The sequence below is a fragment of the Macrobrachium rosenbergii genome, chromosome 9 (assembly GCF_040412425.1).
Source record: "Macrobrachium rosenbergii isolate ZJJX-2024 chromosome 9, ASM4041242v1, whole genome shotgun sequence".
NCBI lineage: Eukaryota > Metazoa > Arthropoda > Malacostraca > Decapoda > Palaemonidae > Macrobrachium > Macrobrachium rosenbergii.
In genome coordinates, this window is record NC_089749.1 from 58,297,060 (window position 1) to 58,409,169 (window position 112,110).

Below are 112,110 nucleotides of genomic sequence, written 5' to 3' on the forward strand. Positions count from 1 at the left end.
TGGGAGCGTGGACAAATGGTAGCCTCCCTCTCCAAGGTATTTCTTCAAGTCATAGATTGGGGCGGAAAAGGGCGCCCTTGGGATGATGAAAAGGCCGCCGTTTAATGTCAGCTCGCGTGTGGGAGACTTGCAATCCCCCTTGCAGTCTTCTAAGGCCACGTGGAATGGAACACGGGGCACACAGGGCGGCGATGGGATCCACGTGGCGGCGAGCGGAAGAGGAGGGCAGGGGCAAAGGCCTGCAGAGACTTAACTTGTTCTCGGCAAACTAGCGACCGCGTGTGAGAGAGAGCTGTCCTGGCCCTGACCTTTTATTGCTTCTGGACAGGGGTAGGGGGCGATGTCCTGACCCAGGTCGACGACACGACTGTATCATAGAAAACGATTTTCTTTCCCTGTACCAAAGAAAACAGTGCAAAGCCAGATTACTGTCCCCAAACTATTATATTCTCTGAGCCCCTATACCCCAACCTTCAAAGGTTCAAACCAACCCAAAGCAGGAAAGGAGAACAGTTTCCTAGCGTATTTTGGCGCTACTCTTTACAATATATATATATATATATATATATATATATATATATATATATATATATATATATATATATATATATATATATATACACACAGTATACACACACATATATATGTATGTGTATACATATATATACATACATACATACTTCGTTTGGATCATGTCAAGATTAGCGAACCCAACATCTCCATGTCAAGAACAGTGAACCCAATGATCCCCGTGTAAAGAATGGCCAACCCTTTCCGGTCCGAACTCCAATTCCACATGAGGGCTAGTACTAAACACGGCGAAACAGTGATTCATGTATACTGTTTCGCCGTGTTTGGTACTAGCCCCTTGGGGGTCAAATGTATTTCGCCTTGTTTAGTACTAGCCCCTGGGGGACCAAGTGTCAGGTACCGAAGTGTTCATGTCTAGAACAGCGAACTTGATTATTCCCATGTAAAGAATAACGAACCCAATAATCTTCTTGTAGAGAATATTGAACCCTGCTGCGAGTGGGTTTGCTAATCTCGACATGATCCCTTCGTTTTATCCATTCTATCATTCTGCTCTGTAATAACGTATTCTCAAGTCAATGCTTTTTCGTTTTTTGCACAACAAGTAGACAATTTCTAAACGGAATAATAATGATGGTGATATCTGCAGCAGTATTTGCGTCATTTCTTTAACCCTTAGTATTAATAGTGGTAGAGGTAATGGTGCAATGTTTTGCTGAATGTGCACATTTGAAGTCTAGGTAATTAACTATAACACTGACTCTGCGTTACTTTGCTGATAAGATTTATGTTAGTCCCCTCGTCCATAATTCATCAATGTCTTCCAAAGTTAATTAAATTCTGCCGATTAAAACAAATAAAAAACGCACCGAAGTTTCTTCTGTACAGCCGCTACAGCGTGTAATCAAAGCCACCGAAACTAGATCTAGCTTTCGGTGGTCTCGGTATAATGCTGTATGAGCCGCGGCCCATGAAACTTTAACCACGCCCCAGTGGTGGCCTATCCTATATCGTTGCCAGAAGCACAATTATGGCTAACTTTAATCTTAAATAAAATAAAAACTACTGAGGCTAGAGGGCTACAATTTGGTATGTTTGATGATTGGAGGGTGGATGATCAACATATCAATTTGCAGCCCTCTGGCCTCAGTAGTTTTTAAGATCTGAGGGCGGACAGAATAAAGTGCCGACGGACAGAGAAAGCCGGCGCAATAGTTTTCTTTTACAGAAAACTAAAAAGAACTAAAAGACGTAACCGAAAAAAAAATGTTTAATTATATGTCACTGCATTGACATACAAGGTATGCGAGTCATTTCTTTTAGCTGTCCTCATGCCTCTTTGCGATCCTCATTCCTTTTTGCGATACTCATTCCTCTCTTGCGATCATCATTCTCTTTTTTGTGGTACTTATTCCTCTCTTGCGAAACTCATTCCTTATTGTGATTTCTATTCCATTTTGCGATCCTCACTCCATTTTGCGATACCCATTTATTTTTTGCGATTTTCATTTCTTTTTTGTGATCCTCATTCCTCTTTGCAGTCCTCATTCCTGTTTGTGATTCTCATTCCTTCAAGTGATAATCATTCCTTTTTTACAATCAACATTCATTTTTGCGATACTCATTCCCTTTTACGATCTTCATGCCTTTTTGGGGTCTTCATTTCTTTTAGCGATCCCCATTCCTTTTTTTTAATACTCATTCCCTTTTACGATCTTCATGCCTTTTTGGGGTCTTCATTTCTTTTAGCGATCCCCATTCCTTTTTTTTAATACTCATTCCTCTTTTGTGATCCTCATTCCTTTTTGCAGTCCCCATTCCTTTTTTGCGATCCTCTTTCCTTTTTTTGTGATCCTCATTCCTTTTTTGTGAGTCCCATGCTTTTTTTGTGATCCTCATTCCTGTGTTTGATCCTCATTCCTCTTTGCAACACTCATTCCTTACTGCGATACTCATTCCTTTTCGTTTTTATTATTCCTTTTGGTGGTCTTTATTCCTTTCTCTGTTCCTCATTTCTTTTAGTGATCTTCATTCCTTTCTGTTTTCCTCATTCTTTTTTTGTGATCCTCAGCCCTTTTAGCGATATTCATTTCTTTTTACAATCCTCATTTCCTTTTACAATCCTCATTCCTTCTAACACTCCTCATTCCTTTTTGCGATCCCCGTTCCGTTTTGCGATACTCTTTCCTTTTGGCGATACTTATTCCTCTTTGCGATACTCATTCTTTTTGGCGATACTCATTCCTCTCCGACACAGATCAGAAAGCTGGGTTTGTTTCAAAGCTAATGACTCATCCAGCATTTTAGGAAATGCAGCTTGTCCTGCATTCTATTTTGTAAGAGAGAGAGAGAGGGAGAGTGTCGCGTCAGATAACAAAGATAACAGCGAATGATAACTGCTAATGTTGGATCCGTGTAATTAGTGCTTGCACCTCTGATAAAACCCTTACGTATTGCGATGTTCGTTTACCAAGGAACTGGTCCGGCCTGTGCAGTTCTTGATTTTCTTTGGTGATTTCTGAGGCTGATTTTTTTTATTTCGACGTGCACTATGGTGAGCTATTTTCATCTATCTGTTAGCATGTTTATTTCTGAAGTGTCAAAGAATAGAATTTAGAGTGCGTGTTTTCTCAAGTACGTGTATATGTATGTATTTTTAATAGGGTGCTAGAATGTTATTGTTTTCACATGCACTAAGCATCCGTTTGAAAATTAATTTTAGTTTTTCAGTGTTTTTTATAATTGTAACTAGAATAATTAACAAGAAACTGAACTAGACCAGTGCGTTAGATTTCTAGAAACTCATAGGACTAGCCAGAAGGAATTGTCCCCAAAAGGGAGGTGAAAGTTGAAAAAGCTGGACAGGTTTTCCCCACTGGACCCCATCAACCTTTGCCAAGGAAAGGAGTACATCTTAGCCTAAACCTAAGGACACCATATTGCAGATGAAGATGTTGTACAAATGTGGACTGCATTTTATTCTCGAGAGCAAAACCAAGGGCGGTTTCAAGGGTATTTCCTGGTGAGAAGTGGCATCGAAGTGATCTTCCTAGATCCTGAAAATCCTGACAGATGAGATCCTGAGAACATTGACCAATTATGGACGATGTAACATAAAGCAACAGGACTCTGTGGGTTTTATCCGTGAAAACAGCTATGTTCTGTGTACTGATAACGATGATAAGAAATTGTGATTATTTGTCCTTTGCTCTGTTATAACATCACAGAGCAGCAGCTGTAATTTAAATATTCATTTTGTTGATTTTCTCAGCCTTTTCTGTTGAGAAAGTCTCAGAGAAGCATTTCCAACCAGAGCTCTACCATATTTTACCACATTATTAAACAGCAAGAGCAGTTTCAGTCATTTGCTGTCAGTCATAATCTGCGCTTGCCTAGAGTGAACAATAGATGTGATACCAGTTCCTTATCGACGCACTGACAACAAAACAACAATGATAAACCAGGTGCAGCAAGTTGACCGAAATTGACATAAATTATTTATAGGTGGATTTTCACGTCCGTGAGAAGAGCTGTTTGAGGGAATAAAGTATGCTTGATGGTGTTATCTACACTATTGACACCACAATAGAGATTACTGAAATGCAAAGGCAATTAAAATAATAGATTCTACTTCGAAAAAGTGTTATATGAGATAAAGGAAGCAATTTTAGCTTTTTTGTCAGAGCAAGAGTTTTGATACTTTCAAATTATTATTATTATTATTATTATTATTATTATTATTATTATTATTATTATTATTATTATTATTATTATTATTATTATAGCTGTTTCCACGGCATTCAGTTTATGCAGAGTCTTCTCTGTTCTTCTTATTATCTTTTTTTCCTCAGCCTGTAGCTGGTATATCAGGTTTCCCAAGAACACACAAAGATTTCTGTTTTCTTAGGTTTATTTCCTCTGACGTTTCAAACGCGCTCTGGCCTTTATTTTCAAAGAGTGAATGGAGTTGCATGCAGGTTACAAGGGTATAAATAGCAAGCGGGGGTGTACAGATGTCAGGTCGGTTATTCAGCTGCGTTTTGGTTGGTCCTGGGTTAGTGACGAAGACGGGCCCGGAGGCGTTTAGGGCCTTCCGGGCCCAATCGCTATTGGAATTTGGGCGTGGCTGTTATCCGGGATAAGTTGATCAGATAATCTGCCTTCTGTGTCCGGTGCTGGCTCTCTTTCTCTTTCTTCTTCTCTTTCTCTTTTTATCACACCTCTCTCTCTCTGTTTTTAAGTAATAACTGGCTTGTTTTCATATTTTTATAGAGCAAGCAGAGGTAGATTAATAGTGCCCAAAACTATACCAGGAAAACTAAGGAAAGCACACGGGACATTAATCCACCACGCACCAGCATCGATAATGCAGCGTGTATTCAATGCGCTACCAGCTCATCTGAGAAACATATCGGGAGTGAGCGTAGATGTGTTTAAGAATAAGCGCGACAAATTTTTAAGATGCATCCCAGACCATCCAAGATTGGAAGATGCAAAATATGCCGGAAGATGCATTAACAATTCTCTGGTAGACATCAGAGGTGCCTCACACTGAGGACTGGGGCAACCCGAAAAAAAAGTTAAGTATACCTTAGTTTAACCAGACCACTGAGCTGATTAACAGCTCTCCTAGGGCTGGCCCGAAGGATTAGACTTATTTTACGTGGCTAAGAACCAATTGGTTACTTAGCAACGGGACCTACAGCTTATTGTGGAATCCGAACCACATTATAGCGAGAAATGAATTTCTATCACCAGAAATAAATTCCTCTAACTCTTCATCAGCCGGCCGAACGAACTGTAAGGTCTGTAAGGTAAGGTCTCTCTCTCTCTCTCTCTCTCTCTCTCTCTCTCGCCGGTGTCCGGCGTCGGCTGGTTTCTTAAATTTCTCCGTATGATGGTAGGGAGAAATTTGGTCTCCTTCACCGTGTTGATGTCCGGCTTTTTTTTTCTGAAATATGTAGAGCTTCGAGAAGCCGTAGGCGTCGGCGGTCCGTCGCCTGGTCGATGATTTTGGTGTTCTTTGCGACTTCTTCTCTTTCGGGCGTTCTATGGTGTTTTTGAGCGTAAGGATAAAGATAGTCCCCTCTTGGAGGTGACAGGAGAGACGCTTGGAGAGTTTGGTAGTCGTCCTCCCGACATAATAGTGGTGGCATCTTTCCACCGGGCATGTAAATTGGTAGATGACACCACTTCTCTTCAAATACGTTTCTTGGGGGCGCTGGGTTGTTTTTAAGTAATAACTGGCTTGTTTTCATATTTTTATAGTATATTATCAGGACAATTTTGTCATCTTCTGTAATAGGGGTAACATTTTCATTTATTATTTTTCTGGGGGCCTTCTCATCTTCTGCATATTTTTGGTGCATGTATATAATTCCTGTAATATAGTTTTATGGACTTGCTATGGTTGTTTCCGGTGTCCGTCGTGCTTTCCCGGTGCTAGTTATTTATAGAGATTCGAGTTTGTTGTTCAACCATGTGATTAGAGAAGTTTGTTGTTAATGAGCTTTTGTGCTGATTTGTCGGCCTCTTCCGTGGTTCCTTTCCACGTGGAACGGTGTGAGAGGGCGCGACGGACGAAGGCTTCAACCACGGACTTTTTATACCTGTCCGGGCACTCAGTGGACCCATTAAGGCATAGACCCGGGTTCATGGGTTTCTTGAAGGGAAGGGCACCGTCAACACTACGGTCGCACGTGAAGCAGAGGACGGAACATTCTTCAAAAGTAGTCCTTAATTTTTCTAGTTCTTCTTCGGACATCAACACGGTGAAGAAAACCGAATTTCTCCCTACCAACATACGGAGAAATTTAAGAAACCAACCGACGCCGGACACCGGCGAGAGAGAGAGAGAGAGAGAGAGAGAGAGAGAGAGAGAGAGAGAGAGAGAGAGAGAGAGAGAGAAGAAGAAAGAGAGCCAGTAACGGACACAGAAGGCAGATTACCTGATCGACTTATAATCCCGGATAACAGCCACTCCCAAATTCCAATAGCGATTAGGCCCAGAAGGTCTCAACGTCTCCGGGCCCGTCTTCGTCACCAATCCAGGACCAACCAAAACGCAGCTGAATAACCGACCTGGCAACTGTACACCCCCGCTTGCTATATATACCCTTGTAACCTACATGCAACTCCATTCACTCTTTGAAAATAAACGCCAGAGCGCGTTTGAAACGTCAGAGGAAATAAACCTAAGAAAACAGAAATCTTTGTATGTCCTTGGGAAACCTGATCCCTGATCTACCAGCCACAGGCTGAGGAAAAATAGATAAGAAGAAGAATATAGAAGACTATATGAATTATATGCCGTGGAAACAGCTATAATTTTTAATGCAATTGCCCTCAGAGAAGGTCTCCTCCCTTATTATTATTATTATTACTGTTATTTAGAAGATGAACCGTATTCATATGGAACAAACCCAGAGGGGCCACAGACTTGAAATTCAAGCTTCAAAAGTATGTGGTGTTCATTTGAAAGTAGTAACAAAAGATAACTGGAAATACAGATAGAAGAGATCAGTTATTAAAGAAGAAAAATCGCATAACAAATTAACCAATGAATATATAAAAATGTAAGTAAAATATTAAAATACAAGGAGAACTGTATCAAGGTAGTAATGCATTGCAAACTTGGCTTAAACTTTTGAAGTTTCAATTTCACGACGTCCTCTGGGAGGCTGTTCCAAAGTCCAACAGTTTGAGGAACGAAGGACCTCTGGAACTGAGAAGTTCGACAACTAAGAACATTTCCTGCATATTGGTGCTGCTGTTCAGCGAGTCTGGTCGCTCTCAGCAGGAAAAGGGGAAACAACGATCAATTGGGAATGTGAAAGATCTCTGTTAAAATACAGCTTACGGTGATAATATAAGGAAATATATTATGATGTATTTGTGGGTCCTGGTATCGCACGGAGCCCAAATTGGTTCAAAATGGAGTTTCATTTTGATCCCTGATTCGTGACCTTTCCAATAATCGCATTTTTGTATTTCTGGTTCATAGGTTGGGGAAGATTTTGGTATACATTTTGAATTGCAAGTGCCTTAATTAATAGTAATTACTATTATTTCTAAAAATCTTATTTAGTTGAACTCTATTGTCGCTTGATTTAGTGATATTTATTTTGACAATTTAATTATTTTTCAGTGTTTAAACTGTTGATTCTGCCGAGACATACTTAGAGAATTTCCGCAGTTTCTGTGGGTTATTATTATTATTATTGGTGGTGGCGGTGTGACATCTAATATGTCCTCTTGTTTTCTCTCTTTATTACTGAGATTTAAGTCAGTTGGATGAGTACATTTTATCATTCTCGTAGAAACCAAATTTCTTTTCCTTCTTATTTTCTTAATTAATATCACAAAAGACAGAGAGAAAGAGAGCAAGAAATGGAAAGCTTTTTCTACTCTTGCAGGCCTCGAGAGCATCCAAGGAATGTAGCATCTGCAACGAAGTCTTCTCCGAAGCTTCACACTGCCCCAAGATCCTCCCGTGTTCCCACTGCTTCTGCGCGCCTTGCATAGACGCCATGATTGCGAACGACTGTAAATCCTGTCCGTTCTGTCGCAAAGACTTCGGCGCCAAAGCCGCCAAGGATCTGGGGACGAACTTCAACCTGCTGGACATTCTGCAGTACGTGAGCGAGCTCGAACAGTCGAAGGAATCGACGCCGAGTCGGAAGTTGAACGAGGAGAGCATCGCCAATTGCAAGAGAGCGGCGCGTCACTTGGACCACGCCATGAGCTGCAACTCGGCCCTGAGGAACGCCGCGACGCTCGCTGAAGGGAAGATAGACTCTCTCATCAGCGCGCTTAGGGTAATGAGGGGGAAGAATGAGAAACTGTTGCGGACTCTCTCAGAGGACAGTAACAAGTTGCAGACGCAGGCGAACAGAATCGCCGATCGAGAAAAGTTCTTCGTGAGCATGGGCGAGATGCTGGCCGGAGGAGGGAGTATTTCCCCTCGTAGTCCCTCCGAGGAAACGGTCAAGAAATTGAACACTGCCGTCAAAGGCCTCATGGAGGACATGAAGAGCCTTCTGAATGACTGGGAAAGGAGACGGTGTCGTGCCGAGAAGGTAAAAGTTACTTCAATGATATTAGTAAAGAAAAATTAGGCATTTGTAAATTACTTGTACTATGGTGTGTCAAGTGTTTGTTCTCTCTTTGAGAGAGAGAGAGAGAGAGAGAGAGAGAGAGAGAGAGAGAGAGAGAGAGAGAGAGAGAGAGAGAAAGTGTAATAAATAATTTATTACATGTTTAATATTCAAGCAACACCATCAAAATTAAACTTATCAGTAGAAGTCTGTTATTATTATTATTATTCATAATCAGCAAGCTTCCTCAATGAACAAAAAATAAAAAAAAACAAAGGCAAATGGTAAATTAATAATAATAATAAAATGAGTTACAAATAGGTGGTAATATAATACAGTAATTGTATTCTGCCTTGGATGAAAGAACATAGTGGCATTCCTTAGGTCAACAGTGCCTTTGAAAAACTGGAAAACTACGCACACTACTGCAGTTCTTGAATGCCTCTGTAGACAAATGATCAAATCTAATTCATGTTGTTCCCGAAAATTACCGGTCTCTTCTCCTTTCTACGAACAGGACATAGAAAGAAGAAAGAACGCAATTGGTGTCATCGAAGAAATTTTGATGTCCAATGAGAGAGACGAGGAGATATGATGAGGTAATGCTTTAAGTGCTCTTCCAACTCGAGATGTCCCTGACGAAGTCGCTGCTCCAACTCGAGATGTCCCTGACGAAGTCGTTTTTTAGGTCCTTGAGTGACTTCTCTCGCCACAGTGACGTGACTGCTGACGTCTCGGGAGATCACGGTTGAGGAGGTCACCCTTGAAAAGGACGTCACCAAAGAGGTTCTCCTGGAGGGAGAGCCCTTATTGCTCGGAAAGATGCCTCTGAAGAGACTTCCCTTTCGAACGCGACTTTTGCTTATGATTGCAATGTTAATGAACGCTAATCTCGAACCTACCGTGTTCTACCCCGTGTGTATTTCGACCACCTTTTCCGTGAACTGTGTATGTAGGCCTATATATGTATCTCATTTGTTTTCGTAACCTGTGAATGCAAAGTACCCATTTTTTCCTGTAATAAAGATGACCTTTTACATGACTTAAGACTGTATCTCACCTCTTGTGAATTAAGATCACCCTTTTCGAGACCCACGATTTGTGAGAATTAGGCTGTCCGGTCAAGTATTGGAGCACTTTGGGCCATTCGGCGCTGAAGACAGCGAAAAGAGGGAGTTTGTGTGGTTGGACAGCAAGACTGTGACGTCCAGAAAATGAAGGAGATGGAGTACAGGGATCTAAAAGGTGTATGTCACCTAAGAAGTGATTTGCTTTGCTAATTTGTCAGCATTGTTCTTACTGTTATTACTTTGGGGTGGTCGGAATTATTGTATGAATATTGTTATATAAATATTAATTGAACATTATTAGTTTGCGCCTAATAAGACAGCAGTTAGGGTTTTAACATCTAAAACTAGCCACTGAGGAACCTGATGCTCGTTTTTTTTATCATTATAACAGGACGTTGCGTAGTCACCGAAGCCGAAAAGAAAACACTGCTTTCGACAAGCGAGGAGAGAAGGACTGGCTTGGCAGTTGGCAGTTCTGGCTGCAGCCGGCATTTCAGTAGAAGACGGAAGAGAGACGTTAAGTTACTTACACGGGGAGTGTCTGTACGACTGGAAGTGTCGTGGCTGGAGAGGCCTAAGCGGACTTCCTTTAACTTTGTAAGGTGGAGGGGCGTATCTGCCCGTGTTTGTGAAGGGTCCGACACCTGAGTGTAGAACTTCTCCCCCCGCCCCCGCCATTGCTTCTGTATGTGGACATTGCACACCACTCTGTAGTAATGGTCATTGACTACGCATAGCCCTTTTTGGAGACATCACAGAAGGACTACATACACTTCGTCGTCAGGTGGACTTCGCATCCCTGCATGGAAAACTTTCGTCGCTTATATGAAGTCGTGGACCGATAAAATACTTGACATCCTTCAGTGGACTTCCAGGACATCAGTCAGTAACTACTATGTGAACCCAAGATCCTATGAAGAGTTTAGTATCGTCACGTATTTGTATACAAAGCTGTCCAGGAGACGAACTCGGCATTTATTAAGTAGAGTTGTTACTTTTCTCATTGGGATAAATTATTATTTTTTACGTTTTAGTATGTCCATCAATCCCTACCTGATGAACTACCAAAAACTATTTAGTAATAGTGTAAATACTACCTTCAATCAAGAGTCCTTTTAACTAGTAACCAGTTTCCAACTTCTGTTGACCTTAATGATCACAGATTTTTCATAGTTAACGAAAGCCATGTATTATGTCTTTGAGCTCTAGAATTGGGACTCTTTTAGAGGTCATAACAGTGGGACTGGGAGAAAACTCGGTAAAATTATACTTCACACCCGGACTGCTTCTCAGGCTAAACACGATATTTTTTTTGCTTGTTTTGATGGTTTTTGCATGTTTCATACCATTATTGTTTTTGGAAATGCTTAGTTTTCGACTTTTTTTAAAGTCGAAGGTCATTGTTCGGAAGCCTCCAGCCAGCATAAAAAAAACATTTTTTCCTGATAGTTTTCTTGTTTTCTGATGTTGTGATCTTCGGCAAAACTATCGTTTTCCGATTGTCACTACCTCAACATAACCCAACAATGTGGGTGAGACTACTTTTTTAACGGGCATTTTTTGAACATTTCTGCTTTCAGTTTGGGCGTGGTGGAATGGCGCTTCGCACCTTATCTGCATTTTGAAAGATTCTTGGCAAGCTCGTATGATCTGGCAGGCGGTAATGTTGCGCTGTGTGCGCTAGCCACAGGGGTTACAGAAAACGAACGATGTGGGGAAGGTAGTAACAGAAGACAAGCGATGCATGGAAGATAATAAAAACAGCAAAACAAAACAAGAAAACTAACAGAAAAATACTTTTTAATGCTGGATGGAGGCTTCCGAAAAAAAGACCGACTTTAATCAAAGTCGAAAACTAAGCATTCCCGAAAACAATAATGGTATGAAACATGCAAAAACTATCAAAACAAGCAAGATAAATATCGTGTGTAGCCTGAGAGTCACTCACTACAAAATTGCAATACTTTCTCTTCTTGCTTTTACTGTAGAACACGCAATGGTTGTCACACACCCACTGCTTGCTGTCTTCTCTGTATCTACAAGGTTTTTCACACTTTTACACGAAACCTGTATGGGCAGCACCCCGTGTCTTCTTAAAAAGTCCACTGCCTTCTCCTCCTCTTCAAAAAACTCTTTAAAAGCACGAAAGTAAGATATATTGCACGAAACACACAATTGGAGTCCTTCCATTCTTGAGGCGAACAACTAAGTGATTTGAAATTTGAAATGCATCCGGAGTCTACCTAAAGACATTTGAATAGTGAACTCCCATTGGCTAGAAAGACTGGGAGAGGCTTAAAAAAACGCGCCAACTGGAAAATATCGAATTTATTGGATGATTCAAATGCGTGGGCGGAACTTCACCCAGTCTTAAACGAACGCGCACAAACGAACGAACAGGAGCAGTTTCGGGCGGGCTGCGAGGGCTGGGATGAACTTGAGGCTTAGAAAATATTTCGTTCACTTAAGAGTGAAAAATCGGATTTTCTAAATAAATTCGTTATATAAGTAAATTTTGGTTTGTGACTAGTGGTATAGGGGTTCAAAATGTTAGTTTTGAGGAGCTCTACACAACTGTGTAGGTTGTATAGCTCTATTAGTGCAGCAGATAATTGCATATTTCATAAGAATCGTTCAGATAGTGAAACAAGCATGAAATTTTGCACAAGTGCTCTTTAAAGTTCCTCTATCAGAAAAGGGCGCTGGCCACGCAAAATTTAATATGGCGGCCAAATTCCAAGATGGCGGCCAGTATCGACAGATTTTGGCTAATTTTTCACTAGAATGGCATGTATTTGCTTCTAGCAATATGGTAAAAGCTCTTCCATACTATTTCTTGTGAATATTATGTTTCTGTAGCTTCCCAGTACAGTTTACCTTTAAATATGGGGCTATATGGCTGCCAAGAAAAGGTAGAAACAATAATTATAATGAGAAATAATGCCCGTTCAACAATTATCGTTTTAAGCATGGATCTTGGTTTCTGTGGTTTTAGATCCTAATGAGGCCATCTCTTTCGAATAACTCATCAATTTTGAAGGAAAATTAATAAATGTAAAAGAGTGTATGTCTGCACACAACCAGGGCACACTGGTGACATCACTGCTGTGTAACTCAGCATGGGGTTCAGTGCCAGCTAATCCAGCTTTACTAATCCTGTAGTCTTAGACTAGTAGTTGTAGTATAGTTTAGTTTAGTGTCCCAAATGCTTTCTAACAGCCCCAGACCAGCTATAGTTAGATAGCCGCACCTGAATAGACAGGATGTGCCAGCGCGGAGAGCCGAGCCAAGGGTATGGGGCTGTACATGATGGTTCATGTACTTACCCGGATGGTGTACAGATCACACGGGACTCAAATGGCACTGGATGAATGATCGGGCTAGGTGTAGGGAGACCGAACCTAGTTGAATCCCATACAGGAATGTGTGCTTTGTTTAAGGTGGTAAAAGGATAACCCCTCGGCCTTAATCAAAAGTGAAATCATGGCAGAATGTGATGCCAATCCAATATTGAGCAGTAGAAAAACAAACTGAAGTTTGTGTTGTCTTTGTCAGAAGGACAAAAGAGGTGAGCACTTGACATCACCTCCAAGTCATCATGTCCTAGACCATGATGGGTACACAATGCTGGCAAGGAACATTCCCATGTTCAGTGAAATTAATGAAATGCCACTGATAATGGATCCAGCAAGGCTGGATGAAGGTGATGGCATAGAGGCCACTCTCAGGAAAAATGCAGCAAAATACCATGTGAACTGTCGCTTGTTGTTTAACAACACTAAACTGGACCGTGCAAGAAAGCGACAATCCAATGACCAGACCAGCAACACTGAGACTAGTCGTGCAAAACTGCGCCGAACCAGTCATGACAATGAAGTTTGCATTTTCTGTGAGAAAGTGGCACCTGCATCTGATCTCAGACAGGCTAGTACTAAGGGCCTTGACTTGAAATTGCGTGAATGTGCAGAGATACTTAGTGATGGCAAGCTCCTTGCTAAGTTGACTGGTTGGGATGTCATTGCACAGGAGTTTAAGTATCACCATGCCTGTCTTTGTGCCCTCTACAACAGAAAAAGGTCCTACCTGAGGAGCCTTGAGAAAGACCAAGGTAGCACTGAGTCAGAATCAGATGTGTATCCACTAGTTCTGTCAGAACTGATGACATACATTGTTGAAAACAACCTTTGTTCAGATGATCCAGTCACATTTCGGCTGGCAGATATTTGCCACCTCTACCAACAACGTCTGGAACAATTAGGTGTAGAGTCACACCTTCTTTTCCAACAATAATACAAACTATGCTCGTTGGCTGCCTATTCACCTCAGGGACATGCTTACCCTAGAGAGTTCACACCCAGAGTTGCACAAGGAGTTCAAGGCTGGCAACTTTGTTGTGCACAAGACCAGTCGCCAGTTCTCAGCAATGGCTCTTGACCAAGCTCATGAGCAGACCAATGCCTTTATAAAGGCTGATGGCGGAGCCATTGGGCTGACTGAAGATCCGTCAGCACTCAGAAGATGGATGGTGGCTGGCCCAGAGATCATCCGCTTGGTGTCTGCATACGAAACAGAGGTTCAAAGTAAGGAGTCTAATGAGCAGACAACACACCATGAACAAACACCTCATGCGCAGAAGACATTCTTGGAGAGAGTCAGCAAGCTGTCATTGGCTTTGCAACAGTTGGGAAGTCCTTTTCAGGAAGAGAGCCAGGATCTGTATTCCATTGACAACAAAGACATTGCCCACCCCAGCTCAGCAGAACTTCTACAGACACACCTTGACAGAGGCCGCACTAAATTTCAGAAGTTTTCAGACTCTTTGGCAAACAATGCAGTCTCCTTCTATGAGCCGATAAAGAAGAACAGAACTGACTTCTTCAGGCAAGAAGCTGCTCCTGTAGAACAGTCAAAGCAGAAACTTCTGAAGGAGGATTGCCAGCTTTTCTCAAAGCTATTTATATCCTGTCAGAGCCGTGAATGTGATCTGCAGGAATTCTTCCAGCACGAGAATCAAACATTCCCAGCTTCCCTTAGTGAGGGTGGTAGGCTGTACACACGTCAGAAGTCTCAGCTGACCTCGGTCCTGGAGAGTCATGTTACACTAGAAGACAAAGAACCAAAGACTGATGTCCTCATTGTAGATGGATCAGCTTTGGTCCATGCCTTGCCACCAAAGAAAGGAAAGACCTTTGAGGGCTATGCACTTTGCGACTTCTTGCCTGTGATACAATCCTATAGCAGCAAGTACACATCATCACATCTTGTATTTGATGTATACAATACATCCAGCCTCAAAGCTGAGACCTGGCTCCAACGTGGTCAAGGAGGAAGGCGCAAGGTGACAGACAAGAACACAATTCCATCCAACTGGCGCAATTTCCTAAGACACGATGCCAACAAGACAGAGTTGTTCCAGTTCCTGGCAGACAAAGTTGCCCAGATGTCTGCCACAAATGTTGTCATTGCCACGAAAGGGTCTGCTGTCCTCAGCACTCATGAGGCTAGTCTTCAGGGACTGGAAAAGTGCTCTCATGAGGAAGCTGACACCCGCATCTTTCTCCATGCCAAATATGCCACAGAACATGGAGCCAAGACCATCACGGTTAAAGCAAATGACACAGATGTTCTTGTCGTTGCAGTCAGTGCTTTCTCCACTCTCCACAATCTAGGGCTAGAGAAGCTATGGGTGGCATTTGGCCAAGGCCAGAGCCTGCGCTGGATTGCTGTGCATGACCTGTGCAACTCTCTGGGCCAGGAGAAGGTGAATGGCATGCTCTTCTTCCATGCGTTCACAGGCTGTGATACAGTGTCAGCCTTCCGGAGCAAGGGCAAGAAAACCGCCTGGCAGACATGGAACATCTTTCCAGAGGCCTCCACTGTGTTCTCCAAACTGAGTCACTACCCTCTCAGAGTGGAAGAGAGTGACCTGAAGGTCCTGGAGAGGTTTGTCATACTTATGTATGAAAGATCCAGCACTGCTGGCACTGTGGATGAGGCTAGACTTGATATGTTTGCCAGAAAACAAAGGGCATATGAGGCCATTCCACCAACCAGGGAGCTCTCCTCCAACACACCAAGCGTGCTGCGTACCAGGCTGGTTGTGTGTGTGTGGGGCAGGCCACCCAGTGTCAGCCACAGCCAGAGAACCCTGCTGAGTGGGGATGGCAAAAGTCTGGTGAAGCATGGCAAGTCCTCTGGACAACCAACTCGCCCTTAGCCAAGAGTTGCCAACAGCTTACCAAATGTGGATGCAAAGCAGGCTGTCGGGAAAGGTGCAAGTGCTACAAGCTGGGTCTTCCCTGCACAGCTCTGTGCACTTGCAAATGTGAAGTCTAGATAAATATTGCCCTCTCTTCAGTAGATAATCTAGCTTGAGCATCCAACGTGTCATGCTATGCCTACCTTCTTATCCTCGAATTTTTCAAAGGTGTAGGTTGAGAGACCTATACATAGATTGGTTGCGTTTAGTCCGTATTTCTCTTCTTTTCTTTTTATGGTTACAGTCTTAGACACAATGTTGTATGTGACCATACCATTACTATTTCAGTTGAAAATAGCATATTAGTTAAACTGTCTGATCACATGAATATACCATTAAATAAAAACAGTTGGTCTCTATGTCTGCTAGCGCTGTGGATAGAAAAAAAAAACTTTTATGGCAACCATTTTGTACGCCATCTTGGTTACAATTCATTTAGTAAGGGTTTTCAATAAAATGTGTGGTATGGAACATTTTATAACCTAAAAGTCGAGGTTTAAAAAAAAAAAAACTGGCATATTCCATCAATAGATGCTCCCAAACCAGTGAATCTCAACATAGATGGCGGCCATTTTGAAAAATAGCCGCCATCTTGGATTTTCAGGTGGCCAGCGCCCTTTTCTAAGAGAGCGTAGTCTTAGGAATGTTTGTGCCAAATTTCATGCTTGTTTCACTATCTGAACGATTTTTACTGCAATCTGCTGCACTATATAGTGTATTGGTGACTTTTCAACATTTAGCAATATCTCCGGAACTATTAATTAGCGATTGGAAAGATGGGGGTGTTTTGAACTCCTCTCATTGCGTACTACCTTTCTATGTGGGTATCATAGTTGGGCTGCAGACCGGGTGTAAAGTATAATAATGCCGAAAACTCCACAGTTGCACCAAGAAATAATAGTCAGAGCGGTTGAACAGCAAGACTGAAGAAAGAAAGCGGGAATGGGGGTAAAAGGCTAAAAAGTGGCTACAGCTAGGTGCCGAAGGGACGCTGCAAACACCCTTTAGGAATGCCTACAGCGCAATACCTGAGGTGCACTGACGGCACAGTCCCACCTACCGGGTGTCTCGTGACTTATGCATAGTGATATCCAAAGAGAAATAAACAAAATTAGTTTTTAAGCTTTTCGTAGGTATTCCTGTGTCATCACATTGGAAATTATTATTTTCATATTTTTTCATGCATTATTACACTGAAAATTACCAACATGAATTTGGCCCCGTAGGGGGTTAGTGCTGTCAGTGCACCTCATGCGGTGCAATGTAAGCATTACTTAAGGTTCTTTGCAGTGTCCCTTCGACCCCTAGCTGCAACCTCTTTCATTCCTTTTACTGTACCTCCGTTCATATTCTCTTTCTTCCATCATACTGTCCACCCTCTCCTAACAATTGATTCATAGTGCAACTGCGAGGTTTTCCTCCTGTTACACCTTTCAAACTTTTTCACTGTCAATTTCCTTTTCAGCGCTGAATGGCCTTACTTGCCCCAGTGCTTGGCATGTATGCCTAAAATCTATAAATCAATCGATCAATCAACATGAATTTGGGAACAGAAGCAATAGTGACAGATTTCCTTCCTTTCTCTCTTGGAGAATTTCCCTTCCTTAGGATTTTTTTACACGTCTTTATTATCGCTAATTTTATCATTATCATCTTGCGTGTGAAGCCAAAAATACAGTACGAATTTCTACAAGGAATATGGATCTTTCTTAGATAGTGACCCCCAAGGTTTTAACCCGGTATGTATCCACCTTTGCGGCGTGTTTAGTACAAGCCCGTTGGCTATTACCGTAAAAACATAAACAAAAGGCTTTAAATATCATCAAGATAGTGACCTCCAAGAAGTATTAGTCCTAGATAACGACCCCCGAAAACCCTTAGGGGTCACTATCCAACAAAGATCCGAAAATATTGTTTGTTACAGAGAGAAAGAGAGAGAGAGAGAGAGAGTGGGTGGGTGAGAGCGAGAAACAAGTAATGTAATTGCTTTCATAACCTTGTTACTGCGTTCTTTCCAACAAAGAGTCTGCTTTGAGACCTAACGCTTATCTAAGGAAATTAAGACATTTGGAGGTCGCCATTATTGACTTGCAATTCCTCAAAAACAAACCAAGTTTCATCTTTCTCTCTGCTACGTGAACGAGTGAAAAAGTAGTGCTTGGCAGTTTATCTTGCAGTCAAGAAGAAGAAGAAGAAGAAGAAGCAACACTCATACTCTTCGTCTCGCCAAGTCCTCAAGATATTGTTAGTGACGAGCATATTCCCGTCCCCGACGCAAGTGTTCAACGTAGGTGCCCAATTTTTTTTTCTTGTTATCATATTTGTCATCTGATCTGACCTGTTTGATGAAGGTGAGCTCTTGCCGCATTTTTAAGCTTCGTCTAAATTGAGCGCTTCACCCAATTTGAAATCTTGCTCTGTCAAAAATAAGTGTCGAATCAGTGCTTTGTCCTTTCTGAACGATCTTCAGTCAAAATCAAGTCATCTGTTTTGGGTCCATCTGCTTTGAAACGTTGAAATCACAACGGAGTGTTTTACCCTTTAAGAATTTCCTTAATTGTAAGTTTTGTTCGTTTTGACACTTTTAATCAACATTGCTTTAGCGTTTGATTAAAATGGCCGTCGTCTTCAGTGACAGAAATTTGGCAGGGGGATCCTAATTTCAGTAAGTCGTCCACGACTAAACTTATTGCAGTGTCAGTCACCATCTTAAGCTTTCATTCTCTTTATTACCATCTTTTCATAGCCATAACATCAGTTCTTAATGTTGCTTGTTTTACAGATTTTATACAAGAAAAACAAAACAGAAAAAAAGACTAAGGTGAAAAACTATTAATACAAATATATTCACGTTTCTCTTTACAAGGAAGGATCAGTACAAGCATTCAGTAGTTTGACTGAGCCTGAGGTCTTTGTGTTCCGGACAAAACGGCTCCTAACCACATTGACACCGTCGCGCCTCGCGGTAAGCGGGCCCGAAAGTTTCGCTTCCGTGTTCTGGCGACCACCGTTAAAGATTCGGAGACCCTGGTGACCCAGAGATTGCCGGACGGCAACAATACAATCTTCAGACTCGCCGGTTGCAGTTGTGATGTAATGCGTTTTTTAAAAGGAGTTCTCGTATCTTCGCAAGCATTAGTTGCTTCTGGCTTCTTTATTTGTTGAAGCGAGTCCAAAGCTAACCTGATGCAGTTGACGGTGAATCGAAAATTATCTAATAAAGAGATGACGCATGCGCACAGCAAAGCAGTCATGGTAACAACACGTTCATATTTTTTATTAATAATAAACGGAAAATCTACCAGGTTTGGGGAGTCTTGGCTCAGATTTGTCCATTGTAAGCATTAGATACACTTTGTTCGACGAAAGGGCAGATAGAATAACAACAACAATATTATTAAGTATAATAATTTGTAAACCAGCGACGCTGGGTTTGGGTGCATACATCAGTTTCAACTTTGTCGTCAATTCTGATCCGTGTACTGATTTATATACTTGAAATGACAAACCCTCATGTGTCCTCATATACTCCTACTGCATGCCAAATATAAGGCAAGTACTTGGAGGTGTTTTCGAGAAAAAATGATTTGTGAAAATTCGGTTATAAAACCAAACACTGAGGCACTTTCAGCCATTCGGCGATTTAGACAGTAAAACGAGGGAGTTGGGATGGCTGGACAGCAAGATTGAAGAAAGGAAGAGTCATAGAGGTCAAGCAAAGCGCTAAAAAGTGGGTAATGCAAGGGGGCAGAGGCATGCTGCAAACAATCCCAAGAAGTAAACCCTTGAGACAACACTTTCAAGGCCAAAGGCATTAACTCATGAGCTCAAATGCGTTAGTGATTCCAGAGTTAACAAAAGTAGATGTGTTCAGCATTTAATACTGCAAATGGCCCTGAGGAATAACTGGATCCCGCCGGAACGGACACGTGTAGGTAGGAGGAAGCATTTATTCATCATTGTATAGGCCTACTCGACAAAGTCACAGAACACGCCGGCTCTGGCACGTCCTGCATCGCAACCAGAAAGACTTACGCCTGATCAAATGATTGCTTTTTCTCTTTTTTATGTGAAATGACCACTTTCCCATGGTTGTCATGTGATGAGATGGCATAGCAAATTTTCGAAAGCGAACGAGGTTACTCCCCTTACCACATCTGTAACCTCGTTCGCTTTCGAAAATTTGCCAATCACATGACCAACTCTTAGGAAACTGGTCATTTCACAAAAAGTAATGTTGCAGTCATAATAATATAATAATAGTCAAATGATGTGCTTGCATTGTGAGCTCCTCCAAAACGTCAGGCGTCTTGCATTTAAACTGCTCGCGAAGAGAGATGTATAGCTTGTGCTTGGCATGGTTATAGCCATTTTCAGTGTAGGATTTCTTTCTAGGTACAGTCACTCAAAAATGTTTTGCAACATGTTCCAGAAGTTTTCGTTCACCTAACAGTAATTTGTTCTTTTGATATTCACAAGGAAATGTAATTTTCTTATTCGATTTTGGTTATTAATCATACGGTTAACAATATAAAAAAGAATGGTGAGTGAAAAATTCATATTACGAAAAATGACGAAACATTTTGAAAAATTTCACTTCAGATGATTGGGCAAAAGAGTCAAAGAAGAAACTATATCTCAAATCCAGATAAAAGCTTATAGACTAATAAATAATATTGAATAACCATCAATGAAATTATTTATAAATAAAGAAAGAAAGAATTCAACCATTATCGTTGTCAAAAACAGAAAAGAAAAATCTCATAACGTCGTATGTTATCGTGTGACTCCACATTCAGGCAGGAAAAGTTTAAGCTGTCTCGTCACTTGCACCGATAAGATGGGCAATAGACTAAGCCGCACCACAATCAGTAGCTTGCATAAGACTAATGTTTCTATTGTAGATATTGCTCGGCAGCTTAGCGTAAATAAAACAACCATGTATAGAGGATACAACAACAGAGAAACGAGGAAACATGATAAATTCATTGTAAAAACTGGAGGACAACCCATTGTTGCACTACTGTTAAAGATCATCATCGGATGATCACTTAAGGAGCTCCGCCTAACTCCTCACTGACAACCGATTTTGCTATAAAGAGAGAACATTACGCTCTCCCTTCAAGTGGCTGCTCAAACCATCCGTAACAGGCTACATGAGACCAAGATATTATTTCATCATACTCCTGTCAAGAACACTTCATATCAGCGAAACACAAAGAATAGATGCTAGGGTTTGCATTATAATATATCCAGTGGCCGATGATTGCTGTACAAGTCATCTTTTGAGACGAGGAGGAGACATTTTCCACTGATGAGCATGGTAGTCTTCTTCACTGCTGGCATTTAGCATTAACTAAATTAATGTTGAACTTCTAGCTAATTTTAATTCTTTAGAAACTTAGATAATAAGAAATACAAACATAGGCGTTATATATTCAGTTAACTTCATAAGGGCATCAAAATGATAGGCCTAAGTAGCAATGAAAGAAATGAAAATTACACATGATAATGGCATTATATATATATATATATATATATATATATATATATATATATATATATATATACATATATATATATATATATATATATATGTATGTATGTATGTATGTATGTATGTATGTATGTGTGTGTGCGATTATATTCTATGTATTATTAAAAATAGACGTGAAATCTGTTAGTCTAGTTCAGTATATTTTATACTAAGTTTCACTAGTTCACAATATACATAGGATTAGTCATTCAAAAATTTAATTAATAATAATGTGAAGCAAATCTTTACAAAAGTCGTATTTGTTGATGTTAATAAGACTAATAGTTCAACTTAAACAGTCATAGGCCTATGTCTACAAAGTTCACACATACAAGGAGATAAAACAACGATAGTGATGGCAGTTGGAGATGAAAATATTAAAGCATAAGAACAGCGATGACCTCTGAAGTATTATAGTAACATCCTTTAATTAAGTAAAATATGACAACAGTAAGCAGTATCAGAAAAAGCCCTGTTTAAGGAAACTACAGGTAATTTCTCGGACCCACCACTGAGTGTTCAGTTGTTTCACGCGCTTACAACTGAGTTGCCAAATAGCGCCAGATGTCGCTATTATAAGCTGTTTGTCCGAAAACTTTTGAAGTATGTTGCAAAACTTTTTTGAGTGATTGTACAATAGAAAAAGAGCATACTTAGTAAATGTAATTGTACTTTTGGGCAAGGATACCATGAGCATTGTATATTCTTTCAGTTTACTCAAGAATTGGCATAGGGTCGTTGCAAATCAATCATTTGCAGTTATGACATACCACCATTCACAAGTGGTACTCTTACCCATAGCATAAAAACTTCCATTCGGCGATTTAGACAATAAAACGAGGGAGTTGGAATGGCTGGACAGCAAGATTGAAGAAAGGAAGAGTCATAGAGGTTAAGCAAAGTGCTAAAAAGTGGGTAATGCACGGGGACAAAGGCATGCTGCAAACAATCTCAAGAAGTAAACCCTTGAGATAACATTTTCAAGGCCAACAGTATTAACTCATGAGCTCAAATGTGTTTGTGGTCCCAGAGTCAACAAAAACAGATGTGTTCAGCATTTAATACTGTAAATGGCCTTGAGGGACAACTGGATCCCGCCGGAACGGACACGTGTACAGTAGGTGGGAGGAAGATTTACTCGACAAAGTCACATGAACACGCCTGCTCTGGCACGTCCTGAATCGCAGATCGCCTTATCAAATGATTGCTTTTTATCGCTTTTTTTGTGAAATGACCAGTTTCGGCTCTTGGGAAACTGGTCATTTCACAAAAAGCAATGTTGCAGTCATAATAATATAATAATAGTCAAATGTGCTTGCATTGCAAGCTCCTCCAAAATGTCAGGCGTCTTGCATTTAAACTGCTCGCTAAGAGAGATTTATAGCTTGTGCTTGGCATTGTTATAGCCATTTTCAGTGTAGGATTTCTTTCCAGGTACAATAGAAAAAGAGCATACTTAGTAAATATAATTGTACTTTTGGGTAAGGATACCATGATCATTGTATATTCTTTCAGTTTACTCAAGAATTGGCAAAGGGTCGTTGCAAATCAATCATCTTTTGTAGTCATGACATACCACCATTCACAAGAGTTACTCTTATCCGTAGCATAAAAACTTCCATTGAAGAAGAAAGTTTGTTGTCGCACATCTGATCTCTATCTTATCCCTTCAGAATTAATCTTATCTTTAGTAGAATCAGGCACATTTCCTCGATGCTCCTAGGCAGTGGCTCAACCCCTCTCAGCAGCATATCTTGATTGTTTGCAGGAATTACCGGCAAGACCGGCACCCACCGAATCTGAGAATGACTCGGCTTTCGTCATCACAAAGGTAAACGATTGTCAATAGTTGGATAATACTTTTCATTATTTTAAGGGTCGGTAAAAATCCAACAACAAGCAAAATGAAAGTTTACAATAAAGGATGAAATAGTCAACTAAAAGCATATTATTTCCATAGTTCAGAGGATAGTTTCTTCAACGGCGAATGGATCAGAAAGGCCACCGTTTGGGAAGAGTGCTTCGAGTTGTGTAACAACCTGGGGTGCTACCTCATCTGGTATCAGCTGGATCTCAGGAGCAAAGCTCCGCTTGAAGAAGCTCATGTGAGAAGGGCCCTGTCTCTTCTGTACAGGTTAGTAAGTTAAAAAGAAATAGTAAATTTCAATGATTGACGACGGATGGACATAAAAAAAAAATTAATAGGGCCTGTGCAAGAGTTCGTTTAGGTATTGACAAGACAACACTGAAAACCAAATGATATATCAAGAATAACAAGACAAGAATAAGCCTACTTCAGAATGCAAAACGTTAGTGGGTCTATTATTTTGATAGCAAAGAGAGAGTCAGAGTTCCCTCTAGCAGGCGGTCACTTCAGCCCGGCAAGAAGAAAAAAACTCTTGCAAACATTCTGAACAGTTTGCTTTTCACAGTCGGAGACCAATTTGTAAATGGATTCTGTGCACTTCCGCCACACTCGTGATTATTGGGGTTGAAGTTTATTTTACGAGTTGATGTCAACATTATTTTTGGACAAAGTGTTGCAGTGGATGTAACGAATACAGTGGAAGTGAGATAATTTCCATTTGCAGCAACAGACTTGTACAGTAAGCTCCTACTTGATGTCAGGAAGAATGAAAATATTAAGTCTTCAGTAAAAAATTGATGACCTATTTTCCGAATGAATCTCCGGCAGTCTGCTAACGACTCTTAGGGCAAATAGATTTAAAGGCCTCGCAAAGCACCTTTGGAGGAGTTACAAGTAAGTTTGGGGAGGTTAGGCTGCGGATGGGGGTTCAGGGTCAGGGAAGGACCTGGCACCCTAGGTTAGGTTAGGTTAGGGTGCCTCTTTGTAACTATCCTTGATAATAGTTTCATGCATTATAGTATTTTGGCAATTGTTACCGGTGACATGGATGAGCTGTGTATTCTGTCGACTGACTGTGTTGTGATATATGCATTCCCTACCTTTCTGAGATATTTTTTGCACTCTATTTTCCCACTCTGTTTTCCCACTGGGGTCCCCGAAATTGATGGATACAGGGGGAATTCTGTGAAATTTGAGGAACCCAGTTCGATGGTTTTCAGGGGTGTCCTCATTTATGATGCAAGTAATCAGACAAATAAGTATTTAATAATATTAGTTTTTTAAGCTCACAAAACTTCATGTGGACCTGGTTGAAGAATTGCCTGGTGGGTTGTATAGTTACCTAATTTACTTAATTTTTTATAATTTAATTACATTTTTATCTGTGTATTTATTAATTTGTTAATCTGTTCTTTATAGGTGATCTGAATTCCCCATTACCTTCTGTTGCTTTTTGCTAATGAACGCCATATCCTTTGGAAGCGCGAATTTCAAGTTAATGTCCCTGTGTGCTTGTTCCATATAAATAGGGTTCATCTTCTGAGTAAATGATATTAATAACAAGTATTTCAAATATGGAAGGTTTGGATCATGTCAAGATTAACGAACCCAACATCTCCATGTCAAGAACAGCCAACCCAATGATCCGCATGTAAGGAATGGCCAACCCTTTCCGGTCCAAACTCCAGTTCCACATGAGGGCTAGTACTAAACACGGCGAAACAGTGATTCATCTACACTGTTTTGCCGTGTTTAGTACTAGCCCCTGGGGGGGTCAAATGTGTTTCGCCTTGTTTAGTACTAGCCCCTAGGGGATCAAATGTCAGGTACCGAAGTGTTCATGTCTAGAACAGCGAACTCGATTATTCCCATTTAAAGAATAACGAACCCAATAATCTTCTTGTAAAGAATATTGAACCCTGCTGCGAGTGGGTTCGCTAATCTTGACACGATTCGAAAGTTTGAAAGAGACCTTTTCTGTCTGGGCGGAGATGGTGTTTACTTCCCCGTGAAACTGTCTGTTTATGACATTGCCTTATCAGTCATCTAGTTGAGAAAAAAAAAAAAAAGAGCGCAAGTTACCTCGTGATAAAACCTTGCAAACTGATTGGTCAGAAGAATTTCTGTACTAACCAATTATGACAAACCTCGGGCGATAAACTAATAGCTAATTTAATTCCTGTAAACTGAGTGAGGCAGTAATGCGTTTGATGGTAGTTGTGTGTTCTGGGACGGGCGAGAAATTCAATATGTCTATAAATAGTGATCTCAGAGTTACACGAAAGAGTAAATTGTTATAGCACAACGAAGTGAAACCATCCAACTTGCATTTGCTGGTTTCGGGAGGGTCTTTGAATTGGCCAGCTGTCTTGTCCAGATAAATATAATAGCGTGCACTGCTGGTTTGACTGAAAATGCTAAGTATGGCAGTGACAGGAAGAATACGGACAGTGCAAATTCCACGTAACAAATTCTCATCTTCCTATTGTACAAAAACACAAGGGTCGACGGACATGATGTCGACGGACATGATGTCGACTGACAAAATATCGACGGACATGATGTCGACGGACATGATGTCGACGGACATGATGTCGACGGACATGATGTCGACGGACATGATGTCGACGGACATGATGCCGACGGTCAAAATGTCGACGGGCAAAATGCAGACATCCGTTCGAACAGGACAAAACGTCGACGACGGTCAATAAATAAAATAAAACAATTTAATTAACTTTTTACTTACAAACTCCCTTTCACTTTCTCAGTTTTTTCTCTCTCTCTCTATCTCCTTTTCTATCTGCTCTGTTAATCTATCTATAATAAAGCACGTTAAATATATTAGAATCAACCAGAGATTGAAGAACCTTGACACAAATTATAATCCAGATCAAGGATACAGTTTCTTAACAGCAGTTGTTCATAATTTGTAACACTTGAATCGTTGATAAAGTTTTAATTAATTATGTCTCTTTTGATAAAGAAATTTTGTGCTTATCGATGCAATTTTTATCAATTATGGCTTTTGTTTACCAAACCTACCAACATGGCATTGTTCTTTCAAAAGTTTTCATTTATCCCGTCGGCATTTTGTCCCCTTTGGACATATTATGTTATTTTGCCTGTCGACATTTTGTCCGTCGACACTATGACGGTCGACATTATGTTCGTCGGCACTGTGGCCGTCGACATTATGACCGTCGACACTATGACCGTCGATACTATGACCGTCGACATTATGTTCGTCGACATTATGACCGTCGACATTACCGTCGACCGTCGACACTATGACCGTCGACACTATGACCGTCGACATTATGTCCGTCGACATTATGACCGTCGACATTATGACCGTCGATACTATGACCGTCGACACTATGACCGTCAACATTATGTCCGTCGACACTATGACCGTCGACACTATGACCGTCGATACTATGACCGTCGACATTATGTTCGTCGACATGACCGTCGACACTATGACCGTCAACATTATGTCGGTCGACACTATGACCGTCGACATCATGTCCGTCGACACTGTGACCGTTGACATTATGTCCGTCGACATTATGTCCATCCGCATTTTGTCTGCACACCAACACAAGTCACCACTTCTCGTCGCGGATAGAATATTAATTTTCTGCGAGAACTTAGCCCGAGAGAGAGAGAGAGAGAGAAGAGAGAGAGAAAATCGGCCTCAAAATGAGAAGCAAACTGAGAGTGTCCTCAAAGCTGTGAACACGAAAAATTATCAGCATAAATCCTATTCAAGTGATGTCCGTGAGTTTTGTTGACTACTTTTAGCGTCACTATAGCACCTAGTCATAGATGGCTATAGTTCACGTTCTAACAAAAAGTAAATTAATTAATAAATACCTACGTAAGAATGGGCTCTTCAAGCTTTCCCTCTGCTTCATAGTACAAAGAGTTTCGGTTTTTTGGGTCTTTTACAGATTTTAGCAGGTACCCCGTACTTGAAAGCTTTTCAGTACAAGCCCATGACCTGAGCCTTGTGGCTGCCCAGTTATTGAACGCTCAGTAATGAACGTGAGTATCAAGTATAAAATGGTCTGAAAGAAATTCAGACCTCCTTGGGTAAGGTAAGTAAAAGATTGATTTCATAAAATTGTCATTGATATCAGCTCTGAATTTTAAATCTGAGCAGGATCTTGCGGGAGAAGTCAATCCAAAATATTCTACGGTTGCTATTTGAATATTTGTAGCTGGGAGAATAATTTTGTAGCAGGCTCACACTTTTGCAGCACTGTATGCAGACGAGAATGTTGATGATTCAGCCTTTATTTTGTCAGCAATCAAAGTTTTTTTTTTATAGCTTCTTAGTGATTTTATCTCCTGCCACAGAAAATGCCCAGCCTTGAGCCTGTGTTTCGGCAGCCACTCCGGTGAACGGTGGGTCAGAAGAGCAACTAACCCTGAGATAGACTTTAAGGTTTGGGCATTATATTCTCTCCGGATATACTGCGTATGATTTTTTGGGAGTGTTTTATGTTAAAACTTTCGTTCCATTGAGCAATATCTAAATTTTTTGCAGCTTTAACATACTCGTTTCTTCTGGGTTTTTATTCCATATTTAAGATGTTGGTTAAGGCCTTGATTATGTTCCTTTTTTCAACATTTTGAGTTAAGAAATTTTCCTAAAAATAATTTTTCAAATCTTTCCAGAAATAATTTGCCTAATTTTCATCTGAATAAAAAAAAACCTCTGTCCTCAGATATTTATATTTTATCATTTTTCATATCTTAGGTCCTTCGGAATCAGAATATAGAAGATGTAAGGAAATTCCTCCATAGTTACAAATACAACACAGAGACTGGCCCATTGTTCTGTGCCAGACTACTTCTCAACCCAACTGACTTGAGGTTAGAGGAGGACGATCAGGATCCTAAAATGACCCACATCTCTTATATGTGTTTTGGGTTAGCCCACTGCTTTGCTGATGGGACCTCGAACACCCAAATAATGGGGTTTTTTATCTCTTTGCTTAATGACATCATTGCCAGCAGACCTATAAGCAACGATCCTCTCGGTGTCTTTGTGTCTGATGACCAGACAGCCAAGCTGGTGAGTGAGAAGAAGCAGCTGCTTGAGACGAATCCATCACTCAGGCAAAAGATTGCCAAAGAGATTGAGAAGTACAAGACTGTCCAGCCTCTTTTAATCACGGCTTTCCCAGCTCCGGCTGAGGAGAGAGAATCTGCAAGTTTGGTCAAGACATTAAATCGTGACATAACAAGGAGGTTCTCTCAGAAATGCAAAGAGGAAAGCATTTCTTTCAATACCGGATTATCCGCCATTGTTAATGTGGCCCTGATTGATCTTCTGCTCGAGAATGGCACTGTCAAAGACTCCTATGAAATACAGTGCTTTCATTTGGTCAACCTCCGCCGGTATTGGGAGGTTCAATTGCCAAAAGCCCTGGGGTTGCATATAGGATATGTATTACCCATATACAAAGAGACTCCTAAAGATGCCGGTGGTCATCTTTTCTGGGAATACGCGAGGTCGCTCCACCAGGAGATTCTTCATGAGCTTGATTCAGGAAAGGTGTTGCTATGGCAGGCTTATGAAAATCCATCCTCGAAGAACCTTCCTTACACAGCTGAGTACCTACTGGGGGACAAAAGCTATGTAGGTGACTTTCTAACTTCCAACATGGGTGACGTGACTTCCAAGGTCACGGAGGGAGGGGACCACGTTCAGATCTCTAACGTTCTCAGGTCATCTGCTGGCCACCTATCAGAGTTCCCACTGGAACTTGAATGCCATACATTCCGGGGCAGGTTGTCAATGATATTTAGTTACAACAAAGCTGCAGTTAGTGCACAACTCACTGAGAATCTTTGCAATCGAATAGTATGCAGAATTGAGGAATTTTGTTAATGTCTAAATCAAGAAAATTTTGCCAAGAATTATTTCTTGGAAAGTTCTTTGATTAGTAAACACTTTGTAAAGTGGCTATTTTGATGATTAATTGTATATAGAGTCCACATGATACGTGAAAGGCTGACTGAAAAGTAAGAAATCATCCAGTAAGAGGTTGTTAGCAGTCACTCAGTATAAGTAATAAAAATCATAATATATGATTGTTTTTGCTATTTTTCTTTCCTTTAACCGTGAAATATAAATGAGGACAAAAAACTCTCTGGACTTAGTGATCTTGTTTTCTGAGCAACTACTCACAAATATGACCAACATTACTATACAGTATATATATATATATATATATATATATATATATATATATATATATATATATATATATATATATATATATATATACATATATATTTATATATATATATATATATATATATATATATTATATATATATGTATAATCTTGAAGCTACAAATGTTTAATATTCAATTCACACTACTTCGGGAATATCCCCAATGGGGAATTTTCATCAAAGGGGAATTTTTGATTGATAAATGGATCAGTACAACCGGGTTTCGATCCCTCGACACAGTACCTTCCGACTCCAGTCGACAGGCAAACCACTGAGCCATCAAAAGTGGTATAAGTAAATGCCGAATCTGCGCACTTATTTACCAATCGAGAGCGGGGAAATTGTACTCAGATTCGGCATTAACCCATCTCCACCTTGATAGCTCATTGGTACATTTGGAACATGCTGGTCTTACTATGAAATTTCTATCGCCCCGCTCTCGATGGGTAAGTAAGTACGCAGATTCGGCACAAATGTTGCCTTTCTTGATGGCTCAGTGGTTTGACCGTCGACTGGAGCTGTTGAAAGGTACTGTTTCAAGGGATCGAGACCCGGCGGTACCGATCCATTTGTCATTTAAAAATTCCCCTTCATTGGTAATTCCCCGTCGGGGATATACGAGTTTTGTGGGTCAAAAGGAAGTCTTTTACACAAAGTAAATCATGAATATGATTTTTTCCCCATAATTGTACTATAGTAATTCTCATTCTGTATTGTGATTCTGCAACATACGAAAAAAGATTTCTCTGAACAGCAACTCATAAGCGAAAGGAACTCTTAAGGTACCGCTAGTTTAGGCAGGAAATATATACTGCGTTTCAATTGGCTGTTAACAACTATAGAAATCGAATTCTGATTGGTTGGCTCGTAGTTGTTACCATGGTAACTTAATGTTTATACACAGTTCTCAAATGAAAAACTAATTCATTTTAAAAACAAAAAGCCCAGAATAAAATCTTTCATGCACTATTTAGCCATAATATCATTATAATTTTTATATTGAAAGATTTGGAGAGATTTTGCAAATACCTTAACTACTAATACATTTCGTTAATATTTTATTCAAAGCACAAATGACGCCTGCTGACTGTGTCTGGATTTTGAAAGCAGGCGACTTTTAGCAGTATCGCCAAAGCCAGTAAATAAAAGTTTTTGAAGAATGTTTCAATGATGGCAATCACAAAGGACCTCATAGTCTCTTAATACTCGGAGGAAACTAAATTTTTTAAAGTTTTATTTATACTTTTAGGAGAAGTATATTTAGTGTTCTATTTTAATAATGGCATAGGCTTTTACGCGAAGTAATTACAGTGTTGTTTGTTGATAGCATTGACAACCAATCAGAATTAGCATAAGGGTAATTTTCATCGATCAGTCCAAACCCAGTACATATTTCCCGCCTAAATTAACAGCTATAGTGAGTTCCTTTGACTTGCGTTCTGTTGGGACGCAAGTGAAAACCCCGGAGTTTTTTGTGTGATGTCTGTCGATAGACATTTTTGAGGTTGTTTGCTTTATTTATTTATTTTTTTAGCAGCAATTTACAACGTAATTAAAGAAAGGAACTACAACACATCTAATTTATATATAAAAACGGTAGTTTCATTTACAAGAAATGAGATTCTTTCTATGCACTGCAATTTCATGGTGTGGGAATATTAATTTATTACGATATTCCCACAGTAAGCATAAATTTCCAAGGTCACCACAAAAGCTAAAAGCAACAATCACGGATAATTGCTGCTTCAGCAGATGACAATTTGTTAAAAAAATTATTCAGTTTTTCTTATTTTAATTCCCAAACGTTCATAATTCCATTGCCGTTGCAGCGAAGGGATCAATTTTTTGCTGTAAGCAACAACCTCCCTCATTATAGTTAGCTGCGATATTGCCAAAATGGATGTCGTCACACTCTTAATAAATATCATATTTACAGTTGAATTTGGATACAAATTACGTTACTTTTTCGAATTATGTGGTACTTTATATTTTATAGGTTAAATTTAATTAAAATTCATATTTTGTTAAAGGCATTAAGAATGTAGTACAATAGTCTTTTCTTTAAGTTTTGCTGTCATGTGAAGTTAACCATATTTCAAAATTGACCTAAGTACTGCCGCATATTCAAATACTGCTTTTTTTTTTATCCCAAGCTTATAAATACACATCTACATACACATGAGTTTTAAAATAACAGGACAAAATCGACTTGTACGTTTCAGCAGACGGAATAACATAATATTTGAATATGGTAAAGAAGTGGATTTGTATTTTAGTTGCTCTAAAACAACCATTTTATCACCATGTGCCAGGATAAATAGAAGGTAACAAAGAATTGTTGCTAAGCAGCAATTTTTCGTCATTTATAATCGCTGTTTTCACTTAATTTTGGAAAATAATAGTCCTAACACATAATTCCTTCTTAAAATTATTCTGTAACGTTTAAGAACGTATACTATTCAGGGGCGGCTCTAGGGTTTCCTGCGCCTAGGCTAATATTTTAATTTGCGCCCCCAGGTCCACCAGCTTCTGGGGCGAGCAGTAGTCAGTAGCTCCCATTGGGTGACATTTCAGGATAGTTTAATTGTAAATCCAGCTACCAAATATTAAGTTGAAATGCATTATAACACATATATATATATATATATATATATATATATATATATATATATATATATATATATATATATATATATTATAATATATATAAATCTAATGTTTTTTTAATATGTAACCATTGCAAGGGCAATTTTGATGCCTATAAAGATATATTAGACAATTAATGTATTCATAACATTATATTGAAAATGGCATTAAATAGAGCAAAACAATGATTTTTGCTTATAATCTATTTAAAAATTTTTTATTTAATAAGGAAATGTGCATCTGATAGTGAAATTATGATTGAGTATATAACAATCAATTATAAACATATGAAAATGAATGTTTTGAGTTATTTCTTTAAAACTTCAATCAGGGATAAGAAGAAAATGTAAGTGGTTTCATTTTCCTTCCATTTGAGTGTATCCTTAGCTGAAAAAGGGGGAAAAAATAAAACATGGCCTCTACAACATTTTTTCATTCATTAATAGAACAAATCTTAAGTAACTAAAATCCCCTAACTAAACTATTAAAGAAAACAGACTAGAATTCAATGTACTGAAAGGAACTTATGGAAAACGTATAATATTAATCTCAGTTATTGAAGAGAATGTGATATTCTCTTCATAACTACAACTGAATTATTAACAAAAAGACTAGAAATCAAAGTAGTGAGAATAATTAATAATTCTGAAGTAAACATGAAGATAACTCAGAAACAATTGTTTAAATTTTATATTATTAGGAACTGTTTACAATTACAACTTTCAATTATAATGTAATTGTAACTAATGTTTATCAATATCTGTCAATTGCAGAAATAGAAAATTCAATTTTAGTGAGCACTGAGTCTTTCTAGATTGTTGGCTACAACTACAGATAACTAAAAATGTGCTTTCCATGCCTTTTTCTTGGCAAAATCAGCCACTAGATTCTTTAGATCAACTTCTGTGCGATCTCGCCTCAATAGAGACCATAGCTAGACCTACAAGTCTTTCTTCTGTCATTGTAGACCGCAAATACGTCTTAATTAATTTTAATTTTGAGAAGCTCCTCTCACCGCTCGCCACAGCAACAGGCAAAGTTAGCAGAATGTTGGGTACACTTTGTTCATGAACTTTAAAACATCAGAATGCCAGTGTCAGGCTGAAGGCGGCGTGCAACTTTCAAGTTCATGACACAAGTCAGTGGCGTCTATGTCCTTGCTTTCTCCATCTCGTAGTGCTTTTTTATGTATAATTGTTATAATTGTTCTGTATATATATAATTGCTTTGCATATTTTTATTTATTTATTTATTTATTTAGTTCCCAGTTCTTGCGCCCCCTTCATTCTTGCGCCTAGTGTTCATTAAGGACGAGCCGGCCTGATACTATTGTTAAAAACACTTATTATAAATGAATATATTCACTGCTCTCTGGCATCAGTTCATGTTTTGGTCAGTAGTGTCACTTTCGGTGGAGTCGTTTTTCAGAGCTTGGGCAACATATGTCCCATTATAAACCTGATGCCGCTTTCATAGTGGAGGTAAGCATTTATATATATCTTTTTTATTGGATAATGTTAACGTTGTAACGTGTCTCTGTGACATATTGTCCCTTGTGTTGGCAAAACTTGTTGGTCCAAAGTGTTATGAATGACATTGGGTTACTTAGGCTAGGCAAGCTTTTTGTAAAGGGAAGGAAAGTACGACGGACATTTTAGAGCTGCCGATTTATGTCTGTTAATCGTTGAATAGATTTATAATCACTTTTCTGTGACAATATTTAGTTTCCGGATGACAAGGCAATGATGGAGGTCCGGTCTACCAACCGTAGGACAAACCAAGGCTTTGGCTCAGTCGCACCTCACTTGTATGTCTGGAGAATGTCCAGCCTAAAGCTGTAACATTACTAGCTTTAATCAGAATTTTGGGTGGTTCTTAGAAGAAATATTAATAACATGCAAGGCAACTAACCTGGTTGAGGGCCAGACAATTAGAGAAAGTGGGCAAAGGCTGCTTTTATAAGTGTCAGTTTTTAAAAAAGTTTTACATCACTTTTCTGAAAGTCATAAAATTTAAAGGGGTAATTCTAAGCCGGCTGTCCACGGTGAGCTAGACTATGGCAATTGGCGTTTTTCTATGTTATTTTACTTGCTTTACAAGAATTTAAAGTAATATTTTGTTGCCCGGTTGTAACTAAACTGTGATAGACCTTTGAAGACTACACGACTTGAATTACCTAACGCAGGGTAGGTCTAAGCCGGCATTCCGCGGCAAGCCCACCCCCCCACCTCCATAGCTAATACAACAAAATTGTAACCAGTAAACACCTCTAGGGTACGTTATGTTGGTATTTTTAGGGGTGTTTACTGGTTACAATTTTGCCGTATTAGCTATGGAGGGGTGGGGGGCTTGCCGCCGAATGCTGGCTTAGACCTACCCTGCATTAGGCAATTCAAGTCGCGTAGTCTTCAAAGGTCAATGACAGCTTAGTTACAGCCGGCCGACAAAATATTACTTTATATTCTTGTAAGGCAAGTAAAATAACATAGAAAAACGTCAATTGCCATAGTCTAGCTCACCGTGAACAGCCGGCTTAGAATTACTGTTAAAGGATATCAGTCCAGGTATGCAAGCCCAAGCCTCCATCATAGGCTATATCAGGCCCCTTAGTTAAGGTAGAAAATAAAAGTGTTGTGGCATTCAGCTCATAGGCTAATTGGGTAATTCTAAGCCTTAGTTCCGCAGTGAGCTAGACAATGGCAGTTGACATTTACCCATGTTATTTTACTCGCTTTACAAGTATTTAAAGTAATATTTTGCCGGCTGGCTGTAATTAAACTGTAATTGACCTTTGAAGACTACGAGATGGGTTAGATCTAAGCCAGCATTTTGCGGTGAGCCCCCCACCCCCCTCCATAGCTAATATGGGAAAATTGTAACCAGTAAACACCCCTAGGGGGTGGGGGACTCTCCGCGGAAAGCCAGCTTAGATCTACCCCGTCGGTAGTGTAGTCTTCAAAGGTCAATTACAGTTTAGTTACAGCCGGCCGACAAAATATTACTTTGAATTCTTGTAAAGCAAGTAAAATAACATAGGAAAACGTCAATTGCCATAGTCTAGCTCACCGTGGAACTACAGCTTAGAATTACCGCTAATTGGATTTTCATGGATTTCTTGTTACTTAATTGTAAAAGCTAATGGAAAGGACATAGCTTAAAGGCTCATAAGTAGAGTTGCATGGGTTCTGTGGTAAAGCTTGACCAGAGATCTATGCACTTCTTAAGGCATATTTCAATTTGAGCTGTACTCTAGGCTGTTAGCCCTAATCTGAACAGTTGTGGGTTGATGTGCCCCTAGCTTTCAGGCCCAACTTCATGACCACAAGTATTTGTGTCAGTCAAATTTGAAATAAACCTCTCAGCTGTTGTCTAGGCTTGCTTGCTGTTTTACATCCTAACTAACCTAGAAAAAATCCATTTGGAATCTCAAGATTTAGGCAGTGGGGAATATTGGGCGCTCACTGGTGTTCTGTAGTCTCAGTACCATTGGATGGAGTAAGTTAGGATCAGTGATATAAACTATTGCACTTTTCAAGGTAAACTGCATCTTATGAATAGGAGAAACACAATACGTACTAAAATGGATGAAGGTCTTATAGCTCTTGTTAAGTTTCACTCTTTTCATATAACTTTCAACTGTTGTCAATTATATCAATATATATATATATATATATATATATATATATATATATATATATATATATATATATATATATATATATATATATATATATATATATATATATATATATATATATATATATATATATATATATATATATATATATATATATATATATATATATATATATATATATCCCAGGCTAGACTTGCCAATTGTAAAGAAAGTATAAAGTTGAGCAAAATTGTGTGCAAACTTTAAAACAGTAATCAAAAGAATTGTTTTTAACTAGTTAAATCAACTTAAAGGCTCTTTAAAGACTGAATTAGCCCTTTGTTGGCCGACTCGGTTGAGCTTCAGACTGTCACTCGATGGGCCGGAGTTCAATTCCCGCAGCCGGCTGATGAAGAGTTAGAGGAATTTATTTCTGGTGATAGAAATTCATTTCTCGCTATAATGTGGTTCGGATTCCACAGTAAGCTGTAGGTCCCGTTGCTAAGTAACCAATTGGTTCTTAGCCACGTAAAATAAGTCTAATCCTTCGGGCCAGCCCTAGGAGAGCTGTTAATCAGCTCAGTGGTCTGGTAAAACTAAGGTATACTTAACTTAAAGACTGAATTGTAGATTGAAACCTGCAGAGGAAAAGAGGGAGCAGCCTAACCTAATATATTTGAGCCATTAACTGCTTTAACCAGTGATTTGCATCAAGTGTTACTGCATATGCTATTATTGAGCAAGTTTATGTAACTTTTGCTGTTCCTTTAATTTCATACATTGAAGTAGATTCCAGCAATTTCTGTATTAGCTAAATTGGATGCCTAATAGAGTACATTACTGAAATAGAGATTATTATTGGTTGTTCAACTAGAACGTCATGTGGGGACATTGGTAAAACCAAAGTGACCAAGGACTGTTTACCTTAATCCAAGATGAGTTTTAATGGCAGTTATTTAGATATAATTTTGTTGTGTTTATTGTTAACCTCGCAGTCCAAATCTTGGTCTAAACCCCTTTTGCAAGTAATATATATAATGAATAATCTGAAATACACAGATGCTTATTTATTTCAGCAGGTTTTCAAAAAGCCAAGTACAGTATTCAGAAACTCTTAGTCAAGAAAAGAAAATACTTAATAATAAATAGCAGCAAGGCATCACTTAAGCCTTATGTACCACCAAAATATTTCCAAGGTCCATATATCAGTTTCTGTTCTTTTAAGTAAGTTTCCTCACTTTATTTCTTTTTATATATATCTTAAATATTATGTTAATAATTATGAGGAAAGTTCCAAAGGGATTTTGGCTGCTTAATATTCAAAATTTGTTTTGAAAACTCTAGCTTCCTTCAGAGAGTTGCATACTATTAAATAATCAAGTTATTGTACCATTGTAGATTTTATTCAACATAACATTACTCAATGCCTCATGAACTCACAAAGATAACATCTTGGGCAATATACAATACTTACAAGGACTTGAATTCCATACATAGGTGTGGGGTCAAATCTCTAAAGCTATAAAGTAGTTATACAGTAACATCATAAGTAAAGCATTATTTCTCTGGGCATATTTGGAAAGTGTTCTGAAATTTATCAAAAGTAATGTACTTTTAATGTAAGTCATTATTTATAGTATTTTTCATATCACTATCTTCAGACCATCTGTATTTTTTTTTTTTCTCTCCGTGTAGCTAAAATTGATGTGTATTAATTTCTGTGTGGTACCCAAAGCATGCTCTCTTGTAAATCTTTTTGCTCACATATTATGCTGAATAGTTCAGTTGATTTCTGCTGAATGAAGTTAATATAGTAGAAGTGATGCAGCCTAAAGGTTTGATCAAAGTAATGTGTAAAGACTTCTGGAAAATTTTACTCGACATCTTTGTAAGGCTTCATTTAATTTGGGTTGTACCATAGCCTATCAGTTTTAACCAAACAACTCCTCTGATAGGTTGTTGACCCCAGCCAGGTTGGGGAGGGTTGCTCACTACCCCATGTATGCCATCTGTATACCTTTTAATGATCTTGGAGGTCTTGTCCAATTGCTCTTTTACTGAACTAAAGTAATAGAAAAGTTTTTGGTCATGTCTGGATTAAATTATTGCAAATATTGCCTATCTAATGTAAAATTGATGTATAACGTGAGACTTTTGTTGGGTTTTTTTTTTATAGAAATTCTTAGTCTATGCCAGTAGCTGTTCATAATTAGTTAAATGAACTTCAAGGTCTTTGTTATATTGTTAATGGATACTGTAACCTGGAGAATAGATGCAAGATTGGCCCACCCTAACCTAATCTGTGTGATCCATCAACTACATTAGCCAGTGAATTGTATCAAAGTTTGCATCTGCCCTTACAGAGTCATTCTGCTTTTACTGTTCCATAAGTTTCATTCAGTAATGAGGTAGATATTGTAAGTTTATGTTTTATGTTGCATTATTAGCCTTGGTTAAGTTAATAGCAGAGATTTCATAGAACTGTTTTGTAACCGAATATCGTTATGTTAGGTGACATAATTAAAACATAGTCATTATGTAGAATGTCACTGAAGTGCACATTATTATTAGCAAGTTCACCAGAAAGTTGTGGTGTTGCTGATAGAAAACTAGTCAAACAAGGTTGCTGCACTTTTTACCCTGAGGTAGGCTTCAGTTATGTTGCAGTTTGTTAAACACAGTAATTTGCATATCCTATTATTTTCACAGTTTATGTGACAAATTGGAAAAACCTTTGTTTTTTAAATGAACCTTACCTCTCCATTATATAGCTTTTACTTCTGTGCCAGCAGTAGTTCGACAGATTGCAACAAAAAATGAGAACGCTCAGTTTTTTATGATTATCTGTCTTCTATCCATCTACTTTCCCCACCCCCCTCCCCATCAGGGGACGGATAGGTACAATTAAGATACAAAATATTGCACCAGTTCCCCTAGTCTTTCAGACAAACGGCAATATGCAGCAGGCGGCATCTGGCAACTATTGGCCAGGCGATGCAGTCACATGCTGTTCCATGATGACTGACAGTTTCTCTGTCACTCGGGTACAGGTTGTCCTAGAGAAAGAGCCCGTGCTTGTACAAGCCTGGCTTAATCTAAAACAAACGAATGAGTCACCTGCTAATGGATATTATGCAGGCAATCTGTATCCTGGTAGCCAAGCTAAATGGAAATTAAAATTATTGTTCTTTCATATGTTTTTTCTCTGAGAACTGTGTTATTAGTCTTTTGCTTGTGACTCGACCTACACCTTTTTTGTAATTTTTTTTAATTTTTGTATGATGAGGGTTTTATTTTAGAATTCAAAATTTGTAGCCCCCATATGTTTTGCTTATACAGCATTAAAAATAAAACTATTTATTACATTTTTTATTATCATAAACAAAATATAGACAGGTGTTGAATATTAACCTACAGTATATATGTTTGGCTAGGCTTATTGATCTTTTGCCTTATCTGTGAAAAGCAGGGTATCCTATAATATGCAGTAGGATTTTTATTAATAAGTACAGTATTTGCCTTATTAGATTTTAATAATCAATACTGTATTCTTTTACAATCGTTATGCAAATATATAATTGATCATTACAGTGCTGACTGGCCTCCTAGAATTGTCCATTTGGTCTAATTCTGACCCCGTATGCTTGAGGACTGAATTATTCACTCCTTGAGAGAAAAATGTTTCTACTTGTAAAGTCACCACATCGGCGCCAGGATAGTGTTTCGGCGGCGCCATTAATTAAGTCTCCGCTGAGCTTGTTTTCTTTGGTGACTTCCCATTTTCTTCAAGCTCAATTAGTCACGCCTAAAACGTGCCAGGTCACGCATTTTAATCATTTTTACTTTATGCGTATTTATACAAATGTCACACATTGTGTATCACATGTTTCTTCATTCACAGGCATCAAGACTGTATCCATATTGTAGCTCTGTATGTTTTGTATTGTAATTTGTACTCGTTCACTGCATATTATTGTTTATTGTTTCGACCTCAGGTCACAGTCAATTCCATTGTCTCTCGCGGCCCGGCGTCAGTCGGCCGCAATATAAGCTGCCTGGATCTGTAATAAAGTAGCAGTAACTTTTACCTGCTCGTTTCTTTGACACCTTACAGTGGTGACCCGGAGTATCCGGGCCATTAGCGGACTCACACGGCGACTTAGTCTTGGCTCAGGATTTCTCCAAAACGCTCTTAGCGGCCTAAACACGGCGCTGTAACCAGCGTTTGAGCGTGCTGACTCTCGTCGGCGTACCCCACCAGCGTCACTAGCGGAACCACACGCGGCGCACGAAAGTGCGTACTGACGCGAAACCCCACTCCAGTAAGGGGTCAAAGGAGCGAGCATGGGCGCGGATATCCCCTCCTTCATGCAGTTAAACGCGGACCCGCGGACTCGGAGGTTTACCTACCTCCCATCACACCCGCGCCTGCCCCGCGCCGAGGCCCTCCCGCAACTCCACACCAGCGCCCGAACACACGACGGCCGGGCAACACAATCGCGGGCCGCCCTCACCGTAAAGCTGCCGCCGTTTACGCAGGGAACCCATCGATGTGGCTGCGCGGGGTGGAGAGCCACTTCAGAATCGCGGACCTGACGGACGAAATCCTACAGGCCGACACAGTGCTCAACGCCCTTCCGGAGGACGTGTACAGAAAACTCATCTCGCGAGTACCAAAACACACACCCTCACATACAGCACCACAAAAAGTTCCTCCTCGAAGCTTGCTCCCTGCCCATCGCCGGCGGGCCGCCCGTGCTATCGACCTTGCCATAAACCCACGCCACGACCTCAATTCAAGAGACGCAGGGCATGGTCGTAGATCTCCTGTCACTACCAGACTTGGGTGGCACAAAGAAGCGGCAGGAGATAAGCTTCACACGAAAAAATCTACCTTCGCCAACTCCTCCCGGAGGTACGCAACCAGATCGCTCACCCCTACACCATGCCTGTCGAGGACCTCATAGAGACGGCACAACACCTCACAGACTCCGTCAAGGCTTCACAGCGGCTAAAACCGGCCACACAGCCGGTCAGCTCCGTCCAGCCTGAAGAGGACGTGAGCAGCCCGTCAATGCCATCGCCAACAGACATCCACCGAACCACAGCAGATGGAGGTCCCGGGCTTCTGTCGCTACCACAAGTGGTTCGGAAAGGACGCCCAAACTGCCTGCCGCCCTGCTCATTCGCCCGTTCAAAAAACGGGGGTGGCGGCCAGCAGGACAGGCCGCCATGGCAGCCGAAGAACCCAGGGCCTCAAAAACAGTAGGTTTTTACGTCCAGCGACACCGTCTCCGGCAGGATGATGCTGGTCGACACAGGGCCTTTTAAATCGGTCTTCCCAGCATCCAGAGAGGACCGCAACCAGACACCAGACCCGGCCGCTTTCCTGACGGCCGCCAACGGAACCCCATCCTCTCCTACGGCACCAGGCTCCTGTCAATCTCCATCCTTGGCCAGAGTTACTCCTGGGACTTCATCGTCGCGGATGTAGGAACCCCACTCCTGGGGCCGATTTTCTGGCGCACTTTGGCCTGCTAGTCGGCGTGGGCGCAAAGCGCCTCCTCGATACCGACTCCTGCCGGTCTCTCCCATTAACGGCGGGACCCAGACCCACCATCAGCGCCGTCGCCCCCACCAGTATGCACACCTACTGTCGGAGTTCCTGAGATATTTAAGCCTGAGCTTCGCCAAGTCCCGGGGCCCCAGCCAAGCACGGCATATACCACCATATAGTGACTAAAGGGCCCCGACACATGCGGTTCCGCAGGCTTCCCCTCAGCGCCTTCAGGAGGCGAAAAAAGCATTCGCGGAGATGGAACAGATGGGCATCTGCAGGAAAGCCTCCAGTCCATGGGCCTCCCCCTCCACATGGTGCAGAAACCGGACGACTCCTGGAGACCCTGCGGCGACTACAGGCGGCTCAACATTGCAACAGAGCCCGACCACTACCCTCTACCCAACGTGCAAGACCTCACGGCCTCCTTTCACGGGGCCAAAATATTCACTAAATTGGACCTTCTTAAATCTTATTTCAGGTACCTGTTGCGCCAGAGGACATACCAAAGACAGCCATCATCACGCCCTTCAGGTCCTATGTGTTCGCCTTCTCCACCTTCGGGCTGAGGAACGCCGGGGCCACCTTCCAGCGGCTCATGGACAGCATCCTGGGGACCTAAAATTCTGCGTCTGCTACGTCGACGACATTCTCATATTTTCCAGGTCTCACAGCGAACACCAGAGACACATCAAAGCAGTCCTCCAGCGCCTCCAAGAGAACGGCCTCGTCGTCCGTTTCGACAAGTGTAACCGGCGTCCAGAAAGCAGCAGAATTCCTGGGTCACGAGGTGTCTCCGACAGGCATCTGCCCTCTTACATCGAAAGTAGCAGCCGTAGCCAAGTTCCCGACACCCACCTCCATCAAGGCCGTCCAGGAGTTCCTTGGGATGGTAAACTTCTACAGGCGGTTCATCCCGGGATCACGCACACCACGGCCCCCTGACGGCAGTCCCTAAAGGCCAACCGAAGTCCCTGTCTTGGGGACCCAGCCAGCAGCAGGCCTTTTCCTTGACGAAGGCCGCCCTCACCAAGGCAACCGCCTTGGCACACCAGGATCCCAAGGCCCCCTCCAGCTGACGACAGACGCCAGTAACGCCGCCTGCGGTGCTGTTCTGGAGCAAATCATCAACGGCGCCCCAGCCCATCGCCTTCTTCAGCAAGAAGTTCAGTCCGCAGAGACCGCTACAGCACCTTCGACAGGGAACTCTGCGCGATGTACCGCGCAGTTCGGCACTTCAAGTTCCTCCTGGAGGGGACGCCCTTCACAATCTTCACAGACCACCAGCCACTGGTTCACGCCTTCACGAAGCAGGGGGACGCATGGTCTTCAGACAGCAGCGCCACCTCTCAGCCATAGCCGAATTTACCTGTTCCGTCAGGTACCTCCCCGGCAAGAAAAATCCGTAGCAGACGCCCTCTCCAGAGTCGAGTTGAACGCAGTGCAGCTTGGTGTAGATTACCAGGACCTTGCCAGAGAACAGGCCGCTGACCCAGAAACCCCAGCATACCGCACCGCCATCACATCCCTCAAGTGGCAGGACGTGACCCTCGCCCCGAAGGCCCCAGCCTGCTCTGTGACATCAGCACAGGTCAGCCCCGCCTGGTTCCAGCCTCACGCCGCCGCCAGGTATTCAACATAATTCACGGCCTCTCACACCCCTCCGGCAGGACCACGGCCAAACTGCTTTCAAAAAGTTCGTCTGGCACGGGTGCAAAAGGACGCCACGGCCTGGGCAAAACAGTGCCTGCAGTGCCAGACCAGTAAGGTGGGGGTCGTCACACGCAGTCGGGGGTAGGCGAGTTCCCACAGCCAGGGCGCCGCCGCCACATCCACATCGACGTCGTCCGGGCCCCTTCCCCATCAGGCAGATCCAGATACCTCCTGACGGTGGTAGACCGTTCGACGAGGTGGCCCAAAGCCACACCCATGCAAGAAGCCACCGCCAGCGCGTGCGCCGAGGCCCCTGCTCTCCAGTTGGGTTAGCCGCCGGCGTCCCGGACCACATCACAACCGACAGGGCCCCGCTTTCCTCTCCGAGTTGTGGTCTGCCCTGGCTCAACTGCTGGGAACCACGCACCACACCACCACAGCGTACAACCCAGCGCCAACGGCCTGGTCGAACGGTTCCACAGGTCCCTAAAGTCACCCCTCATGGCCCGCTGCACCGCCGAGGACTGGAAACATCAGCTGCCGTGGGTCCTCCTCGGGTTGAGGACCGCCCCAGAGCCGCCGGCACCCCATCCGCAGCTGAACAAACCTGGGGGAACCCCTCGTGGTGCCGGGAGAGCTCGTGACGGATGAACGCCACTCCCATCACTGCAGAGGCTCCGCGGCGTGGCGGCAAGTTAAGCCCCTTGCAGGCGCTCATACATCGACAAAGCAACCACCTTCATGCCGCCACAGCTGTCATCCGCCACCCCACGTCTTCGTCAGAGTCGACGCCGTCCGTCCACCACTAACTAAGCCCTACAGGGGACCCTTCCGCGTGCTGGAACGAAACAGCAAGGCGTTCCAGCTGGCACTCCCAGGCAAGGACGACTGGGTTTCCATAGACCGGTTAAAGCCCGCCTTCCTGTCGGAGAGTCCCGCAGCGACGCAGCACCCCTTCCGCCCAACCGCACTCCAGCACGCCCTCACCCCGCGGGCGCGTCGCCCAGGAAGGGACCGCCAACCAGCAGCCTCACAGGCGGGAGGCCCCTCCGTTATCTTCAAGGAGCCGCGGCACCCTTCAGCATCCCAGCAGATACAGGGATTAGTCAGACGCGTCCCTCGTCTTGGGAGTATTTGTAAAGTCACCACATCGGCGCCAGGATAGTGTTTGGCGGCGCCATTAATTAAGTCTCCGCTGAGCTTGTTTTCTTTGGTGACTTCCCATTTTCTTCAAGCTCAATTAGTCACGCCTAAAACGTGCCAGGTCACGCATTTTAATCATTTTTACTTTATGCGTATTTATACAAATGTCACACATTGTGTATCACATGTTTCTTCATTCACAGGCATCAAGACTGTATCCATATTGTAGCTCTGTATGTTTTGTATTGTAATTTGTACTCGTTCACTGCATATTATTGTTTATTGTTTCGACCTCAGGTCACAGTCAATTCCATTGTCTCTGCTCGACCCGGCGTCAGTCGGCCGCAATATAAGCTGCCTGGATCTGTAATAAAGTAGCAGTAACTTTTACCTGCTCGTTTCTTTGACACCTTACATACTCTTCATTGTGAGGTAAAACAAAATTTATGTAATTCCATATAGAATTCATGTCAGCAATAGTTGATAGATAATATTGATAGAGAGTAAGAAGTTGCATGGAAATGTAACATTAAAACATCATATAGTATAATAAACCTAACTAATAAAATTTGAATAAAATGCTGTTGAATATAATTAAAGAGATCAAAAGATAAGTCACTGGATTCTTTTGAACATAATTAAAGAAAAACAGCAGTAAATTATGATTATCCCATATATTAAATAAAAGTGGTTTCTCCAGCCAGCTTCAGTTATCAATGCTATTCACATCCTGATATTCAGTGTAACCCCAAAAACAATAACTCCATTCACGTCGTTACCAGTCGCCATTCATTCTAGGCCTATGTCACTTCCATGAAACCATTCATTTGTAAGAACAATATTCCCCATTTCCTTATATGGTATATCCGAATTCTCCTTCATATTTGTGAAAATATTCAATTTCAATTTGACATTTTTGATATTAAAATGAAATTTGGCATATGTAAGATTTAGAAGTTATCTTGCATCCAAACTGGCCTACTCAACATTCAGGCGTGCCAACCGAATCCCATCCTTCAGTGAAGTGAACTGTAGTTATTTTAAGAAAGGAAGTTATAATTATATAATATTTTTGATACTTATGTCTTATATGCAAACTTCTTTCTTTTAACAGAAAGATCTTTAAAATAGGTGATCATCCAATAATATTAGATGTGCCAAACTCTACCCACTCATGTTTTATTTGTGTAAAATAAAATTCTTTTAACAGAAAGCTCTCTTTACAGATGATATGCTGATAGAACCATTGGTAGGACTGTTCATATCTAAACATAATGAAATATCTCGTAATGATTCAGACAAAATACTTAAAAAACTGCATAAAACAAGTAGTTTTCTTGGTTTTATTTTTTACCTGTTCTAATTGATTCTATTGTTCATGATATAAAATAATTCTCTAACTAATATTTGGACTATAACAAAAGAAATATGATCCAAACAGTATATATCCTAAAGTGATGCAGTATTAAGTATCGTGATTTTACAAACATTTGTAGCCGGTTAGTCTGCTTCTGTAGCTGGTTTCAGTAGGAGGTCGACAGATTGTTAAATGTACTCGGTTTACTGGTGGGCTGTTTGGGATGTTCTTTTATTTTATTTTGAATATTTTTTCAGGAAGAACCTGTAAGTGTAGAGTTGCAGTAACAGTCATTATTCCAGTTTTATTGACCCTAATAATGTTTTTTGCTGAGGGAAGGGTTATGATTGGATAACTATGTGAATCGTAGTTTAACAAATTTCAGAAATTGATTGTGAGTGGAGAGAGCTTGTTAGGTTATAGAAACAACTATAGAGGATGGGTTTTGGAAGACGAGTTAAAGGGATGCATGTATGTACAGTGTGCAGATCCATGTCATTTTCAGTTACCTTTGTTCTTTATGCATACAGCATATAGCATATCTTTTCCATAAAGAACATGAAGTTGGAATTCAAAACACTTGTCTAGTATACAATTAGAAACTGTTGTACTTGTTTGTCAGTTCAACACTCCTTTTACTTTGTATTTGCTAGTTTTGACTATAATTTTTTGTATGTATTTTCTATTTCTTCATCTTTTATTAGCTTTTATACTCATGTTCCATTTGTATCAGTTCTTGTATTTCTTTTTATTCACTAGTTACTCTTACACAAATACAAACATGAAGTTCTTTACATAGGATTTAGCTTGCAAATGTGAGCTGGAATGGCCATTTAATTTTCAGACAAGGTTGTTAATTACCGACTGTAAGGCAGTAAGCCCCTCATTCGTTGGTCTGCACTCCACTTTGCTTTTGGCTGCCGTTGTGTGAAGATGTCTCTGTGCTTCTCCACCCGACTGCCATTTGTTTTTTGTTTGAAATTTTTTTTGTGATTGTAAGAGTAGGGTTTAAGCATGTCCAGGGAAGGACAGGCTGTGCATTTGGTTTCTCTCCTCTATTGTGGTTAATTCTCACTCATTATGTGTGTTATACCGTGATATGAGCTTAATCCAAACAACCTAACCCGACTTCTGTTTCAGGTGTTGTGGAGGCTGAGGGACTTGAGGAATTGTGACCCTTGCTGAGCCTCCTGGGCTAGTCTTGGCGAGCTTGTCGCTGCAATTGCTAGGACAGATCAGCTTCTTGAGTTTTGTCACAACCTGGGTGTAGTGATTAACTTCAAGAAGTCAGATCACGCTCAGGCAGAGGGTAAAGCATCTGGGCATGCTGATTGCCATGGAAGCATCAAGGTCTTCCCTTTGGATTCTTGTATCGGCAGGTTCAGAGGTAGCATAGAAGTTCTTGCCTCGACAAGAACAGCCTGCTTGGCAGTGGCATGTCGTTCTGAGTCACCTGTCGTCATTGGAGAAGGTGGGCCTTCTGGTAAGGGATCCTCCTTCCTCTCGTGTTCTTCTGTCAGAGAAAGTGAGGAAAGATCCAGCTAAGTAGTTAGACGACAGGAGCCTCTTTTTAGGGAGTGCCCAACCTCCGGAGGTGCTTTTGTTTTCAGATGCATCTGCTGGGGACGGAGCACACACACCTGGAAGAATTGTTGGTTTCAGGTATGTGGGGGACCACAACAACAGACACCTCCACATAATGTCTGGGAACTCAAGGCAGCTTTTTTAGGCTAGCAAGAGTTTTGGAACCGAGTGACAGGGCACTCTGTGGTGTTGATGAGTGACAACAATACGTTAGTGGCGTATATCAACAAGCATGGGGACTGGTGTCCTTCCTCCTGCACAGGTTGGTGGTGCAGGTGCACAAGTGGGCAGTAGTCCACTTGGTAGAGCTATCAGCATGGTACATTCCAGGGTCTCAGAGTGTGGTGGCAGACAAGTTCAGTTGCCAGAGCCTGGTGATAGGAACAGAGTCCCTACACCAAGACATTGTGGAGAGACTCTTCAAGTTATGGGGAGTCCCAAACATGATCTCTTAGTAACCCAGTACAACAGGAGGTTACTGGTGTCCTGCTCAGTTGTGCTGAACTGTGGGTTGCAATGGAGAATGCTTTCCAGCACCCAGGGGACATTTTAGAGGCTTGCATCTTCCCTCAGTTTTGTTTGATTCCTCAGGTGATCAACAGGGATCACCCAAAATTTTAAATCGACCCTGGTAGCTCTCAGTGGCCACTTGCCGAGTGGTTCCCATGGCTCAACCTTCTGTGCCAGCTGCATGTCGAGAGGTATCAGTAGGCAGTGAAAGTGCTGGCATTTCTCACCTGGAGACTATCCAGTGTCTCCTATGAGCAAGAGTTTTGTTCCTCAATGCATAGTGTAGATGTCTGGATGCCTGCGGAATCCTCAGTAGATGTGTACCAGGGGAAATGGGCCGTCTTCTTTAGTTGGTTTAGTCAACAGGGCATCTCTCCAGTCAGAGCTTCATTTCAGCAGGTAGCAGACTTTCTCGCGTTTCGTCCCCTAGAGAAGCTTCTCTCCATTTTGGCCATTAAGGACTATAGAGCTGCCCTTGGCCAAGTCCTTCGGATGAAGGGAATGGCTCTCTCATCTTCAGGAGATATCTTTATGCTTCTGAGAAGTTTCAGACAGTCTTGCCCACCCAGGGGACCTAGGTCCCTGAATGGAACGTGACTCATCTTTAGGAGCCTAGCTCGTGCTGCACATGAGCCGTTGAGGGAGTCGTCAGAGATCTGATTCTAAGACTGTTTACCTTGCTTGGCCTGGCATCAGCAAAGAGAGTGGGTGAGCTTCCTTGCTTGGCCTAGCATCAGTGAAGAGAGTAGGCGAGCTTCATGGCCTTCAATGCTAAGCACTCAAGGGGATGGGGATCTATGCTCGAGTTATCTCAGAATTCGTAACTAAGACTCAGAATCTGTCTATCCCTAATTCCAGATTTGAATCCTTTTTGATCCCCTCCTGAAAGGACTATGTAGGTAATGATCGGGACGAGACGCTACTTTGTCCAGTTAGGGTTCTGAGGTACTAACTCAAGAGAACTCGACATATCAGGCCTGTGTGTCGATGCCTCTGTTTAGTGCTGGCTCAGCTAAGAAAGACATGTCCAAGAACACAATCTCCTGGATGAAATGCTACTTTGTCCAGTTAGGGTGCTGAGGTACTACCTCAAGAGAACTCGACATCTCAGGCCTGAGTGTTGATGCCTCTTTGTTAGTGCCAGCTCGGCTAAGAAAGAGGGATCCAAGAACACTATCTCTTTCAGGCTCCGTGAGACTTCAAATGAGCTTTCTTTATCTGATGAGGTAGACAGGAGTTCAGTCAGAGAAAGAGCTCACGAAGTTAGGGCCATCGCCATGGCCTTTGCACTCCGGAAGACCCTGTCAGTTCACCAGGTAATATAAACAAGTATGTGGTCATGCCAGACCACATTTACCTCGTTTTACCTTCAGGGCATTTCCTTGGGTCATGTGGTGGCTGCCCAATAAGTTTAATAACTCATCTGGCTCCCCTGAGGGGACAGATAGTATCTTGTCTAAGGTGTTCATTCAGTAAGCAGGAGAGAAAGTGTGTAAGTGACTAGTCTCCCCCCTTTTCTCTATTACCTGTCTAAATTTTCTCTATTACCTGTCTATCTCTTCGGCAGAGAGGCAGGTAACGAGCTATCACATGCTGGACAGATGAGTTTTGCAGTTGACTAAATGACAGAGGCATCTTTTTGTAGATGGATTGGATGCATGTCACCCCTCTCTAGACAAGGGGAGAGAGATATAGACAATGAAACAAGTTGTTTTGGTTTTATTGTCTTTTGGATTCCTTCAAGCCTTCTTCAAAAGTAGTGACACAAACTCATTACTTTAAGCCCAGAAGTCTAGCAGTTGCAACATCCCATAAGTCCAACAAGCTAGAATTGTGGGATTCCTTCCTCGGCTCTTCCAGACCAGAAAGGTATTCCCCGGTGTAGAATCAACCAGTCGGTTCAGAGATTTGCCCTGACTCCCCCAACCAGTTGGTAAGTCTCCTATGTAAAGAACGTAAAGAACTAAAGTTTATATTTTTGTAGGAACAAATAGCAAATTTTTAAGGTATTTTGCATTTTCCCTAACATACAAACCTGAAGTTCTTTACACGTACATCCCACCACAGCCACCTCTCATTCTTGTTCCTGGGCCGAAAGGCAAAGTAGAATGCAGACCAACAAGGGGATGGGGCTCCCCCCCTACCATTGGTAGTTAACAACCTTGTCTGAAAGTTAAACAGTCATTCCAACTTACATTCACAAGCTAAATTGTATGTCAAGAACTTCAGATTTGTATGTTAGGAAAAATATACAATTTGCTTTTTTAAAAATTTGCTATTTTTATCCATTTTGTACATATGTACACATATGTATGTGTGAGTGGTTATCATCATTATACCAAGTGCAGTTTATGTTGTCTTTAAAATTGCCCCGAAATTGGTAGTATATAATACAGTACAGTATCTTCAAATGTACCCACTGGGGTTTTACATTAAAGTGCTGCCTTGAACCTGCCGTTGCATGGGTTTACTTCACACATCCCACGCTGGGGTCCTAAAGCATAAACTCTAAATGCAGCCTTAGCATATAGCTAGTTCCCAAAATCCATCTTCATCAACTGCTTGCAAGTCAACTTATAATGTCCTCATAATTCAGTCTGAAAATCAACATAAAATTTAATGTACTTTAATATTTCCCAAATAAGTACAGTTGATGTCATATTTGTTTTACATGATCTTTTCTCTTCTGCATGAACATTAATAATAGCATAAAGGTTTCATGTTAAGCACTATATACTGTATACTTCTCAGTATAACTAAGAGCAGGATGCAACAAAATTCTTCATCATAGCAAAGTCAAAAACTGTTACTAGAGACAAAAGGGGAAAGTTAAAATACACTTTCAATACAAGTAACAAGTCCAAACTTGGCAGATAGCTACATAAAATTAAGAAACTAAAAATTCATATCAGCATAAAATTTACAATACTGGAAATATATATTTACATATGATGCAAATGCATACCGGCATGTGGTTTATGTGCATGCAGCAACATGGTGCAAAGAAAAAGAAAAAAATATGCAAGTCTGACTAAAACAAAATCTGCAATAAAATGCATGTATATATGTTATGACCAAAAAAAAGTAAAACTTATTTTCACTTTATTGAAATTATAACTAGATACTGGAAGGGTAAAACATGAAGTCCATACTTTCAGTACTGAGAATCAAGATAAGAGTCATTAGTTAAGTTAGTTGTGGAAAGGGTAAAAGGAGTAAAAAGACAATTTACTAAAAGGAAAAAGCAATTGTGCATCAAGGAAACTGATGAAAATTAATGTGTATTAAAAATACTGTAATGATTAAAACTGAAAATGAGTAATAATGGGTGAATGCATTTACATCCGTATGCTGTCTCTAGTCTTCAAAAGATAAATTCATTTTGTGCTTTTCCATCTCTGCTCTAAGATCAACATTCTGCAATCTGTGAGCTGGTGAGGCATGACTGGAGGAACCTCTTGATCCCGAAGCTGGCGTGATGTTGACTCCATAAGGCATCTGTCTCGGTGAACTGTGCTGGGAGGTGTTCAGGGGTGACGAATGAAGACTTTGTATCCCTTTATGCATAGCAGAGGCAGGAGGATAGGGGGCACTGGGTGTCAAGGGAGCCACTAAATCCTGCAAACAGCAAAACATGGGTAATTATATGTAACTGGTTGGCAAGATAACTGCAGTTACACACATGATAAATTAGTGCTTAATAGACAAAAATATTCCTTCAGAGGAACTGATGTTAATGCCTAGAAATTAAACCTTACTTTAAAGAAAATATACCATGTTCTACTATTAGGTTTTTACTCCATAGTAGGCTTACATTAAATATTACTCTTAAATTACTACATTACATATTTCACATAAGATTTAACTTTATAGCCCACTGTGCTTCCAATTTAGAAATCTGCAGCTTATCTCCAAATTTCTGTGAGCTAATTTTGTAGTTAGCAATGAAATATACATGTAATAAGAAGTAACTGAGGGAAAAAGGGATTATGGATATTTGAAATATTCACTAGTTTTGATTTCACAGTATCAAAAACTTCTAAAAGTTTTTCATTTATTTCAACTAACCTACCAACTCTTATTTTATGTCTGTATCTGTCACTGAATTGTACCATCCACAAATGATGTAATTGCAGGTGGTGGCCACCAGTGGTTACTATGTTAGGAATGAGTACCCTACACACACAGACCACCAGCAAGTCATTTAGTCCATTTCAAGGAGAATTCTGTCTGCAGTGCTGTTAGACAAGAATGAAGTTTTGTATAGAAGGATATAGATGAAACTTTAAATAAATACTTTGAATAATAATACCAGTGTTGCTATACAATGCATCTTCAGATTTGCAAGTATAGCTCACTGATACGGGAGCGTATGAAAATCTTGAAGAATCTGTGGTAGTCAGGCAACAATGATCCTAGTTGAATTCACCAAGTTACTGGAGAGGCTGAAGAGTAGGCTACCAGACAACTGACATCAAACCATAAAGAGGGGGATATTTTAATGCAATAACTGATAGGTTTCAGCAGCAGGGGTTCATCTATGGCCTAAAACACTTTTGAGCTTGACCAAAAAGTTGCTACAGAACTACTCATTCAAAAAACGAAGTTGCATCTGTGGTCCTCAGCTATTTGTGATTAATGACATAACACCCTGAAAAGTCGCACCTGTCCAAGAAACTTCCTAAAAGCCTCTGTATGTAAGGTGTTGCTGACATGACAACTCACAATGTAACTCTCATGGATCTCTGTTTCTGCTCAAAATATTTTCCAAAGGCAGCCTCCACTTTAACCTCTGCAGTTTTTCCCATGCCCATCAAAACCTAGTACAACAACCAGCACTCAGTCAAAACTTTTGCCATGGCTGTTCTCTTGCTCACCATGGACTGACATTTCCTATAACTAATGCTCATTTGCTTTTTAATAGCCAGTTCCCAGTTATGTGCAGTTTTAATGTGCAACCAGCAATCTGACGGTTGCTTATCATGCACTACTCCAACTGCTATTTTCTTCCATTATAGTTGCCTCAGCTGCTGATAATCTAGTGCTCAACATATAAACCCAATGCTCTTCCATATCATAAAAACCAGCATTCCTTGGCCTGATGCTCATAGGTAACTACTTTGGCTCCATGTCTGTTCTTTAACATCTAATTCTCTCTGACAGCAGTAGGGACAGCAGCAACTACAGTATATTGGTCTTCAAAAGCTGCCCCTCTTTGAGGTGTATTGCCTCAAAATTTGTTCAGTTTCTTACCATAAGTAGATTTTTTTTTTTATTGAGAGCTGAAGTTTTTTCTGCTTATACTCCTAAGAAAGTGTTCCTCAAAAGCTCCTGCTCCTCTGAACTAACTTTGCCTCAAAAACTGCTATTAGAGTTGTGCTCTAACAGCGGTACTCCCTTGGTATCAGTTTCCACTATTCTGCTGCTGAACAGTCACTGCCGAGGGTTGGCTCTTCAAGGTGAAAAAAACCAGTACTCCTTGGCAACAGCTGACATTTTCTAACTATGAAGCCATTGCTCTTACATCAGTAACTGCAGCTGTAGCTACTGAGCCACTGTGCACGCCTTTGAAAGTAGTTTCCCTCAGCGGCTGACAAACCATAACCCGCATTTTCAATCTTCTAGTAGCATAATGCTGCTCTGATTCTCCTTGACTGCTGATGCCCTGAAGTACCTGCCATTACTTTGTTTGCTCTTCCACATTTGGTGAAATTCAGTGCTTGTAGGCACAGGAGCTGCTTTCTTGATCCTCAAAAATCTGCTCATTTTAACTCAAAACTTACTTTCTTCAACACGTTACCATAATGCCGTTCTGATGCTCCTAAAGAAAATTATGTCTGAAGGCAGTGGCAGGGACTCGAGCGGTAAGTGTAAAAATGTTTATACCTTTATTTGTTCAAAGATGCCTATCTCTAAGAGTTTTCAAGGTAGACTGCTCAATTTTGTTTCATTTTGCAGCTGATTACATATTCTTTAAGTAACCTTTTTTTTTTGAAGTTTGGATACGTCATCAGTAAGCGAAGGACTTAAATTTGGATGACGTTCACACACATTTATTCATTCAGCTCTTTGCAGTTTTACACACACTCAAATTTATACCACTGCACATGCAAAACTGTCAATAATAGACTCAAGAATGAAGAACTCTGATAAAAATACGAGTAGTCAACCACTGGTAGCTTGAAATTTCATACTACGAACTTTGACTAAAAACATTTGGATATTCAAAATTTTAAACTACTGAGGATCCTAAGCTATTAACCTTACAAATGCTTTGTGCACAATTACTGGCATTCCTATAGGGACCTTTAGTAATTAACAGAAAGAAATCCTTCCTACCTACTGGTTGTATAAAATACTAATCCAATTCAGAAATAGGTACAGTATATCAAAACCTTGACTTCACAGACATTACAGGCAGTACATATTGTCTCTATATATCCTGGAGAACATGAAGCATGCAAGAAATATATTACGATATACACAAGAATAAAATCTTAAATCTTATATTTTGTGACACAAAACCAAATAAGGAAGAAAATGTGACTAGTGATGAAAGGACTTGAATATCTCAAAATAACTTCATATATACATTAACTAATTTAATCTTATAATAACCTGGAAATTCTCCATAATCTATAAAATAAAAAATATTCAGTTGAAAGACCAATTTTCCCTTGAGCATAAGCAAAGAAATAAGACAAAAATTTTCCAGCAAGACAAATCCAGTAACCATGTAAAGAAAGTTGCTTCCCTTCACCATCATTTTCATCCACATTTTGTGCAGGACAGAGGATTTAATCCTTTTGGGAAAAGAAGCCAATTTAGAAGTGAAAACCCATCAAGAGTATCTTGCTATGTGGTTCAACTGAAGTGAAGGGTGCTTCACACAAAAGTGCAGCAGCTGACGGACTTACTGTACTAAAACGAAAAGTAAAACCCCAAAAATGTGCATGGACAACAACTGAAGCATGAAAATTCCTTCAACTACAGCCCATTCAATGCAAATAATCTGGAAGAAAATTCATCCATACACAAATTGGACATCCAGTTTTTATGACTAAAGCTAGATGCCATGCTGCAAATGTCTTCATTACCTATACAGAACCTTTAATCTGCTGCTCCGGGATCAGTTGGAACAAACTGTGCCTGGGTACAAAATATAACATTTTAAAAATATGATGTTACATATGATTGTTTATGATGTTACATATGATTGTTAATGGACATAGTTAACAATGAAGTCATACACAATTGTGGTTATTAAACATTAGCATAGTTATGTGAAACAGAGAAAAGTATGATGAGAGAATGCAATGAAAACTGCCAATACATTTATGTTTTTTATTTAAAAAGAAAAATTAAAAGCCTTAATTACATGACCAATAATGCACAAAATCAATCCTTCAGTTAAATTTCTTCTGCTAGATGATGAATTGAAATCTCAACCAATCATTCTTTAGGCTAATATAAACACTTGAAACCTGCCTTCATAATTTCTAGATGTATAACAGTGCAGTATTAACAACCTATTTCATTCAGAACAAACAAGATCCTTAAAAAACTTTCGCTAAGTGATAGAGATCATGAGCGCATAGGACAGAGGCAAATGGAAAGAACTCGCTTCATGTTTAGCTCAATAAAGATAAAAAAAGAAGTTAAAAAACTTATGATGATGATAATGATCATCATCATCTTAAGAACTAAATATTCCCCCCCACAGTGATTATAAGAAATTCTGACATTACAATTTATGTTCAAATTATGAAAGTAAATTTTGTCCCAATTATTTGTTTCTTCTTTGCAATACCTCACTGGGTAAATATCACTGATTAAATACCATTGATGCCACCTGAGGAAAACCTAAGACCTAAAATTTAGGCAACTTTGCTCCATGATAAACTCTAAATGGAACTATATCCTAATGCTGTTGACCAGCAATGTCAAAACAAGTACTGCTGAAGGCATACTGAAATATCCACAAATATTGTAGATACAATACATAAAAGATTCCTGATATAAAAAAGCTTAACATCTAGTTACCACCAATACCCAGCACTACTTCGTAAAAACCTGGAATAACACATCCCTAATAATTATTAGATGAGGCACTAAAAAAAGGCTGAAAACACAAGTAAAATACATACATCAAAATAAAACAGAATATAAATGCCCATGGTAACTATGCCTTGTGTACCTTACCTATGGGATCATCATACACCAAAGTGTATACTGTACTCATAAGCTTCATTACTCCAGCACTACATCTTTTAAGGCTTTAACATGTGTGGTGTCACTTTGTAAATCTATAGTTATGAAAATGAAATGACCAGCAATTTCTTCACTAACCATTTCGCTGCGAGCCTGATGTCGACACTAGTGACGAGATCAGTGTCTTGCTAACTGTGTAACTGAACTAATTTTCTCCCTTTTATATTTGCACTTCGATTCTTTGTTATTTACACTACTGTTATAATATTACACTGTACTATTATGTTATTATGTTTTATTATAGTACAGTGGTAAAATATGCAAATGATATGTAGGTAATTATTGAATTATATATTTTTTACTGGTGATTCATACCATTGTGACACCTCTCAAAGCATAGAGTAAAGTTATGCCATTTTTGTTATTCAGTTTAAAAATCTTCATTACAAATCTTAAATGCTTAACCTTGGCCAAAATATTCATCTGGAAAAGCTTCAAAAAAAAAAAAAAAAAAAAGACTTGGAATTCTATAGAAAATATAAATTTACTATCTCCAATAAAAATTTCAGAGCACAGATTTTTTACGAAGTGAATCTTCAGTAGCCTTCCACTTGCAAATTTTATCATGTTTTCATTGTTTACTCACACTACCTCTGGTGCTTGATAAATCTGCTTCCTCCTCTGATATTTCCTAAGATTCATGATCATCTCAGATAAAATCTCAAGTAAAAAAATGATCGAAGGTAGGTTTGTCTATACAGTTGACCCCAGCTATTCGTGGGGGATGCGTACCACTACCCAAGCGAATATCTAAAATCCGTGAATACTTAAAACCCCTCTAAAAATGCTTATGACTGCCTATTTTGATAGTTCAGAACACCAAAAAAACCCTCTAAAAATACTTCTACTTGATGTTTTAAGTTTTGTCACAAAAAATGCATTTAATCAGGAAAGTGATATGAAAATACAGTCATTTGTGGTATTTCTCTATGAAAAATACTGCAAATAGGCGAATTTTCCAAGAATATTGTGTATATAAAGTGTGTTCCATAGAGAAATCTGTGAATAGGCGAGCCCGCTAATCTGGAACCGTGAATAGGAGGGGGTCGACTGTAACTATGATATGATAAACATCATGATATTCACTACTTTCACTATCAGAACTATCTGATAGTTCAGGTCTATTAGTATCATTGTCATTTCCAAATAAAAGCTTGTGTACTACTTCATCATCAAGAGAGACTCTTCCCTCCTTGGCATTTCGATGGCTACTGAATGTTTAGCCCTTTTCCTGAGGTTATCCTGTACACTGGAAATCAAATGAAGCCATTTGTCGCTAAAATACACAAAAAAGGTCCTTAAAATGATGGGCGAAACGCGATATCTATTATGAGCTGGCCAATTAGAACCAAAAGAATGATTACTGAGGAGATCAGTCCTGCGCAGCGAAAGGGTTAAAAGAGTCCTTGATGATTTATTCATTCACACATAAAACAAACACTTCAAATTATACAACAAAATATTCAGGTCCTTTAATTATTATTACTATCAAGTAGTTTACCCAGACAACTAGCTTAAAATACTTGACTCTCATATGGTTGGCTCAAAAAGTTTGCCCTTAATATTACAATCTGGATTTCATGCATTAAACTGCAGCTCTTTAGGAATCTAATGCAGTACTTGGTTAAATTGAAAAAGATGAAAATTCTGACAAAATTTCTTATTTGATTTCTTCCTCAATAGCATTAATCTGTCGGTAGGTTTTAGATGTTCACAGGTGGTCTTCATACAGCAAACCAATAACACAAACATCTTAAGAACACCTTGTGAGCTGCAATGCTTTATCATATATAGACATCCAAACACGTACCCAAACACAAAAAATGGACACAATCTGAATGAACTCCCTTTCATGCCTGTGGTAAAATATAATACAAGTAAAATTTATATCTTACCTGTGGTTTTGGCTTTGGTTTTGGGGGGACAAGGATAAAGGTAACTTCTCGGATGATAACCTCCGCGAACTTTAAGATTGCTCCATACAAAGCATACTGCATACACAAAGCTCCAAATCCCTGAGAGATAGTAAGTGTGAAAGGAACTTATGGTAATCTTATTTCTTATATTTATATAAAGGATTACATTAAAAAAACAGCCTTCATCAACAATCACAGAATGCTTAAATGTAATATTTAAAAAGTCATTGTAATGGGACATCTAAGTTGAGATAATAAAGAGAGAGATCAATGATGCAACAATCCCAAAATCAATACGGGCCTTTTGACAACATACTAATTCACTCTCTCATCTACCAAGGGAACAGAAAGAAATCTTGTACCTTGAAGAGACCAAAAATTCCTTCTTCTTGTAGAGTGGTGTGTAAGCAATCAAAGAACCCCTCATACCTCGTAAGAATTGGTTTCACTTCATATCCAACATCCAAGCTATCAATGATTGTGCGTGTCCCTTGCATATGAAGCCTGAAAATATAGCTTTTAATACTTATCTATGCATTTAAAATATCAATAGGAAAAAATTCACTACCAGAACACCATGGAGCAGGACTGAATTGGGAGTGAAAGTATAACATCAACTCGGTAAGTCAGTTCTCCTGTGACCACAATTAAATTTCATTTAAGTTTGATATGCAAGTACATAGACCTTAACAGCTATATGAGGACTTGGAACATCAACTCACTTCGTAAAAGAAAACAAATGTAAATGTTTTCTGACTCCAGAATCCAACAATCATCCACTTTTAAGAATAAGTTCTGCGTGTCACCTAAAGTCATTTATATTGGTGTCACTAGTCTTTAAACCAATATGATCTGTTTTTCTCTTCGATGACTAGAAAGAACTTGAGGAAAAACTGGATCTAACCTGTGTAAAATTGTTTCCAGTGGGTATAAAATAACATCTGATGCAAGGTGACCAATAAATGCAGAATGAAGACGAACTGATGCATCTGCAAATGCTCCAGAATCCTTGCTAACAGCACCCTACCAAAAAAAATAAAAACCAGTCATTACTCATTCATGGAGAAATTAATAATGCAGAAATTACCACCTCTACAACATAGTAATTGAAAAAGCTACATACCACAACAAATCTTAAATCTGATGCAAATATGTTTATAAGCAAAACACATTCTTTTTGATATCAAAGTCAAACAACAGCATATAAGCCAACAAAACAGATAGATCCCTGTACAATGATTCCCAACTCCTAATGGGTAGATATGCAGACTGATAAACAAACTTTCCAAGACACTTATCAAAGCAGGTTTACTCTTACACTCTTGACAAACCTTCATGACATAGAACCAAGTTGTTGTGGCAAACATATGTGCCATGCATATCAATATCATTATCAACGCTGGACGCAGTTAAAAGTTAAAAATTCCTACAGTACTAACCTTGACCTTGCAAAGGAGTGAAAACAGAAAAAACAAATGCATTACTTATCTTTTTGCCAAAAAAATGAAAACAATGTTATTACATAACTAGATGACTAAGTGTATTAGAACAAACTAAAAATGCATAGTTTATTCTATTCAGATATGATTACTGAATGAAAATTTCTTCATGTTTATGCTAATACACTGCATTACATTTCAAGTCATAAGTAAGTATAGCAAAGACCACTGAGCTGATTAACAGCTCTCCTAGGGCTGGCCCGAAGGATTTTATTTTACGTCTAAGAACCAATTGGTTACTTAGCAACGGGACCTACAGCTTACTGAAATCCGAACCACATTATAGCGAAAATGAATTTCTTAACTCTTTATCAGTTTCGAATGACGGTCTGAAGCTCAACCAACTCGGCCAACAAAGGGCTACATTTCAAGTCATAAAGCCTCACACAGACATTACTATTTTTCCACTGCATTCACATTTTGAATGTGACAATCTTTCACGTCTTATGTTTTTAAGGTTTTGCCAAGTCTATCACTTTAAAGTGTTTTGTTTCTCACCACAAAGGGAGAGAAATCCATTATTATATAGCTATCTGATGCACAGAAACTAAATTGCATTCATGGCTGCTTTGCCCATTCATTTTCTCTGTACAGTATTTTAAACCACCCAGTGAACTCATCCCTTTCAGAAGCTGACACAATACATTTTGACAATTAGGCAAGATACATAAACCATCTGGCGCATAACAAACGATTGTGTGCTCACTCTCATAATTCTGGCGCATAACAAACGATTGTATGCTCACTCTCATAGTTAATTCATACATTGATAAAATCTTTGCAACATTCTATTCAAAATATTCACAAACTCTCCAATAAGCATCTTACAAAATCCCTGTTGTTCCATGTAAATATCAACTTCACTTTTGTTCATTTAAATCTCAGCTTTATCCTTACATTTACTTCCAAGGATAAGAGCTCGATCAGTGTATAAGTTTTTCAAACCCCATTACAAAGCAACTTTGACAAGGCACTGTGCCTCTTAAAATGACACTCATTCTGAAAATGTATTTTCTGAAACAGAAATGACTCCTCCCTAATGCCTGTTACAGACATTCTTCCTCAAAGCACCAGGCATAACTGCACGACACCAGGATTACCACTACTGTATATAGTTCAATCACAATAAAACCAAGGGCCTCCAATTGCCTAAATACTTCAGAAGCATTTTATTCTAAAATAAAATACAGACCACAATTTTCCTGGGATGCTGGGGATTTTATTATATCAGTACAATTAATGTGTGCTCCAACTTTCATTTCTCCTGAGGTTGCAAAAATTCAGCACTTCATAATCTCAAGAAATACACAAATTCAGGATTCAACAGTGCACAAGCAACAAAATTAATTACTGCAATGAATGCACAAGATATCTAGCGATCACAAAGGCAAGTATAAGACATGGGAAAATGAATAACACAGAAGGTGCTTACTTGGCAGTGGGTACTATTACTGACAGCGTAAGTACCTCAATGATGTAACACAAACATTAGCATGTAAAGTTTTAAAAAGCAACAAGTAAACCTTCCCCTTCTCCTCACTTTACACGCCACTAGTAGTATCCAAACTCGGCTTGCATCCCTCATGCACCTATAAACTTCACCCATTCCCAGATGTTTCAACCAGGATAGTTTGGTTAAGTTTCTCATCACCCCAACTTGCTGATAACAAGTGTCTGTTATCTGGTGAAATCCAGTAACAGGTGGTAAATTAACACTAGCTTCTTCTATAAAAAAAAAATATAGTTTATCACTTGGTCAATACAAAAACCACAGTAAACAGTATCTGAAGCCTCCAACAAAGCATGGAAGTAAACTGTAACCTACACAGTCTCGTAGAAGGGAAATCATGTTAATAATAACTGTTGTTATAGTGCCATCCATTTTTTCACAGCACCCCTCTTAACAAAATCACAGAAGCAACAGCGAGAAGATATAAATAACAAAAACTTCACACAACAGAGAAATTAATAAGATCATAGCACTCTATTTTTAGGGTTAATATAAGTTTAGGTCATGAAGGGTTCGAAAAGGGGCACCATGGGAAATGCCAACAAGAAGCAACTGAAAATAAGAAAACACTGATTAACCAAAAGGCAATTGCTACATTTCTAGTGACGAATGCCATTGTTTTTTGATTTGTATTACTGCATGTTAAGTGAATTTTACTATAACATGGCAATAAGCATTATGATGTAGTGAATGATATAGTGGAATGATTATTGAACCTCAATCATCCAAGGGTTCAAGATTCCTGTACAGTAGTTATAAATCACTCATATGCCAGTGAGTCACTGCCGGCATGCCACATTTGGAAAATTGCGATAACTTGTAGGTACTGTATATATTTAAATAAATATAGTAATTTTCTTCTTTCCCTCTCGTTACACACGAATACAAAAATATAAAAAAAAACAATAAAACTTAAAAACCTACTGTATTACAAAACCATCAATAAATACAGTGACTGATTTCTCAAGTTTAAAAGGAAACATGGCATAATCCATCTCAGAAACTCTGTTCCCTTGGGAGATCTGTCAACTTTTGTATGAAATTTATCATTCAAGCAAAATATGAGTCGTAAAAGTGTATGGCCAAGTAATATTGAGTAGGATATTTAATAAACAAAAACAACTTTTTTCCAAATCCTGTACCAGCAACTAAGATTCTGTATTCCCCCCCACCTAAAGTTTTCAGTAGATATTACTGCATAACTGAAACCAATAGCAAAATCCTAGAATATGGACATGGGTAATTAATAGGTGCTAGACGTGAAGCTTGCAAGTGGTATGTCCTAAAATCACTACAAAGCAAAAATATGACAGAGCAAAGGGAAATGAAAATGCCAAAACTTTGCATTTTTTAAGATGTAGTCCTTTTCTCTTCAAATAATCATCCAAAGAGCGCCTATAATAATGTCATAAAATGTTCACAGGACCAACACCAAACAAAATGTAAAGTGCAAGCGTATAGTAGGCTGAAACAAAATGGGAACTACTAATGCACATAAAAGGAACCATATACTAGTAAGAAACACAAAATAAAATGAAGCATTATCTTTCAAACAGGTCCTAATATTTTGAATTAATATATCTGACAACATTAACTTGTGGAATTAATCTTTGCATGCAAAAGTGCAGCAAATTTTGGGGTGTTAATATGCGACTCTCATGAAACAGAAACTTCACCTTTACTTGTCTGTGGTCCAAAGACTTCTCGCGATTTTTCTTCTACAATAAAAAGTAGAAAAAAGTTTAACTTAAGGGCAAAAAATACAATGACAATATAGTGGAAAGTATTTGAAATAAAAAACTCATACAAGTATAGGATATTTATACACACAAATAGCTAACACCATACAGACCTCTAAAATCTATAATTTTTAACTTTGCAAAAAAAAAAAATACATAAAACATTGTCTTACTATACAAAATTTTTTATACAGTGTAGAACTTATTCCTCACTCATTTAATACACAAATAAGGTGATGCTGTGAAAACTGAAAAAGTATAATAAACCACTGCCTTACTGAAAGCCGTTCTCCTCTTTCACACTTTGGTCTGGCAAAAAGATAATGAGTCTTCAGAAAGATTTGTATTCATCTTACAATGTTTTATTAACTTTTCCTAAGAATGATATTCACCATTTTTACTTAGTAATTTTTTCAGATTACAAGTATATGCAGTATGTTATCTTCAGATAACTGTGTCCATACTTAATGACCTGCACAGTTGAAGGTCATCCATATTCTAAATAAGTGTGTAAGATTTTCACTCCACAATGTACACACCTCTACTCAGTGTTTTTCCTTTTGCCAAGAAAGGAATTTTGATGAACAATGGATATTATGTTGGTAATTTTATTTTTCTACTGGAATATCAGCATTGTTAGGCACATGCCTTCCAAAATGGGTAAGTTGTTCTGATGCTAGCTGGAAGTGAAAGCTATAAAAGATGGCATACACAAATGGGCAATTTTATTGCATTTTGCTAGCCAGCAGTATATAGATTAGTTGTGAACCTTATATACAAAAGCCCACACCTAATCATTATGGATGTATAAGATGATGTGGTGAATGATGCAAAAGTTTATCAAAAGGATTTGAAATTTCTAAAATAAAAAAAAAAACAACTTTGTAGATTTGATGAATGAGCTTCAAAAGTGTGTCCATACAATGTTACTACAGTGAGGGCAATGCAGCAGTTATCACGCTTTCTCTGTCTGACCTGAGATCAATCAATCTGGTAAAGTGGTCCTGTAACTTTCATGGGTCAGTGATACCTTTTGTAGACACCCATTTCTACCCGAGATGATTGCCACTTTCAATTTTGATATATATTGTATCTTATATTTATGGAAGAAGCTCTTCAGCTTACTTCACTGGGCTGATGACATAAATATATCACAATGATGTCAGAAACAACGGAGGGGGGTGGTGGTAGTCACATTTTGAAGTAGCTCCCCTAAAAACTGTAAGAGGGCTCAGTTGCTTAGGGACAGACAGACAAAAATGAACAATACCAGTAGAACTCACTGGAATATTATGAGTAAAGCCTAAGTGCTTTATTCTACGATTGCCTACAAATGCATAGACAATAACAAGGTTTTTACACTGCATAGACACAAAGATCAACTATTAAATTATGATTACTTAGTAACAGCAGTACATATAACTATATAATAGCAAGGTTTGTTCATTGTAGATATAACACATTCAACTACTAAACTACCATTGTACAGAAATAACACATTCAACTACCAAGCTGTACAAGTACTTAGACAGCAATAACATTATCCATGGACTTACACAAACTTAATTGCAGTACAAGAAATTGTTCTATTACTAAAAAATTTCATTCAGAGAACTGCACATATTGAATGGAGGAGAGATGAATTCTAAGGAAGGAGGTAAAGTGAGGAAAATCAATTCTTTAGGAGCCTTGTGATCACTTTATCTTGTGCCTAGCAATTAATCTAAGAAATGGCGATGATACACACTTGACATCTTTTGGGACTGTATTCTAACAAATTATGAAAGCATTTGGCATGTTTACAAATCAGGGCACAGCACCAATTTTGTACAAGGAAAGTAAGCTCAGTAATGCCTTGCATCAACTTGTAAAGTTAAGCAAGGCAAAAAATCAAATTTTACTTCCCTCTTGTTCTACTAATTTGGTGCAGGAGGGCATACATGCAACCCCAAAAATTTAGCTCCCCTGCCTTACTTTGACTCCTGTTGAAATACCAAATGAACACAAAAGGTACCAAAATTGGATTTAAAGCCTCACCAACAAATAAAATAACTAATTCAAAGAGCTTAGTTTTTAGCATGTCAACCTTCACAAGATGTGTGATCCATCAATTAAAGGTGTCTGCCTGCAGAATACGCTTGACACCTGTTGGTATAAAGTCAAGACATCAAAAATCAAGGTGAGTTACAGCAATAATACGGAGAAAGATTCTTAAGTACCTGCTTCTTTTGGTCCTGTTTGTGATATCTTCTCAATGCTTGTGATGTTAATGTTGATACTGCATTCCCAATTAAATACTGAAGAATTCCATGTGTGACAGTGGGGAGTATTAGTAACCAAACTGGAAGCATTCTCCCTGAAATTATGCTATTTGTTAGTAAAGTTTTTACTCTTGCTGACACTCTTAGTCACTTTATTTTGCTATTGTCATCATAATGCAATACGGTTTTAAAAAAATATTTATATATTTTGTAACATAAATAGCATCATTTTACTCATCTTGGCTACCACCCAACAAGGCCATAATAAACAGTGTTTACACCAGCCAAGTCTGAGTGTTATGCCTCTAAGAAGCTATACTGGAAGCATCTCAAAATTTTGGAAGGGATTTCTAAGCTCTCAATTTTAAAAGGACCATTAGCAGTTCCTGCTTGTAAATTCTCCAAACAATATGACATAGCACACACTAAATGTGCTAATAGGATTTTGTGAAACTTTAATATCAGAGCAACAGTATCCACATACTAATTAGTATCCCTTCCAAAACTTGCGAGGCACCATTTACAATTAATATCATGACAAGATTTTATAAATTTTGGCACAAACAGAGGAATCACTTACATTCTTACCCAAAATAATGCAAAAATAGGATTTTGACAAAGGAAAAATCTATTTCTGGGAGGGGCCCGTGTCACCCGGTGAAATAATCCATTCAGCACTTATTTCTAGGTAATTCCGTTGCTAGATACCAGAGAAAAGCTAAATGTAAAGCTGGGGTTACTACCCCCAGAGCGAGCTCAAAGAAATGGAGTCGATATGGTAAAGGGTGAGATTGTCACAATCACGGGACCCTGCCCTATAAAGATTCCCAATGTCAAAAGTCCCAACGAGAGGTGCTGATACAAGCCCATGCACTACTCGCGGACTGTACACAAGGCAACACTAGACGCATTCCATGTTAGCACCCACCCCACTAGAATGATGTTTACCATGGGAGGGAGAGAATGAAAAACAGGGTGGGTCACCGGGTGACAAGGGCCCCTCCCAGAAATAGATTTTTCCTTTGTCAAAATCCTTTTTCTGGATCAGGTCCCGTGTCAGCCGGTGAAATAATAACAGAGAAATAAACATCATTCTATGCTATTAAAGACTTAAATAGAGACGTTGAAAACTAGGAGAATTCTACCCTGAACATTAGTAAGGTCCTCTAATTTCATGTAATGAAATTAATGTAAGTGGTCACCGTCTAAGATCACTCCAAATATGATATAAACCTAGAGATGCCAAATCCATTAATTCAAAAGGAAAAGGCAGCTGGTACAGAAACTACTTATACTTCAACAACTAATCACTCAAATCTGTCGAGTGCAGTTTTTCGAGCATCACTACAACCATTTAACGTGGTAAATAACAAATGACTAACCACAGTAGATAGCAACACTTAACCGCTATAACTTATGTGCAGATTACATGATCCCCAAACTTTGTCCCTCTCTCCTCTCTTCAGGATAGGTCCTTGCTAAAACTTTTTGCATTTCCACACACTACCTGGTACATTCCCTTTGCTTCTCATGTGCTTCCTACCCCATGAGTTAAAAATGAGAATCTATACAAACACTTAAATCTAAGTTAATCTCTTCTTTCACTGACAAGCTTTCCTTTTTTCCTTTTCCTGCATTCAGAATTATGAGTATGATTGAATGACATGATAGCCCTGGTATGCAATAATCATCAAACCCAAACTAAAAATTATGCCTATGACATATTGAGCTTGGGAGCTACCCCTGCCACCAAAGAAATGGTTATATGGAGTTATCAAATAATTTTCATTACTGAAGCAACTTAACTCTCTCAGTTCTCAAGTACAAGTGAAATATGAGGTCTGTACATTACACAGATACTCAAGACTTCTACTATACCTTATAATAATGCTACAATTTACCTGTCTGGGGTTGAGTAAAGGAAAGAAGTCTGGTAAGTCCTTCTTTAAATACATCGAAAACACCTGGTTTTTCACTTGCAATCTCACTCTGCACAGTTTCTACCAAACTAGCACTATAGAATGGAGTGATAAGAGCTAATGCTGAGCACTTTAGGAGTAAATGTTGGCCTATGGTTTTTGCAGAGCTATGTGGAGATATTTCCCTGTAAAATAAAGAAGGGAGTTATGATGCAAGATCTCTCAACAAAATCTCATTATGGCTATTTCAACTAATGCAGTACATACTTTTTCACAGATATCTGCTACAATACAATTGCAATGAAGGTCATTTCTTACACATGTTATGGTGGTTTGGTTAAACTATTTATTAACCATAATCTTACTTGGGCCACGGAGTAAATTTGGATATACAGTCTTCTAGAGCCAATGTAACACCTCTTACTGTGAGGACTGACCCTAAGCCCTTCCAGAATGCTGAGAGGCCCTGACATCCTTGCATGTGTATCAAAGCTGGTATAAGAGTTATGGGCAAAACATGGTAACGATGACTATTTACATTAACCTGAAAATATACAGCAAAATAGAAATAATGTGTAGCTGAACAAAAATTCTGGTACTCTGTGGATTAATTTCCAACTTCAGCAATATGAAACACATGCTCACATACACACAAGCTAAAGAACAAAGTATACAATTTTTTTTATAAAGCATTCACCTTGGGTGAAAACATTTATACCTAACCACAACATTTCCCTTTCATTCTAAATTCAAACAGTGTATATCTAATGTAAGGATTTTTGCTGATGGTGTAAACACTCAATTTACATAGAGCAACATATGCACTTCTTCATCAGCATGATATTTCTCCACTTTAAGCAAAATTTAAAACCCAACTTGACCTTTTCTCAATAATCAATTAAAATTAGAGGTCTACATAGAAAAAAGTCCCGAAAAACATTTTTGACATAAATGCCACCATCTGTTGTATGACTGACAATTTGAATTCACCTATACTGTCTGCTCACCAATATGAGGCAAAATAAGGTATATGTAATAAAAACCAATGAAACCACACTATCATGAACTTACTGGGAGGTCACAAAAATCTGCTGAGCAATTTTGCCATGCATTCTCTTTATATACAGCATTCATTTTTATAAGCTTCATGGCTGAAAATCTTTATTACAAACAAAGAAGTACATACAAATATGACTGCAGATTATCCTACAGAGATCTCACTAAGAACAGTAACATGAAAAATAACCCTTAATGTTATGCAACTAATGGTAATGGTCTAGTACCTGACACTGTCTCCGTATCACAATAAAAGGATGGCTTAGGAGGTTCTCTGCACATAAACTAACCAAGCTGATTGAAAGTTCACCATACTTTTCCAACTGCACATCTGAAAAAGAAGAGGGGAAAAATAGTGTCTAACATGGTATACAAAATCCTTTCTATATGTCAATTCTCCTCCAAGCACTTAAAAATTCTTATGGTAAACACAACAAAAAACTTAGCAGTTCTAAGTAACATTGAAAAATATTCTAACTGTGAAATGAGAAAGTCAAACTTTGAAAAATATTCATGACTTTATACAAGTTGCACAAATCTCTATGTTACTAGTATTGTAAAGCAGCACACTACTAGTTTTCATTAAATTCCATGGTCAAATAAAAAATGCCCTTTTACACCCAAGCACAACAAACTGTGCCTAGGAAACCAATCTACTACCAAGTGGAAGACCCTCATACAATGTGGCAAATTAAATTGTATGAGGTGACCACAGCAACCTCATGTTTTTTATAAAAACTATTTTGATTAATGTCTGTGCGGTTAATTGTCTTTTCAATACTGTAATGTTTTCACGGTCAGGATGTTTCTTCAGTCTAACTTTCCAGGCTGAACTAGTCAAAGACTAATCATTCATTAACAGCTTCCCTTTTGTCTCCTTCCTAAATCTTTCTCTATGCAACAACGTGCAAGTCTTGTCCCTTTCTACATAATACATTTTGGACAATCCTCTATTGTTCTAGAAGAAATGTCCTTCATCCTCTCAAGCTGCCTTGTGATGCCTGACATTGTTCCAGGAGTGTTCCTCTTCCTTTTAGGCAGCCTCATAACACCTCCCAAGAAACAATATCCTAAGCATATTCTGTGAAAATCAGCAGTGTGTTCCTTAACAGCTTCTTTTCAAGCTATAACAAGCTCTAATTCCTGAAATATCCCATTTTTCATACTGAGAGTTAAACACCAACTACTACTTTCAAAATTTTGAAAGATCCAGGTTTGCCTGCCATTTCAAACTAAAGAAACCCTGCTTGAAGTGTGAGAGACTTGCATTGAAACTTATACCACATGGCTAGGAACTCCAGTTTTTGAACTGTGGGAGTAGAAGGTTATTTAGAATCTCTATATCATTTTAAACAATGCTCTCTAAAAATTTTTGGGGAATCTCCCTGACTCTTTTGGAGAACTGTATCAACTACAACAGGACTAGCCATTTACTTTTGATTAACCTGTCTCCTATCTCTTTAAAGGAATGCAGCCATGGTGAGAACAGATCACAAGGGATGGATGAAAAATAAAAGATAAGATAGTAGTACAGCCAGTAGCTGGGGGGGGTCTCTTCAAAGGATCTACATAATTCGTAACCAAGCAAAGAATACATATACATAAGTTAAAATGATAAAATACTGTATTTGGAGGATTTGAAAGCTCTAGACATTGATAATACAATGTAAGCATAAGATGTAGCTTTTAATTTGGCCCACATACTTAGACAACTCTCCCAGATTACTGCTCTTATAAGGGTCTGTTGGACATGGAAAAAAACAAGCTGCATAAAACTATCCTACACAAATGATCAAGGTAATGATGGATCAAAATGCAGTTTTATAATAAAAAATTTAATACAAGTTAAACATTTATGGATGCTTATCAAATCACTCCAACTTCTTGGTGTGCAAGATGACGAATCGCTCATAAAACAATTATAAACTGAGCTAGACGGTGACTATCCAGGTTAGTTAAGATAATGCTTTACCTGCACCCCTCTCAGGCTCTTGGGCTCACTGCCATCTGGTGGTAAGTATACTGAACACCAATAAATAACCGATTAGAACTAAACTGAAGACCTAAAGAATAACACTGAAGCTATTATTTACTCAACATTTAACTCAGGAAGCAAATCTGAAGGAAAAATAAGCTACAATGCAACTGATTCCAAAATAACTACAAGACTATACAAGCAGCCATGGCTAGGTCCACATGATGAAAACACTCAACATAAGTGACAGCTCTCCCTCACAACTGCCTGGGTTATAAGTAACAAAAATAAAAATGAAAAATACTGTACTGTAGTGTACTATTAAAAAAATTTACCATTTTCAATCTTTAAGATATCTACTGTTCTTACAGTCAATCGTTTACAGGTCTTTTCAATGAAAATGTTTGCATTAGCATAATGTAATAGCATTTCAAAATAAAAATCAGTTTAAAATCATAAGAAAGTAAGCTCATCATATTACCTGAGGACTTTATGCCATCTGGGTCAAAAGGTTTTGACATCGTTTGTTTCTGGGGTATAGGTGGACCCTGGGCTGGATTAATAAGGGTTTGGGGAAATTCCGTGGGTCTGCGATAGAAATCTGTTGAGTCTACAGGGCGCTCTTTTTCCTCAAAAGACTTCTGCCAAAAAGGCGTGTCTCTGTCCCGCAGGTTGGAGAAAAATTGGTAGTCATCCAGACCTGCCATAATGAACTAGCATTGGCTTACTCTGCTTCTGGCTACCTCTTGAATTTAACAATATAACCGATGCATGGCTTCCTGGCTATGCCTGAAATGAAAAATAGAGTATGTCATAAAGTTTGAACACTGCAATAACTGGTCAAATTAAAGGAGACTAACCCCAGTAAACCCCCCATATTCCCGTTCTCACAATTCGCGGATTTCTCTAGGGAACATATATAGAGTACACATTATTTGCGGAAAATTCGCCTATTCGCGGTATTTTCCACTGAGAAATATTCACTAATTACTGTATTTTCATATCATTTTAATGACAAAATGCACTTTTTGTGATAAAACTATTGAAATACTCAGGTATAATGATTTTTATAGAGTTTTTTTTTTTGTTTGAACTATCAAAATAGGCAGTTCTAAGTGTTTTTAGAGGGGTTTTAGCTATTCGCAGGGGGGTGTGGTATGCATCCCCTGCGAATGCTGGGGGGGGTGTTTACTGTATAATTTCCTTGGTTACTGTATTTTTAGATTAGGATAATGCACTGAAAAGAGAATAAAAAACACAACGGTTAAAACAAGGACTGCCAAGTTCAGAAAAAATATGTACAAGTATCATGATGCTGGTAAATAGGCTCAGATCGCAAAGACTGAGATTGTTTCGACAGGTGATAGCTGGTAAAGAAGAGCAATCACTTGGCGAAGTGGTAAATATAGAAGTGATAAAATGACAACACCTGGGAAGGTCCAGAAAATCATGTAATAAGGGTACAGATTTGGATATGGGAATTCAGAAGAAACGAAAGGGCTTGTCAGCCATGTCCTGTACATGATAAACATGATTTCACGACAGGTCCTTCCATTTACTTTTCAATGGCCTACATAGCCTAAACTCGGTGCTTGGATTAAATTAATGTCTTGTTCAGAATATAGCTGATTTAAATAATTTGAGAGTTATTTGGTATCACAGTGTTAAGGGACAACGATCCTAATATCATTTTTATCCGAACAATTGAAATTTTACAAAGTTTGGATACCCTGCTCAGGAAAATAATATGAATAAATTACACTGAATTTTTGTAGCCTACAGAAGACTGGCCCTCCCAAGAATCTTAGCAAAGATGTACTGTACCTGTAGGCCCAATTACCAACAAGATCCTCACAGGGAAGTTGACTTCTAACACTACCAAGATTACAGCAATCAACCTGTGTTTCATATCAAAGGGTTCCATACAATCATCTCAAAGTGAACTGAGCACAGCCCTATAGATAGACTAGGTTATCCTCACCCATGATGCAATATATGAGGTGCTTCAAGCTAACTCCATATGAATAATAACTGACAATGAGAAATGAAAATCTAAATAACAAACTTACCAAAATCAGTCAGGCAGCTTTTACTATATAAGCCCAATTCACTTTACTACGGTACAGGCTACTCACATACAGTTTCAAGACATCACGTCTCCTCTCCAGTAGTCTGCACACCGAGAAAGAGAAACTGTAGGCTAAAATGTACAGTATGATATATACATATATCATATATATATATAAGGTAGAGCTATATAGTAGCTCCGTGGCGGCAACTGCCTTCTAACTTGACTTTTTCTACAGTTTTTTTGGTTGCTAATTATGAATTTACCTTTAATTTTTGGCGCTCATGTGTAATTAACCTGTAATTAACCCCTGAAGTCCATCCAACAAGGGGTTCCCATATGCGGTCTTCACAAGACAGAGCACGGGTACGCATGTTTCAAACGGTTCATATCCCGTCCGGCAAGTGCAATACAAGTAACTTGTTAATGTATGGGTACCCGTCCCCCCAGGCCAGTACTAAACACGGCGAAGGGACATTCCATTTGGCCGACAAGAAACAGGTGCACCGCCAATATCAGAACCCCTAAAAGTGTAGAAAAAAACCAGTTGAAAGGGTAAAAACTGGCGCGGAGCTATTATATAGAATTACCTCCGAAGCCATTATCTGACCTACGAAAACGAGAGGCACTGGTAGGCCATCCACCTACGACAGGGCATGACATGGCCCAGCCTAAGGTGGCACTCGCATAACCTGACTGGGTTAACCTTTTGAAAAACTAAGTTACACTGTTTAGCAATATACTTACTTCGAATCTGCACAAGCTGTGACCTTATAATGTTGCCCACAGTTAATTACGCTTTTGGATGGTGGCGTGACATGCAAATGCAGACGACGGTGTAAACATTGCAAATCAGCTGATGAAGAGAATGCGTATTCTTAATTGCCGAGCGCTGGGAGTCAAGACTCGAGTGATCAATTAATTCTACATAAATTTCACAGAAATCTCACAAAATAATTCAGTTTTCCTGAGAAATACATTTCACGAAGGACGGATCAAACATTTTCCTCGGTCAGCCCTTCAATTCCTGGTTTAACTTTTGCGTGACAAATATTTCTGTCGAACCAGAGAATTTTCCTTTTGAAATGTCTGGCCTTGTTTCTCAACTGTCTGTGCATTGTCTAACAGTGAACTGAAGAAGCAACGTAAACTATTCGTACAAGCCAATCTAATTAACTGAAAAAAATACAGACAGCAGAACTGCGAGAGCTATGGTTTAGCAAAGCGCGTAAGAAATTAATGAAAATTATTATTCTTGTCCTAATCGCTGGTTATGACAACTGAGCTTAATAATATCCACATATAATGATACAAAGATGTGATTGATTAGTTGTGTCACGTGTTTAAAACTAAAAAAAAAGGTGGGGGCGGGGGAGAAGTACTTTCATTAAACTGAAGAAAGAATTTAAAACAAATTGGAGAACATGACATTATAGTAAAAACTTTAAAGAAAGGTTGGGGAGGGGAATAAGTACTTTCATTAAACTAAAGAAAGAATTTAAAACAAATTAGAGAACATGACATTATAGTAAAAACTTTAAAGACTCCCTAAGGAAAACTTGGAAAATTATTACGGGCAACCAATAAAAGAAACATTACCATATTCACCTCGAAACGCACGTTGAAAAAGCCACAGAGTTTTATCTTTTTCTCCCATGGAAAATTAGACTAAGAGATGGAAACAAATGTACCTAAAATTCTTGGCTCAATTAAATGAACACATATTGATAACTGTAGGCGGTCACCCACCCACCACAAAAAAACCTGTATGGGATGTACTTTCTAATGGTGTAGGGGTGCAACGGTGTCTACATAACAATGCATCCGAATTATTTTGTCCTTCACGGGTACTGTTGGATTTAATGGAATACTTTATTATTAAACACAGAAAATATGGTTCTTATGAGATTTCTGAAAGTCCTACTTTTGTAAGACACCCATATGTTGTTGGCACCTATAGCTGTGCCAGATGCACAATCATGGCTAACTTTAACCTGAAATAAAATAAAAAGTACCAAGGGTAGAAGACTGCAATTTGGTATGTGTGATGATTGGAGGGTGGATGGTCAACATGCCAATTTGCAGCCCTCTAGCCTCAGTAGTTTTTAAGATCTGTGGGCGGAAAGAAAAAGTGCGGACGAACAGATAAATAGCCATTTTAATAGTTTCCTTTTACAGAAAACTAAATCTTAAGTCTGATGACAGATTTTTGTGAGTACATTAATCTTTCCTCTTGTACCAGTCTTCATCCAACGACGCTTTCTTTGGTTTTTCTTCCTGAAGCAAAACAACAAGGCTACTGAAATAGAAGCAGCATCTAACGCAGGCATATTGCTTGTATGAAGTCTAGTAGAAAACTAGACATTGACCATAAAATTGAATGGTCTAAGGGCGAAAGATTGGCTTAATAAGTATCGAAACAATGTTATTGACGTCAATGATTATTATGTATCGTGTAGGAACACCCTAATGAAAATCTCACGGGATGTAAATAACGAAGGTTCATTTCAGAGAACATTTTCATTTTAATCATCACGTATGAAAAGGCTTAGGCACCATTTACTTTGATTAGCAATGAGGCCTGTTTTCTTTATCATACAGAAAGGTAGCAAAGTGTTTAAGACTATAGGGAAGGTATCATAAGGCAGTGGTAAGACCAGCTATGCTGCATGGTACAGAAACAGCATGACAAAGACAGAGGAGAAGAAAATGGACGTAGCAGAGATGTAAGGACGGGACTGAGTGACATACTGGCTGGGTGTTGACTGGTCTATTGGTAGTTCCTTACTGAATGAATGTGCAGAATCTTCGAAGATGTTATTGGCCAGTGCCGGCGGAAAAGTAGCGTCTACACACGGACAGAACAAAACAGAGGTAATGATTCGGGCATCCGTGTTTGTCGGCAGACAAACAGATGGTGATTGTGAGAGAGACAATAAACGTACAGTGATAAAACATATATCAGTGGAAAGGCCAGGAAATTCTACATATGGCCAATTGCATGAGATTCGAGACATTAATGAATACAATGCAGTAGCACAATATATGTGAAATGGCGAGACGTTTGGCATCTTCACAAACAGAAACATGCATACAGTTTGATACAGAAGATTCAGTGGAACATTATGAGTACATGATTAGAATGCTTGCATGGCAATGCAAGTAGTGGTGATTGTACATAAATCAAGACAACAATGGTTAGGGAGAAACAGACGGAAATATTGTATGGTAGAGTTGCGTTCCTAGAGAGAGAGAAAACGAGAAGCTCTTGTTCTGTCTTGTCCCCGATGGATGACGAACACACGAACATGCACGTGTGTTTGGAAGAGACGACAGTCTCTTACAGAGATGCGAATGTTAAGATGGATGTCTGGTGTAACGAAGGAGGATAGGATTAGGAATGAGTATATAAGAGGGTCAACAAAGGTGGTTGAAATTTGCAAGAAGAGAAAGAAGGAAGACCATATTAGAAGGCAATCTATGGAGATGGAGGTGCTGGGCAGAAGAAGACGAGGAAGACCAAGAAAGAGATGGAGAAAATTTAAGTTTACCTAGCAACGGGACCTACAGCTTATTGTGGAATTCGAACCACATTGTAACGAGAAATGAATTTCTATCACCAGAAACAAATTCCTCTAATTCTTCATTGGGCGGTCGGAGAATCGAACACGGGACCCGCAGAGTGCTAGGTGAGAACGATACCCACCCGTCCAATGAGGAACTAAGAGATGGCGAGACTGTGTGAGGGAGGAAAGCAGAAGCACAGCACAAAGGTAGATGGAAGCAACTCATCCTAAACAAAGATCCCGTATAAAAACAGGACTGAGATGTGGAGATAAGAAGCAATCCTATCATTCATTGAACAATGAAAATTATTGTACACCAAAGAAAGAAATAAGACAATTGTTACTGGGTATGATCTGCAAGAAAGCATTTCAAATGTAATCGAACATCACCCTTTTAGCAAAAATAAATGATTTGGCTTTGGCAGTTCCTGCAAATTTAGGATCACTTTCAAAGATATCGTGATAGATTTCATTTACATTTCAAGGAAACATAAAATATTCATTTATAAATAGAGATGAAGGACATTGTGAATTACAGATATGGTATTTAAATACAAAATCTAAAGCAAAGTAAATGACAATTCTGTTCAACAAAAAGAGGAATCATATTCTTCATTCAGCAATGTAAATTATCATCAACAAAGAAAGAAACAAACAAGCCCATTCTTATTGGGTATGATATGCAACAGAACATTTCAAATGCAATGGAGCATCACACTTTCTGCAAATAAAAATTGTTAGGCTATGACAGTTTTTGCACCATCTACATTTAGGATCACTTTCGATGATGTCATGGCTTATCTTATCAAAACGTTTCTCGGTAGTCAGGGTGCTCAGGCACAGTGACCTTAGTTTTCCAGGGGTTTTTGGTGGTTCTCCAAACTTTTTCAACCAACATTGAACAACTGCTCTAGTAAATGTAAGCAAATCATCATTATACCCACCTTTCCGAGCAAAAAGCCAGGCGTTGTTCATTGAGACATTGATTAGATAAAGTATGGGAAAATACCATTTTTTTACCTCTAATTGCAATGCGATTATGACAGATATTTTCATCTGCTCTGTCAACACCACCCATGTTCTGGTTGTATATGTCAATCAAACGAGGGCAACCTACAGATACTTTCTTTTTTTCCTTTGCCGAGTATCGCTCAACTTTTTTCATGGGAAACGTTCCATGCTCATTAGAACCAGTGCTGACTACTCCGTTATCATTCCATCTGACAACGAGAATTTGAGAATCTTTCTTTAAGAAATGCTCTTCACTAGCTCTTGGCAACTTTTCAAACTTCTTGTTGATAGTCAGTGGACATTTTTCTACTCTGTTGGCTCTTAGGGTACCTATGGCACCATGACCTCTTCTTTTGATCTCTTCTAAGAGCTTTCTTGAGGCGAAGAAGTTATCAAAATAAAGAGAGAATTTTATTCTTGGATATTCAGCTTGAAGTGTGTCAAGAATGTTTAGAATAACTTTCCCTCCTAATCCATATTCACTTGCATACTCATTTGGATTACTTCCTTGGTAAAGGTCAAGAGTAAAGGCATAACCCAAAGGAGTGCAAGCCGCCCATGCTTTATAACCCCATCGTATGGGCTTTCCACGGATGAACGGTTTTGTTGGGTGTCTTCCAAAGTATGGCATCATGGACTCATCTATAGATATAGTGGATGGCCCAAAGACTTTACCATAGGAAAGATAGTTTTTATTTAAAATGTCCAAAAATGGGCGTACTTTGGCAAACTTATCGTCCGGATTCAGATCCGTATTATCTGCAGCATAGAAATACCTCATGATCTCTTCAAACCTATTTCGACGCATTGAATTGGATATTAGCTCATTATGAGTATCCGATTCCGTTGACCAGTATAATCTGCGTCTTGATACAGAACAATAGCCTGATAGCAATAGAATTGCAAAAAACATTTTCGTCTCATTACGTGATAAAGAGAACTGATGGTTACCATTTTATGCTGCGTATTTCACAGTTTCAATAATTAGAAGTTCTGTGGCAGCAGCATCAAGAAAAAGTTCAAATATTTCAGGTGGCGTTGGTGGAAAATCAGCAATAGATGGCCCGTAAAAAAGTTGACGGGAGTTGTTGTCTATTTGTTCCATATCCTTACTGCACCAGTGCCTCACTTTGCATTTTTTTTTTTTTTAGAAGTTTTCTTATTTCTTCCTTTTGTCAGAGCTTCTCCACTAACAAGAGCCTGAGAAATCATTTGAGCTCCAGGTAGGTTGTTGATGTCAACATCATCCTCTTCTCCTGAATCTTCATCTGTTATCCCCCCGTTTTCTGGAGGAGAAAATGTAGATGGATACGTTTCTTCGTTTCAGCAATAATATGATCTTCATTGTCATCTTCTTCACTACTTGAAAGCCTTTCTAATTCTTCCAAAATTTCCACCAATGTCAGATTCCTAGAACAGAAAACATAGCTCAATCAAGCTCTCATGACCTCTATTTATGAAAATATATATATATATATATATATATATATATATATATATATATATATATATATATATATATATATATATATATATTATAGGCCTATTACATAGGTTTTTATGTAAATATTCTGTATGTATATATATAGGCCTATACATTTTTTGGTTACATATATATATATATATATATATATATATATATATATATATATATATATATATATATATATATATATATATATATATATATATATATATATATATATATATATATACACAATGGTGTGTGTGTGCATGGATGTATGTATGTGTGTGTATGTATATTTATGGTGATCATTAGGCAAACATGTAAATATAACGTTTTTAAACGCAATATACTGGGGGAAATATATGTGGAATATTCAACATCAGTGAGACATGGGATACCCAGTGTTGCGTGAACGCATCACAATAAAAATGAGATTTTCCGAACGTATTTTGAACATCAGAATGCATTCTAAAACACAAATTTCCGAAATGCGTTAATAAAGGAACAACCTGTTAATAAGGGCATAATCTTATTTATCTGTAAATATGTTGCATTTCTCATGCATACCCATTATTTCTCGAGGGCATGGTAGACGAAAGTTACACTGATTTTTAAATCACTGTAATACACTTGTTATAGTTTGTTTCAGCAGTTCACCGTACGTCCTTCTGTTAAACTCTCTCTCTATTAACTGAGGACAACAGAAGGACAGGACAGTGCTGGTAAGCCTGTGGCGTGCAAGCTGAAACCTGCAGATACAAGTTGAGTGTTGCACAAACACATCACTGGGCATATATGGGTTGTCGAAGTGTGTAGGACAGTCTGATGAGAAAGCAAAAGTTGTTTGGTGGATTATCAGGATAAATATGAAGGCAAATGAAGATTGTGCTTAAACAATAAGTGCTGGTAATCTCATACTGCAGACACTTGGATACTATTCCTCGCTGAATAAATAGTTCTGTTTTTGGTATATTAAGTACCAACGTACTATAATAAACTATTGAAACTTTATATACAAATAAATTATTATGTGAAATATAAGTAGGCAAATAAGACAAAGCCTATAGATGTGTCTTAATTGGTAAATGTCCTACAGGTTACCTTTGAAATTTGTTGCAGTCCTGGACATTCTGACATTAAACCACAAGATTTACCACAAGAACAAAAAGTTATAACATAATTACTTATTTCTTCGCAAGCTGTGTGTGTGTTCGATGCGTTATCCTTATCACTAAAGGTTGGGGATGAAGGAAACACCGAAATATAAAAAGTAGGTCCTTAATGTCTAGTGGAGTTGACAAATTCACAGAGGTGCAAATTATGTGCCTACACGGGAAACAGAGCGGTCCCGTACTGGCAAAACATTACTGCCAGACGGACAAGGTTCAGTCATTACATAACATACATGATAAATACATTGGAATGACATACATTTAATACATTAGGGAGGTATATACTGTAAATGGACATGAAACACAAAAGAACGTAATGCATATATATATATAAAGGTTCATACATCATACTGAACATGTCTTTCATATACCTACACCTCCCTCCCCCCCTCACGCTCGTAGTATACTCTCAGAGCGGACTCTTTTCTGTGAGCCTTTGAGAACAACGTGGGGACATTGGGGAATATCAACTAAGGACTGCTTTTCCTGGTCCAAGCAAGGGGCCACAGGAGAAAGAGGGGATGGGTCAACACTAAGAGGTGGCACTGGGCGAAGGAAACGACGGTTTCGCCACCATACACGACCACTAGGAAGACGAATCTCGTAGTCCCTTGACCTGCCGAAACTCATGACTACCCCGACCTTGTCCCAGCGGTGAGATGTCGGGTCTTGGATCCGAACGTGCTGTCCAATAGTCAACCTGGGTAGGGGGCGGGCATGCTGATTGTAGCGGGTCTTAACTTGCTCGGCACGGGCAGCAGCACGGCAGTCACAGTCCTCAGTCTTGACCTGCCACTCCTTTGAAAAGGACTCCGGGTGTGTAGGGATGCATGACCTAAGAGGTCGGCCATACAAGATCTGGGCAGGGGAGCAGCCTGTGAAATTTGGAGTATTCTGGAGCTCTAAGAGACCTCGATCAAACTCCTCACAATCAATGTTGCCTGAGGGTGCCGTTGTCAGGATAAGATGCTTGATTGATTTCACGGCGGCTTCAGCATGACCGTTCGATTGTGGATAATATGGAGAGGTAACCACATGTCGAACTCCCCATCGCTCCATAAAATCCCGGAACTCATTGCTGATGAACTGTGGTCCTCCATCAGTCCTGAGGCGTATAGGAACACCAACTTCCCAGAAGTAGCGGCAGAAGATCCTGATTGTATTAGAAGCGGTAGTATCACCTTTGCATGGGATGACAACAGGCCATCCTGAGAGTCGGTCGACTATGACGAGGAAGGCTTTTCCTGCGACGATAAAGAAATCTGCTGAAACAGACTCAAAGGGCCTCTTGGGGTTGTCATCACTCATCAGTGGTTCCTGCTGCTGGGATGGCTGCAATACCTGGCATGACTCACAAGCTCCAATTGTGTTGACAATGTCTGAGTTAATACCAGGCCAGAAGACAGTCTGTCTTGCTCGGTGCTTAGTAGATTCCACACCCCTATGGCTGTCATGTAAGCGAGACAAGGTGCGGCGGCGGAGGACGGCAGGAACTATAACTCTTGCTCCATACAGGACGAGGTCACCATCAGCGCAGAGTTCATCCCGTATCTTCCAGTATGGGAGTAAGCAGTTATGCAGCTCATACCTATTGGAGGGGAATCCTGAGGTGACACAGTCGAGCAGGCGAGTGTAGACAGGGTCTGTTCTTGCTGCATCTCGTAGATCCTGAAGGGTCCTGTCAGCATCTTGAGCTGGAGACTCTCCTGAAGAGGTGACAGTGTACACAGCCATGACTGTTCGGAGATGGGTGGCAGAAGGGGCACCTGCAATTTCATCCTCTGGTGTGGGGTGGCTGACTGGGGCTCCAGACAAAGCATCAGGAATGTTCAGAGACTTGCCAGCACGCCACACAGCTGTGAATAAGTAGGGCGAAATTTTCTCCTTCAGACGCTGGAGGCGAGGATTCTCGATGGCGTCCAGCGAGTAATGATTCAGGATAGGTATGAGGGGATGGTGATCCGTCATCAGAGTAAGGTTCTGTAGGCCTGCGAGATACAGCCTACATTTTGACATCGACCAGACCACGGCCAGCATCTCAAGCTCAATAGTGGCATAGCATGTCTCGGCGTCAGTAAGGAATCGAGAGCCACACTGAACTAGACGTAAGTGTCCACTACCATGGTCCTGCAGAAGGGCATATCCAATATCATTAAGGCGTGAGGCATCTGTCTGGAGGATGACAGGCAGGTCTGGGTCGAAAGCAGCAAGAACGGGTGGACGGAGGAGTGCTGACTTGATGCGTCGAAAGGCCTCATCATGATTAGGGGTCCACACAAATGTTCTCTTGGGGCTCATCAGAGGGCGTAAAGGCAGGGCTGTAGCGGCAATGTCAGGGGTAAACTCTACCAACTGGTTGACCAGGCCCATGAATGATCTGAGGTCGGTCAGGTTAGCTGGAGTAGGGAAATCCCTGATGGCACTGACTTTTTCTTGGTCAGCCGAGATGCCCTCTCCTGAGAGCGTGTATCCGCAGAAGTTGACGGTAGGTGCAGCAACCACAAACTTGTCCTTGTTGAGGGTAATCCCAAACTTGCGGCACCTGGTGAGCATCTCATGGATACGGTAAAGGTGTGACTGGTAATCCTCATCGTGGAGAAGGATGTCATCAACAACCTTCACACAGTTCTTGACTCCCTGAAGGGCCATATCGCCTCGCAGACAGAATGCATCTCCAGTAGCTGCAAAACCCATCGGTCCTCTGCAGTGTTTGAACCGACCATATGGCGTAATAAAGGTAGTCAAATGTTGATCCTCTTCGGCCAGTTCCATTTGCCAGTACCCACAGAGGGCATCAGCCGTCATAAAGAACCTAGCCTTCGGGTCCACACTACGAATGGCGGTGAAGGGTGTGGGCGAAGGGTGGGCTGGGCAGGAAACTTGGCTGTTCAGCTTGGAGAGGTCGACAGTGATGCGTACTCCTGTGACACTCTTGGCAACGACGACAAGGGGGTGACACCATTCTGAAGGGTCATCACCAGTCGGCTTGATAATTCCCTGGGTTACCATGGAGTCAAGCTCTTCCTTGACCTGGTCCCTGAAGGCAAGGGGAATCTGTCTTGGGGTGTGGATGGCGAAGGGCACAGCACCATCCTTGAGATGAATCCTCATGGGAGGACCGACCATGGGCTTGAGGGGAGCTGACTTCAAGTCTTCTTTGGAAATCAACACATCTGTGAACTCTTGGAGGAAATATTCCTTGGCAGCCGAATGCGATGTGGTGGCAGAGATAGGTAGCTCCTTGCATCTATTGACATGCTTGACTTCTGCAATGGGCTTAGGAAAATCCGGAGATATTATGGCCAACTCTTGACAGTGTGCATAAGACAGAAGTGGAGTCTGGACATTCTCGTGGACATGAATCCTAGTCTTGGGGGCTGTGGAAGAAGGGTATCCTAAACGACGACAGCTGTTCTGCCGCGCATCTTGGGTCTTGCAGGAGTTGGAGCGGGCAGCACTGTTGCTTGGAGATCCATCCTGGCGATTCTTCTTCTTCTCTCTGCAACACTTATCAAAATGTCCTATGCGGTGGCAAAGGCGGCACTGGGCTTTGCTGGCACGACATTTAATTGTCCTGGACCAGTGGCCAAGGGAGGCACAGCTTTTGCAAGTACTGTTGGCAGCAGGGCAATCACTGGGGCCATGCTGTCGAGCACAGGACTGGCATAAAGTAGCTGGTGTTAAAATCGGTTTTGAAGGTAAGGTTGCTTCACTTGCCCTTTTCTTCTTACACTTTTTGTAGGCAGAAACGGCGCGCAACTGGTTAGGTGGGGCGCGTATGGCAGAAGTTGCATTTTTGGCTGCTTCATACGACCGACAGGTCGTGACAACATCTTGTAATGAGGAAGCGGTGTCCAAGGAGATTATTTTCTGGACAAGCTCTGCATCTTGAATGCCCATCAGAATTACCATTTTCAACTGGGTCTCCTCGCATGCAGCTGCATTCCCGGCACAAAGTCGACTTCCTCTGCAATGCGTCGAAGCCTTACATAGAAATCTGAAAAAGATTCTCCTTCCATCTGTTTGCAACTAAGCAATTCCCTACGATGAAGAACCTCATTACGTAAACCCTTTATGTGAGACTGCAGGGCATCCAACACTTCATCTACAGACTTATCTGTGGAGGGTGAGATCTGTAAGGTGTGCTCCAAGACGTGCTGAGTTTCAAGGGCCAAGCACATCCGCAACTGGATCATCTGTTTCTCCCTAGGAAGCTTGAAAAGATCGACCGTAATGGCATAATCATCCCACCTGCGTCTCCATTCCCTGAACATTTGGAATGTTGCATCAGCCTTGAGTGGGGCGGCGTTTGTGCCGTCGCTTTTTGGAGGTGGGGGAAGAGAAGGTTGACTGGAGGAAGAAGCGCCCATCTCTGTACCTGGTATGGGGTTTTCTGCATGGAAGGGTTGGACAGACGAGAGCGCCTGGATAAGGGCTGTAAATCTTGCATTTTCCTCATCTCTCTGCGCATGTTTTCCTCTCTTCTGCGTAATTCCTCTTGTGCTCTTCTATCCTCTTCTTCACGTCTTCTTTGTTCTCTTCTTTCTTCATCTTCACGTCATCTTCTTTCTTCTTCATACCGGCGAGATTCCTCTAAAAACTTAATAAGTTGAAGGAAATCTGTTCCAGTCGGTTGGGTGGAGGGGAGGGGCTGGTAGTGAGGGCAAAGGAGTGGTGGATAGGGGGAGGAGGGCGGTGAGGTCCTGGCGAGCTCCTCTCCCACGGTGTTCCCACTGCGGGCATAAGCTCCCACACTACTGGCTTCTAACATCCCCTGGTCTGCTGTCTCTTCTGGCTGACCTAAAAATTCTTCTAGCCCATCCATTACGTGTAATATATGCAGCGAATAACACGTATTTAAAATAATAAAAGATTCTTCTGTTTAAAACTACAGTTTAAATAATAAGAGTTACTGGATCAGCGAGTAAGTGTGTGCATTACGGATGTGCGCGTCTGCGCCTCTGCCGAGACTCATCAGTCAGTTAGTAACCCGGAAACAATTGAGGGAACCAGATGTATGGCTAATCGCTCTCACTTGGGGCAGCAGCAAGGTTTTGCATGTCACAGTCTTATATGAATGCAAAAAAGGACACTAGAATGACACGACACTTTGCACAACACTTCACTCATGAACCACTGATCACTGTACACTTAAAGCACTATATATCCACAATGAAAAGCTGGGTGGAGGCACGAAACATCATAAACAAAAGGGTTGACGATTAATGGCGCCGGAAGCCATGCACTTGCAGAAAATCCTCTTGAATAGAAAACTTCACTGACACTTCAGTTCACTGCACCATGCGTGTTCGATGCGTTATCCTTATCACTAAAGGTTGGGGATGAAGGAAACACCGAAATATAAAAAGTAGGTCCTTAATGTCTAGTGGAGTTGACAAATTCACAGAGGTGCAAATTATGTGCCTACACGGGAAACAGAGCATTCCCGTACTGGCGAAACATTACTGCCAGACGGACAAGGTTCAGTCATTACATAACGTACATGATAAATACATTGGAATGACATACATTTAATACATTAGGGAGGTGTATACTGTAAATGGACATGAAACACAAAAGAACGTAATGCAAATATATATATATATATATATATATATATATATATATATATATATATATATATATATATATATATATATATATATATATATATATATATATATATATATATAAAGGTTCATACATCATACTGAACATGTCTTTCATATACCTACACTGTGTATACTCGAAATTATTCAGTAATTGACAGTATTTTCTTTTTAATATTTTTTTGTCCTAAAATGCATATCTATGAGTATGAAATTAAATTTGTATGAAACCAATATCGTCTAAAACAAAAAGACAATACAAATCAATTTCTTGCTTATTAAATAGAAAAATACTCTTAGGTATGACACACTGGCATCCATACATTACCCTGCAGAGTGAACGCAAGACATGGCCGCACTTGTCTGTGTGTGAGAGAAAGAGTTGGTGGATTATAAGGCATGATTAGAGCATCTTTCCAGGTGGATAAATATACAGGCAAATGGAGATTGAATCTGAACGATCAATGATGGTAATCTTAAACCACAGACACTTTAATAAGTCCTGTTTATAAATATACGGTATCAAGTAACAGCAACATTAACCGAGCTAGTGGAATTCTGGAACATGACATGCTATGTTCACAGGTTAATTACGGACAGCCTATGACCAGGACCTCCGCTTTCTCGGTGGTCCCGCTAGAACTACCCGTTCATAATTGTATCGTAACCAACCAAAATATTCCGATTGCAGTACACTAACATTAAATCTCATGAAACATCAAAATAAAGAAATGTTATATATATATATTTAATTATTATTCACAATTTTACAAATACACAGTGTTCTTCAGTAATGGATAAGATTTTGTGTTTATTAAAAAATTTATTTTCAAACTCCATGTCTATTCAAGGCAAGTAATCTCCTCAGCTCAGTCCTATTTCTATGCGCTTCTGCTTTCCTCCCTCACACAGTCTCCCTCGTCTTCTGCCCTGCACCTCCATCTCCATAGATTGCCTTCCAATATGGTCTTCCTTCATTCTCAGCGGGTGTCCATACTATTTCAGTCTCCTTTCCTGCACTTTCTTGCAAATTTCAACCACCTTTGTAGACCCTCTTATATACTCATTCCTAATCCTATCCTCCCTTGGTACACCAGACACCAATCTTAACGCTCTTGTATCTGCTGTGTCCATTTTCTTCTCCTCTGTCTTTGTCATACTGGCTGTTTCTGTACCATGCAGCATAGCTGGTCTTACCACTGCCTTGTGGAACTTTCCCTGTAATCTTAATGGTGCATTTTTGTCACAAAGGACGCCATAGGCAGCTCTCCAGTTGTTCCAACCTGCTTGTATTCCATCTTTTACTTCCTCACCCATTCTTCCACCAGCCTCTACTATAGGCCCCAAGTATTTGAAGTAGTCTACTCACTTTATTTCTTCTCCATCCAACCCTCTGCCCCCCCCCCATGGTGGTACACACATATTCAATCATTGACCTCCTTGTCCTCATTCCTCTATCCTTCAGTGTCACTCTTCACCTCTCCAACTTAGTCCCTAACCTCCCTCCTCTCTGCACATAACACAGTGACAATGTTATCTATACAAAGTATGTTCCATGGGTGTCTCTCTTACCTCCCCCGTCATGTTACCCATCACAATGTTAAAAATAAATGGGCTAAGGGTTGATTCCTGCTGTAATCCAACCCTTAATTCAAATCATTCAGCCTCTCCAACACTGCTCCTCACTCTGGGATACACAATCAGATACATCTCCTGAATCACCTGTACATACTTCTCTGGGACCACCTTCTCCCTCAAACTCCTCCAAATTTCCCCTCTCGGAACTCTCTCGTAAGCCAATTCAAGGTCTATAACACCATAGGTAAGTTCCCCAACATATTAGAAACTTCTCCCAGCCTCTCACACCCTCCAAAATCATTTCTCAAGTTAAAAAGAGATCTTTCAATACACAAAGTTCTTCAGTAATGGATATTATTTTGTGTTAATTATCAAATTTATTTCTAAAATCCATGTCTATTAAAGGTGAGTAACCTCCTCAGTTCAGGCCTGTTTCCATACTGGATCTTCATTCGGGATGAGCCGGTTCCATCTACCTTTGTGCTGCACTTCTGCTTTCATCACACAGTCTCACCATCTCTTTTTTAGTCTTCCTCGTCTGCTGCCCACCACCTTCATCTCCATAGATTGCCTTCCAGTATGGTCTTCCTTCTTTCTCCATGGGTGTCTGTACCATCTCAATCTCCCTTCCTGCAATTTCTTGGAAATTTCAACCACCTTTGTAGACCCTCTTATATACTCATTCCTAATCCTATCCTCCCTCGGTACACCAGACATCCATCTTAACATCCACATCCATTTTCTTCTCCTTTGTCTCTGTCATAGTGACTGTTTCTGCACCATGCAGCATAGCTGGCCATACCACTGCCTTGTGGAACTTTCCCTGTAGTCTTAATGGTAATTTTTTGTCTCTTAGAACTCCATAGGCAGCTCTCCAGTTGTTCCAAACTGCTTGTATTCCATCTTTTGCTTCCTCATCCATTCTTCCACCAGCCTCTAGTATAGACCCCAAGTATTTGTAGTAGTCTACTATATACTTCTCCATCCAGCCTTATACATCACACCCTGGAGTGAAAGTTGCCAAAGAAAAGCCAGACTGAGAAATGGTTTTGGAGGGTGGGAGAGGCCTGGAGAAGTTTCCAATGTGGGGGGACTTAGATATGGTGTTTTTAGACCTTGGTCCCAGAGAATTGTGTACATGTGATTCAGAAGATGTATCTGAATGTGTACACCAGAGACTGAATGATTTGAGGTAATGGTTGAATTACAGCAGCAATCAAGCCTTAGCCAATTCATTTTCAATATTGTGATGGGTAGCATAACAGGGTAGGTAAGAGAGACACCCATGGAACATAGGCTACTATGTATAGATAACAATGTGTTATGTGCAGAGAGAAGGAAGGTTCGAGAGCAAGTTGGAGAGGTGGAGAGTAGCGCTGGTAACGACGTGAACCGTTCGCTTTAGACCAAACAGAGTAATGGATCCTTGGTTTTTAACGGCCCGGTTGTAAACAAGAGGATGTATGCGCAATAGTCACTTCTCTTTTTGCAGGTTCTTTTGACGTTGGAAAAACTGGGTTCAACTTCACTGAAGATAAGGGAAAGTGCCCTCTTATTTTCCAGTCCATTATATGCTCCATCATGTGTTATAATGTTAATCATTACAACACAATACCTGGCCAAAAGACCAACTGGAAGAGAATTCTTTGATATTAATTTGGTCACCATGGAGCTCTGGTAGACCATGGAAGGTAACTCCTTGAGGACTTAACAGCAACTACTAAAAATAGGTTTTTCCTACGTCAAAACCTGTTTTTTGTAGTTTTGCGTTTGTGGATTATTACAAGTTATGAAGAAAATTAGTATCACTGTAGCCTATCTCAAAAGGTGAAAAAGTATGGAGTAAAGTTGTAAATGTACACTCGGCAAGGAAAGTGAGGATACAGTTTTTTTAAATCTTCGGACATATGTTGCTCAATAATGAGACATCTGGCAACTTTAGAAAGGGGAGGAGCTTCCGTCTTATTGTGTTTGTTTTTTGCTTGACCTCTTATAACTTTCAATCATATTCTACGATAATGAAATCATTGATACTTAAATGCAGTAGTAAGTTTCACAGTATTCGTTCAAGTTATAATTTGCAACGACAGTTTTGAGCAAAATAAACATTTTTCGACGTAACTTACCAAGCAACCTTACACAAATGAATTTATGACACCACATTGAACGGAATGCTTGCATAATCGGAAACGCGATCTTCCATAATGAAATCAAGAGTTAAATTTGAGCAATGTCCAACGAAAAGGAACGAATGCATTGTTATGATATGAGAGAGAGAGAGAGAGAGAGAGAGAGAGAGAGAGAGAGAGAGAGAGAGAGAGAGAGAGAGAGAGAGAGTCTGCTGTTGTGTAAGCCTAGGCCTATAGGCTATGTACTGTAGAGCTAATTTCATTATTTTTTTTTTTTAGAGACTGAGCGATACTATATTTGTAAAGTATGTTTTAGCAATGGAGAGAGAGAGATGTTTTAGAGAGAGAGAGAGAGAGAGAGAGAGAGAGAGAGAGAGAGAGAGAGAGAGAGTTGCTGTTGTGTAAGCCTAGGCCTATCGGTAGAGCTACTCATTTCATTGTTTTTCTTTCAGAGATTGAGCTATATACACTATATTGGCATAGTATGTTTTAGCAATGGCGAGAGAGAGAGAGAGAGAGAGAGAGAGAGAGAGAGAGAGAGAGAGAGAGAGAGAGAGAGAGAAACTATGGCAACGTCAAGAAACATCCAGTTACTTGTGTTTTCCCCCCAAAGCTCCTGCCTGCCCTTCACATCATAGAGAACGCTCTTGCGGATTTAAATAGATTTGGTCAACCTACCCTACGTGTCACAACATTTACTGCCATTAATTCCAGCTGACTTTTACCCGTGAAATACAAACATGAATGTGTAAAAATTAAAGAAATTATCATTACCTCGTATGATGATGCAATAATAAGCCTGTTCATAACGGAAAACGAGTAAATATTGCCGTTCTGATGAATAGTACTACACCGAGATATCCACATACTATCTTTTAGATCTCTATGAACGAAGTCATCTGAGAAATTCTGATTACTTCGTACATGCATGGTGTTTTTAAGTATCTGAACGTTTTTGTTTTGCAGATTTAACATATATGATATAATTTGCATTGTATTTTCATATTCTAGAGTAAATTTACCGAGATTATGTGTTTTCTGTAAGAAAAAAATTGAAATTCGATGAACGAAATCTAATGAAAACTGTATCTTCACTTTTCTTGCCGAGTGTACAACGCATACAGGATGTATACAGTAGTACTATTGGGCAGGTAATCTAAAGGTAGAAAGACCACCTATTTAGAATTCACTTTGCTGCTGTTTCTGATATTTCAAACAAATTTGCACTATAACCTTGAAATTTATTATACCGTATATAAAAGATTTTAAATAATTTTTCTGTTCCATGAATACAGGACAAACTTCCACAAATGGTGTATTGGCTGAAATCGTTAAATCTGATGGTGTGACAGTAATTGGCAGGCAACTTTCTAAGCGGTTACTATCAATACAAACCTTGTTCACTAACCTTGGCCAGCGCCATAGCCATTGTACCATGGCCTTCCATGGTCTTGGGGTTGAGTTCCCTTGCTTGAGGGTACAATCAGGGATTTTCCCTTTTTTGTTCCCCTTCCTATTTTTTCGAAGTGTGTAGAACAGGCTGATGAGAAAGCAAAAGTTGCTTGGTGGATTATCAGGATAAATATGAAGGCAAATGGAGATTGTGCTTAAACAATAAGTGCAGGTAATCTCATACCGCAGACACTTTAATACTATTCCTCACTGAATAAATAGTTCTGTTTTTTGGTATGTTAAGTACCAATGCACTATAATAAACTATTGAAATTTTATGTACAAATAAACGATTACACAAATAATAAGTAGGCAAATCAGACAGCCTATAGATGTGGCTTAACTGGTAAAGGTCCTACAGGTTACCTTTGAAATTTGTCGCGGTCCTGGATATTCTGACATTAAACCTCAAGATTTATCACAAGAACAAAAAGTTATATACATAATTACTTATTTCTTCGCAAGCTGTATATACTCGAAATTATTTAGTAATTGATAGCATTTTCTTTTTAATATTTTTTTGTCCTAAAATGCATACCTATGAGTATGAAATTAAATTTGTATGAAACCAATATCGTCTAAAACAAAAAAGACAATACAAATAAATTTCTTGCTTATTAAATAGAAAAATACTTGTAGGTATGACACACTGGCATCCATACATTACCCTGCAGAGTGAACGCAAGACATGGCCGCACTTGTCTGTGTGTGAGAGAAAGAGTTGGTGGATTATAAGGCATGATTAGAGCATCTTTCCTGGAGGATAAATATAGAGGCAAATGGAGACTGAATCTGAATGATCAGTGATGGTAATCTCAAACCACAGACACTTTAATAATGTTCTGTTTATAAATATACGGTATCAAGTAACAGCAACACTAACCAAGCAAGTGGAATTCTGGAATAAGAAGACAAATTATGTTCCTGGGTTTTACCATGAATAGCCTATGACCGGGACCTCCGTTCTCTCGGTGGTCCCGCTAGAACTATCCATCCAAAATTCCCAGAGAATATAATTATTGCTTAGAGCAACTAACCCAATCTATGAAATTGCAAATGCAGTACACTGACATTAAATCTCATAAAATATCAAGATAATAAAATGTTATATAAATACTTAATTATTTAATAACCAATTATAAATCCACAAAGTTCTTCAGTAATGAATATGATTTTGTGTTTATGATCAAATGTATTTCTAAAATCCATGTCTATTAAAGGTAAGTAACCTCTTCAGCTCGGTCTTGTTTCTATACGGGATCTTCGTTCAGGATGAGCAGCTTCCATCTACCGTTGTGCTGCACTTCTGCTTTCCTCACACAGTCTCACCATCTCTTTTTTAGTCTTCCTCATCTTCTTCTGCCCAGCACCTTCATCTCCATAGATTGCCTTCCAATATGGTCTTTCTTCTTTCTCAGCGGGTGTCCCGTACCATCTCAATCTCCCTTCCTGCAATTTCCTGCAAATTTTAACCACCTTTGTAGACCCTCTTATGTACTCATTCCTAATCCTATCCTCCCTCGGTACACCAGACATCCATCTTGACATTCACATCCATATTCTTCTCCTTTGTCTTTGTCATACCCACTGTTTCTGCACTGCCATATGGAACTTTCCCTGTAGTCTTAATGGTACTTTTTTGTCACAAAGGATGCCATAGGCAGCTCTCCAATTGTTCCAACCTGCTTGTATTCCATCTTTTACTTCCCTGTCCATTCTTCCACTAGCCTCTACTATAGACCCCAAGTATTTGAAGTAGTCTACTCTAATTCTTTTCCATCCAACCTTATACTTACCCAGCTAGCCCCCACTCCCCATGGTGGCATACTCGGTCTTTGACCTCATCCTCATTCCTCTATCCTCCAGTGCTCTTCTCCACCTCTCAACTTACCCTCTAGAACCTCCCTCCGCTCTGCACATAACACAAGTTATCTGTACATAGTATGTTCCATGGGTGTCTCTCTTACCTACGCTGTCATGCTACCCATCACAATGTTGAAAATAGGTGGGCTAAGGGTTGATCCCTGCTGTAATCCAACTCTTACCTCAAATCATTCAGTCTCTGGTATGCACATTCAGATACATCTCCTAAATCACATGTACATACTTCTCTGGGACCAACTCTCTCAAACTCCTCCAAATTTCCCCTCTCAGAACTCTGTCACAGGCGTATTCAAGGTCTATAAACACCATATGTAAGTGCCCCCCAAAAAAACATTGGAGACCTCTCCAGGCACACTGGGATTCATACATTACCCTGTAGAGTGCATGCAAGACATGGCCGCATTTGTCTGTGTGAGAGAGAAAGTGTTGGTAGATTATAAGGCATGATTAGAGCATCTTTCCTGGTGGATAAATATAGAGGCAAAGGGAGATTGAATCTGAATGGTCAGTGATGGTAATCTCAAACCACAGACACTTTAATACTGTTTATAAATATAGGGTATTATCAAGTAATAGGAACACTAACCAAGCTAGTGGAATTATGTAATAAGAGGACATATTATGTTCCTGGGTTAATTACGGACAGCCCATGACCGGGACCTTCACTTTCTCGGTGGTCCAGCTAGAACTCTCCATCCAATTTATCGTAAACTAACCACCTTAAGCAAATATATTCCAAATGCAGTACACTAACATTAAATCTCATGAAATTGTTATGCAATGAGTTTGAAAGTATTTTTTACAGTGAATAATGTATGAAATTCACTGATCATGGTTATTCATGAGAGAGAGAGAGAGAGAGAGAGAGAGAGAGAGAGAGAGACACGGTATTGATAACTTGAACTGATAGAGCCGTGAGACCAAGTAGATTGGAGTTTCGAGTTGTAGACTAAACAACCAATGTTGAGATATGGGAACGTAAGGAGGAGCTATAGACGTGGTTATTAAATGAAAGGTCAGCAAAATTGACCTGATTTGTCCTTTGCCAAAAGTGGGAGTTGGAATTGAACCATTAAGAGCAAAGTAGGCATCCTCAAAGGGGAGGAGTTTTCTTCCACATAGGTCCAGAGCTCATTCTGATCAATTTTTAAAGAGAGTTAACTTGAACCCCTTCTGGGTAAGATCTGTGTCGCTCTCCTCTCTGAAACCAAGAAAAATTTCTAAGTCCAGTGTGGCTGGCCGTGTGAACTATTATAGTGTTATAAAAATAAAACCTAAGACAGTGCCCAGCGAGTCCCTTACCCCCTCCTGAAATAAGATAGACAGTGTAAGAAGAATAATTACCAAGTTTGCTGCGTTTCTACAAGTTAACCAAAAGTTATCGGCTATCGCAGAACTCAATACCCAGGTCTTACCAAAGTGAAACAACAACAGACAGAAACAGAGACGTTCATATTTGAGACCCCATAACATAACAAAATATCAAGATAACAAAATGTTATATAAATATTTAATTATTTAGTCACAATTTTATAAATACACAATGTTATTCAGTAATAAATATGATTTTATGTTTATTAACAAATTTATTTTCAAACCCCATGTCTATTAAAGGGATGTAATCTCCTCAGCTCTGTCCTGTTTCTATACGGGATCTTTGTTCAGGATGAGCCGCTTCCATCTACCTTTGTGCTGCGCTTCTGCTTTCCTCCCTCACACAGTCTCGCCATCTCTGTCTTAGTCTCCCTTGTCTTCTGCCCTGCACCTCCATCTCCATAGATTGCCTTCCAATATGGTCTTCCTTCTTTCTCAGTGGGTGTCCATACTATTTCAGTCTCCCTTCCTGCACTTTCTTGCAAATTTCAACCACCTTTGTAGACCCTCTTATATACTCATTCCTAATCCTACCCTCCCTAAGTACACCAGACATCCATCTTAATGCTCTTGTATCTGCTGTGTCCATTTTCTTCTCCTCTGTCTTTGTCATACTGGCTGTTTCTGTACCATGCAGCATAGCTGGTCTTACCACTGCCTTGTGGAACTTTCCCTGTAGTTTTAATGGTACTCTTTTGTCATAAAGGATGCCACAGGCAGTTCTCCAATTGTTCCAACCTGCTTCTATTCCATCTTTCACTTCCTCACCCATTCTTCCACCAGCCTCTACTATAGACCCCAAGTATTTGAAGTAGTCTACTCTCTTTATTTCTTCTCCATCCAACCTCATACTTACCCTGCTACCATCCCCACCCCCCTTGGTGGTACACATATATTCCATCACTGACTTCCTTGTCCTCATTCCTCTATCCTTCAGTGCTCCTCTCCACATCTCCAACTTACCCTCTAGAACCTCCCTCCTCTCTGCACATAACACAATGTTATCTGTACATAGTATGTTCCATGGGTGTCTCTCTTACCTTCCTTGTCATGCTATCCATCAAAATGTTGAAAATAAATGGGCTAAGGGTTGATTCCTGCTGTAAACCAATCCTTACCTCAAATCATTCAGTCTCTGGTGTACACATTCAGATACATCTGAATCACATGTACATAATTCTCTGGGACCAAGGTCTTTAAACACTATATGTGAGTCCCCCACCAACTGGAAACTTCTCCAGGCCTCTCCCACCCTCCAAAACCATTTCTCAGTCTGGCTTTTCTTTGTCAGCTTTCACTCCAGGGTGTGATGTCCCTGCCTGCATAAGTTAGAGAGAAGAGATCTTTAGCCTTGGCAGGCAATTTTCTAGGAGAATGACACTCCAAAATCAAACAAGCAGGTGGAAGGGACTCTATTAAAGCTTTGGTAGGAAACCCTTTTAAGAGAAGGTTACTCCAAATACAAACCTTGTTCTGCAACCTTGGGCGGTACCATAGACATGTAAGAGACCGCATTGCGGTCTTACGGGTGCACGTGTGTGTGTGTGTCATCCATCAGAGAAAACAAGACAAAGCATCCCGCTTTCTCTCTCTCTCCCTCCCGTGCGTCAACTGAAGGGGACCGCTTGAAGGAACGCAACTTCTACCATACAATATTTCTGTCTGTATCTCTCTAACCATTGTTGTCTCGATTCATGTACAGTCACCAATACTTGCATTGCCATGCAAGCATTCCAATCATGTACTCATAATGTTCCACCGAATTTTCTGTAGCAAACTGTATGTAAGTTTCTGTTTGTGAAGATGCCAAATGTCTCGCCATTTCACATATATTATGCTACTGCATTGTATTCATTAATCTGTCTCAAATCTCATGCAAACGTCCATATTTGGAATTTCCTGGCCTTTCCATTGATATATGTTTTATCATTGTACGTTTATTATGTCTCTCACAATCGCCATCTGTCTGTCTGTCGACAAGCACAGATGTCCGAAACATAATCTCTGTTTTCCCTTGTCTGTGTGTAGAAACTACTCTGGGGCTCGCACCAGCTAATAACAACTTCGAAGATTCTGTACATGCATTCAGTAAGGAACCACCAATAACCTAGACAACTCCCAGCCAGTATGTCACTCTATACAATCCTTACAGACATTGTATCAAGGCCTTCCATGGTCTTGGGATCCCTTGCTTGAGGTTACAATCAGGTCTTTTTCCTTTTTTTTTTTGTAAAGTGAGTAGGACAGACATATGAGAAAGCAAAAGTTGCTTAGTGGATTGTCAAGATAAATGTGAAGGCAGATGGAGTGCATTTAAATGGTAAGTGCTGGTAATCTCATACCACAGACACTTTAATACTATTCTTCGCCGTATATATACAGCGCTTGTTTTCATGAAGTATTAAGTACTAGCCCATTTATCTTCTAGGACAAGACAATGCAAATCAATTTCTATTCGTAGGTATGACACACAGATCCATACATTACTCTGTACAATGAACGGAAGACATGGCAGCATTTGTCTATGTGAGAGAGAGTTGGTAGATTATAAGGGAAGAATAATGACAATTAGAGCATCTTTACTGTGGATAACCAGGAAGTTCTACCAATACTATAAAAGCAAGTGGAGATTGAATCTAAATGAATCATCAGTGCTGGTTACATCTATACCACAGACTTTAATAATGTTCCACCCATACATAATTCCAGTGATGACTATGATTTTATGGTACCAAGTACCAGTAACATTAACCACTGAACTAATGCCACTCTGGAAGAAACGGACAATTTGTTCTCAACGAATGTTAGGCTCAGCCCATGACCGGGACCTCCGCTTTCTCGGTGGTCCCGCTAGAACTGTCCTTCCAAAGTCTCCGTTCTTCGGAACACCCACAAATAATGCTGAATGTAGTACCCTAACACAATAATACTCATGAAATATCAAGATAACAAGAAGTTATATAAATATTTAGTTATTTAGTTACAAATTATAAATACACAGAGTTATTCAGTAAAGGATAGCATTTTAAGTATATTAACAAATTTATTTCTAAACTCCATGTCTAATAAAGGTAAGTAATCTCCTCAGTCGTGTCCCATTTCTATACTGGGTCTTTGGTCTGGATGAGCCGCTTCCATCCACCTTTGTGCTTCGCTTCTGCTTTCCTCACACAGTCTTGCCATCTCCTTCTTGGTCTTCCTCATACCTTCTTCTGCCCTGCACCCCCATCTTCATAGGGGCCGTTCAAAAATTACGTAACACATTAGGTGGGGAGGCGGGTACGGTTAAGTGTTATGAGTGACAGTGGGGGGAAGGGAGCGGGGTGCAGGCATGTCCATAACACTTTCAGATTTTCTTCCTTTGTTTCTTTTGAAAAGATGCAAATGTAGGACAAAAGAGAGATAGTACAGATTCTGCAATAAACTTTTATTATCTTTTAGTAATACTGAGAACATGGTACTTAATTTTTTTTTAGCATAATTGTTTAAAAAATGTCAGAAACTGAAAACTTGTTTGTACTTCAACATTTTCTACTACATGTATTACATGACATACTATAAAATAATGTCAGAAACTCGTTCCTTTCTGAACTCTGACATTCTCTACTTTATGCATAAATATAACTTTGATAAATATGACATGGCATAAGAGAACATTTTCATTTCAAATTTATCTGTGAATCTTTAATATCATAACATAAAGGTATTAAGAAAAACCTAAAGGTAGTAATTTCCAAGTATTACACTAGACTTATTGCATTAAAAAAAGGAAACATACTAATTCAGGGGAGACTAGCTATGTTACATAATTTTCTAGGGGGACTGGACATGTGTTGTGAGGCGTGACAAGGGGGAATGGGGTCAAAAATTAACAAAAAAAAAAAAATGTTAACGTAGTTTTTGAACAGCCCCACAGAAACTACCTTCTAATATGGTCTTACTCCCTTAGTAGGTCCGTACCATCTCAGTCTCCCTTCCTGCACTTTTTTTTAGATTCCAGCTACCTTTGTTGACCCTCTTATATACTCATTCCTAATCCTATCGTCCCTCGTTACACCAGACATCCATCTTAACATTCTTATCTCTGATAGGTCTATTTTCTTCTCTGCCTTTGTCATACTTGCTGTTTCTGCACCATGCAGCATAGCTGGTCTTACCACTGCCTTGTAGAACTTTCCCTGTAGTCTTAATGTTACTCTTCTGTTTCAAAGGACTCCATAGGCAGCTCCAACCTGCTTGTGTTCGATCTTTTACTTCCTCGCCCATTCTTCCACCAGCCTCTACTATAGACCCCAAGCATTTGAAGTAGTCTACTCTATTTCTTCTCCATCCAACCTTATACTCGCCCTGCTACACTGCCCCCTCAATGGTGATACACATATATTCCGTCTTTGACTTTATCCTCATTCCCCTATCCTCCAGTGCTACTCTCCACCTCTCCAACTTGTCGTCTAGAACTTCCCTCCTCTCTGCACATAACACAATGTTATCTGTACATAGTATGCTCCTATGATCCATGGCCATCTCTCTTACCTCCCCGTCATGTTATCCATCAAGATGTCGAAAATAAGTGGGCTAAGGGTTGATACCAGGTGTAATCCACCCCTTACCTCAAATCATTCAGTCTCTCCAACACTGCTCCTCACTCTGGTATACACATTCAGATACATCTCCTGAATCGCCTGTACATACTAAATAATTAAATATTTATATAACTTTTTGTTAACTTGATATTTTATTGTCTATTGGGACCACCAAGAGAGCGGAGGTTACGGTCGCATACTGCACAGTTCCAAAAGCTTGGTTAATTTCACTGGTAGGCTACTAGATACCCAATATAAGCAAAATTATAAAATTACCATTGTTATAATACCCGAACACATTAAATCTCAAGAATTGTGAAGATAAAAAAACTTTATATAAAAATATAATTATTTTATCACAATTTATACATAAGAAGTCATTCAGTGATGGATATTATTTTGTGTTTATTAACAAATTTATTCTAAATTCCATGTCTATGAAAGATAGGTAATTTTCTTAGGTCAGTCCCCATTCTATTAGGGGTCTTCGTTTTGGATGAGCCCCTTCCATCTACCATTTTGCTTCCCTCACAGTCTTTCCATCTCTTTCTTGGTCTTCTCCTCTTCTAACCTGCAATTCAATCTCCATAGCATGCTTCTGCTTCCTTCACCTCACACAGTCTCTCCTTCGCTTTCTCGGTCTTCTCGTCTTCTTCTACCCTGCACTTCCATCTCCATAGCATGCTTCTTTCCTTCACCTCACACACGTCTCTCCATTGCTTTCTCGGTCTTCTCGTCTTCTTCTACCCTGCACTTCCATCTCCATAGCATGCTTCTTTCCTTCACCTCACACAGTCTCTCCATCGCTTTCTCGGTCTTCTCGTCTTCTTCTACCCTGCACTTCCATCTCCATAGCATGCTTCTTTCCATCACCTCACACAGTCTCTCCATCACTTTCTTGGTCTTCTCGTCTTCTTCTACCCTGCACTTCCATCTCCATAGTATGCTTCTTTCCTTCACCTCACACAGTCTCTCCATCGCTTTCTTGGTCTTCTCGTCTTCTTCTACCCTGCACTTCCATCACCATAGCATGCTTCTTTCCTTCACCTCACACAGTCTCTCCATCGCTTTCTCGGTCTTCTCGTCTTCTTCTACCCTGCACTTCCATCTCCATAGCATGCTTCTTTCCATCACCTCACACAGTCTCTCCATCGCTTTCTTGGTCTTCTCGTCTTCTTCTACCCTGCACTTCCATCTCCATAGCATGCTTCTTTCCTTCACCTCACACAGTCTCTCCATCGCTTTCTCGGTCTTCTCGTCTTCTTCTACCCTGCACTTCCATCTCCATAGCATGCTTCTTTCCATCACTCACACAGTCTCTCCATCGCTTTCTTGGTCTTCTCGTCTTCTTCTACCCTGCACTTCCATCTCCATAGCATGCTTCTTTCCTTCACCTCACACAGTCTCTCCATCACTCTCTCGGTCTTCTCATCTTCTTCTACCCTGCACTTCCATCTCCATAGCATGCTTCTGCTTACTTCACCTCACACAGTCTCTCCATCGCTTTCTTGGTCTTCCCGTCTTCTTCTACCCTGCACTTCCATCTCCATAGCATGCTTCTTTCCTTCACCTCACACAGTCTCTCCATCGCTTTCTTGGTCTTCTTCACCTCAAACAGTCTCTCCATCGCTTTCTTGTCCTTCTTCTACCCTGCACTTCCATCTCCATAGTATGCTTCTTTCCTTCACCTCACACAGTCTCTCCATCGCTTTCTTGGTATTCTCGTCTTCTTCTACCCTGCACTTCCATCTCCATAGCATGCTTCTTTCCTTCACCTCACACAGTCTCTCCATCGCTTTCTCGGTCTTCTCGTCTTCTTCTACCCTGCACTTCCATCTCCATAGCATGCTGCTTTCCTTCACCTCAAACAGTCTCTCCATCGCTTTCTTGGTCTTCTCGTCTTCTTCTACCCTGCACTTCCATCTCCATAGCATGCTTCTTTCCTTCACCTCACACAGTCTCTCCATCGCTTTCTCGGTCTTCTCGTCTTCTTCTACCCTGCACTTCCATCTCCATAGCATGCTTCTTTCCTTCACCTCACACAGTCTCTCCATCACTCTCTCGGTCTTCTCGTCTTCTTCTACCCTGCACTTCCATCTCCATAGCATGCTTCTTTCCTTCACCTCACACAGTCTCTCCATCGCTTTCTTGGTCTTCTCATCTTCTACCCTGCACTTCCATCTCCATAGCATGCTTCTTTCCTTCACCTCACACAGTCTCTCCATCACTCTCTCGGTCTTCTCATCTTCTTCTACCCTGCACTTCCATCTCCATAGCATGCTTCTTTCCTTCACCTCACACAGTCTCTCCATCACTCTCTCGGTCTTCTCGTCTTCTTCTACCCTGCACTTCCATCTCCATAGCATGCTTCTTTCCTTCACCTCAAACAGTCTCTCCATCGCTTTCTTGGTCTTCTCATCTTCTTCTATCCTGCACTTCCATCTCCATAGCATGCTTCTTTCCTTCACCTCACACAGTCTCTCCATCACTCTCTCGGTCTTCTCATCTTCTTCTACCCTGCACTTCCATCTCCATAGCATGCTTCTTTCCTTCACCTCACACAGTCTCTCCATTGCTTTCTTGGTCTTCTCATCTTCTTCTACCCTGCACTTCCATCTCCATAGCATGCTTCTTTCCTTCACCTCACACAGTCTCTCCATCACTCTCTCGGTCTTCTCGTCTTCTTCTACCCTGCACTTCCATCTCCATAGCATGCTTCTTTCCTTCACCTCACACAGTCTCTCCATCACTCTCTTGGTCTTCTCGTCTTCTACCCTGCACTTCCATCTCCATAGCATGCTTCTTTCCTTCACCTCACACAGTCTCTCCATCGCTTTCTTGGTCTTCTCGTCTTCTACCCTGCACTTCCATCTCCATAGCATGCTTCTTTCCTTCACCTCACACAGTCTCTCCATCACTTTCTTGGTCTTCTCGTCTTCTTCTACCCTGCACTTCCATCTCCATAGCATGCTTCTTTCCTTCACCTCACACAGTCTCTCCATCACTCTCTTGGTCTTCTCATCTTCTTCTACCCTGCACTTCCATCTCCATTGCATGCTTCTTTCCTTCACCTCACACAGTCTCTCCATCGCTTTCTTGGTCTTCTCATCTTCTACCCTGCACTTCCATCTCCATAGCATGCTTCTTTCCTTCACCTCACACAGTCTCTCCATCGCTTTCTCGGTCTTCTCGTCTTCTTCTACCCTGCACTTCCATCTCCATAGCATGCTTCTTTCCTTCACCTCAAACAGTCTCTCCATCACTCTCTTGGTCTTCTCGTCTTCTTCTACCCTGCACTTCCATCTCCATAGCATGCTTCTTTCCTTCACCTCACACAGTCTCTCCATCACTCTCTCGGTCTTCTCATCTTCTTCTACCCTGCACTTCCATCTCCATAGCATGCTTCTTTCCTTCACCTCACACAGTCTCTCCATCGCTTTCTTGGTCTTCTCGTCTTCTTCTACCCTGCACTTCCATCTCCATAGCATGCTTCTTTCCTTCACCTCACACAGTCTCTCCATCACTCTCTCGGTCTTCTCATCTTCTTCTACCCTGCACTTCCATCTCCATAGCATGCTTCTTTCCTTCACCTCACACAGTCCCTCCATCACTCTCTCGGTCTTCTCATCTTCTTCTACCCTGCACTTCCATCTCCATAGCATGCTTCTTTCCTTCACCTCACACAGTCTCTCCATCACTCTCTTGGTCTTCTCATCTTCTTCTACCCTGCACTTCCATCTCCATAGCATGCTTCTTTCCTTCACCTCACAGTCTCTCCATCGCTTTCTTGGTCTTCTCGTCTTCTTCTACCCTGCACTTCCATCTCCATAGCATGCTTCTTTCCTTCACCTCAAACAGTCTCTCCATCGCTTTCTTGGTCTTCTCATCTTCTTCTATCCTGCACTTCCATCTCCATAGCATGCTTCTTTCCTTCACCTCACACAGTCTCTCCATCACTCTCTCGGTCTTCTCATCTTCTTCCCTGCACTTCCATCTCCATAGCATGCTTCTTTCCTTCACCTCAAACAGTCTCTCCATCACTCTTTCTTGGTCTTCTCATCTTCTTCTACCCTGCACTTCCATCTCCATAGCATGCTTCTTTCCTTCACCTCACACAGTCTCTCCATCACTCTCTCGGTCTTCTCGTCTTCTTCTACCCTGCACTTCCATCTCCATAGCATGCTTCTTTCCTTCACCTCACACAGTCTCTCCATCGCTTTCTTGGTCTTCTCGTCTTCTTCTACCCTGCACTTCCATCTCCATAGCATGCTTCTTTCCTTCACCTCACACAGTCTCTCCATCACTCTCTCGGTCTTCTCATCTTCTTCTACCCTGCACTTCCATCTCCATAGCATGCTTCTTTCCTTCACCTCACACAGTCTCTCCATCACTCTCTCGGTCTTCTCATCTTCTTCTACCCTGCACTTCCATCTCCATAGCATGCTTCTTTCCTTCACCTCACACAGTCTCTCCATCACTCTCTTGGTCTTCTCATCTTCTTCTACCCTGCACTTCCATCTCCATAGCATGCTTCTTTCCTTCACCTCACACAGTCTCTCCATCACTCTCTCGGTCTTCTCATCTTCTTCTACCCTGCACTTCCATCTCCATAGCATGCTTCTTTCCTTCACCTCACAGTCTCTCCATCGCTTTCTTGGTCTTCTCGTCTTCTTCTACCCTGCACTTCCATCTCCATAGCATGCTTCTTTCCTTCACCTCAAACAGTCTCTCCATCGCTTTCTTGGTCTTCTCATCTTCTTCTATCCTGCACTTCCATCTCCATAGCATGCTTCTTTCCTTCACCTCACACAGTCTCTCCATCACTCTCTCGGTCTTCTCATCTTCTTCTACCCTGCACTTCCATCTCCATAGCATGCTTCTTTCCTTCACCTCACACAGTCTCTCCATCACTCTCTCGGTCTTCTCATCTTCTTCTACCCTGCACTTCCATCTCCATAGCATGCTTCTTTCCTTCACCTCACACAGTCTTTCCATCACTCTCTCGGTCTTCTCGTCTTCTTCTACCCTGCACTTCCATCTCCATAGCATGCTTCTTTCCTTCACCTCACACAGTCTCTCCATCGCTTTCTTGGTCTTCTCGTCTTCTTCTACCCTGCACTTCCATCTCCATAGCATGCTTCTTTCCTTCACCTCACACAGTCTCTCCATCACTCTCTCGGTCTTCTCATCTTCTTCTACCCTGCACTTCCATCTCCATAGCATGCTTCTTTCCTTCACCTCACACAGTCTCTCCATCACTCTCTCGGTCTTCTCATCTTCTTCTACCCTGCACTTCCATCTCCATAGCATGCTTCTTTCCTTCACCTCACACAGTCTCTCCATCACTCTCTTGGTCTTCTCATCTTCTTCTACCCGCACTTCCATCTCCATAGCATGCTTCTTTCCTTCACCTCACACAGTCTCTCCATCACTCTCTCGGTCTTCTCATCTTCTTCTACCCTGCACTTCCATCTCCATAGCATGCTTCTTTCCTTCACCTCACACAGTCTCTCCATCACTCTCTTGGTCTTCTCATCTTCTTCTACCCTGCACTTCCATCTCCATAGCATGCTTCTTTCCTTCACCTCACACACGTCTCTCCATCACTTTCTTGGTCTTCTCATCTTCTTCCACCCGGCACTTCCATCTCCATAGCATGCTTCTTTCCTTCACCTCACACAGTCTCTCCATCACTTTCTTGGTCTTCTCATCTTCTTCCACCCGGCACTTCCATCTCCATAGCATGCTTTGTGGTAGGTTTCTGAAGGGACAGTGGTTTGTGAGGAGAAATGCAATTTTTTTTTTAGTTGTGTTTTTTGTGTTTGAATTTTTTGTGTGTATTTGTGCTTTTGTGTGGTTGGCTGTTGTCTTCTCCAGGTGTGAATGAATGGGATCAACCTCTCTCTCCCTCTTTGGATGTTTGATTATCCTGTATAGAGTTTTGTATCCTGTATAGAATTTTGATGATCCTTTATAGAGTTTTGTTCTGCTTGCATAAGAGGTTGTACGTGGCGTCATCTGGCTTGTACAGCGGTTAAACTAGCATCGATTTACTGCCTAACTGAAACATCTTTGATGGTTTACAAATAATTTTAGGTTAAAAAGATGAAGATTAGAATGAATGTGATATAGTCATATACTTAAGAATGTAATATTTATAATGTCCCTTGACAGATAATGGATGGAACATACACACTAATGAACTCCTGACATCGAATGAAGGTTAGAAGGTATTAGACCTAATAGGGCTTTGGTAATTGGAGACCAAAGGAAACTGCAGTTATTAACAGGTAATATTTAAGTAAGGAATATGCAACAGAAAACTGAGAATTGATATGCTATGCAATAGTTTGTGTAAAAAGGCAAATCAAGAAGAAAGACTGTACAGTGGACCCCTGCCTATTCGCGCGGTTCATGATTCGCTGACTCACCAGTTCGCAGCTTTTTCTGTGGAATTTATCCCCAAGTTATTGGCGGAAAATTCGCCTATCTGCAGTACTTTTCATAGAGAAATATACACTAATTATTGTATTTTCATATCACTTTCGTGACTAAATTCATTTTTTGCGATAAAACTATTAAAATAGCCAGTTATAAGAGTTTTTAGCCTTTTAGAAGGGGTCTTTGGTGTTTGAACAATCAAAATAGGCAGTTACAGGCGTTTTTAGGAGGTTGTGGTACCTACCCCCGCAAATCCCGGGGATCAACTTGCAGTTAGATGTGTTGAGGAGTTGTGCCAATCTGGTTGAAAAACTTTAAGACCTGTTGCTATTGGTATTCAGAAATACTTAACGGCTTTGCTTTTTTAGAACAAAAGTAACAGAATGGTATGTTAATCTAGTGTCAGTTGTAGTGGTGTTGAAAAGGCAGGGGTTGTTCTATATGCGAGTTGTTTCGGTTCTATATGAGAGTTGTTTCGGTTCTATATGTGAGTTGTTTCGTTTAAGTTTAGAATAAGGTAGTTATTGTGTGATCGTGTGTGTTGTATGTGGATTTAATAAGAACTGATTGCATTTTTTTTTTTTTTGTACATATGCTGTACTGTAAGTTTTCATGTATAAATTTATATATATATATATATATATATATATATATATATATATATATATATATATATATATATATTTGTATATATATATATAATTTGTAAGTTAATTAGGATATAAATTAGTTTTAAGAGATTGAGTTTTTGTGTAAGCCTTCTCTTTCTTGGTCTTCTTCTACCCCGCAATTCCATCTCCATATTATGCCTGACCGAAGGATTTGAGGTAATGGTTTGATTGCACCAGGCATCAGCCCTTAGACCATTTATTTTCAACACTGTGATGGATAGTATGACAGGGTAATTAAGAGAGAGTGGAGCATACTATAGACAGATGACATTGTGTTATGTGCAGAGAGGAGGGAGGTTCTGGAGGGGAAGCTGGAGAGGTGGAGAGGAGCACTGGAGGATAGAGGAATGAGGATAAGGAGGTCAAAGACGGAGTATGTGTGTACCGCCATTGAGTGGGGTAGCAGGGTGAGTATAAGGCTGGATGGAGAAGAAACAGAGTAGACAAGTTCAAATACTTGGATCTCTAATTGAAGCTGGCGGGAGAATGGATGACGAAAGTAAAACATCATATTTGAAAGCTGCCTCTCGAGTCCTTTTTTGAAAATAGTGCCTTTAAGATTACAGGGAAAGTCCCACACAGCAGTGGTAAGACCAGCTATGCTAGATGGTACAGAAACAGCAGGTATGACAAAGGTTGAGGAGAAGAAAATGGTTGCAGCAGAGATGAGACTGATAAGATGGATGTCTGGTGTAACGAGGGAGGATAGGATTAGGAATGAGTATATAAGAGGGTCACCAAAGGTGGTTGAAATTTCAAAGAAAGTGCAGGAAGGGAGACTGAGATGGTATGGACACCTACTGAGAAGGGAGGAAGACCATATTGGAATGCATGCTATGGAGATAGAATTGAAAGGTAGAAGACAAGGAAGACCAAGAAATGGATGGAAAGACTGTGAGAGGGAAGCAAAGCGCAGCTCAGGGTAGATGGAAGCCGTTCAGCCAAAATGGCGACCCCGTATAGAAACAGGACTGACTGAGAAAATTGCCTACCTTTCATAGACATGGACTTTAGAAATAAATTTGTTAATACACACAAAATACTATATTTCACTTATAAACTATTTTACTGCTCTCATACTTATTAACTTCCTGACCGTATCTCATACGCACCTCTGTTATTCTTCTTATTTTCTGTTTTGCCATTTTGGTATTGTTTTATATCGCCTCATCATTAGCGGAAAATAACATTCCCATGTTCAAGGCCTCATCTCTAAAACCGTCTGTTATGTCCTCCACTTCCTTTATTATTTTATACGCCATCACTTTGAACAAAATTGTGGACACCGTACACCCTTGTTCAATTGCACTTGTTACTATGTTCTCTTCTTTATCTTCACACTTCGTCTATTCTTGTCTTATCTCCTTCACATATCTCGGCTACTGCTTCGATGACGTCTCTGCTTGATGATGGGATTCTATCTTATCTAGAAGTCCAGTGTCTTCAATCCCATCTATGATGTTGCTACTCTTTATATATATACTGTCCTATGAACGCCAGCTTAACCATCCAGGAAGTCGCCAAGATAGTTCTTATTCCTCCAAGAACTGTCTGTCAGCCCTAATATTGGAATAAATGTAAATTTACATTCCTTCAGAAAAAAAACTGTTGAAGGAAGGGGCGACCTGTATGTCGGAAGGAGATATGGAAGAAACAACAGTTTCATCAACAGAAAACACAGAAGTACATTAACATCCAATAAAAAGCAAATTCTGTCCTGATGACTAAGGCAAGCTAAATACTTTTGAGTTGATAACAGATATCTCCTCGAATAGCGACTAAATACTCATTGTGTAGCTCTGGAAATTAAAATACAAAGCACTTTATTTCTAATTAATTACAAAATGTTAGTAACAACATACTCTATCATCGGAAAAATGTAAGATTTGGAAATAAATGATAAAAAGAAGAAAAGTGTGGAAACTAATTGCATACATAAGTTCTTTTGACGTTGGGGAGCCGTTAACTATCTCTACAACTAAGATTACTACTGCTACCGTACTCAATTCCAACCCTCCCACTAACACTGACATGGAGCATAGAAGAAAACCACGATTACGTTGGCTGTGAGTTATATATCCCAAGTAATATTATCCTTGTTTGCGTAAATTATGCTGACCATAACAGGCATGGGCTAGTGTAGGTTTAGTTTCCATTAGATTAGCCTGTTCTTTCTGTCACGTCTAACTGAAGGTTCATCGGTATTACTTTACCTAAAGCTGTTATTGAATACTTTTCAACTGGTTTTTTCTACACTTTTAGGGGATAGGAACGAGTTCGGGTCGTTTCCGCCTTAAGTCATTTAGGCCGTAAGCACGTTTACGTGCAAAATGGGCGCCGTGTTTAGTACCAGCCCCTTGGGGATGTACGTAAAACATAAAATAATAACGGTAAATATCATAAACATAACGGTAAATACCGTAACGTAACGTCTTACATTGTTTTGGATGTTACGGCCGAAACGACCAGGACCGATATGAACCGTTCGAAACAGACGTAGCCTTGCTCTGTCTTGTGAAGATTGCGTATGGAAACCCCTTGTTGGATGGACTTCAGGGGTTAATTACACGAGCGCCAAAAATTAAAGGTAAATTCATAATTAGCAACGAAAAAACTGTAGAAAAAGTTAAGTTAGGAGGCAGTCGCCGCCGCGGAGCACTATATAGTTCTACCGGAGTTTTTATTTATGCTGTGTTCTTAAGTCTCCTTGGGGCCAGTGAATGACCTCGGGATGGCGACTTTCCCTCCAAAAAAAAGTCATGGCTTTGATATTGGGAATGAAATAATTGCTATTTATCGTTTTTGAAGTGACACCGTGTTAAAATAAAAAATCAATGTCCACAACTTTCGTATTTCACAATTTATATAATGACCCGCCACTCTACATACAAGAGGCTACAACATTTCGGGTAGTCTACTCTAATGTACCTACAGACACCGCTGGCCTAGGTTACTGCTTACCTACATAAGATACAGCACTCGTTGTTGACAGACTGACCCGCCACTGTACAGGCATAAAGCTACATCATACATGTGATTCGGCACTAGCTACAACTTTACCACACAGACCTAACCCAACCTAATCTAGAATATTGTGTCCTGACCTAACCAAACCTAACCCATCCTAACCTTACTTAGGGTGTCGTGCTCTGACCTGGTCGCGGGCGAACCCCCTAGGACCCCCACCGTTGTAACCCAGTAATAAATCGAACCTGTGGAATGGCCAAGGCTACCCCTTAATGGTAGGAAGTCCAAATCGTCATTATTCATTAAGTAATGTTAACTGCAAAGAAAGAGAACTGCACCGCTTACCTTACTCAATATCGCCGCTGTCCAACCACGAGGGAGTTCACAAGAATTGGAAGTACAGGGTCAGGGTTTGGGTCTTATTGTTTTCGGCCGGGAAAGTAAATCAGAGACGGGGGAGTCAGGCGGCTTTTGAGCAGACAGGCATGTTTTATTAAATCGAGAAACCCCCGAAATGGACAAGGAACAGATTCTAAATATCGCTCAGGAGTTAAATTCGTCAGTGGACGCAATATTAGGGAACACAATTTTATCGTGACACTACATCTCGGTAGTCAAGGACAAAAAGAAAGGGTGACTGTGGGTCAGGGTGTAGGTCTATGAAGCATATCATTCAGACACTCTGATTGGTTAGATGTTTTTAATCCGTGGCCCGAGGGAATGACCTGGGTCAATGGGGCATACGAGTGGATGGAATTAAATTTCCCGCGATCAGGTTGGGGTGACGTACGACGGCAGCCTTGGGAAGTACAGGGTGAGAGAAGTGCCACACTATGGCCATCTTACAGGAGAGCGGTGCTGCATGGCACAGTTCACATCAACGGGGTACTTAAAAAAAAGTTATGTTCTGCTGAAAAAATTGTCTATTGGCAAATTCCATCACACTGGCCAGGGAAGTTACTTTTTGGGTAGATTTCGGCAAGCTGAACATATTTTATTCTATGCAATTTTTCATTTGGAGTCATTGTTAATGAGCTATAGGCATTTCCTGAGAATAGACAAACTACCCATCTCCTTAGCATGATTAATATGAACCTCATGCTCAGATCTATCACAAACTTACTGTTATTGAGATACGTACCGTCTTTTCTTAAAGTTTTGCCATTGATTCCAATGGAGCAAGTACTGAACACGGAACTCATGGGAGTGGTGCTGGTGTGATATAAAATATGATATAAAACTTTACAGCAAAAGAAACGAACATCATAAACATTTAAAGCACACATTAAAATATAATAAAATTATATTCTCAAGTCCAAAATGTGATAATGATTTAAAGTGAAGGTTTACCAGTTGTGTAGGCTATTCCATGCTTATTCGTACATTCCAGTCTATTTTGTAGGCTAAGCTGATAAATTAGCCTAAGCCTAGTCTCATTATGATAAAAATATAGAACAGCTCCGCATGAACTATTACCTTGGAAACTGATTTTCCTATGAAGTACTTTTAGTGCTGCACATGATGGAGGTGGTGTTGTTTATTGTCGGTCAATTATTATTAACATATCTCTATCCAACATGGTTGGGGACCCTTTGGGAACACGGGGTTTTGGGTGGGGGAAATCATTGGGAGAGAGACCAGGCTGTCATGTTGTTGTTATGGAATGGTTCCACACATGCGCAAGTCATTAGGGAGCCATATTTTAAAAAAGTGATTGGCTAAGGAAACCTATTATAAAAGGAACCATACTAACCTAACTTAACCTAACGTAGTAGGCTGTGTTATTTAGCTGGGGGCTGGAGCTCCCTGTATCCCCTGATGAAAGAAACTCTATTTTTTGCCAAAAGTTTCCCTATAATACTGCGCATGCGCAATAGCATTCCAGGATGGCCAGCATATAATAACATATCAGTCAGAGGTTAATTACAGTCGACCACCAAAAAATAATGGTAAGCAACCATAATACTATAGAAAAAGTCAATTTCCAAGGTAATATATCATGTGGAGCTGTTCTATAGTTCTACCCTCGTTTCAATTAGCATAGACTAACTTGTGTTCGGACTCTGAAATTTTCGAAAATAGTGCTAGCCCATACCGGTAATGCTTAGGTCCTATACAAATTCTGCAGCATATCAGTCATCCATTTTATTTTGTCAATCTGAACAACTTCCATTGCAAATGAAATCACACATTACTGATCTTTATCCTTTTCATTTTTACCCAATCACCTTGTTCTTTCTTGTTCCAGATAACATCATCCTGTTATGGGTTGCTCAAGGAACAAGAACCTGTGCTGGATTAATCTTGAACAACAATATAACTGGCAATTATTTAGTCTTACTGGACTGCTAGCAGTGTACCTGTACCTTAGTGTATGGTTATGAATATGATTGTGCTGAAAATCATGCAATTACAATGAAAATCAGTACATCAGGCCTAGCCTATGTGATAGGTAAGCAATTCAAATTAGTAAATTTTTATTCTATACATTTTCGTTTTTGCAAATGATTAATTTTACTAGGTATCTGCAGTTGATATAAAACATAATGTTTGTTTATAAAGATTTTGAAAAATTCTCTTGTGTTACAAAGTAAGTTTTGATAATTCCTTCTGCTCTAAAGAATGGCAAAATTACATGGATACATCCTAACTCAACTTATTCTAACAAGTTAGGCCAAAAGGTATATCATTCAGTATCTCCCTTACTTTCCTTTATCTCTTCTTCAAAATCTCCACTTCTTTGTCACTGTCAGTTTCACCACACCTCTTCCTCGGTAAGATAATCATTCATGTTATTAAAATAAATGTCAAAACTGATCTCATCAGTATTTAGCCAGTACTGTATCAGGAGAAGTATAAGCATTTTTCTCTCAATACTAGTATCTTATTTCATAGTTCTGTGCTCGTTATGCAAAACAGATCCTATTAATTACTATAAAATGTTAGTAATACACCAAACAGTTGGAAATATTGTGGGAAATACTAAATAAAAACAATTTTTGTTAAGCACAAAATTTACAGTCCACTGGAAGACATAAAAATGCAACAGAGACCAACTGACGATAATGAATTTAGTCATTCCTCACATTTTAGGTGTACTGACTGTAGATAGATTACAAAGCAAATAATTAGGTCAGGTGGTAAACCTCCCTTGTCCAGATCCTTCGTCTGTAGTTTTCCTTACTCAGTCTATGGCTCTTTCTTCTGCTAATGCTTTAGCTAGTGCTTAGAGGCTTGTACTGAGACTTCCTTTTTAGCTCCGCCTTCTGCTCACCTTGCAGTTCAAGAAAAGCAGTGGACCCCCACTTTATTGCAGATTTTTGTGGAACATATCTTTCAATTTTATGCGGGAACTTTCACCAACTTGCGAATTTTTCTATGGAACATATCTCTAAAATTATCACTAATTGAAACATCTGTAAAAAAAGCAATACATTTGTTCATGACACTTACCTGACAGATATATATATAGCTGTATTCTCCGAAAGGACCGACAGAAATTCAAAACTTACGGCAGCACGAATGGGCCAGGTGGTTAGTACCCATTCCGCCCGCTGGAGGGGGTATCAGGAACCATTCCATTTTCTATTCAGATTTTCTCTGTCGCGGTAGCTATTTTCTCGAAATTCTTCCTAGTTTATCCTGACTGCTCCTCGCTCCCCGCTTTCAGAATTTACCTGTGAAGGCCTAAGAGGGTGGTACTGATAAGAATAGATACTTTCGAAGGAGCAGTAATGAAAGACAGCCTTGTTTTTCCTCCAAACAAGCTACAGCTCAAGGTCTAGCGTTTAGTATCAAACTGGAGAATCGCTCGCCTCGAATACCTGCCCTTCCCAGAACCTTCTAATCTTGTTGACTTTCTCACGAGTGGCTAAGGAAAACGAAGTTGTTATCGATATCAGAATTGACCACCTCAAACACTTGAGATGTGTGTAAGTATGCAAAGTTGGAATTATTCAACACGACTGGACAATCAAGAACCTATATCTGATGTCGGTATGAATAAAGGACTTGGAGATAGTTCCAGTCTAATCAACTGCACCCCTTTCTCAGAGGGACTTCAAAGAAAAGGGCCCATCTTTGCTCTTTCCTGGCTAGCTAGCTAGCATCCAATCAAAATCAGAATATACTCTTTTTCCTCTCACCCTCTCAAGGTTTGGTAGGAGGCCTATCTTTGCAGCCCAGAAAACCACGCAAGATTTAAGATCTAAAACAAAAGCAAGAAAAGTCCTACCTAACGACTTTCAATCAAGCAAAAGAGTAAGGCTGAGGTCTCGTGTTTCAGGTATCTCAGCTCTTTCGTGGTCGGCCC

The 112,110-nt window shown here is 40.0% G+C and overlaps 6 protein-coding genes and 3 long non-coding RNA genes across 19 annotated transcripts; 3 read left to right on the forward strand and 6 right to left on the reverse strand.

Annotated features, from left to right (window-relative positions):
• The first annotated feature begins 2,927 nt into the window (after window positions 1-2,927).
• LOC136841879 (uncharacterized) lies at window positions 2,928-10,723 on the forward strand. 2 transcript variants are annotated; one of them, XR_010854117.1, is made up of 4 exons: window positions 2,928-3,085; window positions 7,947-8,609; window positions 9,145-9,872; window positions 10,089-10,723. It is a non-coding gene; the product is annotated as an uncharacterized lncRNA (long non-coding RNA). The 2 variants fall into 2 exon arrangements; XR_010854116.1 differs by having other exon boundaries at window positions 9,145-10,723.
• A 7,162-nt stretch (window positions 10,724-17,885) lies between these two features.
• Window positions 17,886-29,472, forward strand: LOC136841878 (uncharacterized). 5 transcript variants are annotated; one of them, XM_067109300.1, is made up of 5 exons: window positions 17,886-18,243; window positions 23,261-23,323; window positions 23,453-23,626; window positions 27,725-27,845; window positions 28,128-29,472. In XM_067109300.1, exons 2-5 carry the CDS (start codon window positions 23,298-23,300, stop codon window positions 29,262-29,264), a joined length of 1,458 nt encoding a protein of 485 aa, XP_066965401.1. In that variant the 5' UTR covers window positions 17,886-18,243; window positions 23,261-23,297; the 3' UTR covers window positions 29,265-29,472. The 5 variants fall into 5 exon arrangements, with proteins under 5 accessions (XP_066965401.1, XP_066965404.1, XP_066965405.1 ...); XM_067109303.1 differs by having other exon boundaries at window positions 27,725-27,812; XM_067109304.1 differs by having other exon boundaries at window positions 18,209-18,307; window positions 27,725-27,812.
• Window positions 29,473-33,605: 4,133 nt separating this feature from the next.
• LOC136841882 (uncharacterized) lies at window positions 33,606-39,235 on the forward strand. The gene is made up of 2 exons (XR_010854119.1): window positions 33,606-33,740; window positions 36,952-39,235. It is a non-coding gene; the product is annotated as an uncharacterized lncRNA (long non-coding RNA).
• A 154-nt stretch (window positions 39,236-39,389) lies between these two features.
• LOC136841881 (uncharacterized) lies at window positions 39,390-49,642 on the reverse strand. Its single transcript, XR_010854118.1, has 2 exons — window positions 44,644-49,642; window positions 39,390-39,559 (listed from the first exon to the last, which is right to left on the reverse strand). It is a non-coding gene; the product is annotated as an uncharacterized lncRNA (long non-coding RNA).
• Window positions 49,643-49,934: 292 nt separating this feature from the next.
• On the reverse strand, window positions 49,935-73,027 carry LOC136841880 (mitochondrial outer membrane protein SLC25A46-like). Of its 6 annotated transcripts, none has more exons than XM_067109306.1 (12): window positions 72,641-72,780; window positions 70,307-70,614; window positions 68,078-68,181; window positions 67,160-67,338; window positions 66,777-66,979; window positions 64,834-64,970; window positions 62,552-62,593; window positions 58,771-58,889; window positions 58,229-58,370; window positions 57,846-57,965; window positions 51,022-51,297; window positions 49,940-50,276 (listed from the first exon to the last, which is right to left on the reverse strand). In XM_067109306.1, exons 2-11 carry the CDS (start codon window positions 70,530-70,532, stop codon window positions 51,037-51,039), a joined length of 1,533 nt encoding a protein of 510 aa, XP_066965407.1. In that variant the 5' UTR covers window positions 70,533-70,614; window positions 72,641-72,780; the 3' UTR covers window positions 49,940-50,276; window positions 51,022-51,036. The 6 variants fall into 6 exon arrangements, with proteins under 6 accessions (XP_066965409.1, XP_066965407.1, XP_066965410.1 ...); XM_067109309.1 differs by lacking the exon at window positions 49,940-50,276 and adding an exon at window positions 54,777-54,828 and having other exon boundaries at window positions 50,290-51,297; window positions 72,641-72,797; XM_067109308.1 differs by lacking the exon at window positions 62,552-62,593 and having other exon boundaries at window positions 49,935-50,276; window positions 72,641-72,954.
• Window positions 70,565-78,525, reverse strand: LOC136842005 (piggyBac transposable element-derived protein 3-like). The gene is made up of 4 exons (XM_067109406.1): window positions 78,506-78,525; window positions 77,783-77,880; window positions 76,480-77,355; window positions 70,565-70,614 (listed from the first exon to the last, which is right to left on the reverse strand). Exons 1-4 carry the CDS (start codon window positions 78,523-78,525, stop codon window positions 70,565-70,567), a joined length of 1,044 nt encoding a protein of 347 aa, XP_066965507.1.
• Window positions 78,526-85,715: 7,190 nt separating this feature from the next.
• On the reverse strand, window positions 85,716-86,036 carry LOC136842006 (uncharacterized). The gene has a single exon (XM_067109407.1). It carries the CDS (start codon window positions 86,034-86,036, stop codon window positions 85,716-85,718), a length of 321 nt encoding a protein of 106 aa, XP_066965508.1.
• A 13,293-nt stretch (window positions 86,037-99,329) lies between these two features.
• Window positions 99,330-101,468, reverse strand: LOC136842007 (golgin subfamily A member 6-like protein 24). Its single transcript, XM_067109408.1, has one exon. The coding sequence runs from the start codon at window positions 101,466-101,468 to the stop codon at window positions 99,330-99,332; it is 2,139 nt and encodes a 712-aa protein (XP_066965509.1).
• Window positions 101,469-102,351: 883 nt separating this feature from the next.
• On the reverse strand, window positions 102,352-103,110 carry LOC136842008 (putative golgin subfamily A member 6-like protein 19). Its single transcript, XM_067109409.1, has one exon. It carries the CDS (start codon window positions 103,108-103,110, stop codon window positions 102,352-102,354), a length of 759 nt encoding a protein of 252 aa, XP_066965510.1.
• Between the last annotated feature and the right edge of the window lie 9,000 nt (window positions 103,111-112,110).

Coding starts and splice junctions, on each gene's coding strand:
- LOC136841878 (XM_067109300.1), top strand. CDS start 23,298: ATGACTCGGCTTTCGTCATCACAAAG. Junction 23,324..23,452: donor CGGCTTTCGTCATCACAAAG/GTAAACGATTGT, acceptor TTATTTCCATAG/TTCAGAGGATAGTTTCTTCA. Junction 23,627..27,724: donor GCCCTGTCTCTTCTGTACAG/GTTAGTAAGTTA, acceptor CTCCTGCCACAG/AAAATGCCCAGCCTTGAGCC.
- LOC136841880 (XM_067109306.1), bottom strand. CDS start 70,532: ATGGCAGGTCTGGATGACTACCAATTTTTCTCCAACCTGCGGGACAGA. Junction 64,971..66,776: donor CTTTACTCAACCCCAGACAG/GTAAATTGTAGC, acceptor GCATAATTTCAG/GGAGAATGCTTCCAGTTTGG. Junction 58,371..58,770: donor CTGGAAACAATTTTACACAG/GTTAGATCCAGT, acceptor CTATATTTTCAG/GCTTCATATGCAAGGGACAC.
- LOC136842005 (XM_067109406.1), bottom strand. CDS start 78,525: ATGCCCTCGAGAAATAATGG. Junction 77,881..78,505: donor ATGCCCTCGAGAAATAATGG/GTATGCATGAGA, acceptor TTTCTGTTCTAG/GAATCTGACATTGGTGGAAA. Junction 77,356..77,782: donor TATTGCTGAAACGAAGAAAC/GTATCCATCTAC, acceptor TATTGCTATCAG/GCTATTGTTCTGTATCAAGA.
- LOC136842006 (XM_067109407.1), bottom strand. CDS start 86,036: ATGGGTGAGGAAGTAAAAGATGGAATACAAGCAGGTTGGAACAACTGG.
- LOC136842007 (XM_067109408.1), bottom strand. CDS start 101,468: ATGCTATGGAGATGGAAGTGCAGGGTAGAAGAAGATGAGAAGACCAAG.
- LOC136842008 (XM_067109409.1), bottom strand. CDS start 103,110: ATGGAGATGGAAGTGCGGGTAGAAGAAGATGAGAAGACCAAGAGAGTG.